Below are 112338 nucleotides of genomic sequence, written 5' to 3' on the forward strand. Positions count from 1 at the left end.
CTGATAGATAAGAATGGGGTGGTTCATTAATCTCTTCAGGATGGACAAACAGGAAAAACCTGATAGATAAATTTAATTAGAAGGCTCCAGCCCCCTTCCCCAAGCAGGCAAGGGAAGGTATAAAAGTAGAGCTTTTGCTTCAGTCACGGGGCACCCCCATTTGGGAGCCCCTCCCTCTCGGGAGCTGCAACCTCTTCTCCTGCCTCTAATAAACTATCTTCCTTTACAACTTTTTGCCTCTCCTGGTCCGTGTGTCCATTCTTTGGCTTCACGAGACACGATCCCAGCCCACACCCAGAAACTGCCAGCAGGTCCAACATCATTTACATCTTTTGGGGACTCATGGAAAAATATTCCTACTTCACTAGCATTCTTTCCAGGTTATTGTCATCACTGCTCCTGGGTTGATGACCATGAAGGGGAGCTGATACAGGAGAGCCCCCTCACTGTAGGAATTTTAAGTCTCCTTTTCCCTAGTTTCTTAGCTCCTAATCCCTAGTTTTAATCACTTTTAAATCAGTTTCTTGGTCTTAAACTGGAGATTGCTCCTAGCCTAGATCATGGAGTGTCTCTCACCCCCTGCTTCAGATAACTACTTAGAAGCCTGTGACTTAAGCTTGTTGATTGTAATCATTGTAGCCCAGCATTCTCTCCTGGCCTTTCCAGACCCAATTCCTGGGTAAACAACGCCACCTGAGTGACTAGTTAAAGCCCCATGAAGCTAAAATGGACTCCACCTTGTGTCAGGAGCTCTGAGTCCTGCTCCTCGGGCCAGCACTTTTAATCTATTAACCAAAATCGCTCTCTCCTCATCTAGGAGCCATCAGGATACAAATGATGTCCCAGCAAGGCTTCCAGTGCACCCCGCAAAGGAGGCCAACATGGGATCCCGAGACCCCTTTCTCTCATCTAAGATCAGATAGGGCGAGAGTTCCATGGATCCCTGATATGCAGGGACAACAACCACATTCAGCAGGAAACAGATACAGAAGAAGAGACCTCCTGTCCCTCAACTTCCCACAGAGATTTATGGGGGTCATGCCTCTCAGGGGACATGGGCAGGCAGTTAGAGATAGGAATGGTGTCGCCAGACATTCCTGCACATTTGACACGGCCTATGGAGAGCAACCGCCCAGAGACCTCCCCAAAACCTCCCCTCTACACCCAAACTTTTCCCTTATCTGCCATAACCATTAACCACTATGAGGACACTAGAAGACACTGACTACCTAACTGGATTAGACTGGTCACTCACACCTGTGCAGTAAAGGCCACAACGACTTTCATTTCACCTGGGCCTCATTATACCGTCATTATATCATACATATGCCCGGAAGTTCATTAATATCATTATAACAGACTGAACTCTGGGAAGGAACATGCACAGTCTAAAAAGACGAGGTCATAGCCTCTTGTCAATCACAGGTGCCAATCAAATGGCCCCATACCTGGAAAGGAGTAGCCCATCCTAGAGAAAAAATAAAACCACCAAGGCCCTGTTTGTCGGTGCCCTTGAGCCGCCCTCTTGTATCTATCTCTTTGGGGTGTATTTTCGCTTCTAATAAACTGCTCTTTCACCACTGTATTTCTGTGTCTCATTCAATTCTTTGCTCGAGACGCCAAGAACCTGGACACCATGCCGAGAAGGGCCCAATCTCCAGTAACAGAGCCACATCATCAGAGGGAAGGCTCCATGCAGACCTCGGAACCATCTTGTGGCCTCTAGAGCAGGCGTGTCCAAACTTTTTTCAACGTTTTTACCAAGGGCCATATGCTGTAAAATACAGAAACAGCCGGGCCACTCACTTGAGGTGAAGTACGTATTGCCTCACCTGGTTTATTTAAGTAAACTAAATATATTTTTGGAATTTGCTGCAGGCCAATTAACAATGGATTGCGGACCGCAGTTGGCCCGCTGTGGGGACAGAGCCCCAAAGAGCAGTTTCCAGGCTCTTGGCCTCATATGGAGGGGTGCTGGCTCAGGTGGTAGATGGCCGTCAGCTGTGGCTGGTTGGCCGTCAGCTGTAACCAGTGAGCCATTGGCCACTAATATAACTGCTGCGGCTACGGAGGAGAGTCGAGGAGAGTAGAGGAGCAGAGTCGAGGAGAGTGGAGGAGAGTCGTCGGTCGGTTGGCAGAAAAGCAGACAGCAGGTCGCATGTCCTGTGAACCCAGCCTCCAGTGAGACCATAGTGGTATGACTTCCCTACCTATGGCTCCGTGGGAGTTCCTTTTGGGCCTGGCCACATCCTGCATTCTTATATGGGGAACAGGACCAGAGACCCCGCAGGCCGCCCTGCACGACACCTGTGTTCTTGTGCAGGGAGCGGGAGCTGAGACCCCACATAACACTCCGCATGACACCCGCGGGCCACAGTTTTGACACCCGTGCTCTAGAGGAACACCCAAATTTTCTCTTAAAAACCCCAAGCCAGTCTGAGAATGTTAAGGCAGGTTTTGGAGGTGTTAACCCGCTGCTTTCTCACACCGCCGGTGCTCTGATAATAATCGCTTATTCTATGACCCAACTCCTGTGTCGATCTATTGGCTGAGCGGCACAGGCAGCACGAGCCCGGACACATTTTGCCTCCAGTTTCAGGGGTGGTTTAGAATAGCTTGTTATAATCTTAAGAGGGTAGAAGTCTGGATTTTGCTAGGGTAGTGGAGTGCAGCCACAGTGTTTTTTATACTATCTAGCTGGAGTAAGAGGTTTTTGTTAAATATTGTCTAAAGTTTTTGTCTTGCAAGGCTTTCCTTTTTCTGGCTTTTTCTTTCTTTCTTTCTTTCTTTCTTTCTTTCTTTCTTTCTTTCTTTCTTTCTTTCTTTCTTTCTTTCTTTCTTTTTTTTTTTTAAAGAAAAGCAGGTTTATCCAAAATGCCGATATTCTGGGAGGATGGAGGACTTCTCTCCAAAGGCCATCCCCTCCTTTTCTGGCCTTTGGGCTATAGCTTTGGGGAGGTGGGGGAGGGGAGGAGCTTGCTCCTGCTGATTATTGGCTTCTTCAGCTCTGAGTCTGTGATATATTGTACAGAGCATATAAAATGTATTATATATGTTGGATTGAGGTTTGCAAAACAAGTTGTTTACTAATAGGGACAGGACTATGGCCGCACATGTGTGAGATGGATAATGATGGAGGAATATTTTCCTGTGAGTCCCCAAATGACGTAGATGATGTTGGATCTGCCAGCAGTTTCTGGGTGTAGGCCGGGATCGTGTCTCGTGAGACCGAAAGAATGGAAACACAGACCAAGGAGACGCAAAGAGTTTTAAAAGTTTATTGGAAGCAAAGAGTCAAAGCTCCCGAGCGGGAGGGGGTCTCGAATAGGGGTGCCCCCTGACTGAGGCAAAAGCTCTTACTTTTATACCTTCTGTGGGGACAGAGCCCCAGAAAGTAGTTTACAGGCTCTCTGCCTCACGTGGAAGGGTGCTGGCTCGGGTAGTAGATGGCCGTCAGCTGAGCCTGGTTGGTCGTCAGCTGTGGCCAGTTAGCCAATTGGCTGCTAATATAACTGCTGCGGCTACCGAGGAGAGCCGAGGAGAGCCGAGGAGAACCGAGGAGAGCCGAGGAGAGCCAAGGAGAGCCGAGGAGAGCCAAGGATTGCCGAGGAGAGCCGAGGAGAGCCGAGGAGAGCTGAGGAACAGAGCCGAGGAGAGTGGAGGAGAGTCATTGGTGGGTTGGCAAAAAAACGGACAGCAGGTCGCACGTCCAGTGAACCCAGCCTCCAGTGAGACCATAGTGGTATGACTCCCCTACCTATGGCTCCGTGGGTGTTCATTTTTGGCCTCACCATATCCTGCATTCTTGTGTGGGGAGTGCAAGCAGAGAACCCACAGGCCGCCCCTCCCGACAAATGGCGCAGTGAGCAGGGTATGGTGTCGGCTGAAACTCTCCGGAATATACTGGAGCAGTTTACACGTATAAAAGCTCAGCTTCGTAAGCAGAATACGGTGCCGGCCAAAACCTACCGAAGCATGGTGGAGCGGCTTGTGAGAGCCCAGTTTCGGAACACCCATGGGGAGCGACGCCGGGAGCAGGAGGCATGGTCTGCCTGGGAGACTCAAGCCTCCAGCTGGCACATCACCCTCTTGGCCATGGACGGTGTTGTCTTCATTTTGGTGATCTGCTGCGGCCTTAGGCTCCGAGGGTTGTGGACATCTTACACTGAGGCCTCCACCCACTCAGACACCTGGCACGGCGACAAGATTCCAACCAGGTAGGAATGGCGTCTGACTCTGGGCAGGAGGACGTGTGGCCCCCACACAGTATATGGTGTTCGGTGGCCACTTTTCTCAGAAGTTGGACCCCCAAGGAGAGGTGGGAGGACATGGACGGCTCTCCGGCCAGTGTAGAGAGGGCCCTGCAGGCTCTGGCTGAGCGGTTGCTGGAGGAGGAGAAGGCTACAGCAGGCCGCACGGGCTGGATGTTCCTCACGGCCTTGAGTCTCAACACGGAAAATGCGCTTAATGAAATGGTCCAGGTGCAGGATGAGGTGTCCCGGTTGGAAGCGCTGGAAGCCCGGGTCTGCCTGTTAGAACAGGGGCCCCAAGGTGGAGACTCTGAGGCAGAGGCGGAGGAAGCAAGTGGAGACAACGTAGCTCCCAACCCCCAAGCCCGGCCAATCTTGAAGCAAAGGGTAAAACATGAGCAACCTTTGGGCCCCGGGGGCGTTGCTGCCGGCAACCCAGCTGTGACTGAGTTCACGACCTACACCCCTTACACTCCCACTGAGTTGCAGGAGCTGGGGAGGTGGTACAGACAGCACCCTGGAGAGCCAGTCTCGGCTTGGCTATTACATTTATGGGATGAGGGAGCAGACAGCATTCTCTGCTCCCCAGGCGAGATGGAAAAGCTAGCCTTCGTGACAGTGCATCCGTCCCTGTGACAAAGATTACAAAACTGCCATAGGTTGGCCAACAACCAGGGCAACCATTCTCTAATGGCGTGGCTCACTGCTGCAGTACGCACAGTATGGGGACAGGCTGGCAAGCTGCCAGACACTGTGAGTCAATGGCAGTCATATACAGAACTTACACAAATAATCTGTGAAATGGGTATGAGACATGCTATTTTTGACCTCAACATGCAGGGCCCAGATAACGAGCTTTTTACTGCCAGCATGAGAGATCTGGTTTTGGATACTGCACCTGCGAGTGCTTTTGGATCCTTGGTTGCTATTCTTACACCGTATGTAGGACGACGGATCCATGAAGTTACAACTGCCATGGCCACCCTAGGGGATGTAGAAAGCCGGAGGTGAAGAAAGTTAAGACAGGAGGTCCGCACAGTTGAGACCTGGAAGCCCAAACCAAAGGTAAAGGGGCGAGGTCGCGGGCCTCAGAGAGTAACACGCGCACAGATGTGGCATGATCTCGTGGCAGCAGGGGTCGATAGGAAGAAAATAGCCCGACAAATGGCTCAGCGAGCAGAGTCTCCCGCACAACACCTTCCCTTTGCCTGTTTGGGGAAGGGGAGTTGTTTGAAGAAGGGAACTGTTTGAAGAAGGGAACTGGCGCCTTCTAATTAAATTAGTCTACCAGGTTGGTTTTGCTTGCCCATCCTGAAGGAATTAGCAAAGTAACCCACTTTTATCTATCAGATCAGCTCCATTTGTTAGGCCAAAAGGAATTTTATGATTAATCTCAAGTCCTTGTTACATTTCGTCCTGGAGAGAAGAAGTGATTTCAAAACCTGGAGTTTTAGGATATGGCTGTTGTCATGCAGAGTGGCAGGCAGGGTCTCCTGTCCCGCTACCCACATAGTAACGCAGGACATGGTGAGGCCAAAAAGGAACACCCACGGAGCCATAGATAGGGGAGTCATCTCACTACAGTCTCGTTGGCGGCTGGTTTGGAGACACAGGAAGCAGGAGCCACAGAATCCGCAATCCACACTCCACCGCACTCCGCGCTTGCTAGCTGCAATCCGTGCTTGCTAGCTCAGCCAGCATCTTCTTGCTAGTCCCCATTTTCTGCTAGAGTAGCCATGGCAGTTATATCAGCGGCCAATGGCTCACCAGTTACAGCTGACGGCCAACTAGCCACAGCTGATGGCCATCCAATCACAGTTGATGGCCATTTACTACCCGAGTGAGCACCCCTCCACGTGAGGCTGAGAGCCTGGAAACTGGACTCCTGGCTCTGTCCCCACAGCTGTCTTTTGTTTATTCCACCAGGGACCCCCCTATCTACCTAGGGACATGCTAACTATCCTGTCTCAATCCCTGCTTTGAAGACAAAACCCTAACTGCTGTTAGGGAATAGGGGCAACAACCGCTCTGGCTGCTTCAGGCTGAGAAGGGGCGTAGTAGGGAGAGACCGGCAGCTAGGGTTTGTCCAGAGGTTTATCTAAGGGTCCAGGTAGATGAGCACATCCAGATGAGGATGTTGTTGTCTTGTAGGCCAGTGGGTAAACTGTAAGCTGAGACACATTGTAGGCAACAGTATGAGGTAATATCTATAATAATGAATAAAAGAGAAATGAGAAGTTTCCTTAAGTTCTGTTAAACTGGAAAGCTAGGAAGTAAGGAAGAAAAAATCTAGGCTGAAGAATCTTGTTTTTAGTTTAACATTGGGAATCTTTAATTAACTGTGAATTATTAGAGAGATTGAAGCAGTATAACTTTTTTTGGTTATAAAACTTGTTTATTATATTCACTTTTTTAAAAAATTAAAATTTATTGGGGTGACAATTGTTAGTGAAATTACATAGATTTCAGGTGTACAATTCTGTATTATATCATCTATAAATCCCATTGTGTGTTCACCACCCAGAGTCAGTTCTCCTTCCATCACCATATATTTTATCCCCTTTACCCTCATCTCCCACCCCCCACCCCCCACCCCCCACCCCCCTTACCCTCTGGCAACCACTAAACTATTGTCTGTGTCTATGAGTTTTTGTTTCTCATTTGTTTGTCTTGTTCTTTTGTTGTTTTTGGTTCATTTACCACATATCAGTGAAATCACGTGGTTCTCTGCTTTTTCTGTCTGACTTATTTCGCTTAGCATTATAATCTCAAGATCCATCCATGTTGTCACAAATGCTCCTATTTCTTCTTTTCTTACCGCCAAATAGTATTCCATTGTGTATATATACCACAACTTCTTTATCCATTCACCTATCGAAGGATATTTTGGTTGTTCCATGTCTTGGCCACCGTAAATAAAGCTGCAATGAACATTAGAGCACACGTGTCTTTATAGATAAATGTTTTCAGAATTTTGGGGTAGATACTCAGGAGAGGGATTGCTGGGTCATACGGTAATTCTATTTGTAATTTTTTGAGGAACTTCCATGGCGGCTGCACCAGTCTGCATTCCCACCAACGGTGTATAAGGGTTCCTTTTTCTCCACAACCTCTCCAACACTTATTACTATTTGTCTTGTTGATGATAGCCATTCTGACTGGGGTGAGGTGATACCTCATTGTGGTTTTTATTTGCATTTCTCTGATGATTAGTGATGTTGAGCATTTTTTCATATGTCTATTTGCCATTTGTATGTCCTCTTTGGAGAAATGTCTCTTCAGGTCCTCTGCCCATTTTTCAATTGGGTTGTTTGCTTTTTTGTTGTTGAGTTGCATGAGTTCATTGTACATTTTGGATACTAGCCCCTTATCGGAGGCACTGTTTGCAAAAATCTTCTCCCATTCAGTTGGTGGCCTCTTTATTTTGTCGATGGTTTCTTTTGCTGTGCAGAAGCTTTTCAGTTTGATATAGACCCATTCATTTATTTTAGCTTTTACTTCCCTTGCCTTTGGAGTCAAGTTCATAAAATGCTGTTTGAACCCAAGGTCCATAAGTTTAGTACCTATGTTTTCTTCTATGCAGTTTATGCTTAAGGTCTTATGCTTAAGTCTTTGATCCATTTTGAATTAATTTTTGGACATGGTGACAGATAGCAGTCCAGTTTCATTCTTTTGCACGTGGCTTTCCAATTCTGCCAGCACCATTTATTGAAGAGGCTGTCTTTTCTTCAGTGCATGTTTTTTGCTACTTTGTCAAAAATTTTCTGTCCATATTTTTGTGGTTTTATTTCTGGGTTCTCAATTCTATTCCATTGGTCTATGTGTCTCTTTTTCTCTGCCAGTACCATGCTGTTTTGATTATTTTTGCCCTTTAGTACAAACTAAAGTCAGGGAGTGTGATACCTCCAGCACTGTTCTTTTTTCTTAAGATTGCTTTGGCTATTCGGGGTCTTTTGTGGTTCCAAACAAATCGGATGATTTTTTGTCCTATTTCTTTAAAAAATGCCATTGGGATTTTGATGGGGATTGCATTAAATCTGTACATTGCTTTGGGTAATATGGCCATTTTAACTATGTTGATTCTTCACCTCCATGAGCACTGAATGTCTTCCCAATTCTTCGTATCTTCTTGAATTTCTTTTAAAAATGTCTTATAGTTTTCAGCATATAGGTCTTTCACATCCTTGGTTAAGATTATTCCTAGGTGTTTTTTTTTTTTTTTGAAAGCTTTTTTAGGGAAGGGGAACAGCACTTTATTGGGGAACAGTGTGTACTTCCAGGACTTTTGTCCAAGTCAAGTTGTTGTCCTCTCAATCTTAGTTGTGGAGGGTGCCGTTGAGCTTCAAGTTGTTGTCCTTTCAGTCTTAGTTGTGGAGGGTGCAGCTCAGCTCCAGGTCCAGTTGCTGTTGCTAGTTGCAGGGGGCGCAGCCCACCATCCCTTGTGGGACTCGAGGAATCGAACTGGCAACCTTGTTGTTGAGAGCCTGTGCTCCAACCAACTGAGCCATCCGGGAGCTCAGCAGTAGCTCAGTTCAAGTTGCCGTGTTCAATCTTAGTTGTAGGGGGCACTGCCCACCATCCCTTGTGGGATTCGAGGAATCAAACTGGCAACCTTGTGGTTGAGAGCCCATGCTCCAACCAACTGAGCTATCCGGGAGCTCAGTGGCAGCTCAGCTCAAGATGCCATGTTCAATCTTAGTTGCAGGGGGTGCTGCCCACCATCCCTTGTGAGACTCCAGAAATCGAACTGGTAATCTTGTGGCTGAGAGCCCACGGGCCCATATGGGAATCGAACCGGCAGCCTTCAGAGTTAGGAGTACGGAGCTCCAACCGCCTGAGCCACCGGGCCAGCCTCCCTGGGTATTTTATTTTTTTTGCTGCAATTGCAAAAGGAATTGGGTTTTTTTATTTCTTTTTCTGAGATTTCATTGTTAGTATATAGGAATGCAGTGGACTTTTGTACGTTGATTTTGTAGGGGGCAACTTTACTGTATTCGTTGATTGTTTCTAATAGCTTTTGGTGGAGGCTTTAGGGTTTTCTATATATAGCACCATGTCATCTGCAAAGAGTGATAATTTAACTTCTTCATTCCCAATTTGGATGCCTTTTATTTCTTTCTCTTGCCTGATTGCTCTGGCAAGGACTTCCAACACTATGTTGAAAAGCAGAGGTGATAGGGGACAGCCCTGTCGTGTTCCTGAACGTAGAGCAAAGGGCTTCAGTTTTTCACCGTTAATTATGAGATTAGCTGGGGGTTTGTCATATATGGCCTTTATTATTTTAAGGTATTTTCCTTCTATATCTATTTTATTAAGTGTTTTAATCATAAATGGATGTTATATCTTGTCAAATGCTTTTTCTGCATCAATTGATATAATCATATGATTTTTGTCCTTTATTTTGTTTATGTGGTGTATCGCATTGATGGATTTGCGGGTGTTGAACCATCCTTATACCCCTGGGATAATCTTTTTAATGCATTGTTGCATTCGATTTGCTAGAATTTTTTTTAGGATTTTTGCATCTGTATTCATCAGAGATATTGGTCTGTAGTTTTCTTTTTTTTGTTGTTGTCCTTACCAGGTTTTGGTATCAAGTAATGTTGGTCTCATAAAATGAGTTAGGGAGTACTGTCTCTTCTTCAATTTTTTGAAAGAGTTTGAGCAGGATTGGTATTAGACCCTGTTTGAAGGTTTGGTAGAATTCACTAGTGAAGCCATCTGGTCCTGGACTTTTGCTTTTGGGAAGGTTTTGGATGACTGATTCAATTTCTTTACTGGTGATTGGTCTGTTTAGATTTTCCAGTACTTCATGGTTCAGCCTAGAAAGGCTATATATTTCTAAAAACTTGTCCATTTCTTCTAGGTTATTGAATTTGGTGGCATATAGTCCTTCATAGTATTCTTGGATGATCTTTTGTATTTCTGTGGCATTCGTTATAACTTCCCCTTTTTCATTTCTGATTTTGTTTATTAGTGTTTTCTCTCTTTTTATCTTAGTGAGTCTAGCCCAGGGTTTGTTAATTTTGTTAATCTTTTCAAAGAACCAGCTCTTTGTCACATTATTTTTTTCTATTGTCTTTTTGTTCTCTATTTCATTTAGTTCTGCTCTGATTTTTATTATTTCTTTTCTTCTGCTGACCTTGGGTTTCATTTGATCTTATTTTTCTAGTTCTTTAAGATGTAACGTGAGGTTATTTATTTGGGGTTTTGCTTGTTTCTTGAGATAGGCCTGTAATGATATAAATTTCCTTCTTAAAACTGCTTTCGCTGCATCCCCACAATTTTGACAGGATGTATTTTCATTCTTGTTTCTAGGTATCTTTTGATCTCTCCTCTCATTTCTTGTTTACCCGGTCGTTCTTTAAAAGTATGTTGTTTAATCTCCATGCATTTGTGGTTTTTCCTGCTTTCTTTTTGCAGTTGATATTCAATTTCAAAGCCTTGTGATCAGAGAATATGCTTGGTATGATTTCAATCTTCTTAAATTTGCTGAGGCTAGTTTTATGTCCCAATATATGGTCTATCCTTTAGAATGTTCCATGTACACTAGAAAAAAATGTAGAGTCTGACGTTTTAGGATGAAGTGCTCTATAAGTGTCGATTATGACCATTTCATCTAATGTGTCATTTAGGGCTGATATTATTTCTCTTCCTAGACTTCAACAGGAATGGATTCTGCAACAGGTTGATAGGAAGAGGTCTTTTTTTTGTTTTCCAGTACATGTTAGTGGAATGTTTTATTTTCTCTCTGACTGCAGCCTTTTTCTCTCTCACACTGTAGTGTTACATTTTCTCTGCACTATTCCAGCTTATCACACAATGGGGGGGGGGCGATTCCCTGGAAGGTGGGCTTCTCCTCTGTTAACAGTTCGCCTGGGTCAAAGAGCGCTGCATCCGTGTGGGGATGTGGAGAGCTTTTGGAGCTCCAAAGCTCTTCCTGCACCAGGTTCAGAGCCCGTGTGTTTCAGCAGTTCTGTTTACTCCTGCAGGGATCCACCCAGATAGGTGAGGACAGGGGCGGGGCTGGTGGTGAGTGGTGGCCCAGAGCAATGACAGCGACTACCATCACAGCCGGTCCTGCTTCCACAGCTCCCTCCTCTTTGCCGAAACTAGTTGGGCTGAGAATCTGTGTCTGCGGACCACAGTCTCAGAACAGCAAATATTCTGTCCTTTTGTTCTGACACTGCTACTGTTTCGCTTCTAGCACCGGGCAGGTGGGGGCAGGGTGAGCTCTGGGAGGGGAGGGAGGGGGCGGCTAGTCTCAGTGCCTAAGGCTTCCGTTCTCTGCTCGGCAGTGAGGGCTTAAACCACCGTTTTCAGACTTCTTCCCTCAGTCTTTTCTGCAAGGTCTCTGCCGTGAGTGTTGGGTTCAGCTGTGTTATATGCTGTCCCCTCAGCCCTGTGGGCCATAAGCGGAGCCCTAGCAGTCCGAGTTCTTCCCTCTCCCGCAGCTGCGGTAGTTCCGGGAAGCAGCGAGCTCGGAGCACTGAGCTAGGTCTGCGTCCTTCGCCCATGCGGCCCGTCTCCGCACTTCTCCCTTCCCTCCTCCCCTGCTTGCACAATTTGCCCACCTTTAGGTGAATTCAGTAGTGAGCCTCTTCATCTTGACTGTCTGCTGTGCAGGGAGTCCTTTGTGGAGTTATAGTTGTTCAATTTGTTGTAAATTCCATGGGAGATTTCCAAAGGCTCATGCTGCCATTTTTATGATGTCAATGTTTTTGAATTCTTCATGTGAATTTTTCACTTCAGTTATTTTTCAGCTACATAATTTCTCTTTGGTTCTTCTTTATAATTTCTGCCTTTCTGTTTTTATTCTCATTTTGATCATACATAATTTTCCAGATTTCTTTTAGTTTTTTTTTTTGGTCAAATTTTCCCTCAGTTCTTTGAACATATTTAAGACATTTTAAAAAATATCTTTGTTCAATAGTTCTGATGTCTGAGCTAGGTGATTTCTGTTAATTAATTTTGTTCCTTTGAGTGAACCATGTTTTCCTTTTTCTTCATATGCTCATGTTTTTTTTGTATAAAATTGTGCGTTTCACTATTATAATATGGTAACTGGACATCAAATTCTCCCTTTCCCCAGGATTTGCTGTTTTTTGTTGTTGTAGACTGTAGTAGTCCATTTGTTTGAAATTTTTTCAAAGCATTCTTGCAAAAAAATATTGCTTGTTATGTGTGATCACTGAAGTCTTTGTTCCTTTAGCTCATTGTTATGGACTGAATTGTGTCCCCCCTTAAAATTAAAGCCCTAACCTCCAAAGTGACTATATTTGGAAATAGAGTTTTTGGGGAAATAATATTAAATGAAGTTATATTCATTTAAATGAAGATTAGGGTGGGGCCCTAATCTGATATGGTTGCTGTCCTTATAAAAATAGGAAGAGAGACTTCTCTTAGGAAAAGAGTTTTCTCTCTTTTTTAAAATTTTAAAATGTTAATTTTATTTAAAACATTAGCTGTATTGTTCAGAAAGAAGTTTTAAAGATTTTTATTAAAATATAGCTAACATACAATATTATATTAGTTTCAGGTGTACACCAGTTATTCAACATTTATATACTTTAAGAATTGATCACCATGATAAGTCCAGCAAACATCTGACACTATACAATGGATAGCCCTCTCTTGATGTGTACACAGAGAAGAGACCATGTGAGGACACAGTGAGAAGGTGGCTATCTATAAGCCAAGAAGAGAGATCTTATTAGAAAGTAACTTTGATGCCACTTTGATATTGGACTTCTAACCTCCAGCATTGTGAGAAAATAAATTTCTGTTTTTCCAGCCACATGATGTTCAGTAATCTGTTATGGAAACCTAAGAAGACTAATACAAAATTTAGTACCAGGAAGTGGGGTGCTGCTGTAACAAATACCAAAAAATGTAGAAGTGACTTTGGGCCTGGGTGATGAGTGAAGGCTGGAAGAATTTTGAGGTGCATACTAGAAAAAAAACCTATATTGCCTTGAAGAGATTGTTGGACATTAATGGTGATTTTGGAAAGGTCCCAGACAGACATGAGGAACATGTTATTGGACATTGGAGGAAAGGTGATCCGTGTTATAAAGTGACAAAGAACTTGGCTTAACTGTGTTCTGGTGTTTTTTGGAAAGTAGAACTTGTGAGTGATGAAATTGAATATCTAGTTGAGGATATTTACAAGCCAGGTACAGTCTGATTTCTCCTTAGTGCTTATAGTATAATGCAAGAGGAAAGATAAACTGAAAGAATTGGTAAGCAAAAAGGAACCAGAATGTTAAAATTTGGAAAATTCTCAGCCTATCCATATTGCAAAAAGTGGGAAATTATGTTCTGGAGAAAACACCAATAATATGGCTGGAAAATCATAGGAAGATAATGGGTGTGGATCACAGATTTAATCAGCATGTCAGCAGAAGCCAGGAGTAGAGATGGGATTATACTACCGTGTTTCCCCGAAAATAAGCCGAGTTAAGATCGTCAGCCAGATGGACACATTTAGTATGCTATGATGATGTTCCAGAAGAAGATGACATGACTGTATTTGAATAAATGTAGATTGTTGTACATGAAAAAATAAGACACCCCCTGAAAATACACCCAAATGCATCTCTGGGAGCAAAAATTAATATGAGACCTGGTCTTATTTTTGGGGAAATATGGTATAAGATGTGGTCTTATTTTCAGGGAAATACGGTAGCAAAGACACTGCCAGTTTGGACTAAGAGGAATAGAGACAGGATGAAATCAAAAAAAGGTTTTTAGACATCTAGGATTCTATAGGATGGGACAATTTAATTGTGCACATTTTTTTTTTTTTTTATCCTTCAAGAAAATGGTAGAATAGCCTAAAGGTAATTTAGAGGTCATCAGTACTTCCACACACACCATAGACCAATGGGGCAAGACTTTCCTCCTTGGTTTCAGAGGCTGGGCCCACCTCTTCAGTTTCATCAGGCCAGGCTGCCACTGCAAAGACATATGTGAGCAAGGCGGCCACAAAGAGCTGCATGGGTGCAGTTACCACGTTGGGTTCTGAGGACACTGCTATAGTCCCAGTAGGCCCAGAAAGAGTAGCATGAAGCCAAAGAGGATTATTATCAAGCCTTAAGATCTAATGAAGCTTGCCTTTCTAGATTTGGGACTTGCTTACCATATTTTCCTGAAAATAAGAGCTAGCCAGACCATCAGCTCTAATGAATCTTTTGGAGCAAAAATTAATATAAGAGCTGGTATTATATTATATTACATTACATTATATTAAAATAAGACCAGATCTTCTATGAATTTTTGCTCCAAAAGACACATTAGAGCTGATGGTCCAGTTAGGTCTTGTTTTCGGAGAAACACAGTAGTACCTATTATCTTTTTCATCAGTCTTATTTCTGCCTTTTGGATTGAGAATGTTATTCTATGACTATCCTATCATTGTATTTTGAAGGCACATAACTTGTCTGGTTTCACAGGTTCACAGCTGGAGAGAAATTTTGCCTCAGGATGAATCATACCTTGAGGGTTACCCACAGTAGATTTAGATATTTAGATGACACTTGACACTTGGAAGTAATGGTATAATGTGTAAAGACTCTGAAGCTGTTAGGATGGGGTGAATATATTTCACATGTGAGGGCATAAATTATGGGGGGACAGAGGGCAGAATGTTATGGGCCTGATTGTGTTCCCTCATAATGCAACGGTTGAAACCCTAACCTTCCCTGTGGCTATATTTGGAAATGGGGCCTTTAGTGAGGTAATTAAGGTGAAATAAGAAGAGGACAAAACATCAGAGGTATCTTCATATGCACACCGAGAAGAGGCATGTGAGACACAGTAAGAAGGCAGCCAGGTATGTACAAGCTGAGGAGATAGGTCTCCCCAGAAACAATCCTATATGTAGTATTAATGTCTGACATTAAACTTTTGATTGCTAAGGCATCAATTTCAAAGACATCTATTTGGGCTAAGCATATAGCCAGCTGCATGACACAGCTACTAGCAACACTACTTGATAAGAAATGAGGCCACCACCACCCATGAAGTTCCCCTTTTAGAAAGCCGTGGGTGACATAGATAACAGAGTGACACTTGCTTTCCCACCCATGCCCTAATTCCTGCCCTTATGTTTTAAATTCACCAATAAAGAGTGAACCCATGAAACACTAGGTACCCCACCATTGACCCCTAATAAAGGCAGAGCCCCAGGTCCATGCCCTCTCTTTCTGTGTGACACTGTGCCCTTTCTGTGTGACCCCTGGCATCTTGTGTACCCTCCAGGATCTGTGAGTCATAAAAGTTTTTCAAAGTTCCCTGGTGAGAACATTGTTGCTAAGGTGCGTCCTGCAATCATAATAAGAACCACAAAGGCTGATCTAGCCACAACATTGGCTCCAGTTGAAAAAATGTCTGTGGGGCTGTCACAAATAGTACAGCCCAGGTGAGTGCCTCAGGCATTTCTATCCGGCAATATCACTATCAATAGGCTATGACCAACCTGATGGCACCTTGATGCTGAACTTCCAGGGTCCAGAACTGTTAGAAAATTTCTGTTGTTTAAGCCACCCAGTCTGTTGTAGTCTGTTATGGCAGCCTGAACAGACTTAATACACCCATGTCGAGCTAATATTTGACAGATTTTTTTTGAATGCCAGGGGTTGAAACACACGAGAGAGAGAGAGAGAGAGAGAGAGAGAGAGAGAGAGAGAGAGAGCAATCACCTCTCCCTGTGGTGTCAGGGTGCTTCCTTCACTACTTAGTGAGGCTGGCTCTGAGCCTTGGAATTGTCCTTAGGTGAAAACTTAATACCTCAGAACTTTTCCAAGCATGGATCTTGCCCACGGTGTGTACATGGCTTTCTAAATTTCCCCATATACATGGCTTCTTCTGGATATCCTACTTTCCCAAAGAATCTTACCCCCACCTTTTCTCTGGGTTTAGATGGCCCGTTGTACGTCTCCATCTGTAATCTCTTGCCCCAGGCATCTGCGGGTTTGTAGTCTCTCTCTTGTGGCTTTTATGAGCAGTGCCTGCTGCTTTCTCCACCTGGGTTGTGAGTTATGTGAAAGGGGCACCTTGCAATCAGTCCTTCAGGTACATCTCAGGCAGCTGTACACGATAATGTCTGCTCTCCTCCCTCTGGTTTGATGGGAGGGGCTGGGAATCTGATGGCTGACTGCTCAATACCAAGATGGCAGCTGCACCAGGGGCAGCATCAGCAAAATATCACAAACTTTCCTACCATTTTGAAGTGGGATTTTTCTTGGTTAGGCATTTGCTTGGTTGCTATAAACTTTTGAATGTTTTTCAGAGCTCCTTTAAGTTTGTTCAGAAAGATTCTGGTTTTATTTTTTGATATTTCTGTGGGAGTACAGGGGCTTGGAGCTTCCTAGTCCACCAATTTTGCTTGTCCTTAATTACTTAAGAGAACCAATTCTATTTTTTAAAAGAGCTGAGGCATTTTCATTTTTCATTTGTTTGCAAATATGTTACCCCCTATATTTGCTTTTAAAATACTTTATTGTCATCTTAAACAAGTTGTAAAGAATTTTTTCTCAGTTATACATAATCCTACTTAATTAAGAGTTTAAACTGTTCATGAAAAAACATCCAAACCTATATAAAAATTTTATGAGAATTTTTTTTTTAGTTGGGTTAATTTATTTTATTTTATTTTTTTATTAGTTTCAGGTGCACAAAACACAGTAATACTTAGACATTTGTCATTTACATCCCTCACACTGTGTTGACACCCCTCCCCCCATCCACTATCCCTCTGACATGGCACACAGCCATTACATTTCCACTGTCTCTATTCCTAATGCTGTACTCTGCTTCTTCTAAATATATATATATTTATATATATTTTTCTATATATTTTTCTATATATTTTTCTATATATTTATATATATTTATATATATTTATATATTTATATATATAAACTTGTAGTTGACATTCATTATTGTTCAGCTTCAGCTTCAGGTGTACAGTGCAGTGATCAGGCATCTACATCATCCCTGAGGTGGTATCCCTAATGAGACAACTGTCCATCGGATACCCTACAAAATCTTCACAACATTATTGATTACATTCCCCAAATTAACTTTCGTAACCCTGTGGAAATCTTGTGGTTACTGACTGCTTTCTAATCCCCTCACCTTCCTCCTTATCCCCACCGCCCTCCCATCTAGCAACCCTGTTTTTCCTCTATGTCTCCGAAACTGTTTCTGATTAGTTCATTTACTTATTCTTTTCTTTAGATTCCACGTATAAGTGAGATCATATGGTATTTGTCTTTCTCTGTCTGACTTATTACACTTAACATAATGTTCTCTAGGTCCATCCATGTTGTTGCAGATGGTAAGATTTCTTTCTTCTTTATGGCTGCGTAATACTCCATTGTATAAATGTACCACAGTTTCTTAATCCAGTCATCTACCAATGGGCATTTCAGGTGTTCGCATGTCTTCGTTATTGTGTATAGTGCTGCAATAAACATAGGGATGCATAGATTTTTTTGAATTAGAGATTGGATTTCTCCGGATAGATACCTAGGAGTGGAATTGCTGGATCATAAGGTAGTTCCATGTTCAGATTTTTGAGATGCCACCATACTGTTTTCCATAGTGGTTGCACCAATCTGCAATCCCACCAACAGTGCACAAGGGTTCCCTTTTCTCCACATCCTCACCAGCACTTGTTGTTTGTTGATTTATTGATGACAGCCATTTTGACTGGGGTCAGGTGGTATCTCATTGTGGTTTTTATTTCCATTTCTCTGATGGTTAGTGAGATTGAGCATTTTTTCATATGTTTGCCATCTGTATGTCCTTTTTAGAAAAATGTCTCTTCATGTCCTCTGCCCATTTTTTAATTGGGTTGTTTGTTTTTTTGGAGTTCAATTGAGTGAGTTTTTTATAAATTTGTGATATTAACCCCTTATCAGATATATCATTGGCAAATATCTTTTCCCATTCAGTAGGATCCGTTTTTGTCTTATTGATGGTTTCCTTTGCTATGAAAAAACTTTTTAGTTTGATGTAATCCCATATGTTTATTTTTTCTCTTATTTCCCTTGCCCGAGGGGATATATCAGTAAAAATCTTACTCCAGGTAATGTCTGCAAAGTTTCTTCCTATATTTTCTTCTAGGAATTTCATGGTTTCAGATCTTACATTTAAGTCTGTAAGCCATTTTGAATTTATTTTTGTATATGGTGTAAGGAGGTGGTCCAGCTTCATTTTTTTGCATGTGTCTGTCCAGGTTTCCCAGCACCATTTATTGAATAGACTGTCTTTATCCCACCGTAAATTCTTGCTTCCATTGTCATAGATTAAGTGGCCATATAGGTATGGATTTATTTCTGGGCTCTCTATTCTGTTCCATTGATCTATGTGTCTGTTTTTATGCCAGTACCATGCTGTTTTGATTACTGTAGCCTTGTAGTATAATTTGATGTCAGGTATCGTTATCCCTCCCACTTTGTTCTTATTTCTCAAGATTGCTGAGGCTATCTGGGGGCTTTTATGGTTCCATATAAATTTTAGGATTATATGTTCTATTTCTGTGAAAAACGTCATTGGTAGTTTGATAGGAATTGCATTGAATATGTTTATTGCCTTAGGCGGTATGGACATTTTAACTATATTAATTCTTCCTATCCATGAACATGGTATGTGTTTCCGTCTATTTGTGTCTTCTTTCATTTCTTTCTTCAATGTCATAATTTTCTGAGTACAGGTCTTTTATTTCTTTGGTTAAATTTATTCCCAGGTATTTTATAGTATTTGAAGCAATTGTAAATGGGATTGTTTTTTTGATTTCTCCTTCTGATGTTTTATTATTGGTATGTACAAATGCAACTGATTTCTGAATATTAATTTTGTACCCTGCTACTTTACGAAATTCATCTATGAGCTCTAATAGTTTCTTGATGGAGTCTTTAGGGTTCTCTATATATAGTATCATGTCATCTGCATGTAATGACAATTTTACTTCCTCCTTACTGATTTGGATGCCTTTTATTTCTTTTTCTTGTCTGATTACTGTGGCTAGAACTTACAGCACTATCTTGAATAGGAGTGGAGAAAGTGGGCAACCTTGCCTTGTTCCTGATCTTAAGGGGAATGGTTTTAGCTTTTCCCCATTGAGTATGATGTTAACTGTGGGTTTATCATATATGGTCTTTATTATGTTGAGATATGATCCCTCTATTCCCACTTTCTTAAGTGTTTTTATCTTAAATGGCTGCTGGATTTTGTCAAATGCTTTTTCTGCGTCTATTGATATGATCATGTGATTTTTATTTTTCATTTTGTCAATGTGGTGTATCACATTAATTGATTTGCAGATGTTGAACCACCCCTGCATACCAGGGATGAATCCCACTTGATCATGGTGTAGGTCTTTTTAATGCATTGCTGAATTCTGTTCATTAATATTTTGTTGAGGATTTTTGCATCTATGTTCATTAGAGATATCAGCCTGTAGTTTTCTTTTTTTGTGGTGTCTTTGTCTGATTTTGGGATCAGGGTGATAGTGGCCTCGTAAAAAGTGTTTGGGAGTCTTCCCTCCTTCTGGGTTTTTTGGAAGGGCTTGAGGAGAATAGGTGATAATTCTTTTTTGAATGTTTTGTAAAATTCACCTGTAAAGCCATCTGATCCAGGGCTTTTGTTTTTTGGGAGATTGTTGATTACTGATTCAATTTCCCTGGTGGTAATCAGTCTACTCAGGTTTTCTGTTTCTTCTTGAGTTAGCCTTGGAAAGTTGTATGCTTCTAGAAAATCGTCCATTTCTTCCAGATTGTCAAATTTGTTGTCATATAGTTGCTCATAGTAATTTCTTAAAGTTTTTTGTATTTCGGTGGTATCTGTTGTCACTTCTCTTTCATTTCTGATTTTATTAATTTTGGTCCTATCTCTCTTTTTTTTTTTTTTTTTAATGAGTCTGACTAAAGGTTTGCCGATTTTGTTTATCTTCTCTAAAAACCAACTCTTGGATTAATTGTTCTTTTGTATTGTCTTTCTGGTTTCTATTTCATTTATTTCCGCTCTGATCTTTAGTATCTCCTTCCTTGTACTCCCTTGGGCTTATTTTGCTGTTCTTTTTCCAGATCACTTAAGTGTGAAGATAAACTGTTGATTAGTGATTTTTCTTGTTTCTTTAGATAGGCCTGCAATGCTATGAATTTCCCTCTTAGGACTGCTTTCGCTGCATCCCATAGATTTTGGGTCGTTGCATTTTCATTTTCGTTTGTCTCGAGATATCTTTTGATTTCTTACTTGATCTCATGGTTGACCCATTCATTATTTAGTAACATGTTATTCAACCTCCATGAATTGGCGTGTCTTCCAGTTATTTTCCTGTAGTTCATTTCTAATTTCATAGCACTGTGGTCAGAGAAGACAACTGGTATGATTTCAATTTTCTTAAATTTATCAAGACTTGTTTTGTGGCCTAACATGTGGTCTATCTTGGAAAATGTTCCATGTGTGCTTGAGAAAAACGTGTATTCTGCACTTTGAGGTGAAATGCTCTGAAAATATCGATTAAATCCAAGTGGTCCAATGTGTCATTTAAGGGCATTGTTTCCATATTGATTTTCTGTGTGGAAGAACTGTCCCTTGTTGTCAGAGGTGTGTTGAAGTCCCCTACTATGATAGTGTTACTGTTGATCTCTATCTTTATGTCAGTCAATATCTGTTTTATATATTTAGGTGCTCCTATGTTGGGTGCATAGATGTTTAGTAGGGTTATGTCCTCTTGTGGGATCGATCCCTTTATATTATATAGTGCCCATCTTTGTCTTTTAATATGTTCTTCATTTTAAAGTCAATTTTGTCAGACATAAGTATTGCAACTCCAGCTTTTTTCTCATTTCCATTTGCATGAAATATTTTACTCCAACCCTTCACTTTCAGCCTGTATGTGTCTTTTGATCTGAGGTGAGTCTCTTGTATACAACATATACAAGGGTCTTGTTTTCTTATCCACTCAGCCACCCTATGTCTCTTGATAGGAGCATTTAATCTGTTTACATTTAAAGTGATTATTGATAAGTACATAATTATTGCCATTTTAAAAAAAGATTTTATTGGGGAAGGGGAACAGCACTTTATTGGGGAACAGTGTGTGCTTCCAAGTCAAGTTGTTGTCCTTTCAATCTCAGTTGTGGAGGGTGCTGTTCAGCTTCAAGTTGTTGTCCTTTCAGTCTTAGTTGTGGAGGGCGCAGCTCAGCTCCAGGTCCAGTTGCCCTTTCTAGTTGCAGGGGGCACAGCCCACCATCCCTTGTGGGACTCGATGAATCGAACTGGCAACCTTGTGTTTGAGAGGACACACTCCAACCAACTGAGCCATCTGGGAGCTCAGTGGCAGCTCAGCTCAAGATGCCGTGTTCAATCTAGTTGCAGGGGTCGGAGCCCACCATCCCTTGTGGGACTCGAGGAGTTGAACTGGCAACCTTGTGGTTGAGAGCCCGCTGGCCATGTGGGAATCTAACCGGCAGCCTTCGGAGTTAGGAGCACGGAGCTCCAACCCCCTGAGCCGCCGGGCCGGCCCCATAATTATTGCCATTTTTTAAATTTATAGTTAGATTGTTTTCATCTTTCTTCTGTTTACAGAAATCCTTTTAATATTTCTTGCAATGCTAGCTTGGTGGTATTAAATTCCTTTAGCTTATTCTTTTCTGGGAAGCTCTTTATCTCTCCTTCAATTTTAAATGATAGCCTTGCTGGATAAAGCAATCTAGGTTGTAGGCTTTTCTTTTCCATCACTTTGATGCATGATGATTCACTTTTCTTTTTTTTTTTTTTTTTAAGATTTTATTGGGAAAGGGGAACAGTACTTTATTGGGGAACAGTGTGTACTGCTAGGCCTTTTTTCCAAGACAAGTTGTTGCCCTTTCAATCTCAGTTGTGGAGGGTGCCGTTCAGCTTCAAGTTGTTGTTCTTTCAGTCTTAGTTGTGGAGGGCACAGCTCAGCTCCAGGTCCAGTTGCCGTTGCCAGTTGCAGGGGGCACAGCCCACCATCCCTTGCGGGAGTCGAACCAACAACCTTGTGGTTGAGAGGATGCGCTCCAACCAACTGAGCCATCCAGGAGCTCAGCGGCAGCTCAGCTCAAGGTGCCGTGTTCAATCTTAGTTGCAGGGGGTGAAGCCCACCATCCCTTGCGGGACTCGAGGAGTTCAACTGGCAACCTTGTGGTTGAGAGCCCACTGGCCCATGTGGGAATCCAACCGACAGCTTTCATAGTTAGGAACAGGGAGCGCTAACCGCTGAGCTACCGGCCGGCCCCGGATTCACTTTTCTTTAAATCATTTCCAAAGCTCTTTAATTTATTGATGACAGCCATTCTGACAGGTGTTAGGTGATATATCACATTGTGGTTTTAATTTGCATTTCCTTGGTGATTAGTGATGTTGAGCATCTTTTCATGTCTTTTGGCCATCTGTATGTCCTCTTTAAAGAAATGTCTGTTCATGTCTTCTGCCCATTTTTTTTGGATTGTTTGTTTTTTGTGGTTTTTTTTTTTTTTTGTGTGTGTGTGTGTTAAGTTGTATGAATTCCTTGTATATTTTGGATATTAATTTCTTATTGGATGTATCATTTGTGACACCTTCTTCCATTCAGTAGGTTGTCTTTTCATTTTGCTGATAGTTTCCTTTGCTATACAATACCATTTTAGTTTGATGTCATCCCATTGGTTTATTTTCTTCTTTTGTTTCTTTAGCCTAGGAGACACATCCAAAAAAAAAAATATTACTAAGAGCACTGTCAGAGAGTTTACTGCCTCTGTTTTCTTATAGGAGTTTTATGGTTTCAGGCCTTACATTTAAGTCTTTAATCCACTTTGAGTTTATTTTTGTATATGTTGTAAGAAAGTGGTATGTTTCATTTTTTTGCATATATCTGTCCAGTTTTCCCAACACCATTTATTGAAGAGACTGTATTTACCCCATTGTATATTCTTGCCTCCTTTGTCCTAACTTCAGTGAACATATAGGTTTATTTATGGGTTCTGTATTCTGTTCCATTGATCTATGTGTCTGCTCTTATGCCAGTACCACACTGGTTTGTTTTTGTTTTTGTTTTCTCGTTTTAACATTTTTAAAATTAGTTTCAGGTGCACAAAACAATGTAACAGTTAGACATTTATCATTTATATACCTGACAGTGTCAACCTCCCTCCCCCCATCCACTATCCCTCTGACATCGCACACAGCCATTACATTTCCATTGTATCTATTCCTAATGCTGTGCTCTGCTTCTTATAAGTATATATATTATATATATAATATATAGTGTATATAGTATATATAATATATATATAAATATACATAATATTTATATATAGTATATATGTAGTTGTATATGTATAGTATATATATATAATGTATATTTATAGTATATATATAATATATATATAAAAATATACTATGTATACTTATAGTATATGTGTATAAATATACTATGTATACTTATAGTATATGTATATATAGTATATATATATTCTTGTAACTGTATATATATAAATACATATATTATATATAGTATATTATATTATATATATTATATATAGTATATATAAAAATATATAAATGTATATATATACTTATATACATTTATATATATATATATATACACATTTATATATATATATATATATATATATATATATATATATATATAAAATTGTAGTTGACATTCATTATTGTTCAGCTTCAGCTTCCGGTGTTCAGTGCAGTGATCAAGCATCTACATCATCCCTGAGGTGTTCTCCCTAACGAGACAAGTGTCCATCGGATACCCTACAAAATCTTTACATTATCGATTACATTCCCCAAATTGACTTTCGTAACCCTGTGGCAATCTTGTGGTTACTGACTGTGCTTTCTAATCTCCTCACCTTCCTCCTTATCCCCAGCCCCCCTCCCATCTAGCAACCCTCAGTTTTTCCTCTATGTCTCTGAGACATATAAGTGAGATCATGTGGCATTTGTCTTTCTCTGTCTGACTGATTTCACTTAACATAATGTACTCTAGGTCCATCCATGTTGTTGCAAATGGTAAGATTTCTTTCTTCTTTATGGTTGTGTAATACTCCATTGTATAAATGTACCACAGTTTCTTAATCCAGTCGTCTACCGATGGGCATTTTGGTTGTTTCCATGTCTTGGCTGTTGTGCGGCAATAAACATAGGAGTGCATAAATTTTTTTGAATTAGAGTTGAATTGCTGGATCATAAGGTAGTTCCATTTTCAGATTTTTGAGATACCTCCATACTGTTTTCCATAGTGGCTGCACCAATCTGCAATCCCACCAACAGTGCACAAGGGTTCCCTTTTCTCCACATCCTCGCCAGCACTTGTTGATTTGTTGATGGTAGCCATTTTGACTGGAGTGAAGTGGTATCTCATTGTGGTTTTTATTTGCATTTCTCTGATGGTTAGTGAGGTTGAGCATTTTTTCATATGTCTGTTTGCCATCTGTATGTCCTTTTTAGAAAAATGTCTCCTCATGACCTCTGCCCATTTTTTAATTGGGTTATTTGTTTTTTGGAGTGCCATACTGTTTCGATTACTGTAGCCTTGTAGTTTGACATCAGAGAGCCTGGTACCTCCAACTTTGTTCTGGTTTATCAAGATTGCTTTGGCTATTTGGAATTTTTTGTGGTTTCATATAAAGTTTAGGGTTATTTGTTCTAGTTCTGTGAAAAATGCCATTGGTGATTTGATGGGGGTTGCATCAAATCTATATATTTCTTTGGGTAGTATGGACATTTTGGGGGGTTAATTTTTCCAATCCATGATCATGATATATGTTTCCACTTATTTGTATCTTCTTTAATTCCTTTCTTCAAGGTCTTATAATTTTCAAAATACAGGTGTTTTCCTCCATGGTTAAATGTATTCTTAAGTATTTTATTTTTTTGATGCAATTGTAAGTAAGATTGTTTTCTTAATTTCTTTCTGATAGTTTGCAACTGATTTCTGAATATTAATTTTGTATCTTGCTACTTTACGGATTTCATTGACATGTTCTAATAGTTTTTTGATGGAGTCTTTGGGTATATATACTATGATGTCATCTGCAAATTATGACAGTTTTACTTCTTCCTTTCCACCTTGGATGCTTTCATTTCTTTTTATTTTCTGATTGCTGTGGCTAGGACTTCTAATACTATGTTGAAAAGTAGTGAAAGTGGACATCCTTATCTTATTCATAATCTTAAGGAAAACACTTTTACCTTTTCACCATGAGTATGATTTTAGCTGTGGGTTTGTCATTTATGGCATTTATTATGTTGAGGTACTTTATTTCTTTACACATTTTATTGAGAGGTTTTTGTCGTATTTTGTCACATGCTTTTTCTGTGTCTTCTGACATGGTCATATGATTTTATCCTTCATTTTGTTAATGTGGTGTATCACATTTATTAATTTGCAGATGTTAATCTATTCTTGCATTTCAAGAATAAATCTCACTTGATTGTGGTGTATAATCCTTTTATATATTGTTGTATTCGATTTACTAGTATTTTGTTGAGAATTTTGCATCCATAAACATCAGAGATATTGGTCTGTAATTTTCTAATTTTCTTTTTGTGTGTGTTGTTATTGCTTTGTGTTGGTATAAGGGTGATGTTGGACTCATAAAATGAGTTAGGAAGCGTTCCTTTTTCTTAAAATTTTTGGAAGAGTTTGATTAGGATGATCATTAAATCTTCTTTGAATGTTTGGTAGTATTCATCAGTGAAACCATCAGGTCATGGGCTTTTGTTTACTGGTTCAATTTTCTTACTAGTAATTAGTCTATTCTTTGATTACTGGTTCAATTTTCTTACTAGTAATCAGTCTATTCAGAGTTTCTATTTCTTCATTATTCTGTTTGGAAGGTTTTCTGCTTCTAAGAATTTTCATATAGGTTGTCTAATTTGGTGGCATATAGCTTTTCATAATCTTTTTAAAATCATCCTTTGCATTTCTGTGGTGTCCATGGTAACTTATTCTCTTTCATTTTTGATTTTATTTATTTGAGTTTTCTTTTTTCCTTAGTGAATCTAGCTAAAGTTTGTTGATTTTGTTTGTCATTGTAAGGCACCATCTCTTAGTTTTATTAATATTTTCTGTTTGTCTCTATTTAATTTATTCCCACTCTTTTTATTATTTTCTTGCTTCTTCTGACTGTTTTCTTTGTTCTTCTTTTCCAGTTCCTTAAGGTGTAAAATTAGGTTACTTATTTGAGATTTTTCTTCTGTCTTGAGGTATGCTTGTATATAAAGTTCCCTTTTAATATTATTTTTCCTGCATCCCAAAGATTTTCGTATGTTGTATTTTCACTTTCCTTTGTCTCTATGTATTTTTCTCTTTATTTCTTCATTTACCCAATAGTTGTCCAGTAACATGTTGTTTAACCTCCACATACTTGTGATTTCTCCATCTTTCTTGTAATTGATTTCTAGTTTCTTACCATTGTCATTGAAAGAATGCTCAATATGAGTTCAATCTTCTTAAATTTTTTTTTTAATTAAATTTATTGGGGTGACAATTGTTAGTAAAATTACATAGATTTCAGGTGTACAATTCTGTATTACATCATCTATAAATCCCATTGTGTGTTCATCACCCAGAGTCAGTTCTCCTTCCATCACCATATATTCGATCCCCCTTACCCTCATCTCCCACCCCCCACCCCCTGCCCCCCTTACCCTCTGGCAACCACTAAACTATTGTCTGTGTCTATGAGTTTCTGTTTCTCATTTGTTTGTCTTGTTCTTTTGTTGTTTTTGTTTTATATACCACATATCAGTGAAATCACATGGTTCTCTGCTTTTTCTGTCTGACTTGTTTCGCTCAGCATTACTCTCTCAAGATCCATCCACGTTGTCACAAATGTTCCTATATCATCTTTTCTTACTGCCGAATAGTATTCCATTGTGTATATATACCACAACTTCTTTATCCATTAATCTATCGAAGGACATTTTGGTTGTTTCCATGTCTTGGCTACCGTAAACAAAGCTGCAATGAACATTGGAGCACATGTGTCTTTATCTCTAAATGTTTTCAGATTTTTTGGGTAGATACCCAGGAGAGGGATTGCTGGATCATATGGCAATTCTATTCGTAATTCTTTGAGGAACCTCCACACTGCCTTCCATAACGGCTGCACCAGTCTGCATTCCCACCAACAGTGTATGAGGGTTCCTTTTTCTCCACAGCCTCTCCAACATTTGTTACTATTTGTCTTGTTGATGATAGCCATTCTGACTGGGGTGAGGTGATATCTCATTGTGGTTTTGATTTGCATTTCTCTGATGATTAGTGATGTTGAGCATTTTTTCATATGTCTATTTGCCATTTGTATGTCTTCTTTGGAGAAATGTCTCTTCAAGTCCTCTGCCCATTTTTCAATTGGGTTGTTTGTTTTTTTGTTGTTGAGTTGCATGAGTTCCTTGTATATTCTGGACACTAGCCCCTTATCGGAGGCACTGTTTGCAAAAATCTTCTCCCATTCAGTTGGTGGCCTCTTTATTTTGTCAATGTTTTCTTTTGCTGTGCAGAAGCTTTTAAGTTTCATATAGTCCCATTTGTTTATTTTAGCTTTTACTTCCATTGCCTTTGGAGTCAAGTTCATAAAATGCTCTTTGAACCCAAGGTCCATAAGTTTAGTACCTATGTTGTCTTCTATGCAGTTTATTGTGTCAGGTCTTATGCTTAAGTCTTTGATCCATTTTGAATTAATTTTGGTACATGGTGACAAATAGCAGTCCAGTTTCATTCTTTTGCACGTGGCTATCCAATTCTCCCAGCACCATTTATTGAAGAGGCTGTCTTTGCTCCATTGTATGTTTTTAGGTTCTTTGTCAAAAATTATCTGTCCATATTTATGTGGTTTTATTTCTGGGTTCTCAATTCTATTCCATTGGTCTATGTGTCTGTTTTTCTGCCAATACCATGCTGTTTTGATGATTGTCGGCCTGTAGTACAAGCCAAAGTCAGGAAGTGTGATACCTCCATTATTGTTCTTTTTCCTTAAGATTGCTTTGGCTATTCGGGGTCTTTTGTGGTTCCAAACAAATCTGATGATTTTTTGTTCTATTTCTTTAAAATATGCCATTGGGATTTTGATGGGGATTGCATTGAATCTGTATATTGCTTTGGGTAATATGGCCACTTTAACTATGTTGATTCTTCCAATCCATGAGCACGGAATGTCTTTCCATTTCTTGGTGTCTTCTTCAATTTCTTTCAAAAGTGTCTTATAGTTTTCAGCATATAGGTCTTTCACATCCTTGGTTAAGTTTATTCCTAGGTATTTTATTCTTTTTGCTGCAATTGCAAAAGGAATTGTTTTTCGTATTTCTTTTTCTGAGATTTCATTGTTAGTATATAGGAAGGCAATGGACTTTTGTGCGTTGATTTTGTAGCCGGCAACTTTACTGTATTCGTTGATTGTTTCTAATAGCTTTTTGGTGGAGTCTTTAGGGTTTTCTATATATAGCATCATGTCATCTGCAAAGAGTGATAATTTAACTTCTTCATTCCCAATTTGGATGCCTTTTATTTCTTTCTCTTGCCTGATTGCTCTGGCAAGGACTTCCAACACTATGTTGAAAAGCAGAGGTGATAGGGGTCATCCCTGTCGTGTTCCTGAACATAGAGCAAAGGGCTTCAGTTTTTCTCCATTAATTATGAGATTAGCAGAGGGCTTGTCATATATGGCCTTTATTATGTTAAGGTATTTTCCTTCTATACCCATTTTATTAAGTGTTTTAATCATAAATGGATGTTGTATCTTGTCAAATGCTTTTTCTGCATCAATTGATATAATCATATGATTTTTGTCCTTTATTTTGTTTATGTGATGTATCACATTGATGGATTTGCGTATGTCGAACCATCCTTGTGCCCCGGGGATGAACCCCACTTGGTCGTGATGAATAATCTTTTTAATGCATTGTTGTATTCGATTTGCTAGAATTTTATTTAGGATTTTTGCATCGGTATTCATTAGAGATATTGGTCTGTAGTTTTCTTTTTTCGTGCTGTCCTTACCAGGTTTTGGTATCAGGGTAATGTTGGCCTCATAAAATGAGTTAGGGAGTACTGTCTCTTCTTCAATTTTTTGGAAGAGTTTGTGCAGAATTGGTATTAGATCCTCTTTGAAGGTTTGGTAGAATTCACTAGTGAAGCCATCTGGTCCTGGACTTTTGCTTTTGGGAAGGTTTTGGATAACTGATTCAATTTCATTACAGGTGATCGGTCTGTTTAGATTTTCCAGTTCTTCATGGTTCAGCCTTGGAAGGCTATATGTTTCTAAGAACTTGTCCATTTCTTCTAGGTTGTTGAATTTGGTGGCATATAGTCCTTCATAGTATTCTTGGATGATCCTTTGTATTTCTGTGGTGTCCGTGATAACTTCCCCTTTTACGTTTCTGATTTTGTTAATCAGTGTCTTCTCTCTTTTTATCTTAGTAAGTGTAGCCAAGGGTTTGTCAATTTTGTTAATCTTTTCAAAGAACCAGCTCTTTGTCATATTAATTTTTTCTATTGTCTTTTTGTTCTCTATTTCATTTAGTTCTGCTCAAATTTTGTTATTTCCTTTCTTCTGCTGACCTTGGGTTTTACTTGTTCTTCTTTTTCTAGTTCTTTAAGGTGTAACATGAGGTTATTTATTTGGGAGTTTTCTTGTTTTTTGAGATAGGCCTGTAATGAGATAAATTTCCCTCTTAAAACTGCTTTCGCTGCATCCCAAAAATTTTGGTAGGATGTATTTTCATTGTCATTTGTTTCTATGTATCTTTTGATCTCTCCTCTAATTTCTTCTTTGACCCAGTCCTTCTTTAAAAGTATGTTGTTTAATCTCCATGTATTTGTGTTTTTTCCCCCTTTCTTTTTACAGTTCATATCCAATTTCAAAGCCTTGTGATCAGAGAATATGCATGGTATGATATCAATCTTCTTACATTGTTGAGACTGATTTTATGTCCCAATATATGGTCTATCCTTGAGAATGTTCCGTGTGCACTAGAAAAGAATGTATAGTCTGATGTTTTAGGATGAAGTGCTCTATAAATGTCAATTATGTCCATTTCATCTAATGTGTCATTTAGGGCTACTATTTCGTTATTTATTTTCTGTTTGGATGATCTATCCATAGCTGTCAATGATGTATTTAAGTCCCTAGTATAATTGTGTTTTGGTCAATTTCTCCCTTTACTTCTGTTAGTAGTTGCTTGGTGTATTTCGGTGCTCCCTGATTGGGGGCATAAATATTGATGACTGTTATGTCTTCTTGTTGTACAGTCCCCTTCACCATTATGAAATGTCCATCTTTGTCTCTTGTTATCTTTTTCACCTTGAAGTCTGTTTCATCTGATATCATTATGGCTACACCTGATTTTCTCTGGGTACCATTTGCTTGGAGTGTCAATTTCCACCCTTTCACTTTGAGTCTATGCTTGTCCTTGTAGCTGAGATGTGTCTCCTGGAGACAGCATATGGTTGGGTTTAGTTTTTTGATCCAATCTGCTACTCTGTGCCTTTTTATTGGTGAGTTCAGTCCATTTACATTTAGGGTGATTATTGATATGTGAGGATTTCCTGTCATTCTATCTTTAGTTTTCTGGTAAGGCTGTGTCTCTATTGTTTCTTTGCCTTTTTGTTGTTGTCTATTATTTCTGTGTGGTGGTATTCTATGACGTTTCCCTCTGTTCTTTTAATTCAGTATATATTTCAGTTCTGGATTGTTTTTGAGTGGTTACCCTTAAGTTTATGTAAAAGAAAGTTTGATATTTAGAGTATTCCATTTTCTTCAGCACGCTTACTTTCTCCATTCCCATATTCCGGTTCAGGCCTTTACTCTCCCCCTCTTTGAGTTTTGGTTGCCACAAATTGTCCCTGTTGATGGTGGTCGAATAGCCTCCTTTAGTATTTCTTGTAGTGCAGGTCGTGTATTAGAAAATTCCCTCAGCTTCTGTATGTCTGGAAACGTCTTTATTCCTCCTTCATATCTAAAGGATATCTTTGCTGGATATATTATTCTTGGCTCAGGTTTTCTCTCTTTCAATAGTTTGAATATTTGGTTCCACTCCCTCCTGGCTTGTAAAGTTTCTGCTGAAAAATCTGATGATAATCTAATGGGCTTTCCTTTGTAAGTTACCATCTTCTTTTCCCTGGCTGTCTTGAGGATTCTTTCTTTGTCGTTGATTTTAGACAGCTTCAATACAATGTGCCTTGGAGAAGGCCTGTTGGGATTGAGGTAACTAGGTGTTCTATTTGCTTCTTGGATTCGAGGGTCCAGTTCTGTCCACAAATTTGGGAAGTTCTCATTGACAATTTGTTTGAATATATTCTCTGTTCCCTTCTCTCTTTCTTCTCCTTCTGGTATGCCCATTATTCTTATATTGCTCTTTCTGATGGAGTCAGAAAGTTCTTGTAGAGTTCTTTCATTTCTTTTAAGTCTCAAGTCTCTTTCTTCTTCCGTCTGTGTCATTTCTAGGTTTCTATCTTCGATGTCACTGATTCTTTCCTCCATCTGGTCAACTCTACTACCTAAGCTGGTTATTTCATTCTTAATTTCTTCTATTGAGTTCTTAATCTCCAGAAATTCTATTTGGTTCTTTTTTAAAATTTCAATCTCTTTCGTAAAATGCTCATGCTGTTCTTTGATTGAGTTTCTGAGTTCATTTAACTGCCTATCTGTTTTTTCTTGTATCTTGTTGAGTTTTTTCAGAACTGCAATCTTGAATTTTCTGTCATTTAAGTCACATGTTTCTGTATCTTTAAGTGCCTTTTCTGGAGATTTTTCACTTTCCTTCTGAGCTATCTTGTTGCCTCGGTTATTCATGGCGATTACTGGTTTACTATTTCTCTTCCTAGACATCTACAGGAGTGACTTCTGCAACAGGTTGATAGGAAGCAGTCTTTCTTTTGTTTGCCAGTACTTGTTGGTAGAATGTTTTATTATTTCTCCAACTGCAACTTATTTTTCTTCTCCCACACGGTAATGCTATGTTTTCTCTGCACTATTCCTGCTTCTCACACAATGGGGGGGATTCCCTGGGAGACGGGCTTCTCCTCTGTTAATAGTTCGTCTAGGTCACAGGGCGCAGTGTCCCGGTGGGTATGCGGAGAGCTTTTGATGTTCCAAAGCTCTTCCAGCTCCTGATTCAGAGCCAGTATGTTTCAGCAGTTCTGTTTACTCCTGCAGGGATCCGTCCAGATAGGTGGGGTCAGGGGCGGGGTGAGTTGTGAGAGGTGGCCCAGAGCAATGGCGGCGACCACCACCACAGCCGGTCCTGCTTCCACTGCTCTCTCCCCTTTGCTGGAACTAGTTGGGCTGTGAATTTGTGTCTGCGGTCACAGTTCTCAAAATAGCAAATTTTCTGTTGTTTTGATCTGACACTGCTACTGTTTCACTTCTAGCACCGGGCAGGTGGGGGCGGGGCGAGCTCTGGGAGGGGAGGGAGGGGGCGGCTAGTCTCAGTGCCTAAGGCTCCGTTCTCTGCTCGGCAGTGCGGGCTTAAACCACCGTTTTTAACCTTCTTCCCTCAGTCTTTTCTCCGAGGTCTCTGCCGTGAGCGTTGGGTTCAGCCGTGTTATATGCTCTCCCCTCAGCCCTGTGGGCCATAAGCGGAGCCCTAGCAGTCCGAGTTCTTCCCTCTCCCGCAGCTGCGGTAGTTCCGGGAAGCAGCGAGCTCGGAGCACTGAGCTAGGTCTGTGTCCTGCGCCTGCGCGGCTCCATCTCCGCGCACTTCTCCCTTTCCTCCTCCCCCCACTCGCGCGAATCTCCCACCTGTAGGTGATTTCAGTCGGTAGTGGGCCTCTTCGTCTTGCCTGTCTGCTGTGCAGGGAGTCCTTTGTGGAGTTTTTGTTGTTCGATTCTTTGTAAATTCCAGGGGAGCTTTACAGAGGCTCACCTCACGCCGCCATTTTTCCGGAAGTCCTTAATCTTCTTAAATTTATTGAGACTTGTTTTGTGTCCCAAAATACAATCTATTCTTGAGAATGTTTCATATGTACTTGAGAAGAATGTATTCTGTCACTTTTGAATACAAAGTTTGGTAAATGCCTGTTAAATCCATCTAGGCTAGTGTGTCCTTTAAGGCTGATGTTTTTAGGTTGACCCTTTGGATGATCTACCCATTGGTATAAGTGGGATGTTTAAGCCTTTTTACTATGATTGTGTTGTTTATTTTTCCATTTACATATGTTAGTAACCGCTTTATACATTTTGGTGCTCCTAAGTTGGGTGCATATATATTAGTAAATATTGTATCTTCTTGATGGATTGTCCCCTTTATTATTACAAAATATCCATTTTTGTCTTGAGTCTATTTTGTCTGATATAAGTATAGTTGTACCCACTTTTCTCTGGATAGCATTTGCTAGGAGTATCATCTTCTACCCATTAACTTTGAATGTATTTTTTTCTTTGGAGCTGAGATGGGTTTCCATGCTGAAGGCAGCATATAGTTGGGTCTTCTTTTTTAATCCACCCAGCTATTCTGTGCCTTTTGATTGGTGAATATGGTCCATTTAATTCAGGTTGATTATTGATATATGAGAACTTCCTATAGCCATTTTAGTTTTTGTCTTCTGGTAGCTCTGCATCCCTATTTTTTCTTTTCCCTTGTGTTTCTATATGCTATTAATATTTTAGTTTTTTGGTTTTCTGTGGTTTTTCACCATTTTAAAAGAGATTTTTATTAAAATATAGCAAACAAAATATTATATTTGTTTCAGATGTACATCATAATTATTCAACAGTACCCATCTAGCACTATACAGAGTTATTACCACATTATTGATTATATTCCCTGTGCTAAAGAAGTGATCACCATGATAAGTCCAGCAACCATCAGACACTGTACCATGCTATCACAATATTATTGATCTTGTCTACCTTTAAAAATTTTTTCAGTTAGAGTTGACATTCAATATTACTTTATATTTGTTTCAAGTGTATAGCATAGTGGTTAGACATTTATATAATTTAGGAAGTGATACCATGGACTACTACCACCTGGAACTATATATAGTTATTACAATGTCATTGATTATATTCCCTATAATTTGCATTCTTATGACTATTTTGTAACTACCAATTTGTATTTCTTAATCCCTTCACCTTTTCACCCTACCCCCAATCCCCTCCCATCTATCACTCTGACAGATCTAGTACCCATCTGACACCATATATAGTTATTACAATATCATTGACTATATTCCTTATGCTGTACCCTACATCCCCATGACTATTGTGTAACAACCAATTTGTACTTCTTAATCCCTTCCCCTTTTCACCCCCCCAAACTCCTCCCATTTGGCAACCATCAAAATGTTCTCTTTATCTATGAGTTTGTTTCTCTTTTGTTTGTTAGTTTATTTTGTTCTTTAGTTCAGCTTATAAGTGAAATCATGTGATATTTGTTTTTCAATGTCTGACTTATTACACTCAGCATAGTACCCTCTAGGTCTATCCTTGTTGTAGCAGGTGGCAAGATTTCCTTCTTTTTTATGGCTGAGTAATATTCCATTGTATATATGTACCACCTCTTCTTTATCCATTCATCCATTCAGGAACACACACCCAGGTTGCTTTCATATCTTGGCTTATGTAAATAACACTGCAATGAACATATGGATGAGCATATCCCCTCAAAGTAGCATTTCAGGTTTGTTCAGATAAATACCCAAAAGTGGGACTACTAGATCCTTCTTTGTCTCTTGTTATAGTCTTTATTTTAAAGTCTATTTTGTCTTGTGTAAGTATTTCTACCCCAGCTTCTTGTTTGTTTGTTTGTTTCCATTTTCATGCAATATCTTTTTGCATCCCTTTACTTTCAGTCTATGTGAATTTTTTTTATCTGGTGTGCCTCTTGTAGGCAGCATATGTAAGGTTCTTGTTTTTTTTTATCCATTCAGCCCCCCTATCTTTTGACTGGAGCATTTAATCCATTTCCATTTAAAGTAATTTTTGACAGGTATGTAGTTTTTGCCATTTTATTATTCATACTTTTTATTTTTATTTTTTCATCTTAAAGAAGTTCCTCTAAGTATTCTTGTAATACTGATTTGATGGTAATGATCTCCTTTAACTTTTTCTTATCTGGGAAGCTCTTCATCTGTCCTAAATGATAGCTTTGCTGGGTAGAATAATCTTGGTCATAGGTCCTTGCTTTTCATCACTTTGAATATTTCCTGCCAATCCCTTCTGGACTGCAAAGTTTTGATTGAGAATTCAGCTGACAGTCTTATGGGGGCTCCCTTATAGGTAAGTAACTGCTTTTGTCTTGCTGCTTTTAAGATTCTCTCTTTGTCTTTAACCTTTGGTATTTTAATTATGATGTGTCTTGGTGTTGGCCTCTGTGGGTTTATCTTGTTTGGGATTCTCTGCACTTCCTGGGCTCGAATGTCTATTTCCTTCACCAGGTTAGGGAAGTTTTCTGTCATTATTACTTCAAATAGGTTTTCAATTCCTTGCTCTCTCTCTCTCTCTCTTTTCCTTCTGGTACTCATATAATGCAAATGTTGGTATGCTTGATGTTGTCCCAGAGGCTCCTTAAACTCTTCTCAATGTTTTTAATTATTTTTTCTTTTTTCTGTTCTGATTGGGTGTTTTCTGCTACCTTATCTTCTACATTGCTGGTTTGATCCTGCGCTTCATCTAATCTGTTGATTCCCTGTAATGTAGTCTTCATTTCTGTTATTATATTCTGTATTTCTGACTGGTTGTTTTTAATGCTTTCTATCTCCATGTTTATGATTCCTATCTCTTTGTTGAAATTCTCCCTGAGCTCATTGAACATCCTTATAACCAGTGTTTGGAACTCTATGTCTGGTAGATTGCTTGTCTTCGTTTTGTTTAGTTTTTTTTGCTGGAGCTTTGCTCCGTTTTTATTTATTTATTTGGGACATGTTTCTTTGTCTCCCCATTTTGGTGGTCTCTCTGTGTTTGTTTCTATGTACTAGGTAGGACTGCTATGTCTCCTGGTCTTAGTAGAGTGGCCTTATGTAGTAGGTGTGCTGTGGGGCTCAGTGGTGCAGTCTTCCTGGTCACTTGAACCATGTGCTCCAGGTGTGTCCCTTGTGTGGCTTGTGTATGTTTTCCTCTTGTATTTGAAATTTGGTTGCTATTTGCACATCAATGGGAGGGATTGACCCTCAGGCTCATTGGTTGTAAAACTGGCTGTGACTACAGTGGAGGATTTGTGGTGCAGGGACTGACCCTACAGAGCAAGATCTGCCTCAGCAGGGCCCTGGTGCCTGCCCAATCTGCCCCTTGGGTGTGTCATTCTTGGCTGTGTGGGTACTGTTCCAGCTTGTTTTGATGCTGGGGACTGGGGGTGCCAGCCCTAGGACCACCTTGGAGGTGATCCACTGCAGGCCAATTTCAGCTGCAGCTTGTGTCCCACCTGGGGCCACCTAGCAGGAGCCACAAAGAAATTTGTAGATGGCTGTCACCCATGCCATCCTTGGAAGTGCCTTGAGAGGCCGAGCTGCGAACCAAGGCTGGCTACCTCTAGTGCCAGATTTAGGGCTTCTCAGCCAGGGATTCAGGACACACTCAAGCCAGATTCTGCTCGTCTGGGTTCCGAGAACGTTTGAAAGACCCTATGAAAGTCTGCAGCATGAGAGAAGGCAGGCGGTTTGTATGAAAAAGCCACTGGACATGGCTTGGGTGTATCTGAATGTTGGGCAAGACCCGGGTCAAATCACCAGTGCATGGCGAATGAACTGCATTACACAGCTTGTTGGAGACTCAGATGTCGTGGCTGCCTGCATCTGCATACCAGGAAGAGGGAGGGCTCAACAAAGAAATAATGGCTTCTGCCAGCTCCTCCATCTAGGAGAAAGCTGCCTGTTCAGCCCCTGTACCAAGCCAGACAACACAGTTCCCCACCATATGTCCCTGCCACCTTTCCAGCCACTGCCCCAGTGCTGGAGGTCAGTGCCAGTGATTCTAATGGTGAGTAAGTCCATGCTCAGTCCCTTTAAGAGGAGCACCTGGGAGTGCAGCCACCCTCCATCTCATTCAGCCACAATCTCCGATAGTTTTCACATCCAGAAATTATGAGGACTTCTCTCCCTGGCACTGGAACTCTGGGCTGGGGAGGTCCCCCCACTCATCCTGGGGGGACCTCTGCAGCTGAGATACTCTCTCGATTTTTAGTGGTCACACATAGGTGTGGGACCAGTCCATTCTGTGTCTCTGCCCCTCCTACCGGTTTTGAGGTGGCTTCTTCTGTATGTCCTTAGTTGTAGGGCTTCGGTTCAGCAAGATTTCAGGCGATTCTCAATGATGGTTGTCTTGTAGTTTAGTTGTAACTTTGATGTGATTGTGAGAGAAGCACAGTGTTTACCTACTGCACCATCTTGATCGAAACCTCTGAAACTGATCTGAGTTCAGATTTTTTTCCTCATTCTAAGTATAAGTGATATCATACAAGTTGTCTTTCTCTACCTGACTTATTTCACTTAGCAAATACACTCAAGGTCTATCTATGTTGTTACAAATGACAGGATTTCTTTTTTATGGCTTAATGACAATAGTGTGTGTGCGTATGTGTGTGTGTGTCACATCTTCTTTATCCATTCATGCATTAATGGGCATTTGGTTGTTTCCATGTTTTGGCTGTTGTGAATAATGTTGCAATAAACACGGAGATGCACATATCTCTTCAAAATACTCATTTCATTTATTTTGGACGTATACCCACAAGTAGAATTACTGGATTATATGGTAGTTCTACTTTTAAATATTTGAGGAGATTCCATACTGTTTTCCATCATTGCTGCAACAATTTACATTCTCACCAGCAGTACACAGTTCATTTTCTTCACATCCTTGCCAACACTTGTGTTTTTAATTTTTTTTTCTGTGTATTTGAGAATCACCATTCAATCAGGTATGAGGTGATATCTCATTGTAGTTTTATTTCTTGAATTTCTCTGATGACTAATGATGTTCAGCATGTTTTCATGTAGCTGTTGGCAATTTGTGTGTCTTCTTTGGAAAAATGTCTATAGATCTTCTGCTCATTTTTTTAAATTGAATTGTTTGTTTGTTTTGCTATTGAGTTGTATGAGTTGTTTTATATATATTTTGGATACTGACCCATATTAGACATTTGATTTGCAAATATTTTCACTTATTTAGTTGACTTTTGAGATTTCAGTTTGCTTTTTTATTTTGTTGTTTATTGTGTGGAAGTTTTTTAATTTCATGTAATCTCAGTTGTTTATTTTTGCTTTTGTTACCTTTAGTTTCGGAGTCAAATCTAAAAAAAGTCATTGCCAAAACCTATATCAAGGAGCTTACTGCCTATGTTTTTTTTTCTAGCAATTTTATAGTTTCAGATATTATGTTTAAGCCTTTAATCCCCTTTTGAGTTAATTTTTGTGTATGGTGTAAGATAGTGATCCAGTTTCATTCTTTTGTATGTCCAGTTTTTTAACATCACTTATTGAAGAGACTGTCTTTTCCCTATCATATATTCTTGGCTATTTTGTCATAATTTAATTGACCACATATGCATGGGTTTATTTCTTGGCTCTCTATTCTGTTCTATTGATCTATGTGTTTTTATGCCAGTACCATGCTGTTTTGAGTACTATAGCTTGAAGCATGAGAGGATTTACCTCCTATTCACAGTGAGAAACTGGCAGGGCCCCTGGAGCTACAACTCATGAAAGTGTTGGAAATTCTTTTAAACTGAACTCTCAGAAGTTATTAACTCTTAAATTAATTTATACTCAATCTTCAGCAAGTAGACAATTACCATTTAAGTATTTTTACCAGTTCCTGGGTCTGTTTGCATCTGTTTCCAGTAAGGCATGCTTCTCTTCAGTTTTAGGGTAGCAGCTTGTCCTGCAACCTCAGTTCTTTCATGGATCTAAGAAATGCTGATTTTCAGGTTTTTTGGGTTTTTTTGTTTGTCTTTTGTTTTTAGCATTTTCTGTTAAGCCATATTTAGGCCAGGAGCAGAAACCTTATCTTAAAAGCCATCTTGCCTTGATCCTGTCTTGCTTTATCTCCTAGAGGACAGTGATCAGCGGGCCTGGGCAGGCCTGGGCTGTCCGGTCTGCAACCTGGGGACAAGGTGTGGAGCTGGAGGGCTTGGTCATGCCCTGAAACCCTTTGTCAATGAAAGCCCCCTGAAGCATTCTGAAGCATTGAAGAGGGAACAGCTTTGTATAAAACTCCGCACCACTCTTTGCTCAGGGAGGTTATGATCTTTTCCCTCTACTCTAGCTTCACCTCCCGCAGCTCAAATACGCCAAATAAATTTCTTTCCCCCTTCTTCCGCCTCCCATTCTGGTTCAAGCCATTGATTTCTCAGACATTGTTTCTCAGTCTAGTTGTGTAGGACACAGCTCCCTGGCCCATGCTGGTGGTATTATGAACCTTGCACTTCCCTGGGCTGAGGTAGTTGGTCGCTGGTTGTAGGTCAGCAGCTCACTGCAGCCCAGCTCCAGAGAAAGCTGTTCACAATCTTAGCTGTAGAGGGTGTAGCTCACTGGCCCATGTGGGAATCAAAAAGGCAACCTCGGCATTAGGAACACAGTGCTCCAACCACCTGGGTCACCCAGTTGGCCCGCCAAATAAATTCCAATAGACTAATCTTGGTCTCCCGAGTCTCATTCCTCCAGCCTTGCCTAACATTTTCTTTTGTATACAAAGAGGAGTGAGGATTTCCAACTCTTTACACATAAAAATGGAACCAGAAGTCGTGAATATTGTTCTGGTGCTTATTTCCTATCAATATATCCTGTTCAGTTAATATCTCTTCATGGCTTTAGCCTATTTTCTAATTGGATTGTTTTTTATTGTTGACTTTTGAGATTTTAAAAAAGTATATTCTAATAAGAGCTTTTCGTCCTATAATTTCTCAAAGTTTTCTTCCAGTTTTTTTGTTTTTGTTTTGTTTTTGCTCATCATTTATTTTCTTAACGAGGTTTTATGTAAGGCAAGAATTTCAAATTTTGATGAAGTCCAATTAATCATTTCTTAAAATTGATCATACTTTTGGTGTCACATCTAATGTTTGTTCACCAAGTCCTAAGTCCCAAAGAATTTCTCATGAAATTTTCATATTTTTACATTGAGATATATGATCAATTTTGAGTTAATTTTTGTAAAAGATGTGAGGTCAATTTGTGATTATTTTGTCTGTGGATTTCTAATTGTTCCTTTGATTCTGGGACACCAATTCCAACTGTGGGTTTTTTCCTCACTCTACCAAGCAATTGTCCAACACCAGTTAGGCAGCCTGCAATTCAACTCAATTCTGACACTACTGACCTGAAAATAGCATTGGATTCCACAGGTTAAGGGTTCCTCCAAATCCTCAACTTCAGATGCCAATGGCAAGTCCAGGTTTTGTTACCTGTGCTTCTGACCAACCAGCTATAAATCAATGGTTCCCACAATCTCCTTCTTGGGTTTGACTAAATTGCTAAAGAGGCTCCCAGAACTTAGACGTTTTAGTTACTAGATTACAAGTTCATTATAAAAGTCTATAACACAGGAACAGCCAGATGGAAGAGATGCACAAGGCATGTGTAGATTAAAAAGGGGCCACAGGTTAAACCTGACAAGCTCAGGAAACTGAAAATAACCACATAGAATGGTGTGAACATAAAAATTTGTAATTCAGGTGGGCCATGATGAGAAGTCACATCCTTGGCCTGTAGCTTCCTTGACAGAGGTCAATCTTTACCTTAAGTAACATATCCTTGGAATATCAGAGTAATAATCCCTTTTTACATTCCCCCCTGGAGGCACAACCTACCATACCAGAGCAGGAAATATAAAATCTCTCATTGTTATCTTGTTCCCCAAATATCATCTCTATGTGCTGTAAAATGCTACCATGTTTCCCTGAAAATAGACCTAGTCGAACCATTAGCTCTAATGTGTCTTTTGGAGCAAAAATTAATATAAGACCTGGTCTTATTTTACTGTAATATGAGACCAGGTCTTATGCTAAACCATCAGCTCTAATGCATCATTTGGAGCAAAATTAATGTAAGACTTGCTCCAAATGATGCATTAGAGCTGATGGTTTGGCTAGATCTTATTTTTGGGGAAACACGGTATTAACTGTTCTGTACCCACCAATGTAAAAGAAGTGTGTGTCTCTCCATTTTACTTTTTTCTGATCCCAGAGACTTCGCTGCTTTACTTTCTCCCACCCCCTTAATCTATAATCAATGGATTTCATATACACTTCCTCCTTTGATTCTAATGTATAAAATAAGTTGCAAAACAACCATTTTCCGGAGCGTTTTCTCAACCCATTGAGACTTTGTTGATACAAGCCAATGAGTAGCCCCCTTTTCCCCACTGAAAAACTTTTTAGTTTTCTTTCCTACAGAAATTTTAAGTTTCCTTTTCCTTAACTTTCCTTTTTCCAGTTTTTTAGCTCCTACCCCTGCTTTAGATAATTACCCTAAAACTTGTGATTCATACTTGTTGATTGTAATCATTGAAGCCTAATGTTCTCTCCTACTGGTTCTGGGCCTAACTCTGAGACAAATGAGGCCACCTGAATGACTGGTTGAATGGCCACAGGCTCTATAGAGCTAATGGATTTATTAATTAAAATCTATTTTTCCTCATTCAGAGGCCTTGGGGATACAGAGGATACTCCAACAAGATTGCCAGTCGCAACCAAAGAAGCCAACGTGATCTTCCAGGCACATCTGGAGACCCCTTCCTCTCATCTAAGATGAGATAGGGCGAAAGGTCCATGAATCCTCCAATACGTAGGGACAGTTCTATACCCCTGTCCAGCAGGAAGCAGATACAGAAGAAAAGACCTTCTGTCCCTCAACTTCCCATAGAGATTTTATGGGAATCATGTCTCTCAAGGGGAAAACAAGGCAGGCAGTTAGAGACAGGCATCGGGTCTCTGCATTCCTGCATAATCCACAAAATGCGACTGCCCAAAGGATCTCCCCTCTCCACCCAAAACTTGCCCTTTTCATTGTAATTATCTACACTTATGAGCAACAAATGGGTACAAAATACCCAAATAGATTAAACCGGCCACTCACACCTGTCCAGTAAAGACCACAATGATCTTCATTTCACCTGGACCTCATTATACCATCATTATAATGCTGGTATAATACACATATGCCCAGAAGTTTATTAATATCATTATAACAGACTGAATTCTGGGAAGGAACATGTGCAGTCTAAAAAATGAGGTAATAGCCTCTTGTCAATCAGAGGTATCAATCAAGTGGTCCCATGCTCGGAAAAGAACAGCCCATTCCAGAGAAAAGAAGGCTAAAAACTCCAAGTCCTTGCCAGTCAGTGCCTTTTGAGCCTTGCTTTTGCTCAAGGGCCCGCTCCAAACCCTTTGGAGTGTACTTTTTCTTTTGATAATGAGCTCTTGAGTCATTCTCTGCTGCTCAGGTCCGCTTCTATTTCTTTGGAGTGTACTATCTCTTCTAATAAACTGCTCTTTCACCACTTTATTTCTATGTCTCATTCAATTCTTTGCTTGAGACACCAAGAACCTGGACACCGTGTGTAAGGAAGATGTTGAAGAAAATTTATCTTCATTGGTTGATGTGAGCTTTTGTCTGTTAGCTTTTATCTGTTCCTGTATGTGAGGTGATTTCTGTGCTGTGATCAGGGGTTCAGTAAATTCCTCCTTTGGTCTCATTCTCCCAAGCAGGGGAGACATGAGATGAGTTTTTCTGTTTGGTCTCATTCTCTCGAGTAGGGGAGATATGAGATGATGTTTGTTATCCTGTCCGTGTTGTGAGGTGATGGTTAGCTTAAGTTTAAAGAAATTTTTGATCAGGGGTTGAGAGAATTCCCTCTTTGTTCTGTCTGTTTCGCCCACATCAGCAGATGAAGAGAAGAAGTAGCTAAGTTATATCAGGACGACGTGACAGGCATGTCACCAGGCTTTGGAAGACCTTGGGCTGAAGGTCCCAAGCAAGAACAGTAGACGTTGCTTACATGGATGAATTGGCCCTTCGGCCAGATAGGCAGCATTCATATCAGTAACAGCCGGACCCTCCTAGAACTGGCCATTCCTTGAGAGGGGGAGACAGGAACATAAAACTTGGCTCTGGGGTGCATCTAAAGAGATATGTAAGATAGACCTCAGGAGGATTGATTGATTGATTATTGTTTCAAGAACTTGCTATTCAGAAGATTTGCTGTTTCAGGACTGCTTTTCAGGATTTGATTGTTTCAGAGGAAGTGATCGGAACTTGCCTCAATGGACAGTAGAGACTTCTTTTGTTGGTAAATTGTCATCATTCTAGCATCTTTGAGAACTTGTATGTAACTTGCAGCTTGCAGAATCAGAAGATGTCCTAACTTCTAACGATGACAACAATGACAACAACAGCAACATTCTTCAGATTGTTAACACCTTGAAAACTTATATGCAGCTTGCAGCTTACAGCATCAGAAGACACCTTGGCTTCTAACAACAACAACGCCAACAGCAGCAGCATTCTTGGGAACTAGCAAGCAGCGGTGTGGGAGACGCCTGAGTTTCTCTCAGCTACAGACCTGACAAGGTTTTGATTTGTGACTTTTCCAGTACTTTCTCCCCCAGTTTGGTGAGCTTTGGGCATCTACTGTAATAGTTCTATTCTATAGAGCTTTTTACTGCTTTTGGATACTCCTTACTGATGTTATTTGTGTATTTAGCCAAGTGACTTTTGATCAATAGTAAACATATGTTGGGATCTCTTAAACTTATATGTATGTGTACTTCTTTGACGTGACATTGGTATCAATGTATATAGCTTAGTCTTAACTACCTTTACTGTCATTAGCACATTCTATTAATTGCCTTTGTCTTTTGCTATTGCATATTGCTAAATAAATAACTTAATTAGCCCCTCTCTAGTGTTTCCCTCCTCCTTCTTTTCCCTGCTTGTCATTACACCATGCCGAGAAGAGCCCACTCTCCCTGGAACATTTGCTTCCCAGGGAGATTCAACAGATTGGCTCAAATAAACTCTTATAAGCTTTCTCTTAGGTTGCATGTTTTTTCATCAACACATGGTATGGGGAAAGGGTGTGGAGCTTCCATGCCCTGTCTGAGAGCACCATTCCTCCTAAATTTGTACAGGTTTCGCAACCCAGAAACTCTCTGAACCCTGCCCTTTTGAATTTTTATGTAGGCTTCATTACATAAGCATGATTGATAAAATCATTGACCATTGGTGATCAATTCAGCCTCTTTTTCCTCCCTGGAGGACATGGGGGGTGGTGTATGACCCAGAATTGTGTAACGGCACATGAACTTCATTTCTTTAGCCTGCATTCTGCTTTAATTCTTGCTAGCTTTGTTTAATAGAACTATGACTCACTTGCATTCTTTCCGCAGATCCTCCTGCCTGTACTTACACTGTTTGTCCTCTTTTAATCGTTAAGCCCTTAGGACATTAGGTTATGGTCAATGTCAAACTCACTTAAGAATAAAGCTTCAGGTCTATCAACCTGAAGATACAGATATGACCAAAATACAATAACCAAACCTCAAACTGGAGTAAGATTTTAGTCAAACAAAGATAACACCTTGCTTGGCCTCAGTCATGTTTCAGCTCTAGACTCATGAAAGCAGAACAGCCTTATTGACCACATGACCTGGAAACTGGACAGAACAATGCCATTACTGACATCAGAACCTGAAGCCATGATCAACTGCTCCCTGCCTTAGCCCTGACCAATCGGTAGAGCCCGCAACCCCAGCTCCCATAGCAACCATGATTAATGATTTTTCCCTTATATAACTTAATTACTAGAGGCCATCTGGGAGCCAGGTTTTTGAGAGCCAGGCTTGGTGCCACTCCTTAAATAAACCTATGTTTTATTTTCTGCAAACTCCTGCTGGTGTCTTTTTTGGCTTGGATGCAGAAGGCAAGCAGATGCAGAAGGCAGAATCTGTGATAATAGTTCCAACCCTCTAATCACACAGTTAGCTCCCCTGGCAAGCATCCCTCAACCTTAGATTTTTCCTAAAAGTCACCTCATTACCGTAACAAAATACAGATTTATTGCTCTCATCACTTGGGAAATTCTAAGGGTTTTAGGAGCTCTGTGTTAGAAATGAGCAAAAAGATCAAATATTTACTTCTTATGAAACACTTCAGAACGATTTGTTGCAAAAACTTTCCCCCGCCATTGAATTGCTTTTGCACCTTTTTCAAAAATCAGTTGGCCATACTTGTGTATTATTTCTGTGTTTTCAATTCTTTTCCTTTGAAATGTCTATCCCTCTGCCAATATCACACTGTCTTGAATACTGTAGCTACATAATAAGTCTAAAAATCGGGTGGAATGATTCTTCCCACTTTATTCTTTTGTTTCAAAATTATTTTCTTGAGCTGACTGGGTCTTCCAATGATAGGTAGAATAAAAGTTGTGGATGAAAAAGGGGCCACATACTAAGCCTGACAAGCTGAGGGGAGGCCCGCATGGCAGGCCCTACAAACTCGAAGACAGAAAGAACCACACAGGATGGTCTGAACATAAAAATTCCTAACTAAAATCGAGTCTTTTGGGAGTCACGTCCTAGGCCTATAGCTTCCATGACAGAGGTCAATCTTTATCTTATGTGAGCATCTTTTTGCATCTAAGATCATCTATTATCTTTTTGCATCTAAGATCACCTTTGAAACGTCATAGCAATCTCCTTTTCCAGACCCCTCAAGGCACAACCACCTACACCAGAGCAGGAGACCACAGAACCCCTCATTCTTATCTTGTTCCCCAAATGCAAATACCAACGCTATGTACTGTAAATGTTAATTATTAACTACCCTGCGCCCACCAATGTAAAAGAAGTATATGTCTCTCCATTTTACTTTTTATCCAATCCCAGATTTCCCTGCTTTGCTTTCTCCCATCACCTGAATCTACCACCAATGGATTTCAGTAACCCCTCTTACATTTCCTCATTTGATTCTAATGTATAAAATAAGCTGTAAAACTGCCATTTTCTGAAACATTTTCTCAACTTGTTGAGGTTTTGCTTCCCAGCAATTATTGTTAGTTTGGCTCAAATGAACTCATAAAAATTCTCTACAGGTTTGGACATTACTTACCTGGACAGAGTGGTGATAGCAGATATATTTGTGTTGTTCCCAAACTTAAAGGGGAATGCATTCAGTCTTTCATAATTTAATTTGATGTTAGCTATAGTTTTTTAGCCCTACCTTATGAAGTTAAGAAGTTTACCTCTTTTTCTAATTCCTGACAGTTAAAACATATATATAAATGAGTTGAATTTTGTCAAATGCCTTTTCTGCATCAGCTGCTAAGATCATGTGACATATTTATCTTTAGCCTGCTAATATAATGGATTACATTAATCAATTGCATTGAATTTATTTATTCCATACCTGGAATAAACATTACTTGGCCATAGTGTATAATTGTTTTTATATATTTGTTAAAAACAAAATAACAGGTCCAAAATGATATTGCTTATGCTAAGCCCCATGTCACCAAACTGAGACTTAACTATAGGTTTGGCTCTCCCAGAAATGGAATCTTAAACCAGTCAACTGGAAATCATTTGATAAGCACTATTTAGGTAACCTCCCTGCTATGCCCTAAAGGAAAGTAATCTTGCAATACTGATTTTTCTTTTTGCCTAATATAACTTCATTGTTCCTGCTCCCTTTTGCCTATAAAAATCTTCCATTTTGCACAGCTTCTCAGAGCTCCTATCTGCTAGATTGGATGCTCTCTTTTCATGAATCTTTGAATAAAGCCAGTAAGATCTTTAAAAGTTACTCAGTTAAATTTTATTTTTAAATGTATTTTTGAATTCTATTTGCCAAATAAATTTCATTCCATTTATATTTATGGGGGATATTAATTTATATGTGTTTATATTTGTTTGCTTGTTTGTTTGATACTGTGTTTGGTTTTGGTATCAGCCTAATACTGGCCTGATTCTATTGTTTATTGTGGAAGAGATTGTATGGAATTTATGTTTTAACATTAGAATTCTTTTGTTAGGTAGAAGTTAAAAATGTAGGAGGAGGGGTGGGAGGGTGTCCAAAGTGCCTACAGAAAAAGCTGACTAGCTTTGATTCACTGCCTCCAGCCATGTGTCTGCTTTTCCAACAGATGACAAGAGGTGGTGTATAGAACATATAAAATGTATTACATATGTTGCATTGAGGTTTGCAAAACAAGTTGTTTATTAGCAGGGACAGGACTATGGCCACATATATTTGAGACTGATAAGAGTGAAGTAAAAAACATGTTTTTGTGTGAAACTGAGCATACCAAAATTGAATGATAAACACATTTACCAAGTAACTTCTGGTTATCATCTAAGAGGTAAAAAACTCCTGGCAAACAACTTCGGGTTGTCACCTAAGAAGTAAACAAGTCCAAGGAAAGGAGGATAAAAGCAAAACACCAGAGCAGTGCCATGAGTAGTTCAACTGGGCACTCGGCTAAGACCATCTGTGAGGCTCTGAGCGAGACACTATCCAACAGTGTCCTCTGTGAGGTGCAAGCCGTGATACTGGGACTCTCTGAAGCTCTTCCTTGTAAGACCAGTTTGCCCCAAACCGGTCGTGGGCCCAGTTGCCTCTCCCGGACCAGGGACCTTCTCCATCCTGATTGACTCTGGGACTTGGTTCGTTATGAAATTCTATTCTATTCTGTATAACTTTCTGTGCTTACCAGAGCATTGGCCTCTGGAGGGACATTGGTTCCCAAATAAATCTGTGTTACTCACTCTATCTGAACATGTGTGTCAAAACTTTGTTCCCCACTAGCGTCACAAGTACCACGCAGGGACGTAGGGCCCTGTGGAGGGGTCAATGTCCCCTTGGCTTTCAGGAAGAGACTGAAGTGTGGCGACTGCCTTACAGACCCTGGAGACAGGTGGTCTGGAACAAGATAAGGATCTGAGTCAACAGAACTCCACCCATCTTAGGAGGTCACGCCCTCCCTTGGAAGAGCATACACCACCTTTTCCTGCCAAATTAATATGTAACTCCCTCACCCCACCCAGCAAACTGTAAGTCCTCAAGACAAGAGTTCTCTTGCCCTGTTTTTGCACCAAATCTCTCGCTTAAGAGTTCTCTCTCTCTCTCTCTCTCTCTCTCTCTCTCTCTCTCTCTCTCTCTCTCTCCCCCCTTGGCTAGGCCCGTCCTGAAGATTTTATTTTTAAATGTTTTAAATTTTGACTTCAATTACAGGGCTATTCAACATGTCTATTTCATGTTGTGAAAGTTCTTGGAGTTTGTGCTTTTGAAGGAATTGTTTATGTGTGTTGTGTGAGGTGGCCTGCGGGGTCGCTGGTCCCGCTCCCCGCATAAGAACACAGAACGTGGTGAGGCCAAAAAGGAACACCCACGGAGCCATCAGTAGGGGAGTCATACCACTATTGTCTCGCTGGCGGCTGGGCTGGAGACAGAGGAAGCAGGAGCCACGCGATCTGCAACCTGCTGTCTGCTTCTCTGCCAACCAACCAACTCCACTTGCTAGCTGCAATCCGCCCTACTAACTGCAATCCGCTCTTGCTAGCCAGCCCAGTCACCATATTCTTGCTAGCCCCCCCCATTTTCTGCTAGCGTAGCCATGGCAGTTACATAAGGGGCCAATGGCTCACTGGTTATAGTTGACGGCCAACTAGCCACAGCTGATGGCCATCCAATCACAGTTGATGGGCGTTTACTACCTGAGCCAGCACCTTTCCACGTGAGGGCGAGAGACTGGAAACTGCTCTCCTGACTCTGTCCCCACACCAGCTGAGGGTGGAGGGCAGGAGTGCTGGAGTCGCAGCAGTCAACACAGTGGTGTTGGTTGGTTGTCAGAGAAGTGGACAGCAGGTTGCGGATCCTGTGGCTCCTGCTTCCTGTGTCTCCAAACCAGCCGCCAGCGAGAATATAGTAGTATGACTCCCCTATCTATGGCTCTGTGGGTGTTCCTTTTTGGCCTCACCATGTCCTGCGATCTTATGCAGCGAGCGGGACCAGAGACCCCGCAGGCCACCTCGCATGACAAATGGCGCAGCGAGCAAGGTATGGCGCCGGCCAAAACTCTCCGAAGGATGGTGGAGCAGTTTGTGCGTGTGAAAACTCAGTCTCAGGAAGCCCATGAGGAGCAGTGCCAGAGACGGGGAGCGCAGTCTGCCTGGGAGACACATGACCCCTTGGTGAATTGGTGGTCCTCTCGAGCCTCCAGATGGCATGCCCCCCTGTTGGCTATAGCAGATATCATTGGCTTTTTGGTAGGCTGTTGCTGTGGGCTCCGAGGGTTGTGGACATCTTACACCGAGGCCTCCACCCACTCATCATGACAAATGGCACAGCGAGCAGGGTCCCCCACACGACAATGTGTGTAAAGTTGTTTTTGGTATTCTCTTTTTATTTTTTTGATGTCTACAAGGTCTGCAGCAGTGTCTTTTTTTTTCATTCCTGATATTGGTTATTTATGTCTCCTGTAGAGACTGTCAATTTTATTTACCTTTCCATAGAATAAGCTTTTTGTTTTGTTTTTCTTTTTCAATTTCATTGTTTTCTGTTCTTATCCTTATAAATTCTTCCTTCTTCTTGCTTTGAGTTTATTTTGCTCTTCTTTCTCTATTTTATTGAGGTGGGAGCTTACATTATTGATTTGAGAATTTTCTTTCTTTCTCATGTGAAACTTTAGCGGTATTAAATTTCCTCTCACCACTGCTTTAGCAGCAATCTATACATTTTGATATGTTGTGCTTTCATTTTCATTCATTTGAATGTATTTTAAACATTTCCTTGAGACTTCTTTGATCCATGGGTTATTTAGAATCCTGTTGCTTAGTTTCCAAGTGTTAATTTCCTGTTGTTTTTTTATTACTGATTTCTAGTTTAATTCTATTGTGTTCTTAGAACATACTTTGTATGATTTTAATTCTATTAAGATTGATGCAATTTGTTTTATGTCCCAGATTATGGTATATCTTGGTAAATGCTCCATAGGTACTTAAATAGAATGTAAATTCTTCTGTTTTGGGGTGGAGTGTTTTATAATTGCTGGTTAGATCTTGTTGGTTGATGGTGTTTTGAATCCATAGAATCCATAAGGAAAGGCCTGAATGTGGCTTGAGGTGATGGGCTCTGGTTGTTTCCTGTCTTAGTCTCACAGTGTATACCTCTGTTCTACCTTTCCTCCTGACAGCTCTCAGCTGCGCAGTCTCCACATCACCATAGGCACCGGCAGCTTCAGTGACTACTTGGGCGCCGCCATATTGGCGGCGAAGTCCGCGCCGTTTAGGGAGGGGGCGCAATTTAGCAAAGCGCCATGTTGAGTACTGGCAATCCTCATCCTAGAAGCCACTGCTGAGCATGCGCCCACCAAGGCTGCGCCGAAAGGAATCCCTCAGGGCCTGGGAGGGATAGAGAAAGGGGAATTAGATCTCGTTTTAGTTTTTGTGATTATAGTCACCACCGAAGGTAAATGACTACTGCCCTGTGAGATCATGGGTGAGGGGCAAGTGAGTGCAGGGATGGGAGCATCCGGGGCTGAGTGAGGAAGCATCTTTGTCCGTGATGAGCTATCGGGTCAGTGATGGGGGCGGTCAATTGATGTAATAATGGAGGTCGGGGTGGTCTGGATGGTGGATCCGCGGGTGGAATACTGAGGTCTGTTCGATCTTTGATGGTGGATATGTGGGCGGAGGGATGGGGTCTGTGGGGTCTGTGAGGGAGGATAACTGCGGGGCTGAGAGATCCCAGGGGCGATCCTAGGTTTTAATTGATTTCCTCTCTTTTATCCTTACCTGCTTTGTTCTATTTTTGACTTATTATCATGGTATATTTCCCTAGAGATTTAAAAAATATATATTGCCATGGAGTTGCATGTAAGTTTCCATTTACCTTATTTAACTCCCTATCTAGATTGATAATTTCAATTTAATGTTCCACTTTTAAGATCTGTTTAATTTTATTGCATTGTCATAAAAATGTAGCCTGCAAAGTCTCAACTTTTAAAAATTTATCAAGATTTTATTTGAAGCTAAGTTACACAATGAACTTGTTCAGTGGATATAAGAGAAAGTATATTTCCTGTTTGTATGATGCAAAGTTCTCTTTTTATTAAGTATAACTTGTTTGTATTTTTCAAATCTTATTTTTCTTTCCTAATTTTGGTCTACTTGAGTTATTATACTCTGAAAGAGATATAATCTCTCACTAATAGTTCACTTTATACTTATGTGTGCTGTTTTGCTAGTTTTATTTGAGTGTGTTTGGGGAGAGGTATACATACATCTAATGGTTAATGCATTTTGTAATACCTTTGCATTTATTGAATACTATTATTATAGACTTCCTCTTTTCAATAAAAACCCCTATAACCTGAATTTCACTTTGATATTTACATTGCCATCCCTGCTTTGACTTTTATTGCATTTGGATGATGTATCTTTGCCCAGGGCTGTATTTTATGCCGGAGGTTGTAAAAAAAATGTATACGCATGACTTGTATTCATGTTTTGTTATCGGTATATATTGACTATTTCAATTTTAATACAGTTTTTTCGTTTCTTAAAATATGTATACATTTTTTTGGCACCCTCTGTATTTGTATTTGTCGTGTTTACATTAACTACTTGTAAATAATAGATTTATTTTTTCCAAATCCATTCTATAGTTTCTACTTGTCAATAGGATAATTTTCTCCCTTTAGTGTAGTAATAATTTACTTGATTTTATACCTCCCATTCTAATGTTTACTATTTATTTAACTCATTTTCTGCTTTTTCTTTCTTTTTCATACTTACATTGGATTGAAGAAATTTCTGTCCATTGTTTTCATTCTACACCTATATAACCTCTGTTTTCCTGAGATGATTAGAAATGTTTTGTCATAGGCTATTACTAATTTTCCCTTTGATGGCCTCCTTATTACATCATCATCATTGTCCTTTTTCATAATTATTATTTTCTTTTGCGATTTCTCATCTGATTCATTTTACATTCATTTAGAATATCTTTTTGGGTATTTTCCTCAGATAGAGATACTCTGCAAGTGCTTTTATTTCTGAAAAATATCTTTCTCTGGCCCTAACAGAGAAATGGTCTTTTAGATGCTATTTCTGATATTAGCTTTCATTACTGCAGATGAAATATCTTGATTGTCTTAATTCTTTCTCGTAAATTATCCATTCTTTCACATGTGCCTTAGATTTAGAAATGTTTTAGATTTTTAAATTTACCTTTAAAATTCTAGAATAGTCTTAGATTTGTTCTTTGATTGGGTTCCTTCCTGTGTGTCTAAGTTTGTGGGGAAGACTAATGGTACAGCCTAGTGGTAAGATTGGTGGGATGTGTGCTTGGATGCTTTCTCAGGGCTCATTGCAGGTGTAGTTGTGTCTCATATTGGGGCTCTTGGGATCACTGATGGAGATCAATGATGGGTATTGATAAAGGTGCAGAGGCCAGTAATGGGGGCATGTGATATATTGATATAATAAGAAATATGTATTTAGGTCTTCACGGTTCCCAGCACATAGCTCCTAAAACCTTTGTAACCTCCTAAGTAATAAGATCTATAGGGGCATCTTTTGTTTCTAGTTCTTGAAATAGCTCCAGAAGGATAAAGGTGAAATGGATGTTTTTTTGTGTCATGAGTTTTGCGTGTCAGTGAAGTAATTTTTGGAAAGCTCCTAGATAACTACTGGATGAGGGCTGGTTGCCAGGTGAACCAATCATGTGATTACAGGGTGGGAGTTTGAAACCCACCTCCTGACTGGAGGTTGAATTAATCACCAATGGCTGATCAATCAATCATCTGTACATAATGCAGCTTTCATAAAATCCAAAAAAATGGAGTTTGGAGAGCTTTTGGATTGAGCATGTGGAGAGGCTGAGGGAGTGGGGCACCCCTTTCCACATACCATGCAGCTCTTTCATCTGGCTGTTCCTGAGTTACATTATAATAAATTGGTAATCTATTAAGTTAAGTGTTTTCCTGAGTTCTGTGAGCTACTCTAGCAAATTCATAGAATCTGTGGAGGGGGTCCTGGGAACCTTTGATTTATAGCTGGTTGGTCAGAAGCACAAGTAACAATCTGGATTTGCTGTTAACATCTGAAGTTGGGGTGGGGGCAGTCTTTTGGGACTGAGTGCTTAACCTGTGTGATCTGACACTAACTCCAAGTATGTGGTGTCAGAATCGAGTTAAATTGTAGGATGTCCAGCTGTTGCAGAATTGCTTGGTGTGGATGCCCTTACACACACACACACACACACACACACACACACACACACAGTTGTGAGTAGAGGAAGTATTGAGAGTAGAGGAAAACACACATAGGATTTTTTTCTTTACAGGGCATGGGATTGATGGAGAGCCAGTGTTGGGAGCTCTGTGATTTGGGGCCTGTGGGCAGCAGGATGTGGGAATCAGTGATTCTGAGGCTCGTGTATGTGTTCCTGGGGTAGGGTCCTTGTGCAGTGATTGACAGTTGTAGCAGACTGAGCCGTGGGAGTGAGGAATTAGGTGCCAGGGTTGGTGATGACTTGGGTCTCTCAAGTTAGATGATGTCTGATAATTGCATTCTGTGTGGATTACTGATTTTGTAACAATAACAATAGCTAATATTTAATGAGTACTTATGTGCCATGCATGCATGGGCTGAGATGTTTTCAGGTATTATTATAAAATAGGGTTGTTTATGTATAAAGTATAAAGATGAAACTGAAGTGAGTTCTCCAGATTGTCACAGCTAGAAGGTGGAAGAGCTAGGATTCAAATGTACATTGATTTGTTTCCACACCTTATATCTTTCCCCTGTGCCATCATGTTCCACACTATTTGATGTCCTCTTGGGAGGAGGCTGATTAGCTGTCATGGTGTGGCATTCTCTCAGCTGGATCCCTTTGTGTTTCCACAGAACTCTGACGTCACCATTTAGTTGAGCCTTCAGGATCTCTTTTTCAGACTCCAGCCCACCTTGGCTCAATATCTGGCAGTCTCTGGATATTCACCAGGCTTAGGGCTCCTGGGAAAATTGGAGTTGCTAAGATACACAGAAGTGAAGCCCAGTGTGAACATGCTAACTAAGGTTGTCCCATAGGCCCCAGATCCAGCTCCTACCCTGGCTGCAGGTGAAGGGGCAGGGGGAGGGAGTCTCAGAAGCAGAAATTTTCTCAGAGCAGGACTTGCTGAAACAAAGCATTATCCTTTTTCATTGTGAACAGTACTGGCTGATGTGTGCCCTGTGGTTGTTCTCTGTACTGGGACAAGTTTTATTTTTATTTTTATTTTTTATTACAGAAAATTTCAAACATACACGAAAGTAGAAAAAGTAGTATAATAAACTCCTGTATGCCTTCATCATGCAGTTTCAATAACCATATTTGCCAGTGTTGTTTCACCTATTCCTTCCCACTTGTTTTGTTTTGGCCAGAATATTTTAAAATAAATCTTGTATACCATGTCATTTCAGTTTCACCCACAAATGCTTCAGAATGCAAGTCCAACTGATGTGGACAGTCTTTTTTATTTGTTTGTTTCTTTTTTGCATAACCACTATTCTATTATGCACCTAACAAAAGTTACAGTAATTCCCTGATATCATCTGATACTCAATCTATAGTCAAATTTCTCTGATTATCTAAAAAAAATAACTTAAAACTTTTTACTATGAAAATTTCAAAAATACAAGTCAAGCAAGTAGTATCATGAGCCTCCATATAAACATCAATCAACTTCCACAATTATTAGCTCATGCCACCCAGTTGTCATCTATACCTTCCATTCCCCCACATTTTTGCTCTTCTGCGGAATTATTTTAAGCACATCTCAAACACTGTCCTTTTATCCACAAATATTTCAATATATAAATGTAAAAATAAGTACTTTTAATAAAAATAGCAACTGCTATTATACTGAAAAGGGTTCCTGAACCCAATTCTAATGTGTAAGGTTGGGGTGGGAGGCTTCCCACACACACACAATACCACGCAAGCCTCATATGTGCAGGGTATCCAAGAATTCAACTAAATTTTGACACTAGCTGGGGCTGGCATTAGATTCCCCAGGTTAAGGGTTTAGTCTTGTAGACGGCTCCCTCCCCTTGGATTTCAGGTGCCAGTCACAGCCCAGGTTGTCACTGTGCTTCTGCTCCAGCAGTGGCTACAAATTGGAGGTTCCAACACCCCCCTTGTTGGGTTTGATTAATTTGCTAGAATGGCTTCTAGAACCCAGGAAAACCAATGTACTCACTCCATTACCAATTTATTACAAAGGATATTAAAGGATACAAATCAATGGCCGGATGGAGATACATAGGGCAAGGTATGTGGGAAGAGGCACAGAGTTTCCATGTCCTCGCTGGCCATGCCACTCTCCCAGCACTTCCATGTGGTAACCAACACAGAAGCTTTCTGAACCCTGTCTTCTTGGGTTTTCACAGAGACTATTACATAGGAGTGGCTGATTGAATCATTGGACATTGGTGATTGATTTAACTCCAGCCTCTCCCTTCCCCAAAGGTGGGGGTGGGACTGAAAGTTCCAGCCTTCTGATTTGGTTGGTTCTCCTCATCTTTAGGTGCTTCCAAAAGTCACCTCATTCACATAACAAAATACACCTTTATCACTCTCATCATTTGGGAAATTCCAAGGGTTTAGGGAACTGTGAACCAGAAATGGGGACAAAACCCAAATATGTATTTCTAATTATAAATTATAGTATTACAGTCCACTGTCTGGTCTTTGAATGTGGTCTTTTATAGCAAAACAATCATAAAGGTCAAAAGATACTGGCACATTACTAGAATCCCATTCAGTCATTAATAATCATATTAATGTCAATCATATCATGTGAAAATGTCTCCCAGGGCAAAGAACTCAGGTTTGTAGGTGTTAATATTATATCAGGTTTCTCTTATTGTAACAGTAAAATGCTCAATCTGATTCCATCTTGTTCAAGTCTTCTTTGTTCCCATGGCCTTCAGGCTAATAGCTTCTGGTTGGTTTTACATACAGACATGCTCATCATTAGAGGGATTCTGCTTACCAGCTTGAGTTTTATAAAAACAGCCCCTCCCATTTCCCCTTCCCTTGTCATAAAAGAAACCTGAACCCTGTACTTTTTAAAGATGGATTTGAGGTACCACTGGGCTCCCATCTTATCGGTTGGCACCTTCTCAATCAATAAACCTTTCCTAACTCCAAACTCTGATGTTTTGAGTTTTGACCTTTTGAAGTGTTTGGCACTTTGGACCGGTAACAATTTGGTGAGCTTTTTCTACCCATGGCAGACCAATCCCAGCTCACATTCCCCTCTGTGAGTACCAAGCAGCTGCCAAGACCATTTTGCTTTGGGGGCATTGAAGGAGCTTTCCCCAGCAGGTAGGTGCTGGTTGCCTTCAGCACATAGCTCATTTCGAATAAGAAAACATCTGTGGACTTTGGTCTACCAGATATCTGGGGTGAGTTGCTCTGGTGTGCACAGCTGGGAATACTTCCTCTCTGTCTGGGCTTTCTCTCTCTGGGAAAAAGCCATCTGCATTTTGCAAGTCTCCATCTGATAGTAGAATCAGGATTGTTAGACTCTACCCATTTATTTGTTGTGTCTTTTGCAAGCAGACAGCCTCGATTTGGAAGTAGGGTAAGTCATCCTGGTATGTACAACCAGGAGATCCCTTCCCCTCCATTGCGCTTTTCCTCTGGGATAAGCCAATTTGTTTTGTATTTGTTTAGGGTACCCTATTGGAGAGGGGAATAGTTGTAGGACTTGTACCCAATTTGTGAACCAGTTTGTTTACATTTGTTAGTTTGGCCATTTGAATTTGAAATTTGTAAAGCCTAGTGTATCTGAGGCTTGGTTAGGAGAGAGTACTCAATTTATTGTCTTGTGTGTCAACCTGAGGCTTCTTCCACTATTGGTTTGGAAGTAAGAAGTAAAATGACATTTGTGTGTACTTTGCTTGGAAGTAAGAAGTAAAATGGGGTCAGAGGGTTCTTCTCCTTACCTCCAGTCTTTGCCTCCAGACATGTAATAATGGGCCAGGGAGTTGTGTCCTACACAACTAGACTGAGAAAGAACGGCTTGAACCGTAGTGGCGGGGGAGGGGGGAGGGGAACAGGAAGGGGAGGCAGAAGAAAGGGGGGAAAATTGATGGATATTCATTAAATATCTAAGTCTACCAAATAAGAATCCTGAGAAAGTTTTATGAAGTTTTATGTGGTCAAGCTTATTAAGATTAAAATAAATGTAATCAAGTAAGTGGATGCAAGTATCAAAAGTAAACTGATGCAAAGTTAGAGTTAGGTTTTCTCTCTGCTAAAAAGGACAAAGTTTCTTGGACTATTGGTCCGTTACTGATACTGTCAAAAAATTTTCTACCTAGAAAGCAAAGATTCTGTGTTTTATTCAAATGATTTGCTGTATTTTATGTTGTCTTAATCAGGTCCTTGGTTACTTAAGAAAACTGAATCTCCTCAATAGTAAGAACTAGGTTTTGCTAATAATTATATAAACTTCTGCATTTGTATTTGAAATTTTTTGTTGCCACTTTGGTGAAATGGATAATTAAGCACTGCTTCATAAAGACTTATGATCCTATTTAATCAAATGTCCAAACCTTTTGATATATTTTGACAAACTTCCCAAAATTTAAATTATAAATACATTCTTGACCTGGGATAACTGAGGTGTTATCCTCCATTCCTGGGATACCTCAAACAATTAGTTTTCTCTCTTTACAAAAGAGAAATCGTAAAATAATTAAGCTTATTTTGGTGTGTTGAAATTACATGGGAAGCCTTGCAAATAAAGAAATAATTATGTTAAGAAGGTCACATTAAAATTACAACTAAATTATAGAAGAATCGACCTCAAGAATCATCTGAAGACTAGTTGAACAAAACCCCTATAGCTAAGGATATAAAGAAGAGGCCACATCGAGATTGAAAAAAAATTATTATGTTGTATTTGTATGCATATATTCTTTTTTTAATAATGTTTTGTTTTGTTTTGTTTTAATTGGGGAAGGGGAACAGGACTTTATTGGGGAGCATTGTGTACTTCCGGGACTTTTCAGAGTCAAGTTGTTGTCCTTTCAATCTTAGTTGTGGAGGGCGCAGCTCAGCTCCAGGTCCAGTTGCCCCTTGTTGGTTGCAAGGGGTGGAGTCCGCCATCCCTTGTGGGAGTTGAGGAATCCAACCTTGTGGTTGAGAACCTGCGCTCCAACCAACTGAGCCATCTGGCGACCCAGGAGCTGAGTGGTAGCTCATTGACTTCATTCTAGTAGCGGAGGGCACAGCTTGCTAGCCCATGTGGGAATCGAACCGGCAGCCCCGTTGCCCAGAGCTTGCGCTCTAACCACGGGAGCCACCAGTCCGCCCCTGTATGCATATATTCTTATTCCTAAAGTGAATGTTATAGAGCTAATAAAATCTTCAAGAGCCTACAAAGTTGTGATAAAATTTTCTTTGTAATTGTAATAGTCATTTAAAAATGTTACAGAAAAGCAAATTTCTTTGTCAACTGCATTATAATCAGATCTTTTTTTTGGGGTGGTGTCATTTACAGAGTCGTTTTATCCTGATACTTTTGCAAATATGTTTCATCTTTAAGATCCATGGAGAGGACTCTGACTTACTCTAAAATACAGGTTTCTGAGAATTAATTGTCAGATCATGCCTTTAAATTGGATGAAGATTTTTAGAACTCTAAGGAATAACTGGATTTATAAAATGCTGGTAAAAGATCAGGATAAGCAGGAATTGATTATATGGGACTGAATTAACCAAGGATGGTTATAATTTTTATAACATTTTTTTGAAATATTGCTGATTTTTAAATCTTTTTTGTTTTCTAGATATAAGGAAACTTGTTTTTCTTAGAGCTGTTTGGTAAATTATACCTTTGTAAGCAGTATTGAAACATTTATATATTTATTCCTACCTCCAGAATTTGGAGACTCTTAATGAATGTGTATTGTTATTTTCATGACAATATGGTTGTTTGCCTAAATTCAATAAGAATCTGTTCTCTTTATAACAGGACACAATTCGAAACTGGTTTTGTTACCAAGACTTTGACTGGAATGTCATGTTGAGAGACACATGCATAGACATGAATGTCGCCAGAAAGCTCTAAGGTATTAAAATTGACTTTGGAAGCCAATGAAAGCCACTTGGAAAAACAGCCTGATACCTTGTTTGTGGTTCACAGCCGTCTTTCCAGGTAAGAAACGAAGGTTCCTTTCCTGGGAGATGGCAAAAGAAGAACCTCAAGACATTTTGGGGGAACGTGAGAATCTGAGGAATTCACCAAATCTCTAGGTATTGCAGGTGAAGTCTGATGGCGAGACTGTGGCTTGGCTTCTTAGCCGTGAGAGGTTAGAGTTCAATCTGGAGATTCTTTTTTTTTTTCTTTAAGATTTTATTGGGTGGGGAAGGGGAACAGGACTTTATTGGGGAACAGTGTGTACTTCTAGGACTTTTTTTCCAAGTCAAGTTGTTGTCCTTTGTGGAGGGTGCCATTCAGCTTCAAGTTGTTGTCCTTTCAGCCTTAGTTGTGGAGGGCGCAGCTCAGCTCCAGGTCCAGTTGCCGCTTTCTAGTTGCAGGGGGTGCAGCCCACCATCCCCTGCGGGAGTCGAACCGGTAACCTTGTGGTTGAGAGGATGCGCTCCAACCAACTGAGCCATCCGGGAGCTCAGCGGCAGCTCAGCTCAAGGTGCCATGTTCAATCTTAGTTGCAGGGGGCGGAGCCCACCATCCCTTGCAGAACTCGGGGAATTGAACTGGCAACCTTGTGGTTGAGAGCCCACTGGCCCATGTGGGAATCGAACCGACAGCCTTCGTAGTTAGGAACATATTGCTCTAACCGCCTGAGCCAGCAGGCTGGCCGCTGGAGATTGTTTATGGAATTCCAGCAGAGCAGATTTTATAAAGCTTATGTGATTAACAGTTATTTTTATTGTATTTATATAAATAATCAGGCCAAATTTATGAAAACCAGACGTATGCAGTAAATTTGTCTTAATTTGGCTATCTTTGATAAAAATGAGGGTGATTTTGGAGAGAGAAATTATGTTTTAATAGAAACTATAACACAATTTGTGGATATTAGATTCTAGTTCAGTTAATTGTCTTTGAAGTTATTTATTACCTGTAAACTAGATTAGATCCTGAAGTTTTCTAGTTTTCTTAAATATTTGCCTATACCCCTCAAAACTAACATTTCATTTTTCTCCTATCCTTTGACTTAGAATTATTCAGAACTAAAATGGTTTTTAATTTTTTTTAATTACAGTTGACATTCAATACTATTTTATATTAGTTTCAGGTGTACAGCATAGGGATTAGACATTTATGTAATTTACAAAGTGATCCCCCCGATTAATTAAACCTGACACCATACATAGATATCACAATATTATTGAATATGTTTTCTATGCTGTGCTTTACATCCCCATTCTGAGCCTGTGATTACAAACTGGACAAGGAGAATTTATCAGATTGTCACTGCCTACTTTCGTTTTGACAAAAATGAAGCTTTGGGCCCTATACCTAGAAATCTTCTAGACTGACAGCCTTACAGACTCAGAAACTGATTTATAATTTGCTCTGAAAAGCCTTTGTTTTTGTTTTGTTTTCATAAATCTTATCAAATACAGCTGTTTGGTCCATTCCACTGCTGGAACTTGAAGACTCCAACAGACCACCTTAGAGTCTTTGGCACATGGTTCTTAGATAAGAGGATTGCTTTTGATTATTTGTTAGCTGAGCTGGGAAGTGTTTGTACAGTGGCCAGCTCATCATGGTGTTGGTCCTGGGGGGCATAATAACAAAAGTTACTCTTCTTTGTCTCATATTAGGGTACAGGTATCCTGATCTGCTGCTACTTCTACAATTGCTGTGATACCTGCTTGTAAATCGAACACCCAGTCTTCCCCCGCTCTGCAGCTCAGGGACCATCAGGGAAGAGGTGGGCATGTGGGATTGTAAGAGCCAGATTAGAGGGGCACAATGGACAGACAAATCTGACTCCATCTTAAAAGCTAATCTTACCCCTTCATTGAACGTGGACCTGGTTGCCCCATTTCCCTCAATTTAAGAAATCACCAAAAAAGGGGAGGAGGGAATACAACGGAGTAAAATAATATAACGGAGTAAATGCTCAGTCTCCCTGACTCCTTGCTCATGCCTGCTTTGTTCCCACATCCTTGAGGTTAATAGCTTCTGCTTAGTAGTGCATACAGACATGCTAATCATTAGAGGAATTCTGCTTACGGCTTGAGTTTTACAAAAACAGTCCCTCCCATTTCCCCTTCCCTTGACATGAAAGAAACCTTGAACTCTGTACTTTATTAAGATGGATTTGAGGTACCACTGGGGCTCCCATCTTATTGGTAGGTGCCTTCTCGATCAATAAACCTTTCCTTACACCAGACTGATGTTTTGAGTTTTGGCCTTTTGAAGCATCAGGCACATGGACTTTGGACCAGTAACATTATTATATAACTTATTTATTCATCAATTTTCCCTTAGATACTGTTTCCCCTTCTCCACTTATCTACAAACTCTTTCACTTTTGGAGGGGACATTCCATTTGCCCACTGTGCTGGTCCAGATTGCAGGCAGCAGTACTAGTCTAACAAGTGCCACCCCCTTGGTCCACTCCCATCCACATAGGGTTAAAGGTACACAGGGGCAGAACCAGTGGGCTGTCTTTACCACCAGGCAATGTAGCTGCATTCACTGCTGCCCCAAACTTGCCAGGTGGGGTGAAGGCACATTCTGCCCCGTCAGACCCTTAGGCACTGTGACATAAAGGTTAAAAACACAGTTATAGTTTCTTGTTTAGAATCATCCCTGCTTCCAGCCCTTGTAGTTGCAGCCCTGGTCTGTTACCACTGCATCAAATAGGAAACTAAAATAAAAATGGAGGTGATGGTTTGGATTTACTAAACTAGATAGGGAAATGTCCCTCAGCCAGGCATAATACTCATTCCCATAAAAGATTCAGGTAGAGGAGACACAACTTCTTTATGTAACACTTGCTTAAATATTCTAAAGTTCATAATTTTATCAACCCTTGTATTTTTACATTCTTTGAATCTAACTGTAGCACAAGTTGGCTTCACCAACGGATTTTGGTACCACAGTTTGTGGGACTCCTGTATCAAGCAGTCCTGGAAACTTCTCCATGCCCTGACCATTTTACCCATTGTTGTGCAAAAGCCTTTGGGTCCCCAGTGAGGGATCTAGCCAGGGGACCCTGGCTGTTTTGTTCATCTTTAACTTGATTAATCAGGCTAACCTCTACCTCAAGTTATTGCTGGTCAGGTTTCAATTTGCAATTTTTGTCTTCTCTTTTTAAAGTTCTCTAAACTGGGGTAAATAGACTGAACTTCTTTGGGGCCCTTTAAAGTTGGGGCCCAGCAGGGGGTTTCTTTGGCCCACCCAACCTTAGTAGCACTGTATGAAAACCTATGTTTTAACTTCATCAATGTTATTCGTCCCTTTTCTTAATAACCATCTAAAGATTTCCACCCTGCTGGGATGAGTCCTCTGATTCTCCCTATTGTTTCTTCTTTGTTTTGCCTCTATCAATATTTGCTTTATTCACTTTATTTCTTAATAACTTAAAAAAATCTACCCATTGGAAAGAGTCTTGAGTCTCCCCTCAGCCTCTTCCCATTCTCTTAATTAACCTAATGTTTTTTATTAGCATCTATAAGACATGTCCTCCCAGGGTAAATGATTCAGGAGACTTTGGCTGGAAATAAATGATAAAGATTTATTTAAGGGTCTTAGAATTTGCAAACCACAAACACAACTATGCAAATCCCAGAGTGTTTAAAAAAAAGAAAAGCTGAGGGTTCCTCTTATAGTAAAAAATACATTCTTGAGAAGAATCAGTATTGCATGCTTAGCTTCTGGATTTGTTCGATATGATAATCCTCTAGGTGACTGGTGATTTGGATACTGGATGCCAGGTAGTCTGGATACATGAACATTCTTTCCTTAGTCCTTTAAGGGGTAATCAGAGGATTAACTGGAGGTTTGATATATATCCAGGCATTGATGCAGGACTGGAAAGTTCAAAACTTTTAAGTTCCCAGGCTAGTTAAAACAAAAATAGTATTGATTCCTCATACCCAACCAACTTGATTTTAGTAATTTGGCAGCTTAACTATAGTAACTCCATTTTATTTCTTCACTCTATTTCTCATTTTCCCACCTTTGATCAGGATTTTTCTTTTGGGAAACATAGATCATACACAATGTTTTAAAGTTCCTCGATGCCAAGGTGGCAATGCCTTTCTTGGGTCCATAGTGTCCCTCAGAGTGGGGATATGGGCTAGAGACAGGCTTGCCATATATGAGTTTATAGTCAGCTCAGTATTTGTGCCAATTTTGAGGTTTAAGCATTAGGAAAGGACCAATTAAGACATTATCTATCAGTTTTGGAAATCAGTCTTGAGAAATCAGTCTTGAGAATAGGTCTGTTCAGTTAAGCAGTTGTCTCTCATTTCAGGAGGTGATGATGCAAATGGCTCTTACAGTAAGGCCTACGCTACAAGCAATCATGTATTTAATGAGTCATCTCTATGGAAATAAAAACAACAACAACAATGGCTGATGATTGAAGGAGAGTGTAATCCCAGTTTCTGAGTTCTGAAGGTAGCTAGTCAAGAAGATTTGCAATTTCTGGCTCGAAGCATCTTCGGATGGAGTGAAGCCTGGCAGTGACGATCTGATAGATCCTGCTGATTTGCAGTTTAAATGTCTGTGGTGATCTTTCTGCAACAGGGATAAAGACTGTCCATATATGAGCTGTTGTGGTGATTTCTGTAAAGTTTATATCAGTTGTCCAACTTTAACTTGCACACCTTTGGAAAAGGGCAGTTTTAGTTCTCAGTGATTGCAAATGACAAGGGTAGGAGAATTGGAAATAGAGTCATAGCCAGATGTTGGGGGAGACTTTAAGAATTCATGATCTGGTCCAGTTTACAGATAGGAAAAAACCTAAAAAGATAATGAACAGCACTAAAATCTAATTTCCACAAAGGTGTATTCCTGAAGCATGAATTTTATCTTTAAAATTATCCTTTCCCCCCCAAAGATAGCCAAAATGAAACTTATTTGTTTGCAAAATAAGTCTGATTTCAGTAAATTTGATAGTTATTTGTATAAAAACAATAAGAATAGCAATTGATCATATAGAGTCTTTTAAATCTGCTTTGCTGGATTTTTCATAAGGCATCTTTAGATTAAACTTTAAAAGGCCTCTCAAAACAAAACCTGAAAAGCCAAAGCAAGGACTTGCTTTCAGACTTTACATGTAATACCTATAGATTTGGGTGAATCCTCTCTTCTTGATGTTCCTACACCTGCCAGGAAGTCCTTACTCACCTGCTAAGACTGCTAGGTACCCTGTAAGCAAGGTACAAGCCCAGTATTTCCAAGGGTTTTATTGGCTTTTATAAGTCACTCTTAATTCCTTAAAGCTGTCTGGTCATATCTGAATCTGTTCATGTTTCTCAAATATGACATTCCAGTCAAAGCCTTGGTAATATAACCAGATTCCAATTGTGTCCTGCTACAGGGAGAACAGATTCTTAATGAAGTTAAGCAAATAACAATATTGCTGTGAAAAATGAGAATACTCGCTACCAGTTTCTGAATTCTGAAGGGATCAAGTAGGGAAAAAAAAAAATTTAAATTCTGCTTACAAAGATAATTCACCAAATTGCTGTAAGTCATAGTTAGCTGAAGAGGAAAGGTTTCCTTTTATTTGGGGGAAAAAATGAAAGAATCAGCAATGTTTCAAACAAAAAAGTCATAAAAGTTGTAATCATTCTCATCAGTTCATTCAGTCCTGTGTAATTAAAACTTGTTTTGCTTGAATCCAATTTTTCTGTTAGTTCTCAACCTTGCCTGATGATTGAGGGTGGTAAGGTCAATGATAATTTCAAGAAGTCTGCAGGACTTTCTGTCAAGTCTTACATAATTTGCTCAGTGAACTGGGTGCCTTGAACACTAGATATTGTGGAAGGTATACGCCAAGTGGGAAAGATTTTCTAATACATAGTTTCGTTACCACTGTGAGGGTATCAGCCTGTAACAGGGGGAGACTTCAGCCCATGTGAGAAACATACATACCCTGTTTCCCCAAAAATAAGACCTAGCCTAACCATCAGCTCTAATGCGTCTTTTGGAGCAAAAATTAATATAAGACCCGGTATTATTATATTATGCTATGCTATGCTATGCTATGCTATGCTATGCTATGCTATGCTATGCTATGCTATGCTATACTATATTATATTATACCAGGCCTTATATTATAGTAAAATAAGACTGGGTCTTATATTAATTTTTGCTCCAAAAGACGCATTAGAGCCGAACGGCTAGGTCTTATTTTTGGGGAAACACTGTAGTAGAACACCACCTTCCTGGACAAAGAGTATCAGAATATTCTGTTCTGTTGATTTATATATATCTTTATATGTTTCTTCATCAATTTCTATAGTAGTCACAGTTGCTTCCACATCTCCCAGTATTATATTCAAATGTCGATCATAAGCATGTAATTTACCTCGAAGCTCTCTGTCATTTCTCATTTTCACAAATTTTCATAAATTCGCTCACCCAGGCTGAGCCTGATGAGATCCAGGGGATCTTCTACAGAGTTGGTAGTTTGTTGCTAGTCCATGTTGTCCGCCATATTTCTCATTCAACTCTTTATGTTAGAAAAGTGTCATTAAAAAGTTGGAGAAGAATGACCTTAGTCAGTAGGTGACTTGGCTGGGATCTTAAAGTTTGTTATTAACTAGAACTAAATCCACTTACTACATTGTAGCCAAAGCAAAGTTTCCACTTAAAGTTCCTTTTAAGAATTGTAAGGGAAAAAAGCTGTAAGCAAAGGAGAACAATGAAATAGAAAGCTTCCATTTTGGTCTTTGCTATGGATGTTCTCACTACTTGCAATTGGATGGTTACAGAAGCCCAGAGCAAAATCATATTTTTTAAAAAGTTATTTGTTTTTTACTAGCAAATAAGAATTTAAAAATAAATATTACCTATAATTTTACCATTACTCAAATAGTATATCTGTTAACTTTTTAGTATTTTCCTTTCCGGTAATTTTCTCTATGTCCATGAATATTCATGTATATATATATGTGTGCATGTGTGTGCACACACATTGTTCAGTGAACAGAATCATACAGTTTGATGTATTTTTATTTTTATGTGTCATTTTAACACATTTTCTATATTAGTTTAATTTTACATAACATTATGTCCTTTGGATACTCTACAAAATATTTAAGCAGTCCATAATTATTTGGTATCAAGGTGTTTCTAACTTTTTATTGTTGTTAGCCATGCTGTGGTAAAGCTCCTGCATTTAAATCTTTGTGCAATACAGAATGATTTTTTTATGATGTACTTCTAGAAATAAGTTTTTGGGTTAGGTGCATGGAGAGTAAATGATGTGTGTTTTCTTTTTTTTTTTTAAATTTTATTTTATTAAATTTATTGGGGTGACAATTGTTAGTAAAATTACATAGATTTCAGGTGTACAATTCTGTATTACATCATCTATAAATCCCATTGTGTGTTCATCACCCAGAGTCAGTTCTCCTTCCATCACCATATATTCGATCCCCCTTACCCTCATCTCCCACCCCCCACCCCCCGCCCCCCACCCCCCTTACCCTCTGGCAACCACCAAACCATTGTCTGTGTCTATGAGTTTCTGTTTCTCATTTGTTTGTCTTGTTCTTTTGTTGCTTTTGGTTTATATACCACATATCACTGAAATCACATGGTTCTCTGCTTTTTCTGTCTGACTTATTTCGCTCAGCATTACACTCTCAAGATCCATCCATGTTGTCACAAATGTTCCTATATCATCTTTTCTTACCGCCGAATAGTATTCCATTGTGTATATATACCACAACTTCTTCATCCATTCATCTATCGAAGGACATTTTGGTTGTTTCCATGTCTTGGCCACCGTAAACAAAGCTGCAATGAACATTGGAGCACACGTGTCTTTATCTCTAAATGTTTTCAGATTTTTTGGGTAGATACCCAGGAGAGGGATTGCTGGGTCATATGGCAATTCTATTCGTAATATTTTGAGGAACCTCCACACCGCCTTCCATAACGGCTGCACCAGTCTGCATTCCCACCAACAGTGTATGAGGGTTCCTTTTTCTCCACAGCCTCTCCAACATTTGTTACTATTTGTCTTGTTGATGATTGACATTCTGACTGGGGTGAGGTGATATCTCATTGTGGGATGATTAGTGATGTTGAGCATTTTTTCATATGTCTATTTGCCATTTGTATGTCCTCTTTGGAGAAATGTCTCTTCAAGTCCTCTGCCCATTTTTCAATTGGGTTGTTTGTTTTTTTGTTGTTGAGTTGCATGAGTTCCTTGTATATTCTGGATACTAGCCCCTTATCGGAGGCACTGTTTGCAAAAATCTTCTCCCATTCAGTTGGTGGCCTCTTTATTTTGTCAATGGTTTCTTCTGCTGTGCAGAAGCTTTTAAGTTTCATATAGTCCCATTCGTTTATTTTAGCTTTTACTTCCATTGCCTTTGGAGTCAAGTTCATAAAATGCTCTTTGAACCCAAGGTCCATAAGTTTAGTACCTATGTTTTCTTCTATGCAGTTTATTGTGTCAGGTCTTATGCTTAAGTCTTTGATCCATTTTGAATTAACTTTGGTACATGGTGACAAATAGCAGTCCAGTTTCATTCTTTTGCACGTGGCTATCCAATTCTTCCAGCACCATTTATTGAAGAGGCTGTCTTTGCTCCATTGTATGTTTTTAGGTTCTTTGTCAAAAATTATCTGTCCATATTTATGTGGTTTTATTTCTGGGTTCTCAATTCTATTCCATTGGTCTATGTGTCTGTTTTTCTGCCAATACCATGCTGTTTTGATGATTGTCGGCCTGTAGTACAAGCCAAAGTCAGGAAGTGTGATACCTCCATTATTGTTCTTTTTCCTTAAGATTGCTTTGGCTATTCGGGGTCTTTTGTGGTTCCAAACAAATCTGATGATTTTTTGTTCTATTTCTTTAAAATATGCCATTGGGATTTTGATGGGGATTGCATTGAATCTGTATATTGCTTTGGGTAATATGGCCACTTTAACTATGTTGATTCTTCCAATCCATGAGCACGGAATGTCTTTCCATTTCTTGGTGTCTTCTTCAATTTCTTTCAAAAGTGTCTTATAGTTTTCAGCATATAGGTCTTTCACATCCTTGGTTAAGTTTATTCCTAGGTATTTTATTCTTTTTGCTGCAATTGCAAAAGGAATTGTTTTTTGTATTTCTTTTTCTGAGATTTCATTGTTAGTATATAGGAAGGCAATGGACTTTTGTGCGTTGATTTTGTAGCCAGCAACTTTACTGTAATCGTTGATTGTTTCTAATAGCTTTTTGGTGGAGTCTTTAGGGTTTTCTATATATAGCATCATGTCATCTGCAAAGAGTGATAATTTAACTTCTTCATTCCCAATTTGGATGCCTTTTATTTCTTTCTCTTGTCTGATTGCTCTGGCAAGGACTTCCAACACTATGTTGAAAAGCAGAGGTGATAGGGGACAGCCCTGTCGTGTTCCTGAACGTAGAGCAAAGGGCTTCAGTTTTTCTCCATTAATTAATGAGATTAGCAGAGGGCTTGTCATATATGGCCTTTATTATGTTAAGGTATTTTCCTTCTATACGCATTTTATTAATTGTTTTAATCATAAATGGATGTTGTATCTTGTCAAATGCTTTTTCTGCATCAATTGATATAATCATATGATTTTTGTCCTTTATTTTGTTTATGTGATGTATCACATTGATGGATTTGCGTATGTTGAACCATCCTTGTGCCCCGGGGATGAACCCCACTTGGTCGTGATGAATAATCTTTTTAATGCATTGTTGTATTCGATTTGCTAGAATTTTATTTAGGATTTTTGCATCTGTATTCATCAGAGATATTGGTCTGTAGTTTTCTTTTTTTGTGCTGTCCTTGCCAGGTTTTGGTATCAGGGTAATGTTGGCCTCATAAAATGAGTTAGGGAGTACTGTCTCTTCTTCAATTTTTTGGAAGAGTTTGTGCAGGATTGGTATTAGATCCTCTTTGAAGGTTTGGTAGAATTCACTAGTGAAGCCATCTGGTCCCAGACTTTTGCTTTTGGGAAGGTTTTGGATGACTGATTCAATTTCGTTACTGGTGATCGGTCTGTTTAGATTTTCCAGTTCTTCATGGTTCAGCCTTGGAAGGGTATATGTTTCTAAGAACTTGTCCATCTCTTCTAGGTTGTTGAATTTGGTGGCATATAGTCCTTCATAGTATTCTTGGATGATCCTTTGTATTTCTGTGGTGTCTGTGATAACTTCCCCTTTTACGTTTCTGATTTTGTTAATCAGTGTCTTCTCTCTTTTTATCTTAGTAAGTGTAGCCAAGGTTTTGTCAATTTTGTTAATCTTTTCAAAGAACCAGCTCTTTGTCACATTAATTTTTTCTATTGTCTTTTTGTTCTCTATTTCATTTAGTTCTGCTCTAATTTTTGTTATTTCCTTTCTTCTGCTGACCTTGGGTTTTACTTGTTCTTCTTTTTCTAGTTCTTTAAGGTGTAACATGAGGTTATTTATTTAGGAGTTTTCTTGTTTCTTGAGATAGGCCTGTAATGAGATAAATTTCCCTCTTAAAACTGCTTTCGCTGCATCCCAAAAATTTTGGTGGGATGTATTTTCATTGTCATTTGTTTCTATGTATCTTTTGATCTCTCCTCTAATTTCTTCTTTGACCCAGTCCTTCTTTAAAAGTATGTTGTTTAATCTCCATGTATTTGTGTTTTTCCCCGCTTTCTTTTTACAGTTGATATCCAATTTCAAAGCCTTGTGATCAGAGAATATGCATGGTATGATTTCAATCTTCTTAAATTTGTTGAGACTGATTTTATGTCCCAATATATGGTCTATCCTTGAGAATATTCCATGTACACTAGAAAAGAATGTATAGTCTGATGTTTTAGGATGAAGTGCTCTATAAATGTCAATTATGTCCATTTCATCTAATGTGTCATTTAGGGCTACTATTTCGTTATTTATTTTCTGTTTGGATGATCTATCCATAGCTGTCAATGATGTATTTAAGTCCCCTAGTATAATTGTGTTTTGGTCAATTTCTCCCTTTAGTTGTGTTAGTAGTTGCTTGGTGTATTTCGGTGCTCCCTGATTGGGGGCATAAATATTGATGACTGTTATGTCTTCTTGTTGTACAGTCCCCTTCACCATTATGAAATGTCCATCTTTGTCTCTTGTTATCTTTTTCACCTTGAAGTCTGTTTCATCTGATATCATTATGGCTACACCTGATTTTCTCTGGGTACCATTTGCTTGGAGTGTCAATTTCCACCCTTTCACTTTGAGTCTATGCTTGTCCTTGTAGCTGAGATGTGTCTCTTGGAGACAGCATATGGTTGGGTTTAGTTTTTTGATCCAATCTGCTACTCTGTGCCTTTTTATTGGTGAGTTCAGTCCATTTACATTTAGGGTGATTATTGATATGTGAGGATTTCCTGTCATTCTATCTTTAGTTTTCTGGTAAGGCTGTGTCTCCATTGTTTCTTTGCCTTTTTGTTGTTGTCTGTTATTTCTTTTTTTTTTTTTTCTATTTTAAAATATTAACTTACTATATTTGCATCTTTGGGTGGATGAAACATAGATACATAGATAGTTTAATAACAGTTTGACAGTGGTATCATGCCACGGTCCACAGTGTTCTTGTCTTCACTGAACAATATGTCTTGCAGTTATTGGGCTAATACATTCCTTGTAGCAGCTGAATAATATTCTATTGTCCTACAGTAGTACCCCCCTTACCTGAGGTTTTGCTTTTCTTTTTTTTTTTTTTTTTTTTAATTAAATTTATTGGGGTGACAATTGTTAGTAAAATTACATAGATTTCAGGTGTACAATTCTGTATAACATCAGTTGTCTGTTATTTCTGTGTGGTGGTATTCTATGACGTTTCCCTCTGTTTCTTCTTTTATTTCAGTATATATTTCAGTTCTGGATTGTTTTTGAGTGGTTACCCTTAAGTTTATGTAAAAGAAAGTTTGATATTTAGAGTATTCCATTTTCTTCAGCACGCTTACTTTCTCCATTCCCATATTCCGGTTCAGGCCTTTACTCTCCCCCTTTTTGAGTTTTGGTTGCCACAAATTGTCCCTGTTGATGGTGGTCGAATAGCCTCCTTTAGTGTTTCTTGTAGTGCAGGTCGTGTATTAGAAAATTCCCTCAGCCTCTGTATGTCTGGAAAGGTCTTTATTCCTCCTTCATATCTAAAGGATATCTTTGCTGGATATATTATTCTTGGCTCATGATTTCTCTCTTTCAATAGTTTGAATATTTGGTTTCACTCCCTCCTGGCTTGTAGAGTTTCTGCTGAAAAATCTGATGATAATCTAATGGGCTTTCCTTTGTAAGTTACCGTCTTCTTTTCCCTGGCTGCCTTGAGGATTCTTTCTTTGTCGTTGATTTTAGACAGCTTCAATACAATGTGCCTTGGAGAAGGCCTGTTGGGATTGAGGTAACTAGGTGTTCTATTTGCTTCTTGGATTCGAGGGTCCAGTTCTGTCCACAAGGTTGGGAAGTTCTCATCGACAGTTCATTTGAATATATTCTCTGTTCCCTTCTCTCTTTCTTCTCCTTCTGGTGTGCCCATTATTCTTATATTGCTCTTTCTGATGGAGTCAGAAAGTTCTTGTAGAGTTCTTTCATTTCTTTTAAGTCTCAAGTCTCTTTCTTCTTCTATCTGTGTCATTTCCAGGTTTCTATCTTCGATGTCACTGATTCTTTGCTCCATCTGGTCAACTCTACTACCTAAGCTGGTTATTTCATTCTTAATTTCTTCTTGAGTTCTTAATCTCCAGAAATTCTATTTGGTTCTTTTTTAAGATTTCAATCTCTTTCGTAAAATGCTCATGCTGTTCTTTGATTGAGTTTCTGAGTTCATTTAACTGCCTATCTGTGTTTTCTTGTATCGCGTTGAGTTTTTTCAGAACTGCAATCTTGAATTCTCTGTCATTTAAGTCACATATTTCTGTATCTTTAAGTGCCTTCCCTGGAGATTTTTCACTTTCTTTCTGAGCTATCTTGTTGCCTTGGTTATTCATGGCGATTACTGGTTTACTATTTCTCTTCCTAGACATCTACAGGAGTGACTTCTGCAACAGGTTGATAGGAAGAGGTCTTTCTTTTGTTTTCCAGTACTTGTTGGTAGAATGTTTTATTATTTCTCCAACTGCAATTTATTTTTCTTCTCCCACACGGTAGTGCTATGTTTTCTCTGCACTATTCCTGCTTCTCACACAATGGGGGGATTCCCTGGGAGACGGGCTTCTCCTCTGTTAATAGTTCGTCTGGGTCACAGGGCGCAGTGTCCCGGTGAGTATGCGGAGAGCTTTTGATGTTCCAAAGCTCTTCCAGCTCCTGATTCAGAGCCCGTATGTTTCATCAGTTCTGTTTACTCCTGCAGGGATCCGCCCAGATAGGTGGGGTCAGGGGCGGGGTGAGTTGTGAGAGGTGGCCCAGAGCAATGGCGGCGACCACCACCACAGCCGGTCCTGCTTCCACAGCTCTCTCCCCTTTGCCGGAACTGGTTGGGCTGTGAATTTGTGTCTGCGGGCCACAGTTTTCAAATATAGCAAATTTTCTGTTGTTTTGATCTGACGCTGCTACTGTTTCGCTTCTAGCACCGGGCAGGTGGGGGCGGGGCGAGCTCTGGGAGGGGAGGGAGGGGGCGGCTAGTCTCAGTGCCTAAGGCTCCATTCTCTGCTCGGCAGTGCGGGCTTAAACCACCGTTTTCAGCCTTTTTCCCTCAGTCTTTTCTCCGAGGTCTCTGCCGTGAGCGTTGGGTTCAGCCGTGTTATATGCTGTCCCCTCAGCCCTGTGGGCCACAAGCGGAGCCCTAGCAGTCCGAGTTCTTCCCTCTCCCGCAGCTGCGGTAGTTCCGGGAAGCAGCGAGCTCGGCGCACTGAGCTGGGTCTGCGTCCTGCGCCCGCGCGGCTCCGTCTCCGTGCACTTCTCCCTTTCCTCCTCCCTCCACTTGCGCGAATCTCCCACCTGTAGGTGATTTCAGTCGGTAGTGGGCCTCTTCGTGTTGCCTGTCTGCTGTGCAGGGAGTCCTTTGTGGAGTTTTTGTTGTTCGATTCTTTGTAAATTCCAGGGGAGCTTTACAGAGGCTCACCTCACGCCGCCATTTTTCTGGAAAAACACATCTTATTTTAATAGTCAAAAAAGTCTCCCAGAGAGATTGCAAAAAGGTGTGGATACATATATGACAATAATAATAATAATTTTAAAAAATGGAAAGATCCTCTTAGCTGGAGAAAGATGTAAATCGTTTGGTCTAAAACTATAAAAATCTCCAAAATTACGCCTCAATGGGCACCCAGGTGGCAAACAGAGCACTCTCCCACGTCTGTCCGATACCACACTCCCTTGTCAAGTTGATATAGTCCTGCTGGTGAAGCGGTCCGGCGGGCTCAGAGGGTGCAAGAGGGCGTTGCCTGGAGGTGCTGGAGAAACCAGTCTGCTGGGTCCCAGGTTCAGCACTGACAGCACAGGGACAGCACCAGCTCCTTTTACCTCCAGTTTGTCTCACTCACTGCGATGTGTGTTTTCATGTGTGACATTGGCATACTTCCTTCTTTCATGTGTCCCTCTGTCTAACTGTTTTCTCAGATCTGTGCCCTTTTCTCAGAAGAGCTAGAAATGACCAAGTCCCTGGTGAGTTCTTATTTATTCATATATTTGTTTGTTGCTTTCTTTATTTTCTAGTGAATTGTACAAAGCATCTAATAACCCATATAGTAAGTTGCACCTACAATAAATAAAAACTAAGATCAGAGAAAATAAGGAAGAGACTGTAAACTTCAAGTCAAGCATGGATTATATTAATAGATATATGAGTTGTGTGGTTTCACATAATTATGAATTGTAAACTTGCCTCTGATTTTCCTGAAAGACAGCAGTAATGAAAATGAGACAAATGGTTTATATTGTTGACAAGTAATTTATTTCATCTATAGTAAAGATTTCCTACTTCTTGATGTTTGAGAAAATTTTGATAGATCTTTGGATGGATAGAGACAAAACAGGGTTTTCAACAATCTTGTTAGAAGTGAACTGTCAGGTTTTTCTTGTCTTATAAAGCAGTGTTTCTCACACTCGCATATGACTTGGGATTCTGATTTAGCAGGGCTGGGATTCCCATGTGATACCAATATTGCTTGTCCAAGGACTGTGTTGTGAAGGAAAGTTTTGAAGCTTTACCATGAACAGGTGTTGAATTTTGTCAGATGCTTATTCTGCATCAATTGACATAGTCATGTAATTTTAATTCTTTAGCCTATTGCTATGGTAGATTACATTGATTGATTATCAAATATTGAGCAAGACTTGCAACACTTGAATAAATCTCACTTGGTCATGGCATATACGTTTTATATATTTGTATTAATATTTTGTTAAGGATTTTTATATCATATTTATGAGGGATATTGATGTATTTTTTTCTTTTATTATTACTATGTATGGATGAAAGTCATAGCTCCCATTTTGTTTTTTCCCACACCACCCCATTGGAGTATGAAGGGGCACCTCCTTTCAGCCAGGCAAAACTGGGATTCTAGGCTACCCACTGGGTCTTTACTGATGCATGTGGCTTCAGGCCCAAAGTTTTTTGTCTGTCTGTCTGTTTGTTTTTAATCTGTTGTGTTTGGCTGGAGTATGTTTTGTTAAAAGTTTTCTGCCTTTCTGGGTTGCCCCTTCCTGGTCTTTTAGCTAGAGAGAGCAGACTTTTCTTGAGCTTTTTTTGTATGTATTTGTTGGTGTTTCTGGTTTACAGGCTTTTCTAGCAAGGGTCCTCAGAAGTGAAAAAGGGAGGCAGGAGGGACAGAGTCAGGGATAGATTTGAAGATGCTACTCTGCTGCCTTTGGAGCTAGAGGAAGTGGACATGAGCCTCTAGAAGTTGGACAAGGCATGGAAATGGATTCTCCCTTAGAGCCTCCAGAAGGAACGCAGCCCTGCCAATACCTTGAATTTAAGCCGATAAGACCCATTTTGAAATGTTGATATCCAGAACTGTAAGAAAATAAATTTGTGTTGTTTTAGGTTTATGGTGATTTGTAATAGCAGCAATGGGAAACCTGGAAGTGGAGTGATGCTTTAATAAATACCTAAAGATGTGGAAGTGGCTTTGGGATTTTGTAATGGGTAGAAACTTTTAAGAAATTTGAAGAGCATGATAGCAAGAGCCTAAATTTCCTTGAACAGACCGGTAATAGAAATATGCATCTTAACGACCTACTAAAGGACTCAGAAGGAAATTAGGAACACAGTGAAAAAAAAAAAGTATGTTGTTTTACAGAAATTATCCTAAACAGACTAGTGATAGAACTATAGATGTTAAAGGTGCTGCTGGTGGAGACTCAGAAGGAAATGAGAAACATGTTCATTGGAAACTGGAGGAAAGGGCATCTCTGTTATGTAGGGGCAGAAAGCTTAGCTGAGTTTTGTCCTGCAGTTATGTGGAAAGCAGATTTGTCAATGATGAACTGGATATTTCTCTGAGATTTCCAAGCAAAGGTTTGAAGATGTAGCCAGGTTTTTTTCTTCCTGCTTATAGTAAATTATGAGAGTTAAGAGATAGATTGAGGGAAAGAACTGCTCAGCAAAAAGGAACAAGATGGTGATTTGGAAATTTTTCAGGCTATCAAGGTTCTAAAAGATGCTAAAATTACTTTCATTATCAGGAAAACGTGCTCTTGAGAGAGAGTTTTAAGTGAGGGAATTGAGATAGGTTTAACAGCAGGATACAGAATTACTGAAATGGAAGATGGTGGATAGATGTTTTGTGTATTTTTCTAGATTTTTGTAGGTAATTAGGAGAAATAGGGTAAAGTGCACTAAATCCATTTTCTTTTTTTTTTTTTTTTTTGGAACTATAAGCCTCAGTCTTTGTTTTAAACTTGAATGTTTAGTCCATTCACAGTTAATGTAATTACTGATATATTTGAATTTATACATGCCACTTCATTATTAGTTTTACATTCAAACCGTCTGTTTAATATTATTTTTTTAATTATTTCTTGACCTTTTAGATTATTCAGATTTTTATTTTTTCCCTTTTTAACTTGTTTGTTAGCATTCTTTTGTTTGTTACTCTAGATGTTACAATATCTATGTTTAACTCATTTTATCACCTCAATAATTCTAGGATACTAAAAAATCTTAAGTTTGTTTACTGCCACTCACGTTGGCATTATTATGTTCATGCATTTAAATTCTACATATATTTTAAACTTTACAAGATATTATTGTTATTGTTCTGCATAGTTAGTATTTGCAGTTTTGTAAAGTGGGATTTGACGAGCTTCTTGAATGTTTGGGTTGATGTCATTCACTATCACTTCTTAAAATATTGCTTCTGCCCCACATTCTCCCTTTTATCTTCTCGACTTTAATATTTTATTTTCGCTATGTCGTATATGACAAATGTCACATGCTCTTGTGTTTGTTTTCTTTAAAATAAATCTCTGCTTCAGTTTGGATATTTTTCATTTGCTTGTTTTCCATTTTAGTAATTCTGTATTCTGCTGTTAAATCTATCTCTGTTCTTAATTTTAGATATTGTAATTCTGGGTTTTTGAATTTTTATTTGATTCTTTACGATACATTTCAATTATCTAATGAAATTCTCCATCTTTTTATCTAACTCCAATTCCTTATAGGAATGTTTATATTGAATATTCTTTCCTCTGGTTTTGGATATTCGGCTGTCTTCTGGGATTCTTTTTATTGTGTTAAACAGTATGTAAAGCATTATAAAAGTTCTGGATGATAGTTTCTTTCTCAACAGAGGATTCATTTTTCCCTTTGTTAGCAGATACAGTGAAGATGAACACCTTTATCTAACTGGGTGCTGTGTTATGTTGAATCAAGGCTGAGCCAAAGCCCTAATAAGACTCAGCCTACCTCTGGTTCACCCTGGCCATCCTGGATATGCTGCTGAGAGCCCAGTTTGTCCTCTGTGGACCCTTCTGGTGGATGCCCAACTCTGTCTGTTATCAGACAACTTAGTTTATTATTATTATTATTTTTGGTTTGCTTTTCAGAGGCTGTCTGCTTAAGTTTTTAACTAGCCTATAGTGCTCTAGCATTTGGCCAATGCCCTGAGGGGAGAACAGGTCACATGTTTGAATTCTCCTGGTTTCTCACTCAAGTTACTGGTTCAAAACTGAATTCTCACTTTTTGCCCACACCCAGACTTGGTAAATGCTCTCAGTGTAAAAGTGGCTGCATATGTTAGCTTAAATCTTCAAAGTTCTCTCTAGATTCATGACTGTAAAAACTTTTTAGTGCTTTCCAACAGATGATTTCAGTATGAGTATTTAATCTGGTATTTATAGTTATTCTTCGAAGAAACACTGGACTGCTACAATCTATTGTATCCCATCTGGAAATGGCAATACTTCAAAGAGCCTCCTTCACATTGTACAGTTTTCCCATTTAAAGTGTAGATTCAGTGGTTTTTAGTATATTCAGAGTTGTTCAATCATCATCACTTTAATAGAACATTTTCCTTACCCCTCTACTCCAAATTCATACCTTTTTTCACCCCCAAATCCTCCCATTCCCTCTAGCCTTAGGCAACCATTAATATTTTTGTCTCAATAGGTTTGCATGTTCTGTACATTTCATATAAATAAACTCATGCAATATGTGGTCTTACATGACTGGCTCCTTTCACTTAGCATGTTTTCAAGATTCATCCACATTGTAGCATGTATCAGAACTTCATTCTTTTTTTATGGCTGAATACTACTATATGGATTTACCACATTTTTATTATATTTTATTTATTTTTTAAAGAATTTTATTAAAATATAGCTAACATACAACATTATATCAGTTTCAGCTGTACACAATAGTTGTTCAATATTTATACACCTAAAAAAGTGATCATCAATCACCATAAGTCCAGTAACGATCTGACACCGTACCACACTGTAACAATATTATTGACTATATTCCTTATGCATATTTTATGTCCCCATGACTTATTTCTTTTATACCTGGAAATTTGAAACTTTTATTCCCCTTCACTTCCCCCCATTTTAAAAAATTTTCAATTACAGTTGACATTCAATATTATTTTGTATTAATTTCAAGTGTACAGCATAGTGGTTAGACATTATATAATTTAGGAAGTGATCCCCTGACTAGTCTCATACTCACATGGCACTATACGTACTGTGTTTCCCTGAAAATAAGACCTAGCTGGACCATCAGCTCTAATGCATCTTTTGGAGCAAAAATTAATATAAGACCCAGTATTTATATTATATTTTATTATATTATATTGTATTGTATTGTATTATAGTATAGTATAGTATAGTATATTATATTATATTATATTATATTATATTATATTATATTATATTATATTATATAGACCGGGTCTTATAGTAAAATAAGTCTGGGTCTTATATTAATTTTTGCTCCAAAAACCGCATTAGAACTGATGGTCCAGCTAGGTCTTACTTTTGGGGAAACATGGTAGTTATTACCATATCATTGACTATATTTCCTTTGCTTTACTTTACATCCCCATGACTATTTTGTGACCACCAATTTGTATTTCTTAATCCCTTCACCTTTTTCACCCTGTCCCCCAATCCCCCTCCCATCTATCACCCCAATAAATCTAGTACCCATTTGACACCATGCATACTTATTACAATATTATTGACTATATTCCTTGTGCTATACCTTACATTCCCATGACTACTTTGTAACCACCAATCTGTACTTCTTAATTCCTTCCCCTCTTTCAACTACCCCCAAATCCCCTTCTGTGTGGCAACCGTCAAAATCTTCTCTGTACCTATGAGTTTGTTTCTGTTTTGTTTGTTTGTTTAATTTGTTCTTTAGATTCCACATGTAAGCAAAATCACATTGCATCTGTTTCACTCTGTCTGACATACTCCATTCATCATAATACTGTCCAAATCCATCCATGCCACTGCAGATGGCAAGAACCCATTCCCTTCCATGGCTGAGCAATATTTCACTGTATATATATATATATATATATATACTACCTCCGCTTTATACATTCATCCATTGATGAACACCCAGGCTGCCTCCGTGTCTTGGTCATTGTAAAAATAATGCTGCAGTGAACATGTGGATGCACATGTCCCCTCGAAGTAGCACTTTGGGTTTCCTCAGCTAAGTACCCAGAGTGGGATTACTGGGTCCTTTGTTTCTTGTTATAGCCTGTTTTGTCTGGAATAAGTATTCCTACCCCAGGTATTTGTTTGTTTGTTTGTTTGTTTTATTTCCATTTTCATGAAATATCTTTTTTCATCCTTTTACTTTCAGTCTATGTGCCTTTCGATCTTAAGTGAGTCTTTTGTAGACAGCATATGTAAGGGTCTTATTTTCCTATCCATTCAGCCACCTGATCATTTTTTTTTTTTAATTTTATTAAATTTATTGGGGTGACAATTGTTAGTAAAATTACATAGATTTCAGGTGTACAATTCTGTATTACATCATCTATAAATCCCATTGTGTGTTCATCACCCAGAGTCAGTTCTCCTTCCATCACCATATATTCGATCCCCCTTACCCTCATCTCCCACCCCCCACCCCCCACCCCCACCCCCCTTACCCTCTGGCAACCACCAAACCATTGTCTGTGTCTATGAGTTTCTGTTTCTCATTTGTTTGTCTTGTTCTTTTGTTGCTTTTGGTTTATATACCACATATCACTGAAATCACATGGTTCTCTGCTTTTTCTGTCTGACTTATTTCGCTCAGCATTACACTCTCAAGATCCATCCATGTTGTCACAAATGTTCCTATATCATCTTTTCTTACCGCCGAATAGTATTCCATTGTGTATATATACCACAACTTCTTCATCCATTCATCTATCGAAGGACATTTTGGTTGTTTCCATGTCTTGGCCACCGTAAACAAAGCTGCAATGAGCATTGGAGCACACGTGTCTTTATCTCTAAATGTTTTCAGATTTTTTGGGTAGATACCCAGGAGAGGGATTGCTGGGTCATATGGCAATTCTATTCGTAATATTTTGAGGAACCTCCACACCGCCTTCCATAACGGCTGCACCAGTCTGCATTCCCACCAACAGTGTATGAGGGTTCCTTTTTCTCCACAGCCTCTCCAACATTTGTTACTATTTGTCTTGTTGATGATCGACATTCTGACTGGGGTGAGGTGATATCTCATTGTGGGATGATTAGTGATGTTGAGCATTTTTTCATATGTCTATTTGCCATTTGTATGTCCTCTTTGGAGAAATGTCTCTTCAAGTCCTCTGCCCATTTTTCAATTGGGTTGTTTGTTTTTTTGTTGTTGAGTTGCATGACTTCCTTGTATATTCTGGATACTAGCCCCTTATCGGAGGCACTGTTTGCAAAAATCTTCTCCCATTCACTTGGTGGCCTCTTTATTTTGTCAATGGTTTCTTCTGCTGTGCAGAAGCTTTTAAGTTTCATATAGTCCCATTCGTTTATTTTAGCTTTTACTTCCATTGCCTTTGGAGTCAAGTTCATAAAATGCTCTTTGAACCCAAGGTCCATAAGTTTAGTACCTATGTTTTCTTCTATGCAGTTTATTGTGTCAGGTCTTATGCTTAAGTCTTTGATCCATTTTGAATTAACTTTGGTACATGGTGACAAATAGCAGTCCAGTTTCATTCTTTTGCACGTGGCTATCCAATTCTCCCAGCACCATTTATTGAAGAGGCTGTCTTTGCTCCATTGTATGTTTTTAGGTTCTTTGTCAAAAATTATCTGTCCATATTTATGTGGTTTTATTTCTGGGTTCTCAATTCTATTCCATTGGTCTATGTGTCTGTTTTTCTGCCAATACCATGCTGTTTTGATGATTGTCGGCCTGTAGTACAAGCCAAAGTCAGGAAGTGTGATACCTCCATTATTGTTCTTTTTCCTTAAGATTGCTTTGGCTATTCGGGGTCTTTTGTGGTTCCAAACAAATCTGATGATTTTTTGTTCTATTTCTTTAAAATATGCCATTGGGATTTTGATGGGGATTGCATTGAATCTGTATATTGCTTTGGGTAATATGGCCACTTTAACTATGTTGATTCTTCCAATCCATGAGCACGGAATGTCTTTCCATTTCTTGGTGTCTTCTTCAATTTCTTTCAAAAGTGTCTTATAGTTTTCAGCATATAGGTCTTTCACATCCTTGGTTAAGTTTATTCCTAGGTATTTTATTCTTTTTGCTGCAATTGCAAAAGGAATTGTTTTTTGTATTTCTTTTTCTGAGATTTCATTGTTAGTATATAGGAAGGCAATGGACTTTTGTGCGTTGATTTTGTAGCCAGCAACTTTACTGTATTCGTTGATTGTTTCTAATAGCTTTTTGGTGGAGTCTTTAGGGTTTTCTATATATAGCATCATGTCATCTGCAAGGAGTGATAATTTAACTTCTTCATTCCCAATTTGGATGCCTTTTATTTCTTTCTCTTGTCTGATTGCTCTGGCAAGGACTTCCAACACTATGTTGAAAAGCAGAGGTGATAGGGGACAGCCCTGTCGTGTTCCTGAACGTAGAGCAAAGGGCTTCAGTTTTTCTCCATTAATTAATGAGATTAGCAGAGGGCTTGTCATATATGGCCTTTATTATGTTAAGGTATTTTCCTTCTATACGCATTTTATTAATTGTTTTAATCATAAATGGATGTTGTATCTTGTCAAATGCTTTTTCTGCATCAATTGATATAATCATATGATTTTTGTCCTTTAGTTTGTTTATGTGATGTATCATATTGATGGATTTGCGTATGTTGAACCATCCTTGTGCCCCGGGGATGAACCCCACTTGGTCGTGATGAATAATCTTTTTAATGCATTGTTGTATTCGATTTGCTAGAATTTTATTTAGGATTTTTGCATCTGTATTCATCAGAGATATTGGTCTGTAGTTTTCTTTTTTTGTGCTGTCCTTGCCAGGTTTTGGTATCAGGGTAATGTTGGCCTCATAAAATGAGTTAGGGAGTACTGTCTCTTCTTCAATTTTTTGGAAGAGTTTGTGCAGGATTGGTATTAGATCCTCTTTGAAGGTTTGGTAGAATTCACTAGTGAAGCCATCTGGTCCCAGACTTTTGCTTTTGGGAAGGTTTTGGATGACTGATTCAATTTCGTTACTGGTGATCGGTCTGTTTAGATTTTCCAGTTCTTCATGGTTCAGCCTTGGAAGGGTATATGTTTCTAAGAACTTGTCCATCTCTTCTAGGTTGTTGAATTTGGTGGCATATAGTCCTTCATAGTATTCTTGGATGATCCTTTGTATTTCTGTGGTGTCTGTGATAACTTCCCCTTTTACGTTTCTGATTTTGTTAATCAGTGTCTTCTCTCTTTTTATCTTAGTAAGTGTAGCCAAGGTTTTGTCAATTTTGTTAATCTTTTCAAAGAACCAGCTCTTTGTCACATTAATTTTTTCTATTGTCTTTTTGTTCTCTATTTCATTTAGTTCTGCTCTAATTTTTGTTATTTCCTTTCTTCTGCTGACCTTGGGTTTTACTTGTTCTTCTTTTTCTAGTTCTTTAAGGTGTAACATGAGGTTATTTATTTAGGAGTTTTCTTGTTTCTTGAGATAGGCCTGTAATGAGATAAATTTCCCTCTTAAAACTGCTTTCGCTGCATCTCAAAAATTTTGGTGGGATGTATTTTCATTGTCATTTGTTTCTATGTATCTTTTGATCTCTCCTCTAATTTCTTCTTTGACCCAGTCCTTCTTTAAAAGTATGTTGTTTAATCTCCATGTATTTGTGTTTTTCCCCGCTTTCTTTTTACAGTTGATATCCAATTTCAAAGCCTTGTGATCAGAGAATATGCATGGTATGATTTCAATCTTCTTAAATTTGTTGAGATTGATTTTATGTCCCAATATATGGTCTATCCTTGAGAATGTTCCATGTACACTAGAAAAGAATGTATAGTCTGATGTTTTAGGATGAAGTGCTCTATAAATGTCAATTATGTCCATTTCATCTAATGTGTCATTTAGGGCTACTATTTCGTTATTTATTTTCTGTTTGGATGATCTATCCATAGCTGTCAATGATGTATTTAAGTCCCCTAGTATAATTGTGTTTTGGTCAATTTCTCCCTTTAGTTGTGTTAGTAGTTGCTTGGTGTATTTCGGTGCTCCCTGATTGGGGGCATAAATATTGATGACTGTTATGTCTTCTTGTTGTACAGTCCCCTTCACCATTATGAAATGTCCATCTTTGTCTCTTGTTATCTTTTTCACCTTGAAGTCTGTTTCATCTGATATCATTATGGCTACACCTGATTTTCTCTGGGTACCATTTGCTTGGAGTGTCAATTTCCACCCTTTCACTTTGAGTCTATGCTTGTCCTTGTAGCTGAGATGTGTCTCCTGGAGACAGCATATGGTTGGGTTTAGTTTTTTGATCCAATCTGCTACTCTGTGCCTTTTTATTGGTGAGTTCAGTCCATTTACGTTTAGGGTGATTATTGATATGTGAGGATTTCCTGTCATTCTATCTTTAGTTTTCTGGTAAGGCTGTGTCTCCATTGTTTCTTTGCCTTTTTGTTGTTGTCTGTTATTTCTGTGTGGTGGTATTCTATGACGTTTCCCTCTGTTTCTTCTTTTATTTCAGTATATATTTCAGTTCTGGATTGTTTTTGAGTGGTTACCCTTAAGTTTATGTAAAAGAACGTTTGATATTTAGAGTATTCCATTTTCTTCAGCACGCTTACTTTCTCCATTCCCATATTCCGGTTCAGGCCTTTACTCTCCCCCTTTTTGAGTTTTGGTTGCCACAAATTGTCCCTGTTGGTGGTGGTCGAATAGCCTCCTTTAGTATGTCTTGTAGTGCAGGTCGTGTATTAGAAAATTCCCTCAGCTTCTGTATGTCTGGAAAGGTCTTTATTCCTCCTTCATATCTAAAGGATATCTTTGCTGGATATATTATTCTTGGCTCATGATTTCTCTCTTTCAATAGTTTGAATATTTGGTTTCACTCCCTCCTGGCTTGTAGAGTTTCTGCTGAAAAATCTGATGATAATCTAATGGGCTTTCCTTTGTAAGTTACCGTCTTCTTTTCCCTGGCTGCCTTGAGGATTCTTTCTTTGTCGTTGATTTTAGACAGCTTCAATACAATGTGCCTTGGAGAAGGCCTGTTGGGATTGAGGTAACTAGATGTTCTATTTGCTTCTTGGATTCGAGGGTTCAGTTCTGTCCACAAGGTTGGGAAGTTCTCATCGACAGTTCGTTTGAATATATTCTCTGTTCCCTTCTCTCTTTCTTCTCCTTCTGGTGTGCCCATTATTCTTATATTGCTCTTTCTGATGGAGTCAGAAAGTTCTTGTAGAGTTCTTTCATTTCTTTTAAGTCTCAAGTCTCTTTCTTCTTCTATCTGTGTCATTTCCAGGTTTCTATCTTCGATGTCACTGATTCTTTGCTCCATCTGGTCAACTCTACTACCTAAGCTGGTTATTTCATTCTTAATTTCTTCTTGAGTTCTTAATCTCCAGAAATTCTATTTGGTTCTTTTTTAAGATTTCAATCTCTTTCGTAAAATGCTCACACTGTTCTTTGATTGAGTTTCTGAGTTCCTTTAACTGCCTATCTGTGTTTTCTTGTATCTCGTTGAGTTTTTTCAGAACTGCAATCTTGAATTCTCTGTCATTTAAGTCACATATTTCTGTATCTTTAAGTGCCTTCCCTGGAGATTTTTCACTTTCTTTCTGAGCTATCTTGTTGCCTTGGTTATTCATGGCGATTACTGGTTTACTATTTCTCTTCCTAGACATCTACAGGAGTGACTTCTGCAACAGGTTGATAGGAAGAGGTCTTTCTTTTGTTTTCCAGTACTTGTTGGTAGAATGTTTTATTATTTCTCCAACTGCAATTTATTTTTCTTCTCCCACACGTTAGTGCTATGTTTTCTCTGCACTATTCCTGCTTCTCACACAATGGGGGGATTCCCTGGGAGACGGGCTTCTCCTCTGTTAATAGTTCATCTAGGTCACAGGGCGCAGTGTCCCGGTGGGTATGTGGAGAGCTTTTGATGTTCCAAAGCTCTTCCAGCTCCTGATTCAGAGCCCGTATGTTTCAGCAGTTCTGTTTACTCCTGCAGGGATCTGCCCAGATAGGTGGGGTCAGGGGCGGGGTGAGTTGTAAGAGGTGGCCCAGAGCCATGGCGGCGACCACCACCACAGCCGGTCCTGCTTCCACAGCTCCCTCCCCTTTGCCGGAACTGGTTGGGCTGTGAATTTGTGTCTGCGGGCCACAGTTCTCAAATATAGCAAATTTTCTGTTGTTTTGATCTGTCGCTGCTACTGTTTCACTTCTAGCACCGGGCAGGTGGGGGCGGGGCGAGCTCTGGGAGGGGAGGGAGGGGGCGGCTAGTCTCAGTGCCTAAAGCTTCCGTTCTCTGCTCGGCAGTGCGGGCTTAAACCACCGTTTTCAGCCTTTTTCCCTCAGTCTTTTCTCCGAGGTCTCTGCCGTGAGCGTTGGGTTCAGCCGTGTTATATGCTGCCCCCTCAGCCCTGTGGGCCACAAGCGGAGCCCTAGCAGTCCGATTTCTTCCCTCTCCCGCAGCTGCGGTAGCTCCGGGAAGCAGCGAGCTTCGCGCACTGAGCTGGGTCTGCGACCTGGGCCCGCGCGGCTCTGTCTCCGTGCACTTCTCCATTTCCTCCTCCCTCCACTCCCGCGAATCTCCCACCTGTAGGTGATTTCAGTCGGTAGTGGGCCTCTTCGTCTTGCCTGTCTGCTGTGCAGGGAGTCCTTTGTAGGGTTTTTGTTGTTCAATTCTTTGTAAATTCCAGGGGAGCTTTACAGAGGCTCACCTCACGCTGCCATTTTTCCGGAACTTCCCTGATCTTTTGATTGGAGCATTTAATCCATTTCCATTGAAAGTAATTATTGATAGATATGTAGTTATTGCCATTTTGTTATTCATTTTGTTTATGTATGTATGTATGTATGTATGTATGTATGTATGTATGTATGTATTTATTTATCATCTTAAGCCCCTTTTAGATTTTTTGTTATTCTAGTTTGGTGCAGATGAATTCCTTTTATTTTTTCTTGACTGGGAAGCTCTTCATCTGTCCTTCAATTCTAAATGATAGCTTCACAGGGTAGAATAATCTTGGGATAGGTCCTTGCTTTTGATCACTGAATATTTCCTGCCAGTCCTTCTGGCCTGCAAAGTTTCTGTTGAGAAATCAGCTGATAGTCTTATGGGAGTTCCCTTGTAGGTTACTAACTGCTTTTCTCTCGCTGCTTTTTAGGTTCTCTCTTTGTCTTTAACCTTTGGTATTTTAAGTATGATGTCGCTTGGTGTGGGCCTCTTTTGGTTCATCTTATTTGCGACTCTCTGCACTTCCTGGGCTTGTATATTTATTTCCTTCCTCAGATTAGGGAAGTTTTCTGTCATTATTTCTTCACATAGTTTTTCAATTCTTTGGTTTCTCTCTTCTCCTCCTGGTACCCTTATGATGCAAATGTTGTTATGCTTGGTGTTGTTCCTGAGGCCTCTTAAACTATTGGATTTTTTTTTTTTTTTGCAAGAGAACAAAGCCACTTTATTTACTTTTCAGTAAGTTTAAATCCTTGAGACATACAGCATTACATGGATTCTGTGTCGTATGGACTTAGCAGGAATATTGCTTCGGAATTTGGCACAAACTATGCCACTGTTTCCATGAGCACAAGTTACCTTTCACCAGATTACTCTGGTTTTGTTCAGTTTGCCACCAGGAGTCACTGTGTTTTCTTGGCCATGAGCACATCTCTTGCCTAGATAGAATTCAGTTTCATCTCGAGCATAAACACCTTCAGTTTTAAGAAGAGCTGTGTGCTCTTTATGGTTCCAGAGACCCCACTGATAGACAGTAAAAAATGCCTTCCAGATATATTTGTCGTCCTAGGAGTCCTGTTCCCAGCAGGCCCCCAAAATTCAGCAGAAAGAGTTCCACTCGGCTCTCCAGGCCCCAAGATAGAGGGAAAAAAAGCTGGATTCCTTTTTGCTGTTCTGATAGACTGTTTTCTGCTATCTGATCTTCTAAATTGCTGCTTCTTTCCTCTGCTTTATCTAATCTGTTGATTCCCTGTAATGTATTCTTCATTTCCATTATTGTGTTCTTTATTTCTGACTGGTTCTTTTTATGTTTTCTAGCTCCATTTTTTTTTTTTTTTTTTAAAGATTTTATTGGGGAAGTGGAACAGGGCTTTGTCCAGGCCTTTTTTCCAAGTCAAGTTGTTGTTCTTTCAATCTTAGTTGTGGAGGGTGCCATTCAGCTTCAAGTTGTTGTCCTTTCAGTCTTAGTTGTGGAGGGAGCAGCTCAGTTCCAGGTTCAGTTGCCCTTTTTAGTTGCAGGGGGCACAGCATACCATCCCTTGCGGGAGTCGAACCGGCAACCTTGTGGTTGAGAGCCCGTACTCCAACCAACCGAGCCATCTGGGAGCTCAGTGGCAGTTCAGTTCAAGGTGCCGTGTTCAATCTTAGTTGCAGGGGGCGCTGCCCACCATCCCTTGCGGGACTTGAGGAATTGAACTGGCAACCTTGTGTTTGAGAGCCTATGCTCCAACCAACTGAGCCATCCGGGAGGCAGCTCAGCTCAAGGTGCCGTGTTCAATCTTAGTTGCAGGGAGCGGAGCTCACCATCCCTTGCGGGACTCGAGGAGTTGAACCGGCAACCCAGTGGTTGAGAACCCACTGGCCCATGTGGGAATTGAACTGACAGCCTTCGGAGTTAGGAGCATGGAGCTCCAACCGCCTGAGCCACCGGGCCGGCCCTAAGCTCCATTTTTATGTTTCCTATCTCTTTAGTGAAGTTCTCCCTGAGGTCACTGAAGATCCTTATAACCTGTGTTTTGTACTCCGTGTCTGGTAGATTGTCTCTATTTTGTTTATTTCTTTTGCTAGAGCTTTGTTCTGTTCTTTTATTTGGGAGATGTTTCTTTGTCTCTCCATTTGACTGCTTCCCTGTGTTTGTTTCTATATATTAGGTACAGCTGCTATGTCTTCCGGTTTTAGAAGAGTGTCCTTATGTAGTAGGTGTGCTGTGGGGCTCAGTGGCACAGTCTTTCTAGTCACCTGAGCCAGTTACTCCAGGTTTGTCCCTTGTGTGGCTTTTGTGACCCCTCCTGTTGTATTTGAGCCTTGGTTACTGTTTGCACATCATAGGAGGGTTTGATCCTCAGCTGATTGGTTATGAGGACTAGCCATGACTACAGTGGAGGAACTGTTGTGCAGGGGCTGACTCTATGGAGCAAGATTTGTTTTAGCAGGACTCAGGTGCCTGCCCAATCTGCCCTTTGGCTGTGTCATCCCTGGAGGTAGCTGGATGATGCTTTGGCTTAGTCTGAGGCTGGCCATGGGTGTGCCAACCCTTAGACCTCCTGGGAAGGACCCCACCACAGGCCAAGATAAGCTGCATACTCTCCTCTGCCTGAGGCTACCTGGCATGAGCCACAAAGAAATCTGCAGATGACCACTGCCTGTGCTCAGCTTGGAGATGTCTCCAGAGGCCAAGCTGCAAACCGAAGCTGGCTATCAATAGTGCCAGGCTTAGGGCTGCTCAGCCAGAAGTATGAAACATGCTGAAGTCTGATGCTGCTTTTTTGGGTTTTGTGTACCTTGGAGAGTTTTTAGGAAAGTCTGCAGCATGAGCCAGGTCAGGCTGTTTATACAGAAAAACCACTGGAAGCAGCTTGGGTGTGCCCATAAATTTGGTGGGGCAGGGTCTCAGGGAATCAGGGTGAATAAACACTGTTAGCCAGGTTGATGGAAATGCCAGGAGCGGGGAGGGCTCAACAAGTAAACAATAGCTTCTGCCAACTCCTCCATCCAGGAGAGAGCTTCCCCTTCACTCCTTGCCCTGAAGCCAGACAACTGAGTTCCTCTCCATATGTCCCTGGTGCCCTTTGAGCTCCTGCCCGAGCAATGGAGCTCCAAGCGAGTGAGTCCATCCGTGAGTAAGGACATGCATGGTTCCTTTAAGAGGAATGTCTGGGCCTCTAGCTGTCCTCTTTCTCACTCAGCCACAATCTCCACTGGTTTTCACAGCCAGAAGTTATGGTGACTTCCTCCATGCATTGGAACCATGGGCTCCAGGAGCCTGGTGTGGGGCTGGGACCCCTTGCTCCTCTGGGGGGGACCTCCACAGTTTAGATATCCCTCCTGATTTTTAATGGACACACGCGGGCGTGGGACCAGTCCGTTTGTGTCTTCCACCCCTCCTACCAGTCTGGAGAGGCTTCTTCTGTATGTCCTTAGTTATAGGACTTCTGTTCAGCTAGACTTCAGTTGATTCTTGATGATGGTTGTTCTGTAGTTTAGTTGTAATATTGATACGGTCCTGAGAGGAGGTAAGCACAATGTTTACCTATGTCACCATCTTGACCAAATCTTCAGATATACCATGTTTTTAAATCCATTCATTAGTTGACAAACATTTGGGTTATTTCTATTTTTGACTATTATGAATAATGCTACTATGAACATTTATGTATAACTGTTATGTGGATAATTGTTTGAATTTTTATTTTACCTAGATGTGGAACTAACTGTTGGGTCATATTGCTCTATGTTTAATTTTTTGAGGAATTGCCAGACTGTCTTACAAAGTGGCTGCACCATTTTACTTTTCCACCATCACTGTATGAGGGTTCTAATTTCTCTGCTTCCTCACTAACTTATCTGACTTTATTGTAGCCATCCTAGTGGGTACATTTCCCTGATGATTAATAGTTTAAGCATCCTTTTTTTTTTTAAATTGGGGAATATTGGGGAACAGTGTGTTTTTCCAGAGCCCATCAGCTCCAAGTCATTGTCCTTCAATCTAGTTGTGGAGGGCACAGCTCAGCTCCAAGTCCAGTCACTGTTTTCAATCTTAGTTGCAGGCGGCGCAGCCCACCATTCCATGTGGGAGTTAAACCAGCAGCCTTGTTGTTAAGAGCTCGCACTCTAACCAACTGAGCCATCCGGCTGCCCACCGGCAGCTTGTTGTCTTCAGTCTAGTTGTGGAGGGCGCAGCTCACTGGCCCATGTGGGAATTGAACTGGCAACCCTGTTGTTAGGAGCTCACAAGCTAACCAACTGAGCCATCCGGCTGCCCCTTGAGCATCTTTTTTATTATAATCTTCTTAATGAATTTGAAGGGGTATTTGTCAATGAAATTTCAATATTCCTTATGACTAAAGATATTGAAGATCTTTTCGTGTGTTTTTGGCTATTTTTATATTTGCTTTTTAAAAATTTTCAATTATAATTGACATTCAATATTATTTTATATTAATTTCATGTTTATACAATAGTGGTTAGACATTTATAGAATTTTTGAAGTGATCCTCTCAATAAGTCTAGTACTCACTTGACACCATACATTGTTATTACAATATTATTAACTATATTCCCTATGCTGTACTTTACATCCCTATGACTATTTTGTAATTACCAATTTGTACATCTTACTCCCTTCACCTTTTTCACTCATCCCCCCAACCCCCCTCCCATCTGCAACCATCAGTTTGTTGTTTGTATCTATGAGTCTATTTCTATTTTGTTTGTTCATTTGTTTTGATCTTTAGATTCAACATGTAAGTGACATTATATGATATTTGTCTTTGTCTGACTTATTTGACTTAACATAATGCCCTCTATGTCCATCCTTGTTGTCGCAGATGGTAAGATTTCATTTTTTTTAAGGCCGAGGAATCCATTGTATGTATGTACCATATATTCTTTATTCATTTGACTATTGATGGGCACTTAGGTTGCTTCCATAGCTTGGCTATTGTTAATAATGCTGCAATGAATATTAGGGTGCATACATCTTTCTGAATTTGTGTTTTGGAATATGTTGGATAAATACCAAGAAGTAGAATTGCTGGGTCATAAGGTAGTTTTATTTTTGATTTTTTGAGGAAATGCCATACTGTTTTCCATAGTGACTGTACCAATTTATAATCCTACCAACAGTGCATGAGGGTCCCTTTTCTCCACATCCTCGCCAACACTTGTTATTTGTTGATTGATTGATGACAGCCATTCTGAGATGTGTGAGGTGATATCTCCTTGTAATTTTAGTTTGCATTTAACTAGTGACACTGAGCATCTTTTCATATGTCTATTAACCATATGTATGTCCAATTTGGAGAAGTGTCTATTCAGGACCTCTGCCTATTTTGTTAATTGGTTTTGGGGTGTTAAGTAGTATAAGTTCTTTATAAATTTTGGTTATTAACCCCTTATTAGATGTATCATTGACAAATATCTTCTCCCAAACTGTAGGTTGTCTTTTCATTTTGTTGATGGTTTCCTTTGCTGTGCAAAAAATTTTTAGTTTGATGTAGTCCAATTTTTTTGTTTGTTTCTCTTGCCCCAGGAGATACATAAAAAAAACTATTACTAAGAGCAATGTCAGAGAATTTACTGCCTATGTTTTCCTTGAGTTTTATGATTTTGGGTCTTACATTTAAATCTTTAATCCATTTCAGTTTTTTGTTTTTATATGATGTAGGAAGATGGACGAGTTTCCTTTTAATTTTTTTTGCATGTATTTGTCTAGTTTTTCCAGCACCATTTATTAAATGGACTGTCTTTACTCCAGTGTACATTCTTGCCTCCTTTGACACAGATTAAATGACCATATAGGTGTGGGTTTATTTCTGTGCTCTGTTCTGTTCCATTGATCTATGTGTCTGTTTTTATGCCAGTACTATGCTGTTTTGATTACTGTAGCTTTGTAGTATAGTTTAATATCAGGGAGCCTGATAATCTCCAACTGTTCTTATTTATCAAGATTGCTATGACTATTCAGGATCTTTTGTGATTCCATTTAAATTTCAAGATTATTTGTTCTAGTTCTGTGAAAATTACCATTGGTATTTTGATAAGGATGAATGTATAGATTGCTTTGGGTAATAGGGACATTTTAACAATGTTAATTCTTCCTGTCCATGAGCAGAGTATATGCTTCCATTTATTTGTATCTTCTTCAGTTTCTTTCTTCAATGTCTTATAATTTTGTGAGTACAGTTTTTTACCTTCTTGGTTAAATTTATTCTTAGGTATTTTATTTTATTTTATTTTATTAAATTTATAACAGTTTATTTGAGCCAATTATTTTTTGATGTTATTGTAAATGGGATTGTTTTCTTAATTTCTCTTTCTGATAATTTGTTATTGGTGTATAAAAATACAATTGCTTTCTGAATATTAATTTTGTATTCTGCCACTGTACTGAATTTATTTATCAGTGCTAATGGTTTTTTGTTGTTGTTGTTTTGTGGAATCTTTAGAATTTTCTGTCTATATAGTATCATGTCATCTGCAAATAATGACAGTTTTACATCTTCCTTTCCAATTTGGATGTCTTTTCTTTTTCTTGTCGGAACACTGTGGCTCTGACTTCCAATACTATGTTGAGTAAAAGTGGTGATATTGGACATCCTTATCTTGTTCCTGACCTTAAGAAAAAGGCTTTTAGCTTCCCCCTGTTGAGTATGATGTTAGCTGTTAGTTTGTCATATATGACCTTTGTTATGTTATGTTTCCCCTTTTCCCACTTTGCTGAGAGTTTTTATCATAAATGGATACTGGATTTTGTCGAACGCTTTTTCTGAATCTTTTGGTATGAACATATGAGTTTTTCATTTTGTTTATGTGGTGTATGATGTTAATTGATTTGCAGATACTGAACCAACCTTATATCCCAGGACTAAATCCCACTTGATCATGTTATATCTTATTAATGTATTGCTGAATTCAGTTTGCTAATATTTTGTTGAGGGTTTTAGCATCCATGTTCGTCAGGGATATTGGCCTAGAATTTTCTTTTGTTGAACTGTCATAGTCTGGTTTTGGAATCAGGGTAATGTAGGCCTCATAAAATGAGCTTGGGAGCCTTTCCTCCTCTTTAATTTTTTGCAGTAGTTTGAGAAGGATATGTATTAAGTCATTGTCTTTGAATGTTTGTTAAAATTCACCTGTGATGCCATCTGGTCCAGGATTTTTGTTTGTTGGAAGTTTTTTGATTACTGATTCTATTTTGTTAGTAGTAATTGGTATGTTATTTTCTATTTCTTTTTTTCTTTTTTTTAAGTTTCAGGTGTACAAAACAATGTAATAGCTAGATATACTCCTCACAAAGTGATAACTCCCCTCCCCCAACCTACCTCCCCTCTGACATCTGGTACAGTAGCTGTTACAATTCCACTAGCTCTATTCTTTATGCTGTACTCCACATGCTGTGACTGTATATGTATATATTAAATTATAGTTGACATCATTATTGTTCAGCTCCAGCTCCAGGTGTACAGTGCAGTGATTAGGCATCTACATCATCCCTGAGGTGGTCTCCCTAATGAGACAAGTGTCCACCGGATACCCTACAAAATCTTTACAACATTATTGATTATATTCCCCAAACTGTCTTTCATCTCCCCATGGCAATATTGTGGTTACCAATTGTGCTTTCTAATCCCCTCACCTTCCCGCTTATCCCCACCCCCCTCCCATCTAGCAACCCTCAGTTTTCTGTTTCTTCTTGATTCAGTCTTGGAAGATTGTATGTTTCTAGGAATATATCTTTTCTTTTCCTTCAGATTGTCCAATTTGTTGGCATATAATTGTTTGTAATATTTTCTTATAATCCTTTGTATTTCTGTGTTAGTTATCACTTCTCTTTCATCTCTGACTTGATTTATTTGGGTCTTCTCCCTTTTATTCTTGATGAATCTGATTAAGAGTTTATCAATTTTGTTTATCTTTTCAAAGAGTGAGCTCTTGGTTTCATTGATCTTTTGTATTGTTTTACACTATTTTATTTATTTCTGCTCTAATCCTTATTACTTACTCCCTCTATTCACTTTGGACTTTGTTCTTATTTTAGTTCCTAGGTGTAAGGTTAGACTGTGTGAGATTTTTCTTGTTTCCAGAGGTAAACTGTATTGCTATGCATTTCTTTCTTAGGACTGCCTTCACTGTGTTCCATAGATTTTGGATTTTTGTGTTTTCATTTTTATTTGTCTCAAGGTACCTTTTGATTTCTTCCTTGATCTCATTTACTCATGCATTGTTTGGTAACATGTTATTTAGCTTCTATGTGTTTGTGTATTTTTTAGTTTTCTTCTTGTAATTAATTTCTAGTTTCATACCATTGTGTTTGGAGAAGACACTTAATATGATTTCAATCTTCTTAAATTTATTGAGACTTATTTTGTAGCCTAACATATGGCCTCCCTGGAAAATGTTCCATGTGAACTTGAAAAGAGTGTACATTCTGCACTTTGGGGTGAAATGCTCTAAAAATATTAATTAAATCCCTCTGATCTAATGTGTCATTTAAAGCCATTGTGTCCTTGTTGATTTTCTGTCTGGATGATCTGTCCATTGATGTCAGTGGGGTGTTAAAGTTCCTACTATGACTGTGTTACTGTTGATCTCTCCTATGTCCATCAATATTTGCTTTATAAATTTAGGTGCTTCTACATTGTATGTGTAAATGTTTACCAGGATTATATCTTCTTGTGGGATTGTTTCCATTATGTAGTGTCTTTCTTTGTCTCTTTATTTTTTAATTAAAGTTTATTGGGGTGACAATTGTTAGTAAAGTTACATAGATTTCAGGTGTACAATTCTGTATTACATCATCGATAAATCCCGTTGTGTGTTCACCACCCAGAGTCAGTTCTCCTTCCATCACCATATATTTGATCCCCTTTACCCTCACCTACCATTCCCCTGCCCCCGTACCCTCTGGTAACCACTAAACTATTGTCTGTGTCTATGAGTTTTTGTTTCTCATTTGTTTGTCTTGTTCTTTTGTTGTTTTTGGTTTATATACCACATATCAGTGAAATCATATGGTTCTCTGCTTTTTCTGTCTGACTTATTTCGCTTAGCATTATAATCTCAAGATCCATCCATGTTGTCACAAATGGTCCTATTTCATCTTTTCTTACCACCGAATAGTATTCCATTGTGCATATATACCACAACTTCTTTATCTATTCATCTACCAAAGGACATTTTGGTTGTTTCCATGTCTTGGCCACCATAAATAAAGCTGCAGTGAACATTGGAGCACACGTGTCTTTATGTATAAATGTTTTCAGATTTTTTTGGGTAAATACCCAGGAGAGGGATTGCTGGGTCATATGGTAATTCTATTCATAAATTTTTGAGGAACCTCCACATTGTCTTCCATAGCAGCTGCACCCATCCTTTGTCTCTTGTGATAGCCTTTGTTTTAATGTCTATTTTGTCTGATGTAAGTATTGCTACCCCAGCTTTTCTTTTCATTTCCATTTGCGTAACATACCTTTTCCCATCTCTTTATTTTCAGCAAGTAGACTGTTTCTGTTTTTTTGAGTTGTAAGAATTTTTTGTATATTCAAGATACAAATCCCTTATCATAAATATGATTTATAAAAAATTCCCAGTCTTTTGATTGTCTTTTCATTTTCTTGATAGTATTTTTTTAAGCACAAAATTTTAAATTTTGATTATGTCTAATTTATCTATTTTTTTCTTTCATGGCTTGTGCTTTTGATTTCATATCTAAGAAATTATCACTAAATCCAATGTTACAAAGATTTACTCCTTTTAGCTAAAACTTAAATTTTGGCTAAATGTAAGAACATTTAGGCCTAGATTTATTTTGAGTTAATTTTAAGAAATATGGCATGAGGTAGGGGTTCAACTTCATTCTTTTACATGTGGATATCCACTTGTCCTAGAACCACTTGTTGGAAAGACTATTTTTTCCTTTTAAATTGTTTTGACACCTATGTTGAAAAACAACTGATGGTAAATATGAGGGTTTATTTCTGCATTCCCAGTTCCATTTTATATGTCTATCCTTATGCAAGTACCACATTGTTTTGAAAAAAGAACATATTGTAATAATCCTTTTTAAAAGAAAGAATTAACTTACTGCATTGAGTGTAAAATAATGGCAGAATGTATTTTTTTTTAAGTGAAGTGTTAATGAAGTATGGTATGCACGGAAAAGAATGCACTAATCATATGTATACAGCTTGATGATCAATTTTCACAGCTTATTCTTTTATAAAACAAACAAAAAACCCAGAATATTATCAGTACCACAGAAAGATGGCATAATATTTTTAATGATTTATTTTTTCTTTCAAAATAATAATGTGAAAGGTAGGTTTTTAGTGGGAACCTTTGTATCATGTTAAAAATTATTAAAAGTAAGTTCCTAAATATCTTGTTCCCATCCTGTAATCCTGATACTTTACATTGAATAGGAATGTATTTTTTACAGGGATTAGTGTCATTCAAGGACATAACTGTAGACTTCAGCAGGGAGGAATGGCAACAATTAGACCTCACTCAGAAAAGCCTATACAGGGATGTAATGCTGGAAAACTATTTCAACTTAATCTCAGTGGGTAAGCACAACTCTGCTGGGTATGATGCTGTTCTTAATCATGTATATTTTCTTTCTCAGTAGAATTTCTGAATCTGTGGGATCTTCTATAGCTGAGAGACATTGAAAGTGTGTAAAAGTTTTGTCCATATTTTGCCCTGTTTTTAATAATCTTTTGGGTATTATGAATATGCTGCTGTTCCCCATGAACTTTTCTGAAAAGTAAATGGAGTGCTTCATTGTATGGTCTCAAACCAAGCCTTCTCTCATTTCCTGTTAATAGGTTGTGAAGTTCCCAAACCACAAGTCATTTTCAACTTGGAGCAAGTAGAAAAGCCATGTATGTTAGATGGTGAAGCCTCAAGTCAGAGCTGTCTAGGTGAGTACTGAAGCAACAGCGTGCATGAGAGGCAGTACAACTGAACTGTAATTATACTGTCAGAGGCTGGCAACTTGGAAGCGCTATTAATATGACATTTCTGTAACACTCTGAACTTCTGGAATTACATGGATGAATTGATATTGGTCCCTTGGATATATGAGGATGCCAAAAAAATGTATACACATGACTTGTATTCATCTTTTGTTATTGGTGTATGTATTAAATATTACAATTTTAATAGTTTTTTTTTTTTCCTTTCTTAAAATGTGTATACATTTTTTGGCACCCTCTGTATAAGTGCGACCCCCATTTTAAGGCCCTTTCCCATATCAGTGTGTTCTTCTTTACTTGACCTTTTAGGAGAGAACGTACTATAAATTACTGGTACTTTGAATCCTTAGGGTCCTGCTTTTTATTGAAAGCAGGGAGGTTGCTGCTTTCAATCCTTAGGGATTGAAATATTGCTCCAGAGAATGGCAGTTTTGCAGCTTGTTTTATACATTAGAATCAAAGTAGGAGATGTAAGGGGGGTTACATGAAGTTCATTGGTGGTAGGTTTAGGGAGGCAGGAGAAAGCAAAGTAGGGAGATCTCTGAGATTGGATGAAGAGCAAAACAGAGACACAAACTTCTTTTACATAAGTGGTACAGTATAGTTAACAACTCATAGAGATGGTATGTTGGCAACAAGATAATAAGGTGGTCTGGGACTCTGGTGCCAGAGATTGTGCCTTGAAGGGGTCAGGAACAGAAGATTACTCTGACATTTATCTGAGATGCACAGAGATAATAGACAATTTCAAAGTTAAAAATGTACCTTTGTCAGGAATGCTACAGGCCCGCTTTTAGTTAGGACCACACTATATGGTTACTTTGGTCTCTGGGTTTGTAAGGCCCACCAGGTGGGCCTCCCTTGAGCTTGTCATGTTTAGTATGCGGCCCCTTTTTTGTCCTCAATAATTATTGTTGTAATTTGTGTTTCTCTAATAACAAAATATTTTGAGCATCTCATCATGTATCTTATAGTAAATTCTAACTTCATTTTTGATGTTTGACTGCTGATATCTTGTAAACTTCACCTCTCTCTGTTCACCTTCTGCCCCATACCTGGGCAAACTGATAAAGAGAGCCCAGTTGCTCCCTCCCATTTGCACTGAAACGTTCAGCCTAGCCCCAAACCCCAATCACCATGAAAAACTGAACCCCTCTCCTTTTCTTGCTTCAAGTCATTTTTGGACCTGCTTGGGAGCATTCTCTTAAAAGTCTCATTATGTGAGTAATGAAACTTTTCATACCTTCTTGGTGTGAGTGTTGCATCGTCACTCTCAGTACCTGAAACCAATTTGGGGGGAAGGTCCATTCCTCCTTTGCAGGTGACTTAACAGTTGGTGCAGTGAGCAGGGTGTCTCGATGATGACCATCACAAGGGTCTTCTCTTGCTGTGTGGCTCTAGTGCCTGCTGGCAAGTGCACACTTTGTGTTGTGCTGCTTTATGCCGTATTTGCTGAGTCCTACAAGCCTGTCATATATATAACCAACGGAATATATAATTGGCACTTAGTGACATATATAAGGGATTTGACCCTCCTTAACTGGCCCTGGGTTGTGTGTCTTGGCTCAGACCTATCTGTGTCTCAGATTGAATCATGTGTCTCAATTCCAGCATAAGCCACAACTGATGCTAAAGCTCAGGGGAATGAGTCTTATCCTGTGAAAAGGGTTCCTGGACACAATTCTAATGTGATTGCTCGTGTGTGTGTGTGTGTGTGTGTGTGTGTGTGTGTGTGTGTGTGTGTGTGTAGGCTTCCCCACATCAAGAATCAATTCTCGAACACCAGTAGGGTATCCAAGAATTCAGCTCAATTTTGACAGTACCATAAGACTGCCCTCCACTTCAGAGGCCACTTGCAATCCTAGATTACCTGTGATTCTAACCAACCTGTTACAGATTGGAGGGTGCTGTGACACCCCCACCTTTTGGCAACTCAGTTCATATTCCAGTTGCAAGTCCAAGTTGTTATCTCTACTGGTGACTGAATGGCTATAAATCAGAGGTTCCTAAAACCTCCACATTGGGTTTAATTCGCTAAAATGGCTCACAGAACTCAAGAAAACCCTTTTACTCACTAGATTACCGATTTATTATAAAGGATATTAAAGGATAACTATCAATAGCCAGATGAAGGGATACATAGGGTGAGGTCCGAAATAAAGGACCTTCTGTCCTCCTGGATCTTGGGGCCCCGGACAGTGGCATGTGGAAACGTTCTGGATCCCTAACATCAAAGCTCTCTGAAAAAGGAGTCCTTTGGGTTATGATGGAGGCTTCATTATGTATCCCAGATTGACTGAGTCATTGGCCACTGGCAGCACATTCATCTTCAAGCCCCTCTCCCCTCCCAGAGATCATTCGTGGAACTGAAAGTCCCAATCCTCTAAGCACATTGTTGGCTCCCACTGGCTACCAGTCCTCACACTTGGGTGGGGTCCAAGTCATCTCATTAACGTAATAAGAGATATTATTGTTGCTGTCATCACTAAGGAAATTCAAAGGGGTTTGAGAGCTATGACTCTGGAACTGTGGATGAAGATCAAAATATCTGAACGACCAAATGTCTCAAGCAGACGTTGGCTCCGTTGTATAGAGTGATCAGGGGAACTGGTACCTTATGCTTCTAAGGGGCCATCGAGGGGTCACTTATGTGGAGGAAGAGCAGTCACAATGCAGATGGTAGAAGCAGATGGCTTGTTTTTCAAAGTTCTGTCACATTCTATATTTTCCCTGTGATGCATGTTAAACAATTCTGCTTTTTCTACTAATTGTTCTTTTAGAAAATATCATTTGGATGCCCTCCTCCTCTTACTTTTCAGTGATATCACCTAAAACCATGTTTATATTTTCTCATGTCTAGATTACTCCAACCCTATTTCGATATGCTAATCCTTTTTTTTAATAAAAACTAATTCATCTTTGATGCTATTGATAGATTCCATTGCTTAATATATTGTGTTTATCCTGTCATAGTTATATGGAGCAAAACTAAAGTTACTACAGGTAAACGAAAGTTCCACAAGACTCTTGTGGGGAATTAGTTTTATTCTGATATGATTTGCAAATCAGAAAACATAGACTTAGGCATGAACCAAAGACAAGCTCTAAGGTGGGAAGAATAAAGCAAGGGTTTTAAAAGTGAGAGTCAAAAGGATAGATTGCTAGGGAAAAAAGACCATAAATTTACATCATTTTCTGATTGGTGGGAGCAGCTGGATTTTCAGGAGTTTGGTGACTCAGTGGCCAGAAAGTGGGATTGTTAGATAAGACAAGGGGTAGTTTTGGTTGATTCATGGCAGCAGGTAGAGTCACGAGATATGGCCAGCAGTTGGAGTTATAAGACATAGTCAGCAGGGGAGAGGGGTCACAAGGCAGAAGCCAATGCCTCAGTTTCCCTTGGAGTCTGGAAAACAAACTAATAAGTTTTGTGGTGACATGGACAGTGCAGAGCCAGAGTCAGAGTTTAAAATGCAAAATGGCCTAGTCACTTGAGCAGGGTCAGAGACCACATTGCAGAAGGGTCTAGACATTCAGTCACAAAATTATATTAGAATCCACATACTTATCTAACACATGACAAATTCTCCTCTCAGTGGGTTTGTAAGCTGAAGAAAGAACATGCCTCATATTTGTACTTTACATTTGCCTGTTTACTTTCCATAATGATATTTAACATTTTCTTTCGTGATCCACCTGCATCTGGTGCTTTGAATATTTTATCTATCTGCTTATTCAGATGCTACACATACTTATACTTTGTGCTCAGGTTTCACTTCTTGAATTGAACCTATTGTGGCATACATTGCTTTTCCCCTATTCTTATTCTCCAACCCTCATACATTCAGAGAAAACTACATTAAGTGATATGATAACTGAGTCTTTTACTCTTGTTTCTCCTCAGTGTTTCTGTAGAGAATATTTAGTAAAATTAAATTTTTGAATTTATGTGATGGGCCAGAAGAGGTTATTCTGCTGTTTCAGAGGGACTGCTAGGAGCAATTCAAAGAACCAATAATTGTAATTGGAAAGGGACTATAACTACATGAAACACTTAAAATTGCAGGCTTTGTGCATTAATCATTTGTTATGGCTCAATCTATGCCAATTAGGTATGAGTGACTCAAAATATCTGGTCTTTTTTCTTTTTTTTTTTAAGTTAGAAGAATAGAAAGCCTTCTTGGAGTTGTGCTGAGATTTCAATGATCTGTGAAGAACAATGAATTTTGAATAAAAACAGCATCAACAAAAGGAAGTTTAATGGGGAAAAGGAAAAGAATGTATGTTTGGATTCAGTAATAACATAGACTAGTGACTAGTGGAAAGATAGTTTGCATATACACATATCATTGGCCTGAATTATGATTCTGTATTTTATTGGATGAGTAATTGAATGAGTAGTGACAGGAATTGTATGTAATTAAACTTTTTACCACAGGAGTAACTTTTTTACATTGAACATTGTTCGTAGTAATGTAAATGATGTTAAACATAGCAATAGATTTGTAAGCTAAAGAATGTGAGAGGTTGCAAAAGACAAAACTTCATGTTTAGGAATCTTGTATCAGATGTCCTCTGATAAAGGATTAATGAAAGCCATTAATGTGTGTGAGTAAAAATGTAATATAACAGTTAAAAAATGTGTTTGGGAAAAGGCAAGCTCTAGAAAGAGTAAAATGGATATGTATCTACAAGTACATTCAAGAACTCTAGTATAATAAGATAATAGTATAATCTAGTTTTTACATAAATATTTCCTGAGAATCTATTCCAGAATTTGAAATATTATTGATTTTGATTCTGGGTAAGAATGGTATGTTGGAGTAAACCCAAGCTCCTGTCACTGGGAGAACCTAAGAAACATGACAGTTCCAAGTTGAGTGGTCCAGGTCTGCCAGGCAGCTCTACTTCCTATGGCCATTCAGGAAGAAACTTGCTAGAAAGTCATTGCACCACCATCCGCTAGTGCAGGGTTTGGCAAACATTTTCTGTAAAGATCCAGAAGTAAATATTTTAGGCTTTGTGACCCATAAGATTGCTGGCATAACTACTCAATTCTTCAGTTGTAACCCCAACGCAGCTATAGACAAATCAATTGATGAATGTGTGTCTTTCATTGAGAACTTTACATGGGCATGGAAATTTGAATTTCATGTAATTTTCATGTGTTATGAAGTATTATTTTTCTTTTTTTTTTTTTCAACCACTCAAAAATACAAAATCCATCCTTAGCTTTTGGGTAGAAGCCTGGATTTAGCCAGAGGGTTGTAGTTTTCTGACCTCAGCCTAGGGCATTGCTAGTTGCAAATGCGTAGAACTGGGTGCCACCAGTCTGGAATATAGCCAGGGGGAAGGAAGAAGGTTGTGGGAGACACACCCAGTTCCTTAAGATATTGGCCTTGTCACAACAAATACAATTTTTTATTCCCATTTAATTGGTGAGAAGTGAATTATTTGGCTTCACCTAATGGCAAATGAAGTTGGACAGACCTGTTGTTCTGAGGCAGCCATGTGCTTGGCTACAATCTTAATATTGTTGAAGGAAGGGGCCAGATTTTGATGGTTAACTTTTACTCTCTGCTTCTGATGGCTTTCTGCTATTATATGCTTCCTTTTAGATGCATGTGTTCCTGCCCACCAAACAGGGATAAAGAATTAAATCACAGACGGCTATTTACTGTGTGGCTACTGATGATAGAGGCTACAGTAGTTTAACTATACATAAATAAATTGGTATTTAGGGCACCAGTTTATAAGTTTGGTTCATAGGGAAAAGAAAAAGCAGGAAGATTAGTGAAGATTTACAGATGAAGGATAATAAGAATCTAGACTCAGAAATACTTCTCTTAAGCCTCATAGTTTGTCACTTTGTTCTTTTGACACCTTAGCATGTAGTTATGCTGCATACACAGAACTGATGTGCTTTGGCTTGAATTTCATCTTCCCCAATTACTAAATCCTAGATTTGGGTTTACTTACCTCTTACTTACCTCTTCTATGGCTCAGTTTCCTCATCTGTAAAACAGGGTCAATAATAATTTGCACAGTAAATGGTTGTGATTATATTTAAATGAGTTGATGTAGAACTTAGAATAATGCTTGGCACATCTAAATGCTATTCTTTTATCATACAGTAAATGTAATATAAGTACTCATTTTATTACTATATATTATATATAAATGTTACTATACATATATTTATATATTTTTTATATTTTTATATATTTATTATATTTATATAGAACTTCTCCCATTTCTCTGTGTTCACACTAAATCAATTCTCTATTTTATTCTACCTATGGTCTGTTAACTGTTATTTGTGTGTTTTATTTTTTCTTTCTGTTTCAGATGGGGATATTCGTTTTGAAATTTCACAACAGGGAATGTCTGAAGAAGTTTCAATCCAGTATGAAAGAATTAATCTCTTCACAAGAGAAGACCCATATTCCACTTTAGAAGAATTGTGGCAAGATGATGAACAGACAGGGAGATATGAGAAAAACCAGAACAAACATTTATGTCACATTGCTTTCATCAACAAGAAAACACTAGCTAGTGAGAGGGAATATACGGACATTGGGAAAATAGTTCATGTAAACACATACCTTGTTACTTCAAGAAGACTCCATAACTATGACTCATTTGGAGAGAGTTTGAAGCCTATTGTAAGCTTATGTAATTATAATAGAAACCATGCAACAGAAAATCTTGATAAGACCTTTGAATATGGTAATAGTTATATGACTTCTCATACAGAAATGAATGCTTGTGAATGTAATCAATGTAAGAAACTTCTGAGTCATAAGCAAGCCCTCATTCAACATAAAAAAATTCGTAGGGGGAAGAACCTCTGTTTATTTTCTGATTGTGTGAACACTTTCACCCAGAAGTCACACCTCTTTTCACATAATAGTATCTATGCTGAAGAGAAACAGCATGAATGCAGCAAATGTGAGACAGTCTTCTCTCAGAAGTCCCAACTTGCTGTACCTCAGAAGGTTTACACAGGAGAGAAAACTTATATATGCACAGAGAATCACTATAAATGTAGTGAATATGTAAAAGCATTTATCCAGAAGTCAGATCTGTTCAGGTTCCAAGGAATTCATTCTGGAGAAAAACTCTATGAATACAGTAAATGTGGAAAAAACATATCTCAGAATTCAAACCTCAATATACATAAAAATATTCATACTGTGGAGAAACACTTTGAGTGTACTGAATGTGGAAAAGCCTTCACAAGGAAGTCAACACTAAGTATGCATCAGAAAATTCATACAGGAGAAAAACCGTATGTATGTACAGAATGTGGGAAAGCCTTTATTCGGAAGTCACACTTTATTACACATGAGAGAATTCATACTGGAGAGAAACCCTATGAGTGCAGTGACTGTGGGAAAGCCTTTATAAAGAAGTCACAGCTCCATGTGCATCAGCGAATTCACACAGGAGAGAATCCCTTTATATGTTCAGAATGTGGGAAGGTCTTTACCCACAAGACAAATCTCATTATACACCAGAAAATTCACACTGGAGAAAGACCATATATCTGTACTGAATGTGGGAAGGCCTTTACTGACAGGTCAAATCTCATTAAGCACCAGAAAATTCATACTGGAGAGAAACCCTATAAATGCAGTGACTGTGGAAAATCATTCACCTGGAAGTCACGGCTCAGGATACATCAGAAATGTCATACTGGCGAGAGACATTATGAGTGCAGTGAATGTGGGAAAGCATTCATTCAGAAGTCAACACTAAGTGTGCACCAGAGAACTCATAGAGGGGACAGACCCTATGTTTGCACTGAATGTGGGAAGGCCTTCTTCCATAAGTCACATTTTATTACACATGAGAGAATTCATACTGGGGAGAAACCTTATGAATGCAGTGACTGTGGGAAATCCTTTACTAAGAAATCACAACTCCATGTACATCAGCAAATTCATACAGGAGAGAAACCCTACAGCTGTGCTGAATGCGGAAAGGCATTCACTGACAGATCAAATCTCTTTACACACCAGAAAATTCATACTGGAGAGAAACCATATAAATGCAGTGACTGTGGAAAAGCCTTCACTCGGAAGTCAGGCCTCCATATACACCAGCAATCTCATACTGGAGAAAGACATTATGAGTGCAGTGAATGTGGGAAAGCCTTTGCAAGAAAATCAACACTAGTTATGCATCAAAGAATTCATACAGGAGAGAAGCCCTATATTTGTACTGAATGTGGGAAGTCCTTCATCCAGAAGTCCCACTTAAATCGACATCGGAGAATTCATACTGGAGAGAAACCCTATGAATGCAGTGACTGTGGGAAAGCCTTCATTAAGAAGTCACAACTCCATGAACATCAGCGAATTCACACAGGAGAGAAACCATATGTATGTGTTGAATGTGGAAAGGCCTTCACCATCAGATCAAATCTTATTAAACACCATAAAATTCATACTAAACAAAAATCCTATAAATGCAGTGACTTTAGGAAAGCCTTCAACTGGAAGCCACAACTCAGTATACATCAGAAATCTGATACTGGGGGAGTAGAGTGCTCAGTGCCACAATCATGGTGTGGGGATACAAAGTTGTGAGATGCTACCGCTTAACTAAGAGCCAGGAGGTAACCAAAGTCAACTTCCCTCTACTCAGCAGTACGAATATCTGGGTCACATAGCAGATGTTTAGTTACACATATGGGGAGACACTTTGGAGAAAGTGTTTAAGCAATGTGTAATGATCGTGCTTGGTTATTTGACAGATACTGGGATTGTCAAGCTCCTGAAAATAATAGTAAATATGCAAGGAGGTAACTTGGCAATCTTTCTTGTTTCATATTTTGGATAAGCAATTTTATAACTTCAGGGCTGAGTTTGCCATGGGTAGCAAAAATATTTAGTATTAACCAAAGGAATTTCTTAGTAAGTAGAATGCTAAGAAAAGTTTTCATTGTCTAAGTACCCTAACGACACTGAAATTAAGGCAAAAGTATGTACAATTCAGGTCTATAATGAAGAGAAGCCAGAATTTTTTGTGAAAATTAACATTAAAGACACAAAAGAAGGGACTGTACATATTTTTCTTTTCTTTGGGAAATTACTATTATTTATTGTTTATAGTATCTATTAGTGTGTGGAAATTTGGATAAGAAAAATTTTAAATATACAATTTGACTTAAGATTGGCAAATCAGAACCACAGGCTTACCTGAATATTCACATGCATCTTTAGGTAACCAATATGTTCCCTCATTTATTAATTCCCTGCCATGGCAGCAGGTAACTCACACTCAAGAGTATAAAGTGCTCCAAGCCTATATTCCAAGAGTGATCAGTGACGTAAACAGCAGCCCCATAGACTACTTGTCACTTTAGAACTGTCCCTGAGTTCATGGAACTTAGCCATAGGTTACAGATCTAGATATCAGCACTTTGGATTCTCAGCCTTGTCCACAGAAACCCATTCTTACTGATTTCTGTTTGAAAAGAGACCAGTTAAGAAAATGGGTTTTAAAACAAGAATTCTTGCCTTCCAATTTTGTTAATGATTTCTCTACATATTCATTACATGGTAGGTTACTACGGGACACAATTGTCTTGCATTTGAGCTTGTTCTCTTAGAAGATATAACAAATGTACATTTGTAAGAATACTCTTCCTAAACCCTCCCAATCTCTACATATTAATTTATATTTTCAAATCCTTTATAGACTTTTTGTTTTTAATTCTATTAGATACTGAAAAAAGTGTCTTATAATCTTCCAGAATAACTGAATTTGTCTCTTTTAGAGGTACTAATTTTGGATTTATGTATTTTGAGTCTGTTTTTACATATTCAAATTTAGAATTGTTGTACTCTTCCTCGTTAATTGTAGCAATCATGAAATGTCCCTTTTTATCTCTAGTGATGTTTTTTGTCTTAAAATTTACTGTTTCAAGTATTAATACAATATGCATACTTATTAAAGGGTAATATAAATTAGTATTCACACCACTTTCTGAACAAGGTGAGTAGTTAGAACATTAACTCCATTTATAATCTTGGTTTATATGGTACTGATGTCGAGTATTTGAATTCTGCATATAGTTGATGTAGCCAATCATTAAGAGTCAATAGTCATGTAAATTAATCCACATATTTACTCTTTTTATTACATTTTTATTTCTTCTTGTCCTCTATTTCTGTCTAGAATCATTTTTCTTCTGACTGAAAAACATTCTTCAGTATTTTTTTTTAATGTGTGTTAGTAGTGACAAATTCTGTTTTTGTTTGGGGAAAAATGTCTTTATTTTGCCCCCATTTTTGAAGGACATTTGTATGAGTACAGATATCTACATTGGCAGTTATTTTCTATTACCGTATTTTCCCCAAAATAAGACCTAGCTGGACAATCAGCTCTAATGCGTATTTTGGAGCAAAAATTAATATAAGACCCAATATTATATTGTAATCATATTATGTTGTATTATATAATATATCATATTATATTAATACCCAATCTTATAGTAAAATAAGACTGGGTCACATATTAATTTTTGTTTCAAAAGATGCATTAGAGCTGATTGTCTGGCTAGGTCTTATTTTCGGGGAAACACAGTAGTCTTTTGAAGATATTTTGTCTTCTGTTGTTGAAAAGTAAGCTTTCAAGTAGGTAAAGTGCTTTTTTTTTTTCTCACTCCTGAAATTTCTGTCTATGTCTTAGGCTGTCAACAGTTGCACAGTGATATACTTAGATGTGATTTTCTATTTATTTATCTTACTTGGGGTTTGTAGTGTATTTTTAATCTATCTTACTGGGAAGTTTTTGCACATTTTGGGAAATTCCTAGGTATCATTTATTCAAATTATGCATGTGATTTATCTTCTGCTTTCTCTAGGGATAGCCCTCATTATCTAGATCTCCTGTTGGCCTTTTTCTATTCATTGTTGTTTCTCTTGGGGTTTATGTCTTGTCTTCTTATATACCTAGTAATTTTAAATCAACTACCAAACACTATATTTTAAAAATTATAGAGATAATTAGATGGTCTGGATGATATCTTCCTGGGAGAATTTACCTTTGCTTCTGACGTGTGGCTAGGCTAGGAACACTAGCAATCCCTATTGCCTTCATCTAATTATATGCTGAGATTATTTGAAACTGGGCTTCAGTACCTGTGAAGGCCAGTCTGTTTTTTTTTTTTTCAGTCTTATTTCTAGGGGATACCCTTAAGATTTATAACTTTGGGAGATTTATCAGGCCTCCTTCTCCTTGGAAGGACCTTAATTCTAGTGTTTATCCCTTTCATCCCATAAATTTAAAACTTTAAAGCCTCTCTTGCCCAGTATTTGCTTTAAGAATTAGTAAACACCTCTTTGAAATAAATAGTCCCAAATTCCAGAGGTTATGTCTTATCTCTAATCTCATTCCTGCAGTTTTTCACTTTTTTTGTTAGCTCTCCAATGCCATCACAAAATTAAATGTAATATTTTCTTTCACCTTTTTTAGTTCTCTAAGGGAGTACTGGTCTACTGGAGTACATCTACTCTGCCATTAGCAGAAGTTTTCAATTCACTGCAATAGCTGTTCCTATTTAAGGCATGTCGAGTCCAGAAATATTTTTAAATTACCAAAACTTTTCAAACTAACTTAAAAATGAAAATGCTCTGATATGCAACATTACTTTATTCCCATTTTTTGTTGCTAAAAAGACATTCATTCTTTACTAAAAAATTTATAAAGTTTAATACTTAAAAGACAATTATTTCTTCAAATTTTACTATGGTAGCTGCCAAATTTTAGCAAAAGGAGGCGATTAAGAGCCTTTCAGATTTCTTCTTTAATAGTATAGGTTTTTTCCCTTTGGATAATTAATAGAATATAAAGTTTATGAAGACTGGTTTAAGAGCCCAGGAGTTTGAAAATAAGAATTTCAAATGTTATTATAGTAAGATTATTGAGGTAATGATTATCAACCTTTTCATTCTTCCGCACATTTTAAAAATACAATTCTATATTACGAAGCCAGAAAAAGACAAAAGAGATACTTTATCTTTTATCAACGGTTTTAATCTCTAGGAGAAAGGAAGACATTCTTTTTGTGGGGCTCTCCATATATTTTAAAGGGCACTTGGGAATTGATTGAAGAATGGATGATGGAAAATTATGCGTGGAATAGGAAAGCTAAATCTTAAGTTGAACTCCAAGGTCAGTGTAGATTGGAGGCATGTGGGATATATACTTTACTAGATAAAGTAGTGTGAGTTAGCCATATCTTTTTAGGCCAGCAGGATAACACAGTTCATTTGTATTCATAGCAAAACTATTTTAAGTTTTAATTCAGTTAAGGTAAGAAAATTCACTCAAACCAACATTTAATTATGTATCAGATAATTCATAGGGGAGAGTGGTTTTCTCTCTTACAAATGTGGACAGGGCTTCAGTCATAAATTATACTTCATTATAAAGCAGAGAATTTATGCTGGAGAGAAACCTTATGAATACAATGACTAAATCATCCACTGAAAAGTCAACTCCTTGAATATCAGCGAATTCACACATCAGAGAAATAACAGGTCAAATCTCATTATACTGGTTTAAGAGCCCAGGAGTTTGAGAGAAAAACCTGTAAGAACAGTGACTTGAAAAATTCTTTACCTGGAAGTTATTAGAAAATTTCCTAGAAAGACAAACGATATGCACTTGATGTGGGAATAACTTCATTCAGAAATCAAACTTCAGCATATATGAGTCAGATTGTGTATTTGCTCAATGAGAAAGTCTCACACAAGTCAGAACCAATCATAAGTTAATTATACTACAGAGAAACCCTACCATTATCATGTATTACATATTATATGTGAGGTCTTTGTGAGTTACACCTTACTGGATATCAGATAAATAATTGAGAATAGGTCTTCTAAGAAGTTTCTTAAAATGCCATAACATTCACATTGGGGTTAATTGTAAATTTGATGTAGTGGAAAGTCTTCCTATAGACGCAAATTCTACAAGAAATATAATTCATTTTATTGGTTTATTTTTATTCCCATGTCTCTAGAACCAGTGGGGACAAATAAGCCAGTCCAACATTTGCCTTTAATTAAAAAATGCATATTTAAATACACACATATAAACATTTGCACACATAAAACTTTGTATAAATGTGACTTTTATATTTTATTTCTTGAATTTTGTACTTCACTCTCATAGCCACTCTAGCCACAACAGCCTGTCAACAGATAAGCAATGCTAATCAACTTCATTTTTCTTTTTACTCACAATCACATGAACATTAATGTTATCTATGCAAACGAGTGTGGGCTTTCATTGACTTGAAATGGGGTTATATTACATACATATTTTTGCATCTTTTGCACTCACTCAACAATAATTTTTAACTACCTGAAAAGAGTTCATGATGTGGATATACCATAATTTGTTCAACCACTTTGCTACTGTTTATTCACATTTTTGTCACTAGGAAAAATGGTGTGATAATCATCTTCAAGAGGTGGCACAGTATAATGGGTTAGTGGACAAGCATAATCACGCCCTTATCTATGTACTGGAGTTTTGTCCCCCCCCCCCCCAACATACTTTTAACAGTGAGAATGAAATGTTTTCTTAATAGAAGTTGTCAGATTTCTTTGAAATAAGACTAGCACTTCATATTTCCAATAGTATATAAATATACCCCTTCCCCTCTCCTAAAAGTAGCTGTTATTTAACCTTGAGAAGTTTTATGATTTCAAAGTGATAACCAATTTATTTTAATTCACATATTAACATACCTCTTCAAATGTGTCTTGGCCATTTAATTTGCTGTTCTGTAAGTTACCTTTATAAACCATTTATGCATCATCTTTAATTTTGGATTGTTTTTCTTGTCAGTTCATAACAGCTTTATATATGTTAAAGATAGTACTTCCTTAGAAATAAAAATTTGCTTGTCTCTTGACTTTGTACATGAAAACTTCCCATTCAAATAAATTTATTTTTTACATGTTTAAATATATTCATCTATTCTTTTATAGTTTCTAAATTTCTAGTTTTAGTAAACTTCACATATAATATTTTTAAGTGGTGGGATTGGTATATTTTGTATATTTTTGGAAAACAGTTCAGTTTTTTTCTTGGACATGGATAACCACTTTCACAGTTGTAGACACTGTAGGCTTGCTGAGCACTTTCAAAACTCTTCTCTCATTACTAACTCACTTCATTAGCATGTTTTGAAGCTGGTAGTGGCCAAGTGATCTGATTTGGGCCAACAGAAGCAAAATACTGATAGATGTGTTCTGGGAAAACCTTTGATTTCCTAAGGGACAGACTAAGCTGATGCCGTCAATTTACCCTTCTTTCTGCCTTGTACATGATGCACGGGGCAGTGTCTGTCTTCTCTCAGCAACAGGGGAAAGCCGAAAGTGTCAGAGACACTGGTCCTGATAGTATTTAGTCAACACTGGTGGTAGCATGTTGCCTCTGGACTTTTGCTATGTGATAAAAATAAACATGTATTAAAAAAAGCATTCTAGGGCCGGCCCGGTGGCTCAGGCGATTAGAGCTCCATACTCCTAACTCCGAAGGCTGCCGGTTCGATTCCCACATGGGCCAGTGGGCTCTCAACCCCAAGGTTGCTGGTTCAACAAATCGAGTCCTGCAAGGGATGGTGGGCTGTGCCCCCTGCAACTAGAAAACGGCAACTGGACCTGGAGCTGAGCCACGCCCTCCACAACTAAGATTGAAAGGACAACAACTTAACTTGGGAAAAAAAAAAAGGCCTGGAAGTACATACTGTTCCCCAATAAAGTCCTGTTCCCCTTCCCCAATAAAATCTTAAGAAAAAAAAAAAAGCATTCTACTCTAGGTTTCCCTTGTAACTGAAAGTATGCCTAAATTTATTCAGGATCAAAATTTACAAAATAATTCATCTTTATTAAAATAAATAGTAAAGATATGAATAAAACTGTCGTAGACTAGATATCTCATACAAACTTAAGTAGACAGATAGCAAAATTACACGAGATTTGTAATGAGTAAGAAAGATAAATAGCATCAGAAGAGAATACCACCTAGATTAAATGAATGATTTCCTAGCAAGACAATTGATCAAAATTGAAAAAGAAATGAAAAATTCGATAACCATAAATTATAAATATTATAGAGCAACCATTTAAAATGAAC

At 38.8% G+C, this 112338-nt stretch overlaps 1 protein-coding gene and 2 pseudogenes across 11 annotated transcripts; 1 reads left to right on the forward strand and 2 right to left on the reverse strand.

Annotated features, from left to right (window-relative positions):
• The first annotated feature begins 50536 nt into the window (after positions 1-50536).
• On the forward strand, positions 50537-111165 carry ZNF484 (zinc finger protein 484). Of its 11 annotated transcripts, XM_088792842.1 has the most exons (6): positions 50578-50688; positions 59255-59437; positions 73980-74024; positions 96639-96765; positions 97027-97122; positions 103522-111165. In XM_088792842.1, the coding sequence occupies exons 3-6, from the start codon at positions 74010-74012 to the stop codon at positions 105765-105767; spliced, it is 2484 nt and encodes an 827-aa protein (XP_088648968.1). In that variant the 5' UTR covers positions 50578-50688; positions 59255-59437; positions 73980-74009; the 3' UTR covers positions 105768-111165. The 11 variants fall into 11 exon arrangements, with proteins under 11 accessions (XP_088648973.1, XP_088648967.1, XP_088648970.1 ...); XM_088792841.1 differs by lacking the exon at positions 59255-59437 and having other exon boundaries at positions 50559-50688; XM_088792844.1 differs by lacking the exon at positions 96639-96765 and having other exon boundaries at positions 50574-50688.
• LOC109435757 (U6 snRNA-associated Sm-like protein LSm3 pseudogene) lies at positions 64978-66127 on the reverse strand (annotated as a pseudogene).
• LOC109439270 (large ribosomal subunit protein eL33 pseudogene) lies at positions 86945-93084 on the reverse strand (annotated as a pseudogene).
• Positions 111166-112338: the final 1173 nt, after the last annotated feature.

This window comes from Rhinolophus sinicus, chromosome 16 (assembly GCF_057876585.1).
Source record: "Rhinolophus sinicus isolate RSI-liver-muscle chromosome 16, RSI-T2T, whole genome shotgun sequence".
In the NCBI taxonomy this organism is placed as follows: domain Eukaryota; kingdom Metazoa; phylum Chordata; class Mammalia; order Chiroptera; family Rhinolophidae; genus Rhinolophus; species Rhinolophus sinicus.

Excerpts from the sequence above, each read along its gene's own strand:
- ZNF484 (XM_088792840.1), top strand. The coding sequence starts at position 59,331 with ATGTCGCCAGAAAGCTCTAAG. Across the intron at positions 74,025-96,638 it reads TAGAAATGACCAAGTCCCTG|GGATTAGTGTCATTCAAGGA; the intron begins GTGAGTTCTTAT and ends TATTTTTTACAG. Across the intron at positions 96,766-97,026 it reads TTTCAACTTAATCTCAGTGG|GTTGTGAAGTTCCCAAACCA; the intron begins GTAAGCACAACT and ends TCCTGTTAATAG.